This window comes from Mytilus trossulus, chromosome 4 (genome assembly GCF_036588685.1).
Source record: "Mytilus trossulus isolate FHL-02 chromosome 4, PNRI_Mtr1.1.1.hap1, whole genome shotgun sequence".
In the NCBI taxonomy this organism is placed as follows: domain Eukaryota; kingdom Metazoa; phylum Mollusca; class Bivalvia; order Mytilida; family Mytilidae; genus Mytilus; species Mytilus trossulus.
This window is the reverse complement of record NC_086376.1, coordinates 56,751,969-56,896,147: the sequence shown is the minus strand read 5'-3', so window position 1 is coordinate 56,896,147 and position 144,179 is coordinate 56,751,969. Positions and strand designations below refer to the sequence as shown.

The window sequence follows — 144,179 nt, the reverse complement described above, 5'->3', positions numbered from 1 at the left end:
TAAAAATAACTTTCAACTAAATAATTTATATGCCTCTTAAATAAATCAAACCTAACAAACACAACCTCAAAATTGAACAAACAACAAACAAAAATATATAATACCAAAAATTTTGACCAAATACAAGTAATATCAAGTGATAATTGCTATACAGTAATCGAACATATGGTGCGCTCGAAGTTCAAAATCAATAAGGTTTATAATATCAGATCACCCGTACCTGACACGACTTTCCGGAAATTAAGTAAGATTGTATTTTAATAGTGAATATTTTGAATTCTATTTTACATCTTTTTGTGAAATTTATTATGATAAAAAATTACGTCACTGAAAAGAGCATTTGCTGAATTTTCAGGTTGTATAAATTAGTTCATAATTTAAAGATGTGTGCTTTCTTGCAAAGTATTGAGATCCGGTGAAGCGACAAAATGTCCAAAGTTTTAGAACTTTGTATCTTCATATTTATTTAACAAAAAACTTATCATGTTACTTTTATTGCTTAATGAATAACATATTATATGTGCTATTCAAATCCTATACGGAATACATATATTTGGTAACGATTTAAAAACAAATTGCCGAAATTACATGCCTTGTAGAGTCCACATTTCATGTCATTTTTGCTAACAAAACAGCAAATTAAAAAAAAATGCACCGTACGACTTTTTGACGACCAGTCTAAAATTAAAGTAAAATCATTTCTCTAGATGTATATCAATTTTTAGCCGTATACTCTAAAGTGAAATTAAACTCTGTTAATAATCACCTTTTTACTATTCCGTCACCGTACTAAATGGAAGGCATCAATTATTATGTAAACTGGGTCAAATACCCATTAGTAAATTACACGATATTTTCAAAAAGTGTGACACCATCTTTTTCTTCAGCCCACTGTATGAATATTCTCGTATAATTACAGCTTTTTGCCACCATAGGCTGTTCCCGCGTATCGACAAACCTGGAGATCATAAACGTCATTTTCTGAAAATTAAATATATTAGCAGAGGTATTGATTTTATTAACTTATCTAGTATATTTAATGACTCTACCGTTCAAAACTTTATACCTCCTTTTTTTGATAACATAGAACCACCTTTTATTTCATACACATACAAAAAAAAACAGCAGAAATTTAATTTTTAATTATACATCGGTTACATCAGACGTGAATATAGATAGTAATACTCCCTGAACTTGAAACTGTGAATCGTCGAAGTTTAGATACGTTCCCTATGGCCATGTTATTACAGGGGACCACAATATGATGAATATCGTCCATGACAGAGAGGTTGAAAACATTTGAAAAAGGACCAAAATATCGTCCTCCATCTAAAATAGATTGGAAAGAGTGTCGTCAAGTCACCAAAGATGCTCTTTCCTCGTTTTGTAAACGGTTGTGTAAACGGGAAAAATCTGATAAAAAATCTCTTGATTCTTATTTAATAAATGTATGAATGTGGTAGATAAAAGAATATCACATTTTGAAAATAATTTAGAAGTAAATAATAGAGGACACAATACACCTATTTCCATAATAAGAAATTTACTTCAAGAACTTTCAAAGCGGTTTGTGTTTGTACCGGTCGACAAAGCAGCCAACAATGTGGTGGTGGTATGCCATAAATACTACACGGACGTTCTTAAGAATGAAATTTCAAATTCATCTACATTCAGGCCCATCCGCTCCACAAAGAGTCATGTATACTGAAGTAAACAAACATATTACAACCACATCAAAGCTTAAGGCTTCTTCTGAACATTTGAAGGTCCCTTCCATGTATTGGCTACCTAAACTACACAAAAAACATTTAAATATTGTTTCATCTCGGCCTCAGTGTCTAGTAAGTGTTCTGCAACTAATCTTTCAGTGCTTTTAAACAAGTTCATTAACTACTATTAAAGAGCTTATCATAAACTATTGTAATAAAATATATAAACATAGGGGTATAAACTATTTTTGGAGTGTAAAAAATTCTTTGGATGTTTTAGATAAATTACGTGCTCTTAAAGGTACTTTTGATTCTGTTAACAGTTTTGATTTTTCTACTATTTACACTACACTTTCACACTATCTTCTTAAACAAAAGTTTTCCTATTCAATTAAATGGTCGTTTGGTAAAGCTGAATGCAAATATATTTGCTGCAACTCATTTAAAGCCTTCTTCTCTAATGAGAAAGGTAAATATGCTAGATATACTTACTGGAGGTGTGATGAGATTATTGAAGCTGTTAATTTTCTCCTTGATAATATTTATGTACGTTTCGGCAACAAAGTTTATTGACAGGTTGTATGTATCCCCATGGGCACTAATTGTGCCCTTTTAATAGCAGAATTGTTTTTGTACTGTTACGAATCACAGTTTATGACTTAACTCAGTAAAGACCCGTCGAAATTGCATTTAATTGGTAAATTCAACAACACTTACCGTTATCTTGATGATAATTTTTGTTAAAAAATCAAGAATTTTCTCAATATACTGCTGAAATTTACCCCAAGGAACTTACTTCCAAATAAATCAAATTTATACGGTAATAACTGTCCTTTCCTGGATTTAGATATTTCGATTTTAAAAGGGAAACTCCACACTAAGGACAATTTGTCGTTCCCTATTGTTAATCTTGGCACCATCTTACGGTGTTTATATTTCACAGCTCGTTATCGTATCGATCTGAATTCCAAGATGTCTGTAATCGTTGATTACAGAACACAGTGAGGAAAACCTACAATTATCTTTCGTAAGAAAACCTTTTTTTGAACCAAAGCACAATTTATATACTAGTACCATATGAAGGCTGAATATAAATTGAATTTTCAGTTTAAAAAAACATTGTTTGTTAGTCCAGCTCGAAAGGGCAACACAAAATAAAGCTTATGGTTTTCTAATGTTATCATGTATATCATGCCAATGGAACTTAAAATGTACCATGGCGACTCTAACCTAATAGTACTAGTACATGCAAGCTGGGAACAGTATATCTAACATATATATATATTAATATATATGTTCCTGATGCAAGTCAACAATGTATATATATGTCATCCCTTATTGATATAAAAAAATACTATTTAACCATGACAGTGACAAAGCAACTAGGCGACACAAGATGCAAAGTTTTATTTTTGTTTTAAATACACAAAATATCACAGATTTTAATTATTTCACAGTTTCGTAACATAGATAACATGAAAAAGACACTAACAAATCACATTTTTGTTTACACAGAAATTGGGTGTAAAATGCGTCTATGTTTCAACTTAAGAACATGTGCTACCTTTTCCATGTGCGAGTCGAGTGATTTTCTTTCTTGATCTTATTGCCCTATAGTTCGCGCATTCAAATATAAAATAATAAGTAAGTGAATAAGAAGTATTTTACAGGCACTCTAGCTTCGAACTGCAATTAATGGCACAAATAAAGACAAGCTAAATAAATAAACTATTATTATATTATTAGTTACTTTCCTAGCTACGATACCCTAACTTTTGTTTCAATGGCCCCATACATGCGTAGATGTGACAAAAAGGTGACGATTCTGTTGAGAACTAATTAAGTTCTTTATATAAAAATAAAATTGGCCCAAAACCTCTCATCTATTTATATATTATACCTCTCTTCTTAATGACATACAACTTTCGTTTTTTTTTTGCCTAAACTTCCGAAACGAATCACGTGTTTTAAATTACTTTAAAACAAGGACCACAACTCGATTCAGGGAATGTAAACTCAATCACATACTTAGTATCCACCGATTATATCCCTTTGATACGAAAACAATCGAAATTGGCAAAAGAACATCAAATTTTCCTTGCAAGAACGAACCTTGCAAATACATGAGACAGATGTTTTGGCGTCTATCTATAGTTTCTTGGCAATAGTTTAAATAATGATATAAATACAAATGACAAAATGAGTATAAATATATATAATATGTCTTAATCTATCCTTTATTCTTCTTTCTGTTGGCTGCTGGAGGTGGATTGGAACCTGCAGATCTTTGTTTGTCTTTACTGTATTTTCTTGACATATTTTGATTCTGAAATTAACATTGATGAAGTTGTGAGAACTGTAAACCGAATTTTCGCATGCCGCTCCTACAGTAGGATTGGTGTGATATAAAACATCAGTTCAAAGTATCTGGACTATGCACATACACATATATAGTTTTTATTTATCTTGACACTTGCTTTGATCAAGGACGTACAGTGGAGATCACTTCTAACCTCTCATTAAATCTGTCAGAATCTGTCAGGAGAACTGTTCTAGGACAGTACGTAGAACTGTCAGCCTGACACCTTTTAGTCAGTTCTAGGTTAGAACTGTTCTAGCTAGAACTGATTTGGTCAGTTCTACCTAGAACTCATTTGGACAGTTCTACCTAGAACTGATCCTGACAGTTCTACCCTAGAACTGATTTGGACAGTTTTACCTAGAACTGATCCTGACAGTTCTACTCTAGAACAGTTTTAGTCAGTTCTACTTCTAGAACAGTTCTGATTACAAATTCTACGGCTAGAATTGATTTATAAATTCTACGGCTAGAATTGATTTTTAAATCCGACGGCTAAAATTGATTTATAAATTCTACGTCTAGAATTGATTTATAAGTTTTAAAAACTCTTTGTCTTAATATAAAGGCTTCGGCAAAATAGCGATTAATATTATAAAGAGTTTTGCTATTTTGCCGGTTTTATTTCAAATTTTTCGTCGACAAGAGAACATGTTTAACCCCGTCATATTCTGCATGTATGTGGCTGTTCCAAGTCTGGAGCCTGTTATTCAGTGATTTTCTTTTGTTGTTGATGTGTTACATAAATTATTTGTTTTTCTTTCATTTTTGAACATAGATTAAGCCGTTAATATTGGGAAAAAGGGGGGGGGGGGCATTTTTATTTCAATTGTTTTACATTTGTCATTTGGGGAGTCAAGATGGCTCATCATTACATAAAAAAATTATCTGACCTAATCTTTGTGTAATATGTTATTCTGGCCCAAACCACCAGGGACGGATCCAGCAGTTTTAAAAGGGGGGGTCCAACTAAATGGCCTCATTCAAATGCATTAATCGTAAAAAAAAAGGGGGTCCCCCCACCGCTCTGGATCTGCCATTGAGCCACTATTAACTTAAACCATGGAAGTATTATATTGACAATATAATACTTCCATGCTTAAACTGATCATATTTGATTTCATCATATAAATCTAAATACATTTAGCTGCAAACTGCAGGAATCCAGTTTATCTTTAGGCAAGGATACCAATTATATTGGAAAACATTAATGATTTCAAAATTTTATTTGCACTCAATTTATAGTACTAGCATGTCCTCTTTTTATTTAAAATATTGAATTGTAAACAAATGTGATATCTTTTTACAAGTAGTTTTCATACCTCGGACGGACCTGTTATACAAAAATCTTTTGACCGCATCAATCTAAACTGACCTTATTTGCTCTTTCTTCCTGCAAATCTATTATAGCTGCACAGTAATTCAGTTATAAATTTAGGTCAAGAGGGACTGTAATATACAAGTTACAGCAATATTGGAAAACAATGACCTCAAAATTTTGTTCACATGAATTTAAAGTGCTAGCATGACCTCTTTTTATTCAAAGTATTGAATCGTAAACAAATATTAGTAGTTTTCATACTTCAGACTGAGTCATGTAATAAAATATTTTGACCGCACCAATCTAAACTGACCTTATTTGCTCTTTCTTTCTACAAATCTGCTTAGTATATAATAGGGACTATAATATACAAGTTACAGCAATATTGGAAAACAATGACTTCAAAATTTTGTTTGCATGAATTTATAGTGCCAGCATATCCTCTTTTTATTCAAAGTATTGAATCGTAAACAAATATCAGTAGTTTTAATACTTCAGACTGAGTTGTGTAATAAATTCGTTTGACCGCATCAACCAAAAATGACCATATTTTCTTTTTGTTTATGCAAGTCTATATAGTTGGACAGTACATCAGTTATAATTTTAGGTCAAGAGGGACTGTAGTTTATAAATAACTGCAATATTGGAAATCTACAACCACAAAAAAAAAATTCGCATTGATTGAGAGTGCCATCATTTCCTACTTTCATTCAAAATATCGCATCAGAAACAAACATCAGCTAGTTTTCATACCTCAGACTGACTCATGGAACAAAAATATGTGTCTGGGCAACAACAACCCAACCATAGAGCAGACAACAACCGATCACGATGGATTGTATAATTCAAATGACAGCGTGTCCTCTTTTTATTCAAAATATTGAATTGTTAACAAATTTCAGAAGTTTCGATATATCAGACTGAGTCGTTTTAATAACAAAATTATTTAACCGCATCAACCAAAACTGAACATATGGGACCTTTTATAGCTTGTTGTTCGGTCTGAGTCAAGGCTCAGTGTTGAAGGTTGTACATTGACCTATAATGGTTTACTTATTTTTAAATTGTTATTTGGATGGAGAGTTGTCTCATTGGCACTAACACCACATCTTCATGATCTTCCTATATCTATATATTCTTTATCATGTAAATATATATGGCTTCATTGTAAACCAATAATATTTCTAAGTCAGGACAGATATTGTATGATAAAGAGGACACCAAATTTTATCCACATCAGAGCGCCATTATTTCCTCTCTGTATCGATAATATTACTATTTAAGGAATGACTGTAATATTTTTTCTGTCTATGAAGAAAAAACATAAAAAATTTGGTGCACACTGATAAATGCGCGTAGAGGGTTTTTTAACAGTGTGCACCACATTTTTTATGTTATATATATACATGTATAATAGACAGAAAAAATATTACAGTCATTTCTTATAATTTAATTCTAAATTTCATTTTAACAAAATGTTTAAACCTTGGCAAACCATAAAAAAACGTTGATGATGTTACGTTCACATGACTAACTTATGTCTATGGGTGTTGATAACAAAATAACATCAGAAGACCCGTTAAATCCAAACTTAAATTATTAAATATTGAAACGTCACAAAAGTGACTTTTAAGTCAGTAGTTCATGATGGTTTTTTTTAAACAAAACTATTTAAAGGCATATTCCAACACTCACATGACTGATTCATATACTTTATTTTAAAATGAAAAGTACATGTATGAGAAGTTCTCTTCTTGGACTTGGAATAGTATACTGACTATACTGTTAATATATAATTTGAAGAAGGACAATGATTGGTTTTGTTTGTAGCCTAACGTCCAGTGGCAAATATTTCATTTATGTTCAGATCGAGTATATTTTTCAGACTTTCAGGACTCATAGATATTATTCATAATCGTTATGGATAAGTTTGGCAACGAGCTAATGCAAATGTACATAGTTTTTTTTTACGTTTAACAACACTGATTTCATTAATCCCATAATCCATCCACTGTACAATTTTCGTTTGAACATTTGTCAAAACAGAATCCTAAGTAATGAATGTAAATCCAAGGCAAACAAGGTAAATTAAGATTAAATTTCCATGAATTAAATGCAGAGTTATATTTATGAAGAGACTGTTAAACACGGGGAACGAAAAAACGTAAACAATGATGTTTCATTTGCAATCTTATAAAAATATTTCTCCTATGAGTTGGATAACCTCCTATCCACTTCGATATTTGTACATGTAAATTTTGATCAGTAAAAATATAGAAAAATCCGCTATTATATATAGTAAAGTAATTGGAACTGATTTTTTCTTCTAAATTCTAAAGTGCCCTTTCTGCAGTGACGTCATTTAGAACTGTTCTTCAGTCCTGATTGATTTGGTCAGTTCTGCTGACAGTTCTACAGTTAGAACTGATTTGGTCAGTTCTACCTAGAACAGTTTTAGACAGTTCTACCCTAGAACTGATCCTGACAGTTCTACCTAGAACTGATTTAGTCAGTTCTACCTAGAACTGATCCTGACAGTTCTACCTAGAACAGTTCTAGGGTAGAACTGTTCTGGCTAGAACTGTTCTAGGACAGGTTAGAACAGTTCTATGACAGATTATTCTGACAGTTCTAATGAGAGGTTAGAACTGATCTCCACTGTATGTTAGTTATACGTCCTGGCAGTTCAAATAATCCCCCGATGGACCATTTAAACGATATTCTTTGATATTCATCGTTAACAGTTACCTGTTTGACGTAATCATGAACAAATTGCATATGAAAGTTGTGTAGTCTTTCTACAGATTCTATTGTTCTTATCTTTAAGTAGGCTCAAGCAATATCGATGATAAGCTAATATACATTTGTACAATTACCGGCGAAACAGTTGCAACAATTAACTTGCCCATACAATATTCAATACAATGGTGATTACTTTAATTTCTAGGTTCACATTACAATAGAGTTGGCTTGCAGCAGAATATATAAGAGTTGCCGAACCCTAACTAACGTTTTCCCTCACTGCAATAAAATTTCCTATGCTCACGCACAAAGCGACAAAGTATCTTCTGACCGTTTCGTTGATATCGAAAACTTTTAAAAACGCCTACCCATCGTGATAAAAAAAAATGCAACTAACGAATATTCCTGAAATTATCAAAAGAAAAGTAAATGTGAATAAGCTAACAATTACAATTCACACTTTTAAAACAAAGCTGCATCATCTTTATGACACAAGGAGTACAAACTTCTTATGCTTTCACCAGGTAGAATTTGTTTTCTTCATAAATAACACTTACCCATAAATAGAAGGTTGCAGCACCATTACTCACACTCCTGATATCATCGATAGTAAAATCTTTTTGTAATTGTTCTACTCGTTTGCATGTATGTTCATCTAAGTTGACAGTGTCTGCTTTTTCTACCTCTCTAAGAAGTTTTTCTCTTCCGTGACGTCCTAGAAGAATTTGTATATCAGCCCATTCCTGCAATAAAAAATGTTTTGTATATAGGTTAAAAAAAACTTACCAAAAAATGTAACCAAACAACCAATTCATAATTCGTATATTCTGAAAATAAATTAACTAAGAGTTCAGGAGCTTTGTTGTCCGAAAAGTCTATTTATCTGGACAAAACATTCAACACTTTATCCAATTGTATTTAAAAAAATCGCAACCCCTCCATTTAACAAAAGAAACTGTTTTACTTGTGACACTCGTCATGTTACGAACTACAATCAAAGATCGAGAGACAAGTCGTATTTGGTGCTAAGCACTGGAAACTCGGCTACAATAAACGAACCACATGTTTAGTCATTTGTTACACCATTTTCTCTTATGAAGAAATGTTTCAAAAACATATTTGAAAGACTTATTATTACCAAGTATATAATAACGAAAGAAACGAGAGAGCCTGTGTCGCTCACCTGGATCTATCAACAATAGCTAGCCAATCTCAAATATAGTAGACTAAAATACAATCCAAATATACTTAGATAAATTTCCCCTCCCTCAAACCCCCAAAGTCAATATGTTTTTATACTGTCCCCAAAAACATTAACACAGTATACTTGAATCCTGAATGTTGGACTGATTAATCAGCATCAATTATTTACCTTTAATTTAGACTCCTCATATCCAATAATCAAATATGTGCTCTTCATGACCTCTTTGACCCCTGCAGGTGGGTTTATGTAACTACGCAGTTCTGATATTGTTTCTTGTTGCATTTTCAAAATATCATGACTAAAACGGTTCAGTTCTGTTAAATGCAGCTTTAATGCCTTCGCATTTTCTAAATAATGCATTAGTTCTGAACGATACTGTGATGACTGCACATTTGCAATAGCTTTGTCTAAAATGCCCGGATGTCTTCTTAATATAGCGTCTCTTATTTCTGCAAAATGAAAAAAAAAATAATAAAAATTTCTCAAATATTTACTCACTGGTATAAAACTTTTTAAATTATGATTAAACTATGCGGTATGGGCTATGCTCATTGTTGAAGGCCGTACGGTGACCTATAGTTGTTAGTTTCTGTCATGTTGGTCTCTTGTGAAGAGTTGTCTCATTGACAATCATACCACATCTTTTTTTTAAATCTCAATATTGCAGAATCCAAATATGGGGGAGCATTTTTCGTTATTTTCTTATATAGTGCTTAGTAAAAAAGCTGATGTCATTTCGGGCCCTTTATATCTTGATATGCGGTATTGGTTTTGCTGATTGCTGAAGGCCGTACAATGACATATAGTAGTTGCCAACTTTTACGTAATTTCGGTCTCTCGTTGAGAGTTTTATTGGCAATCATACCACATTTTACTATTTTTACAAAGTAAGTTATTTCTAAAGAATAGAATCATATTACGCGTTCCATTTTGTATTTTATATATGTGATAATTTGATTTTTTACCGGTAAATGCAATCTATTCAATTTCACACATTGTAATTTTTCAGATTAAATAAGAACAAAGTAAATTATCAAAAGAAACTGTCGTTAGTCGCTTACATAATTTTTAAATCTGTTAAGCTAAATATGCAAATCTTCATTTATGTTTTAGAACTATGAAAAATTCCTTCCTCGTTTACGAATCTAAAATACTTCAAAGGCAACTAAATCAGAATAATGCTGTACAAAGGAGACATAAAGACATATAGAAGCGTGTTGTATGTTTGTGGATCTGGCCTTGACAGACATACCAATGCAGGTATGAAGACACAATAAAAACACACAAAAACATCTACCTTTTCTATCGTACTGTCTTGACCTTTTATATTTAAAAAAAATAAAAAATCGGATCACATCCGTCGATAATTTTGGAAAGACAATTTTTGCTTTAAAAAACAGAAACCATACCCTTTTACTGGTTATCTGTACGATCGATGCAATAGGGACCAAAGATCAGAGTTTAGAGTACATGATGGCAAAATTCATTGTCTTTCAATCCCAATCGCGAATGCAGACAACATAAATGTGTTGATACACGATAACCAAAATAAGTGTTTTATTAACAATAGGGATCACAAAACCCGTTGTATACCCGGTATTAGGTTGAAGATAAAGTAGACAATAAATGTGAATCGTTCTGACTGGAAGAGGTTAGCAAGGAATATTCATTTTGGCAAATCATGACGTATGTAGATATTATTTATTTAAGGCATATCCACTCAACCGGTAGTCGTGAAAAACACGAATTTGTGTAGAGAACAGACGGAAAAATATTAGAAAAATATACACCGCCTATCAACCCCCATAAATATATACATTCTTACAAATACGAAGCTTCTTGGCTATTTCCTTTTTACCTTTGAAGCAGTGTACACGAATGACTAAACGGCAACAAAAATATTTCACACATAATAAAGTACATTTCTAAGATGTCTATTTGATATTCAATGAAATCAGAAACACTTTAAATAGACAACTATATAATTTACCTTTCCGCAAGTATAAGAATTCTAATCGTTCTTGTGCATCCTCTAAATCACCATTATCTTCTAATTTATTTTTCTCAAACAATTCAATGGCGTGTTCGATTTCTTCAATGTCTGAGCCTGTTGCCGCTTGTCGGAGATTTTCACGTATTCTTTTCTGAAATAAAGAAAACCAATCGTGAAACTAATCAGGAATACCATATCTGGCAATGTTATTTTGAGACACTAGTATTCTAATCCAATTAAAGACCAATCCCGCATCGCTTCCGTTTTCTAGTATGTCGAACGAGAGCGATGCGAGATCACTTAGATACGATTGCTTGTATTCAACAACCTTTAAAGTATAGAACACTTCAAACATATCATACTTGCAAATAAGCACGACAGACGTTTGTGTCGACAACATTAAATTTAATCAAACAACAATGGGATGAGACTTATATTGGAATACTAAAGTAAGTAAATATGTCAAAGAGTTTTTATATTCTCTATTCACTTGTTTTTTCAATGCAAACAATTCACCAAAACTATCTTTTTAACATTACCAGCGAGAGAAAACAACAAAATTGTTGCATATTTAACGAGATGGTATATACCTTGTATCCCTTTTCGTTGACTGGTTCCTTTACAGCCTGGTTTCTTTTTCCTTTCTTAGCATTTCTGTTTCTAGCGTCTTTCTCAGATGTAGAGTTTTGGCTACCTTTGACAGACGCATTTTTCTCCGCTACAGCTCTTTTCTGTAAATGTATATATATAATTAAATATTGTATTATTTATTATAACAACATATCTTGTTGTCGTTTGACTGAAAATATCCAGTCATTTCAAAAATATATATTAACATTATACATGATTTCCTACCACAATATCTAATTGAAATCTTGACTATGCATATATGAATTATGAAAAATTACAAAATATAATATGGTATGTGAAAACTCTCCAATAACGTACACAAAGCTCATTGAATTGAAAGGAAAACAAATTCAACTTTACAATCACTCGATATGATTAAAATATACCGATAATATTACCAGATACCAGTATCCCCGTTTCGCTTACAAAATACATTACTGTCCCCTCTTTGCTTACAATATACAGATCTTGAGTCAATTCTAGTAATATACCCAAACCAATATTAGGCAACGATTTTATCCATTTACCATATTATACTCTTTTATGATATTGATGCTACAATCTATATTGGTTATAAACCTAGTCATACTGATATAACTTTGAAGTTTGTTATCAAATAAATGGTTATAACTGCTTAACTATATGAATGTGTGAGATTGCGACTTATTATTTTCTTTTTTCCTCTGTATGTTAAAAAGACTCCAGTAAGACAGTATAAAGTAAATGCCAATTTTAGTATTTAATATCAAGATGTATGTTAGTGAATATACCAAAAAACGTTCGCTATATTCAAGTAAAAGTGAGCCAATATACGAGGATGTTTGTAGAGTTTACAAAAAAGAGAATAATGGACTAAAGGTTCAGAATAAAGGGTTGTAAGAATAAAGAATAGATTATAATGGGATGCTTGAATATTAAGGATAGAGATTTACTCCTGACATCCTGGTCACGGCACCAAAATGCCGGGAATACGCAAATTAAGTAAGAAAACGTTGCATGTTATAATAATGCAATCGATCTATATAATGCCCAAGTATACACGGATAAAGAATAGAGGAAAATGATGTAAAAAAATAAAGAATGAATATTTTAGGGACCGAAAATCCAGACCCTTATATAATGGTGAATAGATAATTTATGTGCTACTTTGACCACTTTCCAAAGTCTGTGTTACCTTCATCATTGTTTACATCCCAAAATTATATTTTAGTACATAAGAAGGTAACATTTATTGTTTGTCATAAAATGTTAATGAAAATAACAGTTTATAAATTTAGTGTATGAATTTCTTATCTGAATTTACCTGCATCAAGGATTTGTATAGTTCTTGCCTGCATTAGAAAGTTTTAAATCTAAAAATTGGTTAGCCAAGGAAGTATGGACATTGGGCGATCTATAATATGTGACCAAATTGGACTAAAAGGCAAAGCCAAAACCAATCTTTGTCCGAGAATTATAATTTTACCAATTTATAATATCTTTTAAAGTATAAATTTACTAGTTACTGTTGAGTAATAACTGTAATACATGTAGCTTTTTTAAAACTTCTACGGCATTTGGTTTCTGATGGAGAATGTGTCATTGGCAACCATAATACCATATTTACTTATTTTTTTAACTTAGAAATGTATATGTTTGTCTTGTGTCTACAACGAACTGATCTAGATTCTATCTTTTTTTTTAAAGTAACTATGGTTTTTTTTCTTAGAAAACCCTACACGTATTATAAAAGAAAGAAAAACACGTTTTACATATCCGACACTTGCCACCATACATAGTAATATATATATATATATATATTTATAAGACACATATCTCATTAGTAAATAGAATTATGTTATGGTTGCTAAACATTTATAATGTATTTGTACGACCGAAACCACACACACACACAAAGAAGATTTTTTCTCAAACAAATGTTTACCCATTTAGCAGCAGCTCGTCCCCCGTAAAGGGCCTGTTGACATAAACAAATGTATAACATTGACTTACATATTACAGTTAATTATACAGTTAATAGAAACAATGTAGCATGTACTTATGCCAATGCAAATGATAAAATGTACACCAAAAGTTTTCTTGCAACATGCACGTGCAGATATTTTTACTTTGGAAAAGAGGCATTGAACTTACCATATTACACAAGTTTTACAGAGATAGTAAGAGGTAATGAAAATGTACACCAAAAGTTTACTTGTAACATGCACGTGCAGATATGTTTTTACTGAGGAAAAGAGGCACTGTGGACTATATGTAAGCTTACCATAAGATACAGCTTTTACAGAGATGATAGTAAGAGGTAATTTGCACAAGTTAAAGTGTTCTTACTTATCATATATGAATTTATTATTCAATTTACAACTATGAAATTTCTCATTTATAATGTCACTAATTAAATTAAATAAATAAAAAAGGTACATAAATTATATCTACATTTGTAGTCGTTTCAACCGCTACACCTTGGTTAAAAGCAGAGAACATAAATAAGCATGCATGGAGAGGTAATCAATTTGGGGAAAGGATTCATACACGCATACATATTGTCAATTGGTATATGTATACCCATATTACATTTTGTATATATGTGTACACATATTTTTATTTGGTCCATCGAGACTCTGGTCCTTTGGTATTTATTTAAATGGGACTATTCTAGTATTGGATTGTTCATATATCACGGAGTAAACTTTTTTTATAGCAAAAATTGTCGATAAATAAACAAAAAAGGTTTGAAAAGCTATTTCATTTGATTTTTTAATTAAAAAAATAGTATGCCTCAAATCTGTGCCATTTTTCTGTGTTCTAATAATTGCATATATGTGGAAATCCGTTTTGAACTTTTAAAATTGTAATGAATTATTGTGTTAAATAGATAAATAGATATTAACTAAAAAGTATGCAATAAACATGTTAAAAGCATTATTACTGAATGTCTTCAAAGAAAAAAGTCAAGGAATTATAGATTATCGTTGATTATCTCAACGAGATTGATTTTCTCGCTTGAGCTGGTACTATACAGCGAAAGTGAGAAAAGCAATCGAGTTGAGATGACCAATGATAATCTGTTTATCGCTATTTTACCTATGACGAAGTTGTCAATTTCAATGTCAATTTTGTTAGCAACGCCACGTGGCTTCCTTAGTTTCTAGCGATAATTTTTCCATATCAAGCGAGAAGCATGATATGAAAATTATCACAAAAAAAGATCATAGGAAAAATGCACAAAATAGCGATAACTATATATATATATATAGACTAGTTAACGTTGATACTCGATAAACCAAATATATCTATACAAGGAAAGCTAAGATTTGGGTTATGCATAATGATGATCAGGATCTTACCGTACTGTTCTGAGTTTTAGTTGACTGACTGTCTATTTCTGAAAGCTGATTTAATACGACAACTAGGTTAAAGCACTACAAATACACATGTTTACTAAATTCTATAATCATCTATTATGTTTTCACATTTGGTCTTTCACACATAATCACGAATCGCGTTAAATTTCATTCTCGTTTACATAAATGCAAATATGGATAAGAGGCTGAGTAAAATAATGACACAGCAACTAATATTAACAGCACTTGAGTGCATGTCTCCCCTGCTTTTCTGATCATGATTCAATTTATACTTAAAAAGTTGACGCATGTTCTATAAGAATCCCATGTAATGAAAACTATCTGCGATCTATGTAAATGAAGTCAGGTCAGATGGAAGTGTTGACCTATTAGAATCTCAAGACGGGCCTGACAATGAAAATTTGACATTGATAAAAAAACCAAAAACAATTAAAATGGAAACAATCGGACAAGCGAACCAAGAAAATGCTGTCAAAATCAGATGAACCATCTAAGACTGATAATCATTTCATACACCAAATATAGATGATAAATGCTTATACCCAAACGTGTTACTCTAGATATAGACTTGACCCTGAAAACTTAAAGTAATGTTAAGGTCAGGTGAACCATGCATGTCTGATGAAAACGAAGACCTTAAAAGATCAAATTTAGCAAATATAGTTATCATATTACTCTAGCAATCGCTGAGCCAGGAAAATGATTTCAAGGCTAGACGAAAACTCCACAACATCAGGACTATGTATAAAGAGTATGAAGCATCCAGGCCTTTAACCTTCTGAAACATAAGCTTCATGAGCTTGCATGCGTTACGCAAATAGTGTACCCCGCTGGAAACTGCACTACTCATTAAACAATTAAATCATATCAAGAATTATATCTAAATCAAATTGATAATCTAGTAAAATGAGCTAAGCCAAATAATGATAACAAAATAATAATGCACAAAACCACTTCACCAATATTTAAGGTCGGTCAGTAGTCTAACCAAGAATCTTATATGAGGAAATGCTACTAAAACCCTTGGTCTCTTCATCTACGGAGACCCGTTAACCTCACCTACGATAAACTAATTTATAACCTGAGTTATGTTCTTGTTCTCCGTTTGTCCTTCTGTTGTACTCATATTTTCTTCGTCGTTTTCCTTTTGATGTGAAGAGTTTGTATGCATAAATTTTATTTAAAATGAAAAATATCGTTTAATTTTACATTATATTATACAGTTTGTCTCCATACAGGAAATCTAGGGGGTGGGGTTGATCAATACTTTTCGCCGTAATCTCTGTAGTGTGGAGAAAATTCAATACCTTCGGTGTCATAATTTATTTTTTGTAAAACCATATTAATTTTTCAAAAGATCAAAAAGCTGACATAATTTCTTGATAATAAGCATATTAATTTTTAAAAGACTAAAAAGATTTTTAATGAGTCAATAATTGTTTTTATTTTAATGTCTTTCTTTCATTTTCATTGAAACAGAATACATCAAAGCAGAATGATAATTGTTTCAATTTTTCAACTCTATGGCCTATACGTCGTAGCTTAATCTTTTCATATAGAGTCTCTGAATAGCTTAATTGATTCGATATTGTGATTATATTGACTAGCTAAAGATTGATACGTAGCGTTTATACTGTTCCCCTCCCCATAAAGTGCAATACCACCAAATAAAAAGTTTATGTGTTAATATCCGTCGCTTGGTCTATCTCATTTTTAGCCATCAACGATAAACCGGATAAAGAAAACACAATATCTAACCCATAGACTCAATGTAAAAAGTGTTAATTAAATACCCCCCCCCCCTTCTTTTTTTTTAACCTACCGACCCAGTGATAGTAAACAATATAAACTTTTGGGACTATCCAAGCATTTACTTACAATACTGAACACTTTACATTTAACAAAATACTACTGTGGAGGAAAACTCACCCTATCAAACTTATTAGGTGCTCTTTGTTGTTGTTGCGGTTGTCCTCCTCTTGGAGTTTGACCAGATGAAGATTTAGAATCACCACATCCCATGGTTTTGTTGATTTACACACTACTACAAACAGTTCTTATGGGACCATAGTTCTGCAAAATAAAAGTATTAAAAATGTTCAACAATGCATCATCCATTCGGGAAAAAAAAAAGAAGATGTGGAAGTCAAAGTAAAGAAAAGAAATATTGTTCAAAATAACTTTTTGCATGTATTTTGGCGTTGCGTTGCATAAAATCCTCATTATCCGCCACTGAATTTTAAATCTAGAGCTGTCTACATAAAAGATAGGAAATGGATTTCTGATTGAAACTATGAAAGTGTATATAATAGAAGATCTGAGTAGTTAACCAATATGCATAAGTCCTGAATTCATTCTAAATAAAAACACCAAGAGACAGAGAAAAAAAACTATACAGGTATCACACAAACGCCGAACGGAGCTAGGTCCAACTTAAGAAGAGGACTACTGTTTGAGGTCAACAAACAGTAATTATCGTTATCTTTTATTTCAAATAAATACTTTTTTTGTCTCAAATAGCATCTAAATCTCGATGCTTTCTCAGAGATTTTTTAACATTGCGACTTGGATGTTAATAAATCATGTCAACAAAGAAGTGTTAACAACCATGGCACCGAAAGTCGTTTTGCCTTTGTGGTGGTGGATTATCATGGCACCGTTACAAAAAGCATATTTGTTTGCCTTCTAAAAAAAGTTAAATATTAATTTTCAATATTCCGTAAAACATTTAAGAATACTTTATATATGATACTTTACCCTATTATTACCTAATTGGTTTTCGCGTGAAAAATGTGTGATCTATACCATCCATGCTATTTTCTATCAATGTCACAATATTTTCCGCCTAATTAATTTCAGCAATATTATCTTTTTATTAAAAGAATATCGTTTTAGAAAACGATTATATGTAATATTGACGTTATTTTGCTATTGCCTACAAGCTCTATTTTATTTAATGTTGACTGTAGATCTCAAAGGTATTACGATGATTGATAAAGAAAAGAGATATTCAAACAAGTGATGAATATTGATGTTTGTTATTATCCCGATGAAAGGAATTTAAGTCTCGCGTGTGTACAATTAATTTCGTCTTTGTGTTTAATTAAATATCAGGGTGCAAATGCATAAAATGTTAATTTCGCCATGACGCATGGTTTCATATTTAAGATTAAAAAAAAAGACCAAAGAATCCACGATTAGTGAAAATCGTGCTTCATGCACCTGTACAGAAATATAAGTTTATTTCTATCTTTTTTAAGTTCATCAGCCGAATGTCGGAATGAAGATAATAGTTTGTTGTATACTATTAAAAGATATAAATTAAAGATTCGTTGTTTTCCGAACTTAAAAGAACTATCATAATTTTGTGAATACAGATAATGAGTTTAGTTTTCTTCTTCTTTACCCTTCGGAAGTTCCAAGGAAGAGGTGCATTTAAATTGAGGTGTTTTCTAATATAGCTATCCTGACTACATTCAAAATTGATAACAGCAACAGATTTAAAAGGGGAAACAATTTATTGTGTAACTAAGGAGATTATTTAAGATTTAACCTCCTTGGTGTAACTAAGACCAGTATTGGATGCCGTAAGGTGTCAACGGAAGTGAGATTGATTGATTGATTGATTGTTAGTTGCTAAACGTTCAGTGGCAAATATTTCATGCATATTCAAGACGATAGTGATTTTTAGAACACACTGCATACGTTTAAAAAGCCGACAATTGGATTGGGTTTAAACTAAATTCAAACTTAATGGATATGAGCAATAAAAGTCGACCTTCAACTCTGAGAATAACCTATAAAGAATCGACATATATAATATATGAGCATGGTTTTATACTCTTTTTATAATAAGTTTGTTTTATAATTTTATATCAGAATAAGGTTTTTCGTTAATGTTTATAATTGATATTCAAGTAAAACATTACTTACATAAAAGAGAAATGGTTTAATGTTGGGAGGCGGCTTCAAACTTCGTTAAACATAAAGGAAACGTATGTGAGCATCCAGTGTATATAGTTTATAGTTCAAGGTTTCTTCACAAAAGTTTGTTTTATATCCCTTTTAATACATGCCAGCAAAATTCATTATCAAAAAACGATCAACGTTACACGTTAATTAATCTACTTTTTTTCTTGATGCATCATAAAACAAGTGTTAAGAAGAGCATTTGTTTATTGGGTACCATGGTAATAATACCATTGATTTTATTATCCCTAACATATAATTCTGTGTGATGCAGTTTATATCGGGTTTTCGTATCAATTGTAGTCGTTCATTAGGACCATGACAACTTAACACAGAATATCTGTGATTATTGCAGGTCTTTAACTTAATAAGATTCCTAGAAATACTAAAAACTTAATGCTATTTGTTTGTATGTGTTTGACATAGAATTTTGAAAAACTGTATTCAAGTATGAATGCTTACAGAGAGAACCATTTTTTTTTTTTTACAGTTATGAGATATTTTTATTTGCAAAACACAAAAACCAATTTTGGCTGTGGCAAATACATTGACAAACAAACATAATGAAACATAATGAAAACTCGACAATATTATAATTTGAGTGATGAGTTTTTTTGAGTTTGTATTCCTGTTCTTTTCTATATATCTCACTTGACCTGTCGAGCTATTTCGTCACTTGATGTCATTCGTCCGTCGTTGTCGTCTGTTCACTTTGACAAAAATATTCTCATCTTAAACTACTGAACCAGAATTTATCACAGTCATTATTGAGGTATATTGTCCTGATTAAAATAAGTCTGATGAACCTGGGTGCCAACCAACATTGTTGACATGGCTATCAATAAAGCACAGGAATAAAATACGAGGTTTTCTCTTGTATTGACAACCGATAAAAAGAGTATTTATGAGCAGTGCTAAAATTTAAAGAATGTTGATATTTATATCAAAACTATCCTATACCTTCTTGTAGATGTTGGTCTTAAATGACGAATTTTACATTTTTTTTTTGTCTTGTAGCATGAAAATATAAAGTTCTAGCGAACTGTTCATAACAGTCTTCCAACAATGAGCCTTGGCTCACACCGAATAGCATACTATAAATGGCCCCATAATAACTGATGTAAAACCATTCAAACGGGGAAACCAACGGTTAAATCTATATAAAAACAAGAAACGAGAAACTCTTATGAACCACATCAACAAACGACAACTACTGTGATTGTGTTCGTATTATTCACAATATACTAGTATCACATTAACGATTTAATCAAGTGTCAATGGAAAAAAAGTTGTGAATTATAGAAATTGTGTAACTTGAGCCTGACTGAATGGTATTTTTTTACTGAAACTGTGTGGTGGGCCTGTTCACACAACACATGCATACCATGAATGGCAATGACAGGCTGGGTGACTGACATGAGTCGGTTGCCAGAAACTCTTCATATGAAACTCTGGTGCAAACTACTCGAGACTCTGGAACTCGCGATGAATAGCTTAATAATTCAGCATGGATTATTTTTTTCGGACGGACTGTGTTCAGTGTAAAAACCCGAGTCCAATCTAATACTCGAACATTATAAACGTTGTCTCTTAGACACATTCCCCATTTTCATTTTCAATTTTATTTATACAAATTTGAATCTGCTGAATGATAAACATAATAACAAATAACAATTAATCTAAGTGATATTGTTCACTGTCAAAGATTATAATACTATTTTTACAATTTTGAAGAATAAATGTAAAATGATAATCTGATTATGACAATTAAGAACACACGTGTATGAATAAGTTAACTGGGAATTAATAGATAACAAATTTAAACATGTCACTGAATGTCCAAACTGAGAATTTCAAATTAAAACATAAAACATCTTGATTAAAGTTATGGATAAGAAATGTAAATAGAAACCAAAATATAAAACAAACAATTAAACACAATGAATTTAAGTCCCAAATGTCAGAATATGAAATGTTAGTCAAAGGCCAAAATAATATGTGAAGCTACTTTAAGCTTGGTCCAAAGTAAAAGACAAAACCCAAATCGGTAGCCTAAAGATGTTCTTATAATCTAACGCTGTCAAATCATGTTCTGTCCATTGACTTAATGCGTTTAAATGGGTCCTTAACATAAGGAAAGATATTTAGATATATATATAGGAAAATGTGGTATGGGTGCCAATGAGACAACCCTCTATCAAGTCACAATTTATAAAGTAAACCATTACAGTTCAAGATACGGTTTTCGAGACAGAGCCTTGGGTAACACCGAACAGCAAGTTATAAAGTGTACCAAAAAATACAAGTGTAAAACCATTCAAACGGGAAAATCAACGGTCTAATCTATATATAAAAAAACGAGAAACACTTATGAATCACACAAAAAACGACAAGTACTGAACATCCGATTTCTTTTGCATTTACTAGTATGGGATAGCACTTCAATATTAAACTTTTTTAATTGTTGATCATCATTGATACCTTTCATAAACAAGCATGGAAGGAAACAATTTCCACAACATTTAAACAAATTAGAATGAACAAGACTACTGTTTTCACACCCAAATACATTTTTAAAAAGGTTCTATAATAAACTGAGATGCTCGCTTCCTTAACTTTCAATTCTACAAAAAATTTAAAAATAACATACTAAGTATATCAAATATGAAATATGAAAACTTACATATCTTCATATAAATAAAATAATATAAAGGGTTTTTATAGCCTAAATTGGAAATAAGCACAGCATTTAGCACCCAAACTGAATACTTACTTTTAATAGACTAAACACCCAACCTTATCGAAAATGTTCTCCTTCCAGTTTCATTGTTGTCAGTAGTTACTTCAGTGCATGACGTAATCAATTGATACTGAACGTCGTGCAATAGAACAATGAAGGTAATTAAAATTAAATTGAAAACAACGTTATTTTGTTTTTGAATTTTTTTTGTTTTTGTACAATATTCAATTTTGGTTCGTACTTGTGAGGGAAATATTTTTCTTTATATTTTTTTTTATCCCAATATTGAATTTGTAACATTTGTAATTTATCGGAACTACACAGAAACTGTTAATGTATTGCATTGGATGTCCTGTAAGCTATATATATTAAAGCTATGTAAGCTATGTAAGCATATATCATTATTCACAAATATATCAAACAAAAGCAGGAGAGTAACCAAGGTAGGCCTAGCTTTTATTAGTAGAATCCGCGGGTAGGTCTTAGTACGGGAGATAGGAAGCTCTTGAAAGCAATTAGTTCAGGACCTAAGGCAGTAATCAGTACAGAGTGGCAACCTGTACAGGAAGCAAGGTACGAATTTAAGAAGTCGGTACGTAGGTCACCGCTCATAAAAGAGGATATCGGCTTTATGAGCATTTTAAAGCTGTTAGTTTAAGTTCAGGACGCAGTATAGCTCCTAGTACAGGAAGCTGGGTAATTCACAATGATACTCGGAAAACTGCTGTAGGTCGAGTAATTTGTAATTACAGCAAATACAAGTGCAACAAAGATATTTATGAAACAAAAAATCCAGTACTTCAGTGAAGCCAGGTATTTTTTCGGTACAGCGAAACCAGCTACATCTTAGCAAAGTAAGTCGGGCGTTTCTGAGGATATGATGCAGGTTAGTTTAAACTATACATGAAACAGGACAGTTACTCGGTATAGTAAGCTTGGTAGCTTTCACTACATAAAACCAAGATGGATTTAGTGTCGAGTATAGAAGGTGGGTAGCTCTTTGTATAGAAAGCTGGGTAGCTATTTGTATAGAAAGCTTGGTAGCTCTTTGTATAGAAAGCTGGGAAGCTCTTTGTATAGAAAGCCCGAAAGTTTTTAGTACATTGATCTTGATCAAATAAGAATTTGGTTTATACGTCAACAACCGAAACAGTTATTAAACGAAACAAAAAAACTAAGACAATAGCTCTAAACACAGTAGAACGGTTATTGATTACCGCTGTCCTCATCAGAAAAAAGGGACGAAAGATACCAAGGGACAGTCAAACTCAGAAGCTGTACGTTAAGTTGTCAAAGTAAATGTTATAAACATATTCTGCTAGTTTCAAGTGTTATCTGCATTGTCTATTTAAAGTTCTCAAGTTTAAGATTTTCCAGATGGATTGGTCCTTGTGTTTAGGTCATTTTTTATCCTCATTTTTGATGATTTACCAATTTTCTTGTATCATAATCTGCTCTTTAAACACATATTTCTTTAAAGTAATGCCTTTCACCCTCCCTGATTTATGTTTAAGACAAATGGGGATTTTTGTAATGTTTATTTTGCATTTTGGAAGAACTGTTACTCTTTAAAGCATAAGCATACTAAATTCAAATTCGGATTTTACCTAACAACAGTGTCATATCCCTGGAAATAATTTGAATATCTACATTGTGTGCATATACCTAAACAAAAACTTGCATAGAGACCCAACCCCTTGAAAGTATACATCTGTCATTCCCTGTACTTGGTACTCCTAGGATGACCATGTTTCCAAAATCTCAAGCTAAGGACAACAAAAGTAACCACAGCTATTACAGAGTATGACAATGAAAAAGTATACAACTACATATATACACGTTTTATAAATGTTGACAAAGACAACGTTGCAATATTCAGTATATTTTTTTAAGCCTTATACATGTAGCATATTATTTAGTAAACCTTCGTTGAAATAATAGGACATAAATACACAAAATCTACAATACCTCTAAGTAAACAGAAAAATATCGCCATAGAAAGTATTCCTCTTTCAATATGTCAAAAACTGTGATAGATGTTGTATTAATCCAAGACAAATTGTACATACAAACTTTACATAATACATTCAGATCTTAAGTTAAATGTTAAAACTTGATAACACTTCAGTTCTTTTCAATTTAACGTGAAAGTTCAATAGTGTTAAGATTTAAATGCAGATATCACTTTAATTTATACTTTAATAAATAGAAACGAAGAAACATTCATTTTTTATCTGTCACTACTATTATGGGATATTTAAAATATTTTTAATAATTGTCGTGTTCAGTTGTATGGGATCACAGTTGAGAACATGACATGAATGGAAAGGACGCATACAAATAACCAATCGATACCCAATTTATGTTTGTGATATTTCAATGAATATTTTAACTCGTTGATTAAATGGTTTCTCTAAAAGCAAATATGACCTTAACTTTATTGCAATATGAGAATTGATTCTGTTTTATTAAACTTTTGTTATTTTTTCAAGACAAAGTACTTTTTAGAGCTTTTAGGATAATTTAAGTCACTAACACAATACTCTCACTTTAAGTGATCTAATATAATTCCAAATATTATAATCTGTTCCGTTTAATAATTTACAAAGGCATATTTTAAAATTTGTTTTAGTTGCAATGTATCTAAAGCTGTTGAAATACCGTTGTAAATTGATTAATGGAATAGCTGGAAATCGATAGATGTTTTCATTGGGATTTCTAGTGGAATTTCATTACTTGTGTAAATATCATGTAAAACTTTTATTAGAATATCAGAAATCATAGGCCACTTTACATAAATCTTTTGTTCAAAAGAGCTCTGTTTGTTAAGGGGCTTGGGTGATAAGATATAGCAACCGTGTTATTGAAAACATAAATGTAGGTCAGTTTCGAATGTACAGTTATCCTATTTATAAACATATTTTATTAATACTTTTTTTTTTCATGCAATACTTATATTTAAAACAAGAACGAAGTATATAATTATAATTATTCTCATGTTCGATATTGGCCGGGATACTAGTGAAAATCACAAACAAAAAAAGCAATGTACTAAACATAATTTGTCCTTAACATGCATGAAATATTTGCCACTGTACGTTTAGCAAAAATAATTAATCAAACTAAACATAACAAGTTTTGGCTCTGCTTACTATGTATATTGACAATAAAATTGTTAAAAAGCTAAATTTATGGTTTAAATGTTGAAAAAATACTGCATGATTTGTTTTAATCTGCTTTTGAAATGTAAACCAATGAATTATAATAACTTTTAATAAATGTTTAATGCGCGTACTGATGATCATAATCTGATTGCCTTTTTTTATTTTGCCTTTCTTGTTTACAATTTGTATTTTGTATTTAAGTACTAGTTTAAAAATTCTTTGGTATAAATCATTTGCTCATCTATAATATGTAAATGAATTTGAATTTTGAAGGAGTATTGATATGACGTAAATCTACATCAAAAAGAGTTGAATTGAAATAAATGAAGGTGAAATCGGTTTTGAAAATTAAAAAGAAATGATTTTTTCCCAATGGAGCCAAATTCAACAAACACAACGGTAGTTAATACAAACATTTATTATATTTTACAAATTGCACACCACGCCTTAATAAATCATATTTGAAGTACAATTTAGATTATATTAACGATTCAAGTACTGTTCAAATACCAACCTTTACCAAAAAGCTGTACATTATTTCGGTATCAGATAAAACTGAATTGTCAACGATAATTTGAGCTCTCATAAGTATAAACAACGTGAGCTTCCGAAAGTATTAACACAGTGAGCTTCCGAATGTATAAACAAAGTGAGCTTCCGAAAGTATAAACTTCCTAAAGTATAAACAAAGTGTGCTTTCGAAAGTATAAACAAAGTGAGCTTCCGAAAGTATAACCAAAGTGCTATTTCGAAAGTCATAATAAAAAAAGTGATCTTCCGAAAGTATAAACAAGATTAATATGAATAGTTATATCAATAAGAGTTTGTAGAACTTTCGACAGGATTGTTATGCTTAATAGATACGAATCATGGTTCTTTGGAAGGCAACCCTGTTCCACTGTCAACCATTTCGAAAAGATAGTCATGTCCTATTTCTATTTCAAAAATAAATGCATTTTATTATTATCTGTAACTTACCGAGAGCGGAAAAGTTCGTAAAAACAGTGAGTCCTGATGATATTGAGACAAGGTCATGACAAGGGAGAAGGATTAATATAAGGGAAACCTTGTTTCCGAATCCTTTTGTAATATATTGTCACTGTATTTATATGTGTATGTCATGTACAAGATTTTTTGAAATAAAATATGTTTAAAGCAAGGTCTTGACAACCCAAGACTGATACAAAATTGTAGATCTTTGATAATGATATTCTGTTTGATTGTCAAGCAAGGTTCCCACGAAAGATAGGCATACTGTATCTAGACTTAAGACTAAAATACGGCTTTTGATACAAATACAAATGCCAAAAACATAGCTAAAGTGTATAAATAAACACGCAAAGCCTGCAATAATAAGAAAATTAACGGTGGTATTTTTTCTACTTTACAAGTCTTGTTTAAACTGAAGCCTCTCTTTATGGTTTAATATATAAATCAAAATTCGATTTTAATTTTCTTTGTAGAGAGACACAGTGAGATCTGTCAAAGAAAACATTTATATCTAATTTTGTATTTAAATTTTGGTACTTTATCAGTTATTTAATCTGGCCTGACTTGGGTAGTTAAGCTACCCCATGATGGTAATAATCGTAGTTCAGATAAAATGTAAACAATTATGTCTATTATCCAACTTATTTTGATCCAATTATTGGCAAATAAAGTAACAAAGGACAAAGTTTTCATTTATAATCTACTTAAATATTACGACAAGCATGAAGCGACACATTTTTTGAATGTGGAAAATTGTTGTCATAATATATGTTTTACAAGCGTTGATCCGGGATTTGATTTTTAAGAGAGGGTGCTCCTGCCGGAGAATTGGAGTATCGAAAACTGGCAGTAGTTTTACCTTTATTACATGATTTTCGTTATGTGAGGGACATCCTAGTCTTGATCTGCACCTGTATATATTACTGTCGTCCCTTATATATAATAGGACTAATTATGGTTCGGATTGGTTATATTTGAAGAAATTTATATGATTTGGTAATATGTTCGAAAACACAAATATTTCTGGAACCTTCACAAACCAATCTTGATACTGTGAAATTTAGAATGAAGATGAGAAGAAGAATAAGAAAGTGGCACTACAAAAGATATTGAAGGGAAACTTGTCCTTTTTTTGTCACCGGAACTACAGGTGTCACACCATCAATTCATCAACTCACATTTAGAAACCATAAAACATAAACCCTTCAAATGAATTCCCTTGAATGAAACTTTTATTGAGTCAAAATATATTTTGACCATTTGAGCCCTTATCTGCTTGTGCATGAACATGCACCACTCCTTTGGGGGTTAATGTATTTAGTAAATTTAGTACGTAGTTTCGGTCTAGTTGTTTTATTTTTGAAAACTAGAGTTTTTATTAAAAATTTGTATGAGTAGGGGACTTCGGGACCAGAAACTTTAAATACTGGTTAAAAATTGTCATGTTGAAGGTTGCTATGTGTATAATTCAGGATATAGATATAAGATGTGGTATGAGTGCTCATGACACAAGTCTCTATCCAAGTAACAATTTGTAAAAATTAACCATCATTCTAGAAGTAGACACGATATATAATCAGTAAGAAAAACAACAGAAACTTATGACAAAATGTATAAGTAAAAGTTATACCAAGTTATACTGGTATTCAAAATTCTCTTTAACGCATGACGAAAATCCCTCATATAGCGCAAAAAAGCAGCAAACATTATTCTTAAAATGGAATGACACAATCTCGTATTTTTAGCTTTATATTAAGTTGATTGAATAAATGCACATTTATACCCCAATGGGGTTGAAGGCATACATAACTCAACAAAATAGCAGTACGAAGTCGTGTGGATGCATTGTGCACTTGTCTCAGAAATTATTTGATTAAATTTTGTCAGGTAGAGATCAAAGTTTGCAGGTGGTAATTACGTGCTGACTAGAGTTAGGTTGATGGTTATTTGATACATGTAGTCCTACTTTAATGAAAAAGTCAGCGATATGATAGCTGTAAAATTTAAATAAAACGTGTTTGGTATGGATATTATTGGCAATAACTCTTTGAAGGACTAATTGTTTGTGGATTAACACACACATGTTATAGAATGATAATGTAGAGGTGAATTTAACAACTCTGACATTACATGTATTACTGTATTTTAAAAGAAAAAAAGACATAAATTCAAAATGAAAATGATTTACAGTTCAATTCCAACATTTAATAGAATACTGCTCTCGGTGTTTTTTTAATTAAAATATATCTTTTACATCATTACATTAATGTTTGTTAGATGCATGTATGTATTATATACGATCGAGGGTTAGATGCATGTATTTATCATATATTTAGTACAAAATACAGCTATTTTGTATATCTAATAAAGGTTCTTTTTTCCAGTCTGTATCACCTACCCTGTATCGCATACCCCGTATCGCATGGCTAAACCCGTATCGCATACCCCGTATCGCATGGTAAAACCCGTATCGCATACCTTTTTTTTTTTTTTTTTTTAAACTTAAGTCAGTTTTTTGGGGGTTTTTTTTGCTTAAGAATTTTTTTTCTATTAATAAAAAAAAAAATAAAAATTTAAAAATATTAAAAAAAAAAATAAAAAAATAGGTCAATTTTTTAATGACGTCATTGTTTGGTATGTAACGTCACGAACATCAAGTTTTTACAACAATTTTTTTGGCACACTAAATGCAACTATAAAAAATACAAAACACTAAATAATACAATTATAAACAAAATATTTTCAAAACAACAGATTGTAAGGTAACCTAGGTGCTTCGTATAAATAATTGAGCAGTTATTTTAAAGCTTTAAAACAAGACAAAAGCAGAACTGAAGGTAACCCAGTGCTATGGATCAAAAAACAGTTCATATAATATAAAACTCTTCTGTTGAAATATATGATAAAGCGTATAATACATGGCAAAATCCGTATCACCCTCGACCAATATCATCCCTCGGGCCTAAGGGCCCTCGGGCTGATATTGATGTCTCGGGATGATACGACATATGATACGGATTTTGCCATGTATAATTCTCTATGTATTATATACGATCGAGGGTTAGATGCATGTATGTATTATATACGATCGAGGGTTAGATGCATGTATGTATTATATACGATCGAGGGTATTGGATGGAGTTTATAGATTACGGATTAAGTGTTAAAAAGTAGATAAAAGATAGCCAAAATAAAAAATGGAAAAACAAATTTGGAAAAATGGATAAAATGAAAAGAATAGAGAATAATTGGATGTCATATATAAAATGTACTAATAATTTAGTTTATAGTTTATAGAAACGGTTTTAAAGATGTATCCTGAATTTCATCGTCCGATTATTTGTCTAAACGAGATATAATTTTGCAAGAAGGTCACAAGTTGAATTAGAAACATGCAAACCTTAGCCTCGAATTAAGAAAAGAAACAAACACACACAGAGATACTGAGATATTTACAAATTTATTAAATCGACGAGATTTAACCTTATGACACATTCTGATAAAGTATGCTATAGAAAAACGATAACCAAAGACCACAAAGCACATAAACAACTGTCGTATTCATACTTTGAAGCCAATAAGACCCTTAAGTAGTAAGAAATGAACAAATAATCTGAAGATATTGAAGATTTGCCGACATTTAAGTGCATTGTCAGGGATCAATTTGTTTCTAGAAAATGTATCAGGACCTCACTTGTTTGTTTCACAAAGTTACACAAAGATATAAAGAATTGTCACATACTAAAATTTGTTTGTCCTGCAAATATGAGAAATCAAACCACTGCCAAAAGTTTTGTTTTTAATTGAAACTTTTTCCCCTCATGTAATAATTTGCATAATTAGAACAGTAGTTGAAGAAATTTACACAAAAGGAATATTATATATAGTTCCCTTTCTGATGACACAAAGAGATTGTGTTATTATTATGACACCCTGACAAAAACAAATCACTTCTCATGTTTCCGGAACATTAATTTTTTGTTTGAAATTCATGTTTATTTTAAAAGAAAACTAATATTAGAATTTACCTGTATATCTATCATATTCTGACTTTTTAAATTGATTCTTTTTTTAATTATCCATAGGCATGTGTGTGTAAACATATTTTCATACATTTACAGAATTTAGCAAACATCTATTTCAAACACAATCTTGAGGAAACAGTTATGGTCTAATGATAACAAAATTCAGATTTTGAAATGTAACGGGTGTGATTTGAATATTTCATAAAAAATAATGTTTTAATATAAGTTCAAACTTGACTTACCTTTATTTTTTATGCATAAATCCCTTGATCTTTAAATACCTATGTTAAGGTGTAGATTATTCCGTCTCTAATCTTTAATTCTTTTAATTTTTGTGTATGAATTTCACATCAATTATAACTTGTGATAATTGGATATAGAAAGCTGTTCGGACAGAAATCGGTGCGCCAGTTGAAGTGTGATATATGAAAATGTTGTATATCGCTTTCCTTCGCAACGGAGATATCAATACATTGACAGTACTATCGTATGTTGTTTATTCATAGTGATTCAGTCGTGTGAAGCGAGCAGTCAAAATACTCTCACTTACGGAAACTATTTAACGTGTTCTATAGATTTTGTTACTACAATGGAATAAATGCAAACGTTTTGAAATCTTTTAAACGGGTATGTCACGGGGTGCGCTATTTTTTACCTGTCTGAAATACGATTTGATTAAATTTATTTGTTTACTTTCACAATTGATTGATCGATCCGAAATTAACAACAGATAAACAAAGAGGTATTTGCATTGTTTAGTTGATACTTGGTAATATGAAGTTATTAAAATGTTCAAATAGGCTTAACTAAAACAGTAAATATAAACAAGAAAATAGAAGTGACTTTTCCAGACTGAGGCTTTTAGAATGTTATGTATGCCGATGAGTTAAAACGATCGCCAATATACTCGGACAAAAGATAAATAGCAACAGTAAACTTTATAAGACCAATGTTAACAAAAACAAATTGACAAACTATGTTATAGGCTATCTATTGGAATAAAACATAATTATGTTAATTATACACTTTCAATGTCTAATGGTGCAAGCCTGACGGAAATTTATTGACAGAGTGTAAAACGTGCAACAGGAAATATTTCAACATATTTTGAAGAATGGCATGTTATATGGCAGGTCTTTTCCAAATAAAAACGATAGAAAGAAATACAAAACTATTTGTATAGAGTTTAAAAAAAATATCATGCTAATTAAAACAATGTTATTTCTTAAAAGTAGTTTTTTTCTCTCAAATTCATAGCGTATTTAATAATATGGATTTACAAACCAGAGACCATATTCTGTTGAATAGGGCTCTTCGCGGTTAGTTCGGCCATATTGGACAGGGGGCAGATTTTCATAATGGAGGTAAAAATATTGTGAAAAATACGAGAACACATCATTTAAACAGAGCAGTTGCTTAGAAACATGCATAGGATTCCCTATACTTTCATACTATTTCCACCTCTTTCAAAAAAATCTGCCTCCTATCCAATATGGATGAACAAACTGTGAAGGTCCCTATTAAACCATATCCTAGTATATTAATTACACGTACAATCACCAAAAAGACATTAGCATTTGTCTGTGTGTGAATAGTAGTATAAGAAGGATCAAGAGTAACTAAATGAGTACAATGAAAGAAAACCATATTGTAGATAACAGGGATAGTCAATTAATGATTTATATATACAACAGCAAATACCATGCATATACATGTATGCAGGATCAGTTGCGGATTTAGGGGGGCAAGGTGCCCGGGACCCCCTTTTCTGGAGAAAAAAATAGTTGATTATATATAATCAATGAAGCATGACCGTAGCGGGTCCCTTTTAAGGCAGTCAGTGGGCCCCCACTTAGGAAAATTTCGGGATCCGCCACTAAGGACAATAACTTGGTAATATATGAATTGTACCTGCTCCGTTCTAATAATTATTTAGAATCACTACAATGGTTATGTTACACTACAAATGTTGACAGTAAATTTCGGTATTGCTAAAATTTGATAATATCATATTTTACAGGACAGTTTTCACATCAGATATGTTATCTTGCCAAATTTAGAAAGCACAATGACTTAATTTACATCTGATATGAAAAATGTCATGAAATTGATTTAAAGAAATCAACCTCAACTGGCTATGGAATTTATACTGCAAGTATAAAAGTTTCTTAATATATTTTTTTTTCGTTCTTAGGTGTTATTATTATGAGCATTTAATTATCATATTACATGTGTACTTAGCGTAAATAGATTTTGTGTATTAGTACGATGATAGCATTAAATTAACTGAAATTTCGTATTTTACCTAATGGTGGCAGCGGCTTGATATAGGATACGCATATTTGAATTATGACAGAAAGGTCCTGAAAATATTTGCGACAATAGCGCAAATAAGAAGTCTTACGCGTACGACAGGTTTGATAAAAAAAAATGACAATAGCTTTGCTCGTTGTTGAAGTGATGCCCTATACAATGACCTATATTTGTTAATTTCTGTTTCATTAGGTTTCATGTGGAGAGTGGTCTCATTGGCAATCATACCACATCTTCTCTTTTTATTCATTTACAGAAATAATGACTAGATCTCAGCATTCTTGACATTACAAACCGTTAGGTTTATTTTCTCTATTTATGTATAGGGGTACTCAAGCTAATACCAAATTTCACTGTATACGTATGTTCTGTTTTAATCCATGTCGACCATGTTTGTTGGCAGACACACAACGAGATACTCCAATGACTAATGCCAAGTTTGGTTATATTTATTTTAGTTTCAGAAAAAAAATTTGATCTAAATTAAAAATGACGAACGCAAAGTAATTAGACTAAGGTGCATAACTCTTGAATCGATAATGTTAAAACCGTTGAAATGGACCTTGACCTGTATGAAATTGTGAACAAATTCCTAAAGATTGGGTCAAGTTGCACTATAACTATTTTCCGCATATGTGCATCTGGATTCAAACTATTTTATTAGCTTAAGGCATCTTTACAGCTATTCTATTGAACGGTAAATGTAACAATATCTATCTTTACCTGTATTTTTTTCCCATGACATTGTTTTCATATTAAAAGATTTTGTTCAAGCAGTATTCTCATTAAATATTTGGAAACTGAAAAAAATATATAAGAATAAAAAAATTTAAAAACTTTTAAGGCAACGAAGGGCATATTTCTCTTTTAAAATGGTAAGTGTCAAAACCTTATATCAAAAGTAAACTAGACTGCAGTGGTGTTAATTTCAAATGATTTGGTCAAGTAAAACCATGATGTAGATGAAACCCAGACTTTAAGGTAAACTAAGATATTTCTTGTTCAAAAGCAAAATTAAAAACCTTCAGAATGTCACTGAATTGAGCTTCAAAATGCATGATTATATTGAAACACGTGTACTACTACCAGTTATTGGTAAAAGATCAAACTTACTCTCAAATAGAGTAATACTTTTGTCAGTATATACAGAAGAAATATATGATAATTCAAAGTAAAAAAAAACATTGTATTGATACATGTTGACTACTACCAATCATTGCTAAAAGATCAAACTTACTCTCAGATGGTTTGCTACTTTGGTTATTATAAATAAGAAGATGTGGTATGAGTGCCAATGAGACAACTTTCCATCCAAGTCACAATCTGTAAGAATGATTCATTATTGGTCAAAGTACGCTCTTAATATGGAGTCGTGGCTCACACCGAACAGCAAACCTCAAAGGACCCCCAAAATGACTAGTGTATTTAAAAGAAAAGCTTATGATTCACACCAACAAACGACAACCACTGCATGAACAACAGGTTCCTGACTTAGGACAGGTAAAAACAAATGCAGTGGGTTTAAACGTTTTAATAGGCGCCAACCTTCACCCTTACCTGAAACAATCGTGTAACATCACAACATAGAAAGACACACTATTTTGCTTTTGGTTAATTTGTTAATCTAGTTGCTATTTTTTTTTAATATGGTGTTCACATTTTGTCATTTAGAACCTTTCAGTATAGCTGACTAATATACGGTAAGGGTTTTGCTCATTATTTAGGGTCGTACAGTGATATATAACTGCGAAAATGCAAATCGTTTGGACTTTGTTGGATGGATGTCTCATTGCAACCATACCATATCTTCTTATTGTATATTAATTAAGCCGTGTATATATGAAGAAACCGATCATAACATCATTATTATAAAGGGTGTGGAATAACACGGGTCTATCTTACTGGTTATTAAGTTTTCTGTTTGTTTTACAGTCATAAAGTTAGGGTCATCTCGTGCTGTGCAGATTAAATGGCATATACCGACTTGCTTGGTAAATAACTATAACTTGGTACATCTCATTCCAAACTGATGAACTGTACGCTGTAAAATGTGCTTCAAAACTACATGTCTTAGACTGAGTATTACAAATTCAAATCTTGTAAAAGATACAAGTTACCTTCCGATGTCATAATCTCACCAAAAAAATATTTGATACGTACTTTTTTGCATGGCCAATAATAGCCAGAAGTAAATTTTGGTTATTTGCCCTCGGGGCCAATATCGATAGAAGCCATTCGAAATACCATATCGTGCTCCCGAATTTGACCTCCGGTAACCTGTCAATCAGAAACTATTTGTAAACATGATTTGTAAGCATGTAACTGGAATCCGATTGTATTACCTTCACCCAAACCGTCTATGAACGTCAATGAACAAAGTGCAGTTGTCTGCCAAGAACCAGCTTAATTAAGATTGCATCTGAACCATACCCGATAATCTGTTCAGCTTGATCTTTTGACGTCATACAACAATCACTTTTTTATTGTGGCGTCTGGTGATAGTTCTATGATGAAGTCAACATTTATGAATTCAACTTCACATTTTGTCAAATCCGAGCCTGTTTTAGGTGACTTGCAAGGTATTAGTTCTGCTTATTAATAAAAGGTCAAACGGTGACCTATAGATTGCTTAAATTGGTGACATCCCATTAGTCCGACAACCATTATTCCGACAGCCCATTACTCCGACAGCCCACTATTCCGACAGCCCATTACTCCGACAGCCCATTATTCCGACAACCCATTACTCCGACAGCCCATTATTCCGACAATGTGTTTTTCGTATGTGTATTGGTAAATGCGGGATATTTGTCTCAGTATATTGAAGTTAATACACATGCTTATGGCAACTGCTCAGTCTTTACCCACGTCCCATATTCGTTTTAAGTGTAAAGGTACTTTATCTATCTTAATATGTCGTTGTTTGTGTGTCCACTATCAGTCTGTGCTGTTCTAGTTCGCTATTTTTTCGCATGTGTGACTCGATCTACCTTCTTTATAAAAAAAGAAAATGTGGTATGATTGCAAATAACACAACCATCCACAAGAGACCAACATGACACAGACATTAAAAACTATAGGTCACCGTACGGCCTTCAACAATGAGCAAAGCCCATACCGCATAGTCAACTATAAAAGGCCCCGATATGACAATGTAAAACAATACCGACCGTGCAAGGGCTGTATAGCCAGTCAAGGTCGTTAAAAAATTCCATTTGTTTGTAAAACAATGTAAACGAGAAAACTAACGGCCTTATTTGTATAAAAAATGAACGAAATTCAAATATGTAACACATAAACAAACGACAACCACTGAATAACAGGCTCCTGACTTGGGACAGGCATATACATAAATAATGAGGCGGGGTTAAACATGATAGCGGGATCCCAACCCTCCCCCTAACCTGGGACAGTGGTATAACAGTTCAACATAAGAACGAACTATAAAAATCAGTTGAAAAAGGCTTAACTCATCAGATAGACAAAAATACAAGTGAATGTGGCCGGGAACTTGTACATCCCGACAACAAAAAGACACTAGGAACATATCTGAGAGTATTCGGAGTTATCTCAAAGCACTGTAGTTCATAGCCACTAACAACTAATAAAAAAATCATGCATCTAAGACTTAACTAGATCTTCGGCTCCCCCTTTTCGCGTATCAGGGGAGTGATGTTTTCCCCACTGTTAACTACATTTTAAATAAATATATCGGAGTTTGATGACACTACCCGTCCTCTTTAGTCGCTTTCTCTCCTTGGTATCAATCTTCTGAGTTTCATTTAAATTAATTTTGTTGCAGAAATATACAATCAACGCATTTTCAATGCTCAAATAGGATGAGTGCAGTATGAAAGCCAATACATGTAACAAACTAGTAAAAAATCTAAGACAATGTGTGACATTCATGTCCTGCTTGTGTCTTTATCATATTGTCTAATTTTAAAAACTTAGTACATTATGTGTTTTGGTGGACACTTGACATTTATTTTTCATTTAAAGCATTTTTCAAGAAGAAGAAAAATATTGAGATATTATTGATTTTAAGAAAGGTAGGTCATATGTTAATTCACAATCGGTGCTATCCATGTTAATTCACAATCGGTGCTCTTCCATTACATTAAGAATTGGAAATGCTCGATACTAAAAAAATCGTTTTGTACAGCTGATAAAGTTGAGGATGGGAGTTATTTTTCAATCGAATGCTCACTTCATAATAATTTGAGGGTGGAACTCTCTCACCATATTTCTACCCCATGTAAGAACTTTAAAAAGTAAGATAAATAAGATAATTTTTTTAACACAAGAAAACTTTACTATTATGGGGGAAAAGGATGATTACATTCAATTTGTTAGTTCTTTTGAATTATGGAGTACATGTCTTGATACTGACTGTTATTTGATATCAATGTGTTAGTAGTTTTTTTTTCTATTTTGTCTTGGCTCCGATTGTGACCGAGGCTTATAGGGCTATAAAGATAATCATATCATATTAGTATTGTAATGTCTTAATGTCATCAATGTTGACCCAATCATTAGACCGTCGCTTCGAAAAAGTGGGGTTAGACTGTTTTACCTCTGTTTGTCGTACCGTCTAACAGTCGATCCGTCAGTTCGTCCGTCCGTCCCATAAATATTTTCGTTCCATCTTTTTCGTGAACTACATTACAAGGATTTCTGAAAGGTTTATTGAAGTCGGCTATGGCGTGTGATACTTTTTCAAATTCATTACTCATTACATGTGACAGCCAAGTTGAAAATTGTCGTCACATTTTTCTTAGGAACTACAAGAAATTAATTCTGAGATTTTATTTCAATATTTATATTAGTCAGTTATACTGTGTGATGCTTTTTCAGATTCACAACTCAAACATTTCCTGTCTACCGAAATGTTTGGGCGGGAGTGTCATCAGTAGCTCGTACCATCAATGGTTGTTCTTGATTTATATGCTCTTTAAGATCCTTTAATTTGGAAAATGACATATTTTCTTTTCTGTTTTATTCTATATACAGATTTCGAATTGAGTATATATAGAAAGTATTCGAACTACCTTAGCCTCATGTTATATATACGGGATTATTTCTTAAAATATGTTATTACATATCTAAACGTAATAATACAGACAGACACATTTTATTTTTCCCTGATACCATTAGTGTCGGACTTATGGGTTGTCGGAGTTTGGGGCTGTCGGAGCAATGGGTTGTCGGACTATTGGGTTGTCGGACTAATGGGTTGTCGGACCAATGGGCTGTCGGACTAATGGGCTGTCGGAATAATGGCGTGTAACCCTTAAATTCACGTAGTTTAGTTATGATTTTGTTTGATGGTTGTCTCATCGCAATCATACCACATCTTCTTATTCTATATTAATTAAACTGTGTGTATAGAACTGATACGTTTTATATTTTCAAATATTTATTTTATTAATGACAATGCTAACCTGATGATAGATGTTTCACTTTCGGTTTCTATTTCAGGGAGGGGAAAATGGCGGCAACCAATGTAATGTTCTGTAACATTTGTAACGGACAACACATTACCAAACCTGCAGAACATTGGTGCCCGGAATGTGAAGAAGCAATGTGCTCCGAATGTCTAACACATCACAGCATATCTAAGTACACCCGGAATCACGAGGTCAATAGTGTAGACAATTATAAAATGTTACCAACAATTATAGTATCTAAGATTTCCAACCGATGCAATGAACACAACAAATAATGCTAAGTATATTGTCCTTATCATGAAATCCTTTGTTGTAGCAATTGTATAGTACAAGCCATCAAAAATGCATAGGGTTGACCGCAATTGATGAACTTCTAAAAATGTCAAAAAATTATGTTTCTATTCTGTGTAATTGAAGATGATTTGAATCGAATTAAAGAGAATATTAAATTGGCAGTCGACGACAGAAACCAAAATTTGAAGAAAGTCACAAAAAAAAAGACTACGATTTTCTGAGAAAGTGAAAAGTATGCGAACACAATTGAATGTACATTCAAACCAGATCGAAGAAAATATTTTGAACTAAACTCAACTGGAATATTCTGAGACCAAAATCAAGTCACAAATAGACAAACTGCTCTCAGTTTTGTCCCAAAAAAATGCAAGATGTCGGAATCCTTGAAGGAAACGTGTCAGCAATTACAGATTACGCGACGGACCTGCAAAGTTTTTTTATAGGAATTCGAACATTGAATACAGAGATTGAAAAGCACAAATAGTCTATTAGTGCTTACCTGGTGATGGAAGTATGTAACAGATGCATTTAAGATATAAGGCTGATGCTAAAGTTTTTTTTCAGTTCTTTCCAGTAAAACATTTGGGACTGTGTCTGTGGAGAAAACCAGCTCGAGAGTCATACTACTATCTGAAAAAGAGAAACAGGCACAAATACTGTCTTTGGTACAAAGGCAACCGAAGAAAATTGCCGACTTTAAGTTACATCTGCTTTTAAAAACTAAACTTGCAGAAAAAAATGATTGTAAGATCTGCAGTTGCTAGATTTCACCAAATAGGAACATGATAATCGCAAATCATACGAAGAACGAGCTTATTATTGTGAAAGAAAACGGAAAATTAGTCAACATCATCAATTGTATTAACACCTTATATGGTGTCGCTTGTATTTCTAACGAATCATTAGTAGTTGTTAAGGAAAATCCGAAGAAGTAATTAATAAAGATACAGAAAAGGTAGATAAGTGCTTCAAACTTTCTTCTTATCCTGATGGGGTAGTATACTTTGAAACGGTATTAATGTGGTCATTATATGCATGGAGTTGGAATTCAGCGTGTTGATTTGGAAAATGATGATGTTATAACTGTGGTTTAGGAAAAACACATGCCGGTATGGACGTATCTAACAACAGATGGTAAACATTTCTATCACGCAAGAAAATAAAAAGTGTTGTAACGTGCTACAAAATGAATGGAGAGAAAATTTGGGAATTTAATGACGACTCAAAAATAAAAAGTTCATACGGAATTACAATTGACAATGATTCCAATATTTACATTGCATCATATGACACCAACAGCATTTTAGTACCCTCACCAGACGGGAAACATGATAGACAGCTTCTAATCTCTGCTCTAATGATGGAATAAAAAAAAACCAGAGGTATATTTTACGACTGTCACAAAAGTAGAAACTATTCATTGGTAGCGAACGAAGAGGGAACTGTTTTCCTTTATGCTGTTTCATAATTTGAAAACTGTACAAATTAGTTTATTTATAGAATAATTAAAGTCGACAAGGCTCTGTTTGCAGATCATATATATTTTAGTACAGATTTAAAAGTTTCCCAATTATCCTCATTCCATGATGTTTTTAACATTTACAAGTTTTCCTCGCATTTTTTGTTCACAACTTGCAAACTTCAAGTGTTAATTTATCTACTTATAAGTTTTCCGTAATTGTCATTAATTTTCCAAAACGATTTTAATTAGATATAGCACTTAAACATTTCAGTTATCATATTTTTTTTATTTTTTTTCCATTTTTCCATTTTATTTGATAATTACGTGTGTGATTTTAGAAAATCTTTGAATGGTTTATTTGTGGTGATGCTCGACCTCAGACATTGCATTTTATTTATCAAACACATCTTCTAACATTGAGGATATTTTTTGAAAAAAGTAGGCAGGACAGGAGTTTTGAGTAAAAAAAAAGGCAGGATGAGACACTTTCAAAAAAAAAAGGAAAGATGACAATTTATGTAAAAAAGTCAGGATAAACTAAAAAAAAAGCAGGACCGGATAGAGTGAAAAATAAAAAGGCAGGACAGAGATTACAACTTACAAAAAATGCAGGACAATATTTTTCATCCTAGCCCCCCCCCCCCCCCCCCCCATAAAAATCAAATGGTAGCTCCCTTAGATACTATAATCAATAGTTAAACATCTTTTCACGAAAGATCGTGTCTTTCAGTTAAAATACATTTGGCATTGATATCAGTCTATATAAAACAAAATGTGGTATGATTGCCAATGAGACAACTGTCCACAAGAGACCAAAAATGACACAAACATTTATAACTATAGGTCACCGTACGGCCTTCAACAATGAGCAAATCCCATACCGCATAGTCAACTATTAAAGGCCCCGATATGACAAAGTAAAACAATTCAAACAAGAAAACTCACGGCTTTATTTTTATAAAAAAATTAACGAAAAACAAATATGTAACACATAAACAAACGACAACCATGCACTGAATGTGTTCTGTTGATCAGCTTCAATTATTGCAAGTATATATGTTGCTGCTATAGGTAAGGTATATAAGGTGTGCAGGTATCCTTCAGCTTGAACGTTTAGTCTAATTATCAACTACTGTCAACTCCTTCTTGTAAGATGTATTGGGGTGATTTTCTCTCTGTCTGTCTGGCATGGTTTGTGTGATCATGACATTATACTTATTGTCAACTATGTTAACGTTTTGTTTGGCGTAGAAAATATGTGGTACAATTTCTAGCAGTAAAATGTCAGCTATTTTTAGGAAAAAGAAAAATAATTGTAATTAAATTAACGATATCACATTTACTGGGTATAATGCGCATTTCGACAACTAAGATTTCTACATAGAATTTTATTGCCGAAATATTTTGAATTTAAAAACTTAATACAAAAACAGAAAAGCGGATTGAACCAGAAATGACTACAAAAAAACATTTGTGCAATTTGAATCTTTAAATAGCACAAATGTTGCCGATTTTTTTTTTGTCAAATGAGATTTAAAGAGTTAGAAATCAAAAAGATAAACATGTTCTCTGATGCTGCATTTTCAAATGATTGAATATAGTTTTGTGTTATCAAAATTGACAACTACATGTACGCTAAAATTTGAATATCTTACTTCATGGTGTACACATGGGTCGATAGTAATCTAGTGGCCCCAAACTCGTTACCGCCGTAGGGGCATCGGTGATCAAGTGTTTAAGTATTCAAACCTTTACTAGCCTGTCAGAACAGATGTTGTGAGCTCGAAAACCGCACGTGGTAGACGCATTTGACTCCAATCATAATTGATTTGGATTGCCAGTTTTCCTGCATAAGGATGATGGTTCTCCCCAGACACTCAGGCTTACTCCACCAATAAACACTGACGGCAACGAAATAGCCTATAGTGATGAAAAAGGGGCGAAATTAACTCATCATTTATCGTTACCGATAGAACTATCCTGTTAGAAAATTAGTAATTGAACAATTTGCGAGGACAAACGATTTGCTGCTGAACATATTCAAAACAATGAGAAAACAATATGCCCACGAGAGCCAATGGCGGTAATGTACCACTGTTTATAAACCAACAACGTTTATATATTTACAAGATAACAAACTGATAAAGATTTATACAAGTATTCGTGTCATTTCGGGGCATAAAATAGCTGCTTATGTAGTATTGGTTTTGGTCATTGATGAAGGCCGTACGGTGATCTATAGACTTGCTACAATTCCCTTTCTAATATTTCTCTCTTACTAATTCATATGTTTACTGATAAGTGCCAGCCTACTGATTGCCCTTGGAGAAACCTCCTGCAGATGTCAGTATAATTGTAATCTTCTAGTTATAGCAGTGAAATTATTAAAGGGGCAAAATTGAGATAGAAAAAAATTAGGAAGGGACATGTAGCAAGTCTAGGTGATCTATAGTTATTTACTTCTATTCTATGTCATTTAGTCATTGGTAACCAGACCACATCTTCTTAATTGTATAGTATGTTATGTTACTTTGTTTACAACTGTATGAATGTTCTTGTTTGCCCTTATCCTGAAACATTGTATAAAAGTACGGTAATCAAACGGTTGATTTTTTTGTTATTATGCGTCTTGCAAAAGTAACAAAAAATCATTCTTAAGTTATGTCGACAATTTGCAATGTAACAGCTGACATTCATCCGAGGAGAAATAATCTTGCTTGTAAATAATGCGCTTGTTTGATTATACTTATTCATTTTGCAAGAATAAATGAAATTAATTAATGAAAAGAACTCTCACTGGAGTAAGAACTTGTAAGCTGATTTTTCCTGCTTCTGCGTTTTCCACGTGAAAGCTATTCATTTGGTATAATATTTGTTTTATATATTATCTACAATCGGTTTGATAAATTAAGTTCAAAAATTATCTCATAAATACACGACAGAAAAATCGTCATTTCAAGTCATCTAGGGATCAAAATGGTTGAATTTTATTTATGGCATTAAAAGCAGAATAAATACATGTATAACTAAAATTCACATGATAAATATTCGCTTTTGCATTTGTTTGTCGTTTTAATATTATTTAAGAGAACAAATAATTTTCAAAAGAATTATTTTTATTTACGTTTTTTGATGGTATAAATAAGAAGAAAAAACATACAGTTTTGCGCACAATGCATAATGGGTAGATAACCGTTTTCTGTTTATATTCTTTGAATATACTTGTTTGTTATGCATATGGTGAGCAAATAATTTTGCTTTACGAAATATTGTTTAGAAATGTATTTATTTTCTGTATAGACCGTTAGTATTTATAGATTTCGAAGAGGTATAAACCAAAAAAAAAAAAAAAAAAAAGTACGGAAAGTATTATCATTTCGAAAAATTGTTTAGTCATAATATTATGAACTTCCCTCTATTGAATATGCCTAGGAGTTCCGTATTTTTGGTACACTTTTTTCTAATTTATGAACAGAATTCGAGAGTGGATGACATTTTTTGATGTCATGTCACCTACTAGTCTTATCATAGTTATCATCGGAGGTAACAGTCAAGCAGCAATATCCACCCAGTAGATGTCTACCAAATGTTCTTTTTAACAGACCATATTACCATTTTAATGAATAGTTGAGATTATAAGTCAACTCTTATATTCTACTGGTAGATATTTTATTATATATATTCACTATATATTCACAGCTGTCAATTGGAGAGCAAATTGAATAGCGAAACAGTAATGCCAGCATCATCAGTAACGACTGTTCGAATAATGACTTGTTTAAGTTCGTGTTTAAGTACCATGATTTTAGTGTCTGCTTCTAAATGTGAACTTGATGCTTTAAAGTTAACTTGAAATACATCACGTGGTGGATAAGATAGAATATCCTGACTATATATTTGTTGCTATAACTACCATACGCATCCAAGACTTCATCCACTCGTATTACAGTTCCAAGGTATTCTATTTCGCTATTCCGTGACATATGGGCTGACGAACTATAGATTGTGTTTGGGAAGGCAAAAATCTTTGGATTAATATCTATCAATGGCCTTTTTAAATGCACTAGGCAATGAGTGATCACACACACTTATTTCTGACCCATACCTTTACCGGTTGTGATACGGTTCTCTCTTTGATTGAAAAGGGGAAAAAAGGACTGCGTGGGAGAAATTGATGGTATTTGAAGATGCGACTTTAACATAAAGAATGATGATTGAACAGCCTAAATCACCGAGGTTTTAATGTAAGATCGCAAAAACTTAGCAGATGGAGTCAACATGATTAACGAAGCAAGAAAATCATTTTTTGCACAAAACGGAGGGCTAATTATAAGTGAGGCTATTTTCACAACTTGGTCTAGTCTTTTCAAGCATGTAAAACGTGCATTATACCAATGCAGGTGTTTAATAAGACGAGCTTGGGATTGGATCTTATGCTACCCAGTCCAGGCACTAATGGATTGCCAAGGGACAAAGAGGGTCCCTTTAAAAAAACTCTTTCTGAGGCCTCATAATTTTTTCAGGAGCTTGTACATTGTGGATGTAAGAAAAATCTGGTTTCCGTGCACTGCGTTGTGTGCATGTGGTGGTGACTGAGAGAAAAAAAACATGTATTCTTGGCAAATAGAAGTAATTAAAAAATGTTTAAGTACTATAGTGATTTAATTTTGTTTTAATCAATTTATCCAAAACTCTACATCGAAGACATGGACTGAGGACTTATCTTTGAAATTAACGTCACATTTTTACCGGAAGTTTCAATTTTATATTTAAACATTTACAACATAAGAATTAGTGGTTTTGGGGATAACTTAAAGCCAAAAGTTTAATGACCAGCCCCCACAAAAAAACCAACATTTTCTTTACATTTAAAAAAAAAATGAAAATTTGAATAATTAACTGATATTTCTATGTCCGCCATTTTGGATATTTCCGGAAGTAAGGGTTTTTAAGACATATGTCTTATACCTTGTATCCATCAGAAGCACCAAAGAAAGGTTCCTGCACAATGTAATGATAGTAGCAATACGTTAAAACACATTTCAATTACCCTCCCAAAAACATAAGCTTATTTAAGTACAATGTCCGCCATGTTGGATTTTAACCGGAAGTAGGGTTTCTGAAGACATTTTATCTATTTAATTTTTCCAAAAATAGTAAAAAAACAAAGGTTTGTACCAAATATTTTGATAGTAGCATGATAATAGCACAATTTTACACACTAGCCTTCGATATTGGGCTGATTCAAGTATGACGTCCGCCATTTCAGATTTTACCGGAAGTGAGACATTTTTTTCAAATGCCTCTCTATCTGAAATGAAAGAGAAATAGTTGAGGAAGGTCTATGCCAAATTCAATGCTTGTAGTACAATTTTTCACAAAGCCGCCGTACTATATATAAAAAAGTAGAAACAAGAAACACTTTTGAACCACATTTTTAAACGACAACTTCTGAACATCAGATTCCTGACTTAAGGACAGGAGCAAACAAATGCAGCATGGTTAAACGTTTTAATAGATACCAACATTCACCCTTATCTGAAACAATAGAGTAACATCACAACATAGGAAGACACACTATAAAATATTAATTGAAATGGTTTAACTCAATCAAAAGACATATTAACACTAAACATACTTTACCAAGTGGTTTTTTTACGCATTACATATTACATAGAAAAAGGCTTATTCGGCAATACATCCTACTTGTAAAGGTAAGAAAGTGGTTGGTTTTTAGATTTACGAAAACAAACGAGAAGCAAAAATGTTTACGCAATATCATTTCAATGACATATACATGATATGTATTTCTAAAAGGAAACATAGAGACAAGAATAGTGTCGAAGTGTATGTGTGCCAGGGAAGAAAACATCTGTCTGAAATTCATACTTAAAGTCTAAATACTCACAGACACACATGATATGTATACAAAAGATAAACACCAGCTACACCAAATACCAACGTTACAGAATTATTTGAATAGACATTAAAATGTGAATAAACATATATTATCCTATCGTTTTTAAAGCTTTAGAAAAAAATCTCAACGCTCTTCATAATGGCGTCTTTAGGAATTAACACAAGTAGTTACAAAGCTAAAGGGTACATCAAGTACACGAAAAACATCAAAGGTATGAACACATTCAAACCAGTATTTAGTAATCATCAATTTAAATTTCAAAGAAATACACTTATGTTAGCTTGAATGAGAGCGCAACTTATTGGATATATGTTTGGGAGATTGCATTGTATTTCACAAGATATTTGAAACTTTATATAAGCAAAATTACCCTAAATACAAAGACACAAACTTTATATTTGCTATGTGGTACATGAAAAGATCTTTCTACGTGACACTAATTTGCAAGAAGTCAAACATAACAAAGGAATATAAAATCATTCATTTTTAGAACTTTATCATCGTGACAACATCAATTTACTTTTGTAACGATATATATGAAATGTCGAGACAATAGAACGGTGATGTATATCATTATTTGTCACACTTCATTAAAAGATAATAACTTGGTGTCTTAAACATGCATCACTAAACTCCGAAACTAAGAGAGCCGTGGTGAAGTGGTTAGTGCATTGGACTACTAACACAAAGGTTCCTGGTTCGATCCCCGTTCGGAATGGAAATTTCAGGAACTCAATTTTCGGCTCTCCCTTGACACCATTTGCGAGTATGGTCTTAAGGAAACGATGATAGTCCGTCGGAAGGGGACGATTAATGGCTGACCCGTGTTAAGAGAGAGCCATATCTCTTGCACGTTAAAGACACCCTTGTAGATTTCGAAAAAGAGAAGGTTAATGCCGCTCTACAAGGCAGCACTCGCACCCGCAAAGTGGAAAGGGATTAATATAAGTTGCAAAACTTGTTTTCCAATCCACTATAAATAAATATGTTTAAACTAGACTAAACTCCGAAACATATAAATGAACTAAAATTTACAAAAAACACATACAAGACTAACAAAGGCAAGATGTTTCCGAATTAGGTCAGGCGCATACATGCAAGAAATATCAACCCTACCCTTCACAACTAGCTAATGTGGAATAAACAAACACACAGCAATACCCACAGTAAAACCGAGTTCGATGTTAGGATAGTTATCGAAAAAACTAAGCGAATGAAAATGATCACCTAAATTTTATATTTATATTTGATCATACTGTAAAACCAGTTGTACTGTATGCTTCTGAAATTTTAGGCATGTTTGACACCAGAAAATGTAATAAATATAACAGTGAAAATATGTTTGACCAGATTTTTAATACTGTTCCAATTGAAAAGATTAATCATAATATGTGCAGATATCTACTGGAAGTAAACAGAAAAACACGTAAATGGCATTGTATGGTGAGCTAGGCCGTTTTCCATTATATATTGATATTATTATGTCAATGGTTAAGTACTGGATTAGATTATATAATGATAAACGTAAAGATGCTTTATTGTCAGAAGCATTAGCTGAACATATTACTATGATTGATAATAACCAACGATGTTGGCTTAGTTGTATTAAATGTATTTTGAATGAATGTGGATATACTTTTATAAGAATCCAAAATCTATTAAAATAATTTTTTGTAAGTATTAAGAAAGTGTCTTAAGTGTAAATTTGAAAAACAGTGGTCTCAGCAATTACAAAAAAGTGATAAGTTGAGAACATATAGATTATTTAAGAATATTTTTAAATTTGAAAAATATTTATCTGTTGTTAATAATGATAATGATAGAGTAAGTATGACAAGGTTCAGAAACAGCAGTCATAAACTTCATATTGAAATTGGTAGATACACTATACCAAAAACTCCTATAGATAACAGGATTTGTAAAAACTGTAATATCAATTTGGTTGAAGATGAGTTACATTTTTTATTAAGTTGTCAAAAATTTTCTCATTTAAGGAAGGAGTTAATCTACAACTGTTTAAATAAAAACATTACTAATTCCACAAATATTAATTCTCAGTTTATGTGGTTATTAAGTAAAGAAGACACTGATGTATGTAAAAGTATAGCTAAGTACATAAACATGTGTTTTTGCTTAGAATATGAGTGTGAAATTTTTGTTTGCTGCTTATAATGTAAAAGCTTATGTAAAATGATTACTTATATTTTTTACACTAGAGTTACTCCCCTTGGAACACATTTTTACTGAAACGAAGGTTGATCAAACTTCCACTGAATGGAAAGATAATGTTATTTTTACTGAAAGAAATTGTGATCTAACTTCTACTGAATATAAGGACGATTTTTCTTCTAATCAATGTAATAACAAAATGAGACAAATTACCAAAGCATGTTACAAGTTAATACACAGAGTGCTGTTCCAAGTCAGGAACCAGTTTGAACAGGGACTTTACGTTATGAATTTTCTTTGGAGTTAAGTATATTTGTTGTTTTACTTTTTAATAGCGTTACATATATTATGCACAAATTTATAGAACTTCTGGTTTACAATGCTATTCCTTTTTTGTTTGATTTGGCCTTCAAAACCGTCATTCGAGTACCACTGTTAAATCTTGTGGAGGCAAAACACGCGTATTGCGTGTACCACATCATAACTATAGTATCTTTGATAAGTTTTTACACTCAAATATAACTTAAACACTTATGAATATTACTTTTACTGTTTAGTCTGTTTTTGGTAATATCCATTTGACGTGGATCTGTACTAATACATCCCGTCATTGTGTTAATGTGTTATGGTAAATTTCTGTATATTTTTTTTTCGTTTTTGCTAATGTGTTTCGTAAATATGCGTTTTGTGTTACTTTGTAACATATGGCATGACTCTGTACTAATACATCCCGTCATTGTGTTATTGTGCTATGGTAAATTCTTGTATTATTGTTATTCATTTTACTAATGTGCTTCTCTATATACCTTTTTGTGTATTTTGTTATCATTTATTTTTATAGTGATAAAGGTTATAACACAATGTTGACTGCTATACCCCAATTTATACTGATATCAGTAGAAGAGGACATGTTGGATATGGTCGGTAAATTTTAATTACAAAAAGCCACAATCGGACCCATCAATACATTGCAAAAAGAGTTCCGTGATGTACAGAGAACATAGCAATATTGGAAAGTATGTTTAAAGAAAATTATATGGTACTGTTTATATTGAACGGTTTGCACATTTAATTCATTTGTTTGATAATGCTTCTTTATCATATGAAATTATTCAATCTTCCAGAACAAATTTGAATTGCATAAATTGATGCAAAGTAGTTTTAGCTGCTTCATCTCTGTAAATTGCATTACCCTAAATATTAAACAAAAGTTTTTAAACAACGGTGTTGAATATGGTTTATTAACGATTTTTACATACACAATGTATTTATATATCAATATCTTTGATAAACTTCACAAGATTATGGTACATCACCTCCCAAAATGTGTAATTTCAAATCGACCAAGCTTCAACATTAAAACTGACTTTTTTTTAATTAAAAACCGAAAGAATGTTACAAAATTTTCTCTCATGAACGGTTTTACAGGATTTTTTTTTTCGCTGTTGCAGTTATATTTCGTTTTAATAAAAAAAAATGTTATTTGAGAAAAAAATCTTGACCGTAAGTAATCCTGGATTTACATTTTTTGCGTTGATAAGGGGTATAAATATGAACTAAGTTAAGTTTCTGTACAAACATTGAATAGTTCATAATGGAGGGAATTAAGTTTTACGTAGCAATACTCTGCTTAATTGCATGTGATGCTTATGGTAAGTAAATAAGTTTGCTTTTATGAAGTTTTTCTTTATAAATAAACAGAAAACTGGCAGTAATTAGAACAAGACATAAGATTCTTGTTTAATTTTTTTTATTCAAATTTTGTCTGATAGTGACATTAAAGATTCAGTCGAAATTTAACTTTAGACTTAACAACACGAACCCCATCAAAGACCGACTTTTGATATGGTGGGTAAATTTTGATGAAAAATTTTATCACTTTACTCAGAGTTGATCAACCGAATACTACAAAATGTCAGGACGAGTGCCTCGGGCAAGCAGACTTTGTTCCATATGTGGCATCGTTGAAAGTGAAAGTCTTGAATCAGTCTTACTCGCTTGGTGTTTTTACATTCGAGAAAATGAATATTTAATATTTTTAGAAATATGTGTGAAATTAAAGTTCCTTATGTACATGTACCGTTTTTGTTACAGATAAAGATGTGTACACAGACGGATACAAAGTTGATAAAAAATATCCGGATTCATATGGTAAGATATTGATAACTACAATTTAGCGCACATAATCCTCTTCGTATAAACGAATAATATTTGGATACTTAATTAGGATATCCTAATGTTAAGACCTACTTACAGTTTATAAATGAGTATCAACTACCAAGAAGCACATTTATCCGATTGAAAGGATTTATGATTCAAACTAACGAAACGATGAATTATGAAACAGGCAGAAACATCTAAATAAGTTTTCTGGTGGATGAAAAGTTCCATTAATGTTGTGCTATTATTAATAACTTCAAAATTACTATAAAAACCATTTCAGTTCTAACGAGTGTCAACATTTGCAGTTTTACTATTGCATGTATGTCAATACTTTTTTACAATATATGTTTGAAAGATAAAGGAGAAGATGACGTAGTGTGATTAAAGACCACACGACATGCAACACTATGGTCAAAAGAATAAGACAAACTTCCATGTCTTTTTTGTTTTTATAAGCAATACGATAAGTTTTTGTGTGTGATAATAATTTTCTACCATATAATTGTTTTTCGCAATTTTTTGATAATGCATTTATCCTTAGCCATATTTGGCACAACTTTTTGGAATTTTTGGTCCTCAATGCTCGTCAACATTGTACTTGTTTGACTTTATAACTATTTTGATAAGAGCGTCACTGATGAGTCTTATGTAGACGAAACACGCGTCTGGCGTATACAATTATCATCCTGGTACCTTTGATAACTTTTTAACATTTTACAAGCTTATGTAAAATTTCTGTATTTGATTTAGATAAACCAGCAGTATATACATCGGAAGAAAAGTATGATGGTGAGCTTGATTTTCATTATTAATCTAATTATCGCTCGGTGTTACCAAACAATTTGTTTTGACTATTCTGTCTTTTGAATCAAGATTCACCGTCATTACAATATCAAATTCCTTGATGCTGTGTTGATTGTTTCGTGCATGAAATCGTGAAGATAGATATGTTTACACGTGTTTATCGGAACACTACCCATAAAGCTGTATCCATTTGTTGATACTTTCAATGAAACCAAACGCTGAAAATTCTTCACTTAACAAAAAAGATTCTAGTACGTAACTAGACCTAATGATTTGAGGCATACTGCAGGCGAGCGTACGCTGCATATTTTTTTAAAACTCTTTGGTTGCTAGAATGAATGCTATCTCACATTCAGCTTAGTTTGTCGGTAAAATCAGTTTGAATCAAATTTGCCATTAGCCTTCACAAGTTATCTTTCGACACAATAGTTTAAGTAATTATTTTATTCATTACTGACAGCATTTCAGTTTTTAATTCCTGAATAAATATATTTCTATTTCTATGTATATTATAACTAGTCTGCATGAGATCATTCAAAAATGTATACATTAATTGAATTTAATAAAAGCGTGCACGAGTTGCACACGAGTTGCACACGAAACACACGCTACAGCTTTATCAAATAATGAGATGCTCAATGTCAAAATAGGTTTGTTGCATGATTCGATTAGAATTTAAACATGGTCTCCCTCTACAATTGCAGACAACCAAATTTCATAATGGTCTTTAGAAATGGAGTCATATTGCATGTTACAAAACGACTAATGACACCTTCCTCTAGATAACTCGTATCTTTTTCATTTTCATTGAAAACCGAGCCTAAGAATAACTGTAAAACTACTAATATAATCATACGCAAAATCAACAATGAAAAGATTGAGATATAAGATATGCTTGACTCACCTAGTCTCGCTTGTGTTGGAGTTCATGCGATTTCCACTTGCTTTTGTTTTTTACCCTGATTTGCATCTTCGTCATGGATTATTGCGATTTGAACATCGATAAAAGACTGTTGTATCGAATGTTATAATTGTTTGAATAGAATGTTTGCAATTTTCAACATTTCATATCCAATTGAAAAGGTAATGTACACACACTGTTTTGTCTTATAGATAAAACTGAATACCCAGAGGGATATAAAGCTTCAAAAATAATTAAAGATGCGTCTGGTAAGTTGAAGTAGTACGCTATTGAAAATTCATATATTATCGTATAATGTATCATTTTTTGTGGAATGACGAAAACTTGTTATTTAGGTGATATTTGATGTCGCGGTTTTGCCATTTCAATTGTTATTTTATAATGTAATATGTTGCACTACTGGCTAAGGTCAGTATGAAGGTTGGCGCATGTTGAAATGTCCAAACCCGCTGCATTTTATGCACCTTTCCTAAGTCAGAACTTTGTAAGTTGTCGTTTGTTTGGATCATAGATGTTCTCGTTTCGCGTTTTTTTTAATGAAGGCTGTTGGTTTTGCTTTTTGAATTGTTTTATCCTAGTCTTTTTATGCCATTTCAAGCTTGCTGTGCGGTGTTAAACAAGGCTTTGCGTTGAAGGCCTTTGAAATATAATTGTTAACACAAAAATATTTTTACTTGGATGGAGAGTTTCTCATTGGCACTCATACCATTTTTTTTCTATTAATATTACACTATTTTCGTTACAAAAGAGTACTTTTTTGTTTATTTCTGACTTCGACGAATAAATTCGTATCTGCGTAAGACTCTTTTATGATTTTTGAGTCCATTTTACGACAGATATATGTGACGTATAAAATTTTCTGACGTCAGACACGCGAATCAATGAATGTGTGTTCTAGATAGATGTTTTTGTGTTCTGTTGAATTGTTCCTTTTAAAATTGTTACCCGATGATGACTGCTGTACCCATATGTTGACTGTTTTATTTATTATGTCTGTTTAGTTCACGCATCGTTGAAAATATAACTGAATTTGATGAAACTGTCATCAAAGTGAGAGGTTTAGCGCTATAAAACCAGGTTTAATCCACCATTTTCTACATTTGAAAATGCCTGTACCAAGTCAGGAATATGACAGTTCTTGTCCAATCGTTTTTTATGTGTTTTGTCATTTGATTTTGCCATGTGATTATGGACTTTCCGATTAGATTTTCCTCTGAGTTCATTATTTTGTGATTTTACTTTTTACATTTTACTTTTTGCAGCGAAAAAAGTTTATTCACCAGTTAATAAATCTGGAACAAAGTATACAACTTCTAAAGGTAAGAAAAAATTTGCTTGTGTAAAACAATGGAAGAGTGTAAAGAGTTTAACTGCTTAATGTTATAGATGTCACAGTCGTAAAATAAAAATATAAAATACAGACTAGACGAAAGCAAAACATAGCTGTCTCGAAGGTATAATATCATGCGTATAAAAAGTCAAATTCAAGAGACATGTGCACATGAAAACAACAAAGAACACTGAAAAGATCAATCACTAGCCCCAATAGGAACGAGATTTATTCAGCACTTTCGATAATAGTCTGATAAATAGACATGTTGAGACAGTGCTTTTGATAGGTTTATGAACATTCATTTGATAATAAAAAAAACAGCATGAAGCCTATTATTGAAATACTAGATAATTGCCTATCTCGGGTATACCGTTTTGGATACTTTTGGTTTCGATGAGATTTTCAACTTTAAATTTTGGATTTTAATATTTATCCCTCGAGAATACCTGTAAGAACATTAATTGTTGAAATGCAGATATGGTGCATACACCTTGGTATGCTGTCCTTTTATAAACTGTTGTATTGAGAAAACAGTTTTAGTTGTTCGTGGTGTGTAAATGTGTTTAATTCAATGTCGGTTGTATTTTTAAATGCTTTACTTCCTCGCTGAGTATGTCTCAAATCATGAGCATATGTTGTTAGTCTGTTATTTATTATTTTTTAGATTTTGGTTCATTTGATGTTTTGGAGTTTAGTGTGATGTCCATTTTCACATTTTGTTTTGGGGCCAACTGAAGCCCTCCTCCGGTTGTGGGATTTTATCGCTGTGCTGAAGACCAATATGCGCAATTGAGCGGTTTTCTGCCCTTTGGTTAGGTTGTTGTCTAATTGATACATCCCCCCCATTTCCATTTTCAATTTTAGAATAGTTAATCCTAATATGTATGTACATAAATGGATGAAAATTCATAACAATTAAATTTTGAGGATATTTGTTTCGGTAAGCAGCGACGCATCGATATTGAGTCCCATTCGTTATATTTCTAACATTTTTTAAAAACGAAGCACAAAGTAATGGAAGGATTCCAACTTTATTATCCTGATCCTTTTTGAAAATTAACTTTTGATAAAATGATTGATTTTGACTCCAAGTTGATATCTTGGTAAAAAAAAACATGTCAATCCGGAATGTGTTCTTCACAGGTAACACAAAGTAAAGATCTACCATATATCTATGCACGTGTTGTTGCAATACGATAGCTGTAAAAGTTATATTATATCATGTTATAGCAAAATTTTCCAATTTAATGAGAAGCAGTATCTTTGCTATCCTTTTTTTATAAAATCTCTTCAGAATTTTTTTTAGAACGTCTAGAGTTTTTCAACAGGTGCATCAAAGTTCTCACAAGTTGACTAAGAAATTCACATCTGCACACTTGTATTGGATTGGGCATAATTTGATGTGTTATTTCAAAATAAGTTCCAGTCAAATTATTGTTGCGATACTTTTGAATTTCACACACAACATTTGCCATTTTAAACCTTACATTAAGAAAAATAAACCTTACATTAAGAAAAATAAACCTTACATTAAGAAAAATAATCAATATAAGTTGAATCATACCTGCCTCAAAGCCACATAAAGTATATATATAATTATGGAAACAGATTAGCTTTTTTTTTTTTTTTAACAATGTATTAGACATACGAAAAAGTTAACCAAAACTAAAACAGTTTATTACTTAAAAAATGTAACATTGTATTTCATTCTATACCTTTGTAAATAAATTATCCGATTACGAAACATCTCAAGCTCGATTTTGAACAATTGATAGACATGAATTTTAAAAAAAATGCGTTCTTTTTCAGGTTGTGGACCTTTTAATTGCTACTATGCCTTTGACTGTGGATTTGCACCGCAGTTATGCACTGCAAATTGCCTGAAACATAAGGGATGTAAGAAAGGAAATTGCGTAGACAATAGTTGGTGTTGCTGCGACGAATGTCTTGATTACTAGTTAAATATTTAAGGATCCGATCCTTTAATGATCTTTCATCGCAAATAAAAATGTGTGTTAATCTTCTTTCACGAATGCCTTTTTCTTTCTGATATATATGTCCTAATAACTTGTTATCTTTAATTCACATATTAAAAAAGAAAAAAAATCTTACAATTTGACAAGTAGGTGACCAAATTTATTAATACTCTTGAAAGCAAATATTTACATTTAAAGTATTAAAGATCATTCTGAATGGATTTTGTATGAAAAAGTCAACGATTAGCTAGATTAGTACTCTTCGCTTGACGATGAAATATGATTATTGTGGTCGACCTGTTCATATTTTTAAGATAACCATTTAGCTGAACTCTATGACTGACACTGGTGTTTTTTTTTGTCTATTTGAAATTCCTAACGAAAAATCTCTAAAAATGTACATTGTGATTTTTTCTAATGGCATAAAAACGTACAACACACTAGACATCTGTTTATAAATTTTGTTATACAAAACGGAGGTTTCTACTATAATTTAAATATTTACATTATTCCTTTCTTCTGTGCAAAAACATCCCAAAGCATATTTATATGAGGGCACTGATGGGTCTTATGTAGACGAAACGCGCGTCTGGCGTACTAAATTATAATCCTGGTACCTTTGATAACTATTGTATCTTTTTAAAAAACCACGCATAGGTCGAATAGCTTCAAACTTGATAGAAAGTATTGTTTTAAAAATATAATAATGTAGAAATGTATGTGACGTTTAACAAACAAAACACGTTTAAAATATTAGATAAAATCAATAATATGGTCATTTGAGTAAAAAATGCATAACATATGAAATATAATTGAAAAAACAAGCGTCTGCAAAATCAAAAAACTTAGTAGGAAAACATTTCTCAAAACTTGTATACGAACAGTTTACACAAAGATAAGGGTTTATCTGTATAAAAATATCTTATAAATAGCTGCTAGAATCGGAAAGGTATATATTGAGATATAATGGGTTGCCTGACGAACATTAAAAAATACAACCTTGTAAAAAACTTCATGGGTTTCAAGATATAATGCACCTTAATGCTATGTGTTCACCATAACTTGACATGACAAAGGTTCCAGTAAAGTTTTCACGTCACTATAAAAAATGTTTGACGCTACAAAGAAAAAAACGATTGTTGTATGACGTCAAAGATTCAATATAGTAGATATCAAAAAAGCAATAATGTTTATAAAAAATTTTGAAATTTGAAGAGCCAATATTCATCCTTAGCTGGTTATAAATAGAATTCAAATATATTTACACTTTCATATTTTAGTTTATCGTATACTTAACAACTTTATGTTAATAAACTTTTGAAATTCAATTAAATTCCTGTAATGACAGTCTGCGGTGACAATCTTCCAAAGACTCGACAGCTGTTTCTCTGTTCCGTCGACGTACTGCCTTTGCTGTGACTGCTTTAAAAATTGCCATGATAAACTCGAACATCTCTCCTATTGTAACTGCTGACAATCCTAACCACAGTCCAAGCTGTCCACCGACGTCTGAGATCAAATTTTGTGACTAAAGTAAAACATTAAACATGAACTTTTTAAGAAAAGCAAAATAGTACGATTGTATTATAGCTTACTTTATGATAAAGGTTTACTCATTGTTGAATATCGTAAGGGGATTTATAGTTGCTTACAGCCACGTCATTTGGAATCTGGTTGATCGTTATCTCAGTGTCACTTATGTTTATATTGCCGAAATATCGATATAAATGATCTATTCGGAGAATGGTGTCAACTGAGATAGAAATACAATTTGCAAGAGTTGCTGCTACATAATCATTGATTCTACGTCACTCTTCATAACATCCGTCCGTTCGACATACACAATTCACATTTTCCCTCAGGTTCCAGTGAATATAATGACTTCATATTTGGTCGGGAGCTTTCCAGTGGTGAGTTGAACCATATGATCATCAGATAAACATTAGTTCAATAAACACCCGTGATAATTATATTCTTCAAACAAAAAAACTTTTAGAATACTTTCTTTAAACGTAAAGGAAAAGATGGAAACAATTAAGATAGATGTACAAGCAAAAAAAAAGACGAATAGACAAACAAAACAGTACACAAAACATTCTACGAATAAATTTTAGTAACTCAGATGATATTTGTAGGAAACATTCTAATATCTTTTTAATTCCTATAATGATTGTATCAATTGAATGGCAAATGATATACATTTGACTGCAATACCACTTTTTTTTTTAACATTTTTAATTATCAATAATGTCTATTTGTTTTGTTCACACATCGTTGTCGATAAAATGGATTTGTATGTAACTGTCATACAAGTAAGAGGTTAACCTAGCTATAAAATCAGGCTTAATCCACCATTTTCTACATAAGAAAATGCCTGTACCAAGTCAGAAATATGACAGTTGTTATCCATTCGTTTGGTGTGAAAGCGCTTTTGATTTTGTCATTTAATTAAGGATTTTCTGGTTTGATATTTTCTCGGATTTCGGAATTTTTGTCATTTTACTTTTGATTGCAATCAGACAATCGGAGTCATCTTTTGTCTTCTAGATTTTTTCCCGCGCGTATCAAGCGATTACTATGTATTTATAAGTCATTAAACTGACGTACTTGTTACTGTGCTAACTCTGTATTTCCTTTTGAATTAAATACCTAGATTTAAATTCTATGATTCAGATATATCTGATTTGAAGCAATATAAAATTTTATCAAACAAATGTTACACAGATGTTTTGCCAATTCTTACAATTCAAGAAGAATTATTTTAAATAATATCCAACGAACCTCATAAGCTTTCTGTTGTTCAATGGTCTCATACATCATTTCACGGAAATAAACTTCCACTTTTGCTAAGTTGTCATCGCTTAAAATATAAAAAGCAATGATAAGACATGATTGTTTTATAGTTTATTGCAGTGTGCGTTTCTGGGTTGAAATTTAAATTTATTTAAAAAAAAATACGTTAAGCAACTGTTATGATTATACAGTACATTTTCGAATTATATTTATGAATGTCACTTTGATATCTTTCGTTACTCCTATAAAAGGACAATAACACTCTAAAACAAGGAGTAAACAAAGACTCAAAAAACCAAAGGACATTTACATCAACAGTTATAAATAATAAATAAGAAACAACACGAACTCCACTAAAAACCGGAAGTGAAATCAGGTGCTCCGAAAGTAAGCATTCCCTGCACCGTATACGGCACCCGTCGTGTTATTTCTTTGTTCAGTTCGGTAATGATGGAAGGTTATTATGACTGAGGAAGAATATCAGATATCATTTCTGACACACTTTTGTCATAATGGCCAATCAGCTTATGATGGCGACCGTAAAATTTCTTTAGTGATGACCTTAACTTGCTTGATAATGAAAATAAAGAAGTGAACATTATAAAATATAATAAGGCCAATGAAACTATCGAAAATGTCGAAGATATTCAAAAGTTAGTCTCTCCCAGGTTGGAAAATGGTTTAAAATATAGCACAATCATTTAAATTGTATTATTGTGAATGTTATATTACCTGGTATCCTCAAAAATCTGTCAATTTATAACATCAATTTTTATTTGAAATTTACTTGTCGTTGTGTTTATATGGAAACGCCTTAAATAGATAGGGTTTTTGTGTTTGTTATGTATCAATTTTTAGAAAGTTCATACTCCATGTACTTTTGTTTTATATCTAGCAATATTTAACAATTCAGAGATGAAAAAAAATTACCTGTCGATTTTATCATCTCCCATGAAATCCAAACTTGAATGTTGAATTTTGTAGTCTAAATAATCCTGTTTTATAAATAAAGAAAAAAGAATATGTACATCCTTTGTCATTACATTCAAATTTTTCCTTTATTATCTATTTTCAAAATTAATTTAATCCTTTTTCACCGAGACAAAATTGTCAGAAGTTATTGGCCTGTTTCTCCTGCATGTGCATGATCGCAGGTGTTTACCTTAGATAAATAAAACATATACTTTTATTCAGTTAGTTTAAACATATTTATTTATAGTGGATTGTGAAACAAGTTTTGCAACTTATATTAATCCCTTTCCACTTTGCAGGTGCGAGTGCTGCCTTGAAGCGGCATTAGCCTACTCTCTTTCGAAATCTACAAGGGTGTCTTTAACGTGCATGAGATATGGCTCTCTCTTAACACGGGTCAGCCATTTATCGTCCCCTTCCGACGGACTATCATCGTTTCCTTAAGACCATACTCGCCAATGGTGTCAAAGGAGAGCCGAAAATTTAGTTCCTGAAATTTTCATCCCGAACGGGAATCGAACCAGGAACCTTTGTGTTAGTAGTCCGATGCACTAACCACTACACCACGGCTCTCTCAGTTGTATTGAACGAAGATAAAAATGTCAAAATACTGGCATTTTTTGTCGACTTTTTTTTTTAGTTTAGGAAATTGATATTTCAGCAGATAGTTGGTCATCCGATGGGTAATTACTGTTCACTCATAGTTACCGACATAATGTTGTACTTATATGAAGCAGAGTTAATGCAAAACTATCTTTCAGACAGAACGAAACAAAACCTTTGGGATTAAAAAAAAATAGTAAACCTTGAGCAATTAAGAGTTGGCATATTGTTAAGACCGTCTGCTTATTGTTGAAGAACGTATGCTTATTATATCTTTTATTTTTTAAGACTTTTAAATTTCTGTAAAATCGGCATATAGATAGTGTGCAATTGACTAAAAACGAGTTGAAGTCCCCTGGATTCTATTTTTGATGACAATGTGGTACAAACAATTTTGTTTAGAGATTTTTACTAACGTGTTTACCCCACGTGTCCTTTTATTAAATATTGGTAAAAAAAATCTATAATTGAAAAGTTTGAACATAAATAACTGTTTCTTAAAGTATATCACCCACTATTGTGTATTGTGTATTTTTCTTTTTCTCTTTATGTATTGAACAATGGTGATTTACGTTTGTATTCGTGTATTCGGTATCTGATATACAACCATTTTACCAATTGACGAAACCACACCTTCTGTAATGTAATTTCGTATTATTTCTGTTCCTATCTATATGTTTCCTCTTTGTCTTTTGTTTAACTGTATAAAGGCAACAGTAGTTTACCGATATTAAAAAAAAATGCGATACACGAATTATGATATTATACACTCCATTCCAATTAAAAAAAAAAAAGTAAAAAATCACTAAAATGAAACGAAGAGACATGTTGTTGTAAGTTGCTTCTCAGTTTTCTCGGTTTAATCAATCAATATATCTTCACCCTTAATAATATTTAATATAAAGGTAGATTGCAAACTGTCGGTTTCGGATTTTTAGCTTACTTCTGATGGTATTACGGTTGTCTCCCTTCGCATCTACTAAGTTATAGGCGGGTGTAAAAATTAATTCCCATTATGTTATCTATCAAAGTTCTTTTATAAGCACACATTGTTCATGAAATAGTTTATATACTGGCTTATTATATAAACTGAAAACAACGACTTCCTGTTTTCACAAATATCTATTGAAAGTGTCCTCGATGATTTTTTTTTCTAATGAAGAAGAATGTCTACTGTATTAACATACAATTCAAGTAGAACGGCTGTTAAAATTTACCTCGTAATGTTTACTGGGCCAGGTTCCCATGGATATCAGTGGCTCGAACTTCTTTTCGCTAAAATGTGTTAAGATATACTTGAATAAGGCTATCAAAAAATCTTTAACTGGTTAGGATAGTAATTAAATAAGGTTGCTCTTAATTGACCGAAGCATCAATCGAAATATCAAGATTCAAAAAATCAAATTAGAGACGAACACTATATATCATTTATCTTAACTAGGTATGAAGCACTTAATTTATTTTCAATTAAAAATCACTGTGTTTGTAAGCATTACAATCAAGATTTTCAAACGTATACATGTACTCTAGATAAGAAACCATGCTTTGGGAAAGAAAATGTTTAGTTGATCAACCTCAGTTTTTGGTGGGATTCGTGTTAATCAGTCTTTGGTTTTTTGTGTGTTGTGTTGTTTGTCTGTTCGCCATTTTCTTTGATAATCATTACATTGTCAGTCTATTTAAACTATGAGTTTGAATGTCCCGATGGTATCCATCGTCTCTCTGATGATGACATGACAATGACTTGAGGCTCCTGGTTCGCTAATGGAATCGTTTATATAGCATACACATTAGTTGATAATAACATAAAAATCAGGGGGAAAAATACAGTTTAAGTGCCACCCCACCTTCACGTTAATGAACATTTTAACGACAAATGAAATGATCTGTAGGTTTAAATTTTTTGCTTCTTAATTGCTTGCTTACAGTTTTCTAAAATTGTCAGTTTATGAATTAACAACTAAAAAAGAAACTCAGATTCTAATTCCCTCACGCGCAGATGACTTTAGATGAATTTGTCTTTGTTTTAGGTTCTTTAAGCCATTTTACAGCTCAAAATACATCATTGGCATTCAACTACTAGGATTAAAATTTTGGAGTTCCTGATGAAGATAAATCCAGAAAAGCACGTCATGAAATCAAAAATGCTAAACTATTCAAGTTTCAAAATGAAAGTCACTATTAAATGTATATAGGAAATCAAGTGTAGGGAACACATTTCTAAAAAGACGTATGTAAGCACTTTCTTTTCTTCTATAGAAGTTAAAAAAGCAATTAATTCCATCGATTGATTCAAGATATGTATTCATATGTCAGTATTTGCCCACTATTTCTAATAGCTTTTATTGGAAGGATTTGTTAAAAAAAAAAGCGAAAGTTAGTAAGCGGATTTTCAAACTCATAAGTTGAAAACAAACTGACAACGCCAGACAAAAATAACAAAAAACAAACAAGAACCAACAATAGTACACAAAATGCAATATAAAAGGTTATCTAATATGCTCTGGAAAGGTAGGCACATCCTGCTTCAATTTACATTTACCAAAATAAATATATAAGAGAGGCAAAAGACATCAGAGGGGCATGCAAACTAATAAGTCAAAAATGAACTAATGAAACTTATAAACTAATAAAAAGTAAAATCACAAAAATACTGAACTCAGAGGAAAATCAATTTGGAAAGTCCATAATCACATGGCAAAATCAAAAAACAAAACGCATCAAAAACGAATGGACAAGAACTGTCATATTCCTGACTTGGTACAGGCATTTTCAAATGTAGAAAATGGTGGAAAATGGCATGGCTGAAAAAAGTAGAAAACAGACCAACAGACAAAAAAAAAGTAATTAAAACACAACCTAGAAAACCAAATACGGAGCAAACACGAACCCAAACAACTGGATGTAATTAGTGCTCTGCAAGGGTAAGTAAGTAGATCCTGCTCCCCATATGGCATCCGTAAATATTATACCGTGTTTTGTGACAAATACAACATAACCTACACAATAAACAAAAAATATATGAGAGAAAATCTCATTGAAATAACGAACGAAATATTGTTTTAGATGGCTTCGAAATAAAAAATAAAAACGTTCTAATCAAACTTTCTAAAAAGATCAGTGATATTCATAAAAAGACTATCAGTATTCGTCTGATAAATATCCCTGTTATACAGATACATACATGCACGAATTTGGACACATGAGTTCACATTCTTGCATCTGATCCATCTTTTCCCAAAGACAAACCTCTGTAAAAAAAATATGATACAGCAAATGAATATATGTAATTAAATACAAAATGAGGTTAGAGAAGGGAATAATTTGAACAGTGATTAGGAATTTTTCGATCTAAAACATTATAGGCGGAAGTAATATTCTATGAAGAAATTCCTGATTTTCTTTTTCATGTTTAAAAAAGATGCCATCCGTCTTCTGTTGTTCAATGTGTTTAACTGAGGTATTAGATTTATCATTATTTTTAATGTAAAAGTATTCAACTTTTCAACGTATTTTACCTACCGAGATTCTTATTTTGAAAAAGGAATACCAAAATTAACCTGAAATTTTTTAGCCTGCATATAATTCTTTGTACTTTAAATCTTATGGATGAATTCTTTATTTTTTTTTTCTGTTGTTGATATTCTTGATAACACAGCTAGCTTCACTACGATAACAAATACATTATTGTCGAGTAAATGCAGGCAATGAGCAATAAATGAGATATTCCGCTAACACTATGCGTCAAATACTATTACTGGTTTTGTTAGTTTAAAATTTGAAGAAATAAACATAGCATACAACCAAGTTGTCCTTGTGATTTTTACAGAGCGTGTTTATAACAACAGATTGAAACAGTTTGAATCGGTTTCAATTTTAAGTCCCCGTTTACGATAAATTTAAGCCAACTCGTATATGAGTGCTGGTCTTTGAATAAAGGGATGTTCCTATATCTATAAATCATATGTAACGTTTGGTTGATAAGCATTATGACAACTATTGGAAATGTTTTGCTAAATTGTTTATCTTTAAAATCTGTGCAAACTGAGCTATTTTTTTCACATTCTATTGGCTGGACATTTGTTCTTTTAGAAATTTGTTTGTAGACATGAGTGGAAATCTCTACTTAAAATCTAAAAAAACACGTCATGAGAAAAAATTCCCGTCATGAATAAAACGAATTCAACCTGTTAAAAATGTAGAGTCACGGTAGTAGTATTTTTTCTTCAAGAATTTAAAATTTGTTTTCGCGTAACTATCAGTGCAAAGATGCTAGTAATGATTGTACTTACGGTCCTCGTGATTCTCACAGTCGCAGACCGATGAATTCTCCGGTTTTTCATATAAAGGAACAACACACCCACATTTTTCTTTCCAAATATTTTGTTGACAAGTTTTTGTACATGTTGATTTTTCGTAGATTACTCCATATCGTGTTTGATACAGATTTTCAATTGTACCTTCCGTTGCACAAGATGCATGTGGTGGCGTTAATCGGGTAATTTCTGTCTGTAAATTTGGAAACGAAAGTGGTAATGCAACCTTCATCAAAAACACTTACTAGCAGTGAAAACTACAATCAACTTAGAATTGCGATCATTACTATTGAAAATCTTCAAAGTTTATTTTTATTTTTTTTCAGAGCGGACCTGGAGTTGGCTAGTTCATCCGCAGAAATTCGTTTTTTTCTTCTTCAAAATTTGCAATTTGCACAGTGTTTTTGATTTTTTCTGTTGAATAGCTTTATAATGTTGTAATTCAAATACGGATTAAAATAACTACATCACATTTTCTGGTTATAATCAGCCGAATCCCAATTATTATAGAACAACACACAAATATATTCTGATTTAATCTATATCTTAAAAAAGTACTCCTTTTTACAAAATGTTAGTTTAGAACGTATACAGGTGAATTACAGCTAAATAATAAACTGACAATCTTTACGAAGACCCCCCTAATCCCTTATATTGTTTTAGTCTAATTATCAAATGTTGGATAAGCATTATCAACCCGTTTTTATCTACGACAGGAGTCCTTCGGCGCTAATTACATTTTTCGTGGTTATTATTTCGCACAAAAATGAAAAGGATGTCGCAAGCAGGAAAAATGTTTAAATTAACCACAAACAACGTTGAAGTAAATATGAAGTATATAACAGACAGAACAGATGTCAGCCAGAACCAACGAAAAAAAAAACCACATTTACAGGGGCAATTTTGAGCTAACTTTAAGTGACCTGAAATAGGTTCTTGGTATGACATTATATAATTAAACATTGTTTCATAAAGTTTATTTTTCAGTATTTCTGGAACGACAAATTAAAAAAACTATCAAGTAGCACTTAGTAGCACAGTTCCTAATAAAAGTAATGTTATTGTTATAACAAAGTCAACAACCATTATTGAAAATATAATAACAAAAAGAAATATGTATCTCACTGATTTTTTTTCATTTTATGGTTGGAATAACAATTAAAAAGCTCTTTCAAAACGCAGGAAAGAACTCATTATAATTAAAAGCTTCTATTCTAATTCTGTTGTTGTACTCGATAAACTAGAGATCGTGTCTAAATAGGCCATCCTACATTACTTCTAATGAGTAGACTCGAATGACAATGAACATGATTGAACCTTTTTTTAGTATTATTCATTTGTTAGCTATAGAACGGTTAAGTTGAGATATCAAATACAAATAATATAGTTTGATTAGATAATGTCGGTTCTTAATTAAACACAAACATATCAATTTACTTTTTTCTCTCTGATCAGTACTTCGATTGATATGTCAGTTTGGTGTCTAATTAGTCCTGTAGTGATATTTTCCTTGCTAATGATAAATAATTGTTCAAAATTTTAGCAATTTTTTTTGTAATTAATTATTTCATTGCGAAATATTTTTGAACAAACTTGTCAAGCATTATTGTTATTACCAAGGAGCATTGCTAGAAGTTCTATCAGTTGTTATTGTTTTCCAAATTATAAAAGACACAATTACAGCCGAAATATATTATTTGGGGGATTTTCATGATTTTTGTATACTTTATTAAATCGTTGACCAATATTTGCATAATCTACAGAATTACCATTAAGAAAAATAAATGATTACATCAAACTTTAATTGGCTTTTTAATTCTTATTTCACGAATTTATTTTGTAGACAAAAACTTCTAAGTATGTGCAAAATTATAAGCCAGGTATCTTTGATGAGTTTAGTAAAGTAATAGTTTATGCGTAAAATACATCTTTTTTATTTATTTTTTCATGACTTGAAAATCTTCTACGTCATTTTGATTACAAATTATATGTTATTTGGAATAAAACTTGTCTACGTTAAGAATATGAAAATTAAAATAACTAGAATACGGAACTCTGAGAAAAATTCAAAACGGAAAGTCCATATTTAAATGGTAATATCAAAAGTTCAAAAGCATGAAACGAAAAGATAACTGTGAAATTTTCATAATTTTATATTCAATAGATGTACCTAAAAAATAGCACTATGCGTGCAAGAATGTAAATTGGTGATTTGAAAACACAAATTTTTATAATTAAATGCAAATTATGTCTATAATTTCTCAAGAGACACAGCAAGAACAGTTGATATTAACTGTCATAGACCAAATATTAAAACAAATCAAGGGCTTCTTACCACTTTAAGTCCAACTGATGTCATAAATCCAACTGGAATTGAAAAACCATCGTCTTCCAGAGCGGGAAAGGTTCCCCGAGTGTGAACTAGAACACGAACCGCTGCATCTGGAGCAAGAGCCGGCATGTACTCATACTGTTGTACGTTCAGTTCTAGCGAAAGTCCTAAAAGTAAAGGATGGCCGTGTTGAAGGAAAAACTAAGATTTGTAATGTTTTGTCACCTCAGATTATAATCAAATATGTTCTACCAAAACTTACATAAAAAACAGATCTAAATATCTTAAAACAAAAGCTGTAAATTTTGAAATATTCGAAAACCAAAAACAAACAAAATGCAAAAGGTTTAAGATAACATGTACAAAAAGGGAACGCCCAATGTTTTTTTCTAGATTTTAAAGGAACATCAGTTTCGTTTTATCAATCTTAATGCTGCAGGGTTTATATTGTGTAACTTTCGTTTTCTCAGTTCAATATATAGAACATTGTAAACCATTATAAACATTTAACGTATCTAATTCTAGAATTATCTATTTGTTGCATCTTAGTATTTCATACATAATCACTTGAGGTAATGAGTTTAGCTTTTTGTTTTTAAAACGTTTGAGATATTTTATCATCATTCATATCGTAATTATTTAAATTACTCTGATAGAGCCTATACTTGAGTAGCACCAGAGCCTAATAAAAATAATTTGACAATCTTGATCTTGAGCTATATTAAAGATAGATCTATATTTTTTTTAAATGTAACTCTCGTGTTTTGTACATACAAACGTAATTGATTGATTTTAAAATCTTTATGTTAACATATTTGGAATCGGATACTTTAAAGAAGTGATAGTTTTCGAATGCTGAAAATAATGTTTTTGTCACTTTTTAAAAATACTATCAGTGGCCTTTTGACTGCGGTTGGTATATACATTAGTTTAAAACAAACTGTAACTCTATCAATGGCATATCTGAGTTTTAAATTTATCATAAGCATTACCCATTAATGGCCCCGAGTATGTACTGTACAGTGGATCTTGACTGTTGTTAAATGCATTAAACGTGAAACAATTCCCATACTTTACGTTCGGGACGAACGTAAAATTCCTGAAAAAAATGAAAATGCATAAATCTGTAACAATAAATGCACGAACTGAACAGAGCAATTCAGAATTTATTTAGTGTTTGGATTTTGTTCATTTACATTGGTGTTTTCTAAATCTGTCTTCTCTTCCTTATTTTGTGGGTTTTTTTTGTCTTTGCTTTTTTATGCTTCATTCCTTTTTATTTTATTCGTTTAGTTTTTGTGTGCATATATTATGCTGACGCATGATATTTCATATAGTAATTGTAAGAGCTTCATATGTTACCATTACAACGAGATTCTGCATACATATATACCATTTTTAGATAGTACAAACTTACTTTCAATCAATCGGTTATCATTAAAGGGGCACTGGCTACGAGATATATTAGAAATATGATTTGTTTGTTTGTTCAATCATTGATAAAATGGAAATAATGAAATAATAATTCGCTTTAAGCAGCCAGTATCGTTTAATTTTGTCAAAATAAGCTAAGAAACATTGATGAAATCGACCACGTTGAAAACGTATTCATGTGAATTTCAATGTAACCGTTTACCTAAGGATGGATATCGCATGAATTGTGCGTGTTTGTGAATTGTGCGTGTTCAATTATTTATAGGAAAAGAATGTAAATATTGAAAGTGAAATAAAGGTAAATCAAAAATTAAAATTTCCTTATTCATATACTATCAACTTTTATCAATCTTATAAAATGGTGTTACTTTGAAATAGTTGGGTGTATACTTTAATTAAAACTATTTTTAATATGTCTTTATTAAAGTTTTTTCAATAAATTAGATATCCATAAATGGAATGAAAATTTACTTATTCACAGTTATATTTTCAGCTTGGGAAAGGTTTTATTCTACATGTCCATGCACATTTAGCACGAGGAATGACTTGCTTGATAATATCAGATAACTCGTATTATCATATCATATCAATATTATTCTATTTTAAATAAACAAGTTAAAACGTACTGTGGAGAACATGGCATTCCTCGAAACCTGCATGATACAAGAAAATCTTCTATTTGATGACCGTATGATTTAAGTTCAGATTGGTCCATTTTTGCGGCAATTGTGGCATAACCAAATGTGGCAACCATTTCCTGATCTTCCGTTTTATAGAAAGCCGCTGCGGTGACTGGGTCAGAAAGAGCAGACCATACATTAATGCTATTATTCTTCATCTGTGACATTACATAAGTATCTGAAAAATAAAATCATGGGCAGTTTTAATCTATGAATTTTCAATGATAATGTACTTGTAATGTAATGAACAGAAAAGAAAGCATGACTCATTTATGGCCTCTTATATCAGGTTATTTATATTTGGAAACAAAATGAGTAGCACACAGATAAAATCAAACAATTCTTCATGATATGCACAACGTTTTGATAGAAACTTTTTGTTATGCAATCAATTCTTAGTAAATAGTCATCAAAGGTACCAGGATTATAATTTGATACGCCAGACGCGCGTTTCGTCTACATAAGACTCATCAGTGACGCTCAGATCGAAATAGTACAAAGTTAAAGAGTATTGAGGACCCACATTTACACAAACTTTTGGTGCTTATGTTCATGAAATTTGGAGAAATTATCAACCCTGAAAATGAAGAAAAACTTGAATTAAAATGAAAACAAGTCCCTCGTATAAAAAACCAACACGAGACACTAAAAGGAAATATAACATGAATGTTTCCATTCACACGCGAACAATTATCCTGCCAATGTAACAACCAAAGATACAGTCAACGAAAAAGCCATTATTCGACTAACGTTATACAATGTTATAGTAGCTGAGTCGACAGATTGGTTTAAGATCTTTTAATAAGTGGACTTGGTAGAATGTAAAAGTTACATCGGTACACTCGTAGAAAAGGATTAATTATTTACAAAGTACAGATATAATAGTATTGCCCTCATTTTAATCGAAGTTTATAATATACACATAATTATGATCATCTGTTTGTGTGTGTTGAACAGTGTTGAAGCGTTAATTGTAATTAAATACGTAATGTTATAACAAACAACTGCACATTGGAAAAAACATACATTAATTCTAAAACCAGTTGTCGGCATGACACGGGAGAAGTTCATTTTTATGAGAGTATGATATTAAACTTCTGATGGAACGGATTGTGCTTGATTTTCATATGAAGAAGACACTTTTAGTTTAGTTAAGGTATGATGCTGGCATGTCAGTAACTGATATAGGTCCTTTTGTTTATATATGTCGATCTTTGTCACTTTGCATAGTTTCTTCTGTTATCTATTCCATCATTGGGCTAGAGGTATAGGGGTTGGTTGCAAATTCGCATAACATTTTAAGCGAACGCCGTATTTTTTGCACCTGTCTAAACCTCTGAACTTTGTCTTGTGGGTGTTTGTTTTTAAATTGTGGTTCATGTATATGTTTCAGAGTTAGGAGTGACGTCCATTTTCGCTCAACAAGTATATATTATTAAAAAAAGGGGCGAAAGATACCAGAGTCTCATTCAAACTCATGATCGAGAATAAACTGACAGCGACATGGCTAAAAAAAGAATACAAACAGACACTTTTAGTTTAGTTAAGGTATGATGCTGGCATGTCAGTAACTGATATAGGTCCTTTTGTTTATATATGTCGATCTTTGTCACTTTGCATAGTTTCTTCTGTTATCTATTCCATCATTGGGCTAGAGGTATAGGGGTTGGTTGCAAATTCGCATAACATTTTAAGCGAACGCCGTATTTTTTGCACCTGTCTAAACCTCTGAACTTTGTCTTGTGGGTGTTTGTTTTTAAATTGTGGTTCATGTATATGTTTCAGAGTTAGGAGTGACGTCCATTTTCGCTCAACAAGTATATATTATTAAAAAAAGGGGCGAAAGATACCAGAGTCTCATTCAAACTCATGATCGAGAATAAACTGACAGCGACATGGCTAAAAAAAGAATACAAACAGACAAATAATAGAACACATGACACAACATAGAAAACTAAAAAACTAAGCAAGTTTATTCAGAGCTGTAATATCATTTAGTTGTTTCCTTTTCTGTAAAGTTACTGTTAATAACATGTTGAAAAATTCAAAACGCATAGCGTTTCTTTACAAAGGAATTAATTGCTTAAGCGCAAGTTTTGGCGTTTTGTGGTTATAAAAGCTTTGTTATATCGGATTTTCCTTGCAACTATTGTGATTTAAACGCCTCTGATATGTTTCATGACGACGAAAGGCTCGTTTCGCATACCAAATTATAAGCCCCGTATTTTTGTTCAATTTAAGTAAAAGGTACAAATAACAAAAATACCGAACTCCAAGGATAATTCAAAACAGCAGGCTTTGGTCAAATATTAAAATCAAAAGCTCAACACATTAAAAGGAGGGAAAACAACTGTCATATTCCTGACTTGGTACTTGCGTTTCGATATGTAGAAAACTGTGGATTAAACCTGCTTTTATAACTAGCGTTACTTCTTTCAATTGTATGAAGGTAGCATCATCATGTATTATTTATGAATTTGATACGGAATATTAATCAACAAGTTCTTAGTATCTTCCGATGCAGGTGTTTGTATAGAAAAAAGGACCGGCGTTCTTTTATATAACTCCGGTTAAAAAGAAGAGGGGCATAAGATACCAGAGGGACAGTCGACTCGAATATCAACAATAAACTGACAACGCCATGGCTAAAAAAGAAAAAGAAAAGACAAACAGACTAATAATAGTTCATCATCTTACTACTGGGACAAAGTGTCGTTTTAAGTTTTATAATCTTGTACGATATATCATTATCACCCGACTTGGTTAAAAAAAAAATTGTACTTGTCTATCACTTTCTAAAGATATGTATGTGACTTCTTTCCTATTTATTTTATTATACATATCATATGAAAAGGTATTTAGCCTCAACCAGTCTTTTAGTGCGAAGCCTTCGTTAAGAACAATTAGATATACCTCGTTTGAAGCTTTTCCAATGATCTTCATATATATGATGATAATTCGAGTTGTGTTATCTATGCTTTCAATTTAGATTTAATTATAGAAATTACCTATTCATTATATAATCGAGTCAAAGCAGCATCGTTAATGCAGGAAATATAGCTTGTCGACAAAACGAGATTAACTACAAAATACGTCATGAGAAGGATTTCCTGCAGAATGAAGAAAAAACTAAAAGTATCGTATTATATCAGAATATTGTTAAAAAAATTACCGAAATTAAAAGATCAATTTACCTTGTTCTAATCTAATAAAAGAGTAAAGGAGCTTATCAAAACAAACGAAATCATAAAACAAATGTGACAATACAAAAAAAATGAATGATAAATTGCGAAAAATATGAAAGGGACATTAAAACTCATCAGTCAAAACCAAACTGACAATGCAACTTTTCAATCCAGACGACACATTAAAAAAAGAAATACGGGGGAATACCGTTTGAGTATGTTAGATTTGAAAGTCCACTTATCAGAACCTCAAAAACACAAAGAATTACACAGAATCGTGAATTAAACATTCTAACATAAACCCAATTTGAATATCAGCTATTTTGTGTATATTTCTATTATGTTTGTCTGATTTTTATTATGACTCATAAGAAGTTAAACCTAATTTTTTTGGCAAGATATGCTTTTATTCAAATAACTATGAACTATAAGTCAACGAAAGAATTGATCTTATGTTTTCAAATATCTTTTTTTAATTCATAACAACGCTTAAGTCCATACTTAAAATTTGAATGCAGGATTCATACTTTTTAGACACATTCGTTTTAGTCGTATAATTGGGATCACTTTTGCCCCGTTAACTCTTTGAGTTTGTTGATAACATTTTCCCGATATATTTCAAAATTACCTTAGTGAAATAATTATTCTTAAAATCTATTTGAATGACGTCAATTTTACGTACAGTAAATAGTTATCAAGGGTATTATAATTTAATTAATACACCAGACGCGAGTTTCGTCTACATAAGACTCATCAGTGACGCTCAGATCAAAATAGTTATAAAGCCAAACAAGTACAAAGTTGACGAGCATTGAGGACCAAAAATTCCAAAAAGTTGTGCCAAATACGTCAAAGGTTATCTATTCCTGGGATAAGAACATCCTTAGTTTTTCCAAAACTTCAAAGTTTTGTAACAGGACATTTATTAAAATGACCATATGATTGATATTCATGTCAACACCGAGGTGCTGACTACTGGGCTAGTGATACCCTCGAGAACGAAACGACCACCAGCAGTGACATCGACCCAGAGGTGTAAATAAAATGTCAATCTATAGCAAAATTTTTAGTCATATTTCTATAATTGATCAGTTTATTAATGCAGATGCACATTGCAGGTCAAGAAAAATTATTATATAAAATAAAGCTATTTAAATTTCAGTAAAAAAATCTGTTGTTCTTTAAATTATTGTGTGGAATGAAAAAATAGTTATCTTATTTTGTTTCCATTTTAATCATTTGTTAAACCATTCAAGCATTTATCAATTTGAAACATTAGTTTCCTAATTTATATATAGCATTAATGTCAAATGTATGAAGTTGAAAAGTCAATAATAATAATTTATTATTAACACATAAAGTACGCCCAAGGGGTTTTGAGAGTATAGTTTGTTTCATGACTTTTCAATGTACACACTAAATTGTAATTTGTCTGATACATGCGTTAGCCTCAAAGGCAGAATAAAGATCAAAAGGAACAACCACTCAATCTCCATATGTACTTAGAAAATCGAGTAAAACCTATTTCTTTGCAAACCGAAAAGCTCTAGGTAAATGTAAAAATCTTGTTTTTTTTCATATAACTTTTGATTATGAGAAGTCATTTAAACGCAATGCTTAATAAATACATATAGAAATGGGATTTTAGAAAAAACAATGACAATTATTAAGATTGTATACAATGATATGTTTCGGCTGGTTTTTTTTTTAAAGTAATGTAAAACATTCTCCGTTAACAAATCAAATGCAATGACGATGTTCAAAATACTTCATATACTTTTAATGTAGTACATTGCTTCATCTCTGCTTTTTCTTACATGTTAAATTGAAGATGTAGATCCTAGTGTTTGGCAGCAAAGGAGAATTTACAATTACTGGTCAAATATATTAACACAAATACGGTATGAATTATGTAATTATCCGGCTAAATACAAAATAGCCAACTTGATGTTGCCGTTGTGTTTCAATATTGTTTACATAGATAGTTTAGTAATGAACGTATGTTTTTATTATTATTCTTTATTTGCCTGTCTGAAATCAGTGACAATCCCAGTTATTATTCGTTTTTAGTTAACAATTTTATGTTGTTGTTGTTGTTGTTGTTGTTTTGTTACAGTAAATTTGCAAGCAATTGTACAGTCGATAAAAATTAAATATTTTGGGATTTCTACAGGGACAACGGCTTTAAGACTTTAAGACAGGTAAGACTATATATTAGTAAAGGTACATGTGAAAATTCTGGTAGAAACGATGGGTTTTTCGATGTTTATTAAAAAAAAATTATTGCTGCTCTGTGACAATTTTGATCGATTTACCCGGAATCCCACCCTTCTAAGAAAATCTTTTGGGTGCATATGTCGTTTTTATTATTTTATTGACTCTTATGTTTAAATTACACAAACTTGAAGCAGAAAAGTTATAAAGAGTTCATCAAAATTTTCATCAAGCAACTTGTTATTTTTTCGAATGTCGGAGCCCTGTTTGACAGTCTCCAAAATGACCAAAACATTATAAAACTGTACAGTTCCGTTCCCACACTGTGTTTTACATTGGATCGTAAAAAGTATGCTACCCTCACAAGCAGGAATCATTTCAGATACATGTGTTGCGTTTTATTGTATAAAATTTTTATGTTCGTTTAAGTCTGGCTAATCAGAACATAACAACTCATAAGTGCAGGAACATAGAACATTACGAATCATAGACAGGTTGGAAGAGAGTCCGGAACCGACGTACTAACTGTTTATATTGGGAAATATTTAGTTATGGATTTCAAAGTAAGAGATGGGAGATGACCAACAATTTTAACTTAAATTCTCTCTCATTAACCTTCTCAATTAATGTACTAAGCTTACACCGAGAAACGCATTGTCAATCGTATTTACTATACAATAAACATTTCATTGTTTTAATTAATTTGATATTGTTTTGTATGAAATAATAGTTGGTAATGATCTACCTTGGTATTACCTCTACTCTATGACTAAATATAACTAAAACACAAATATAAATTTGCCGACAGCCCGTCGAACGTGATAGACGCCGTATTTAATTTGTATCTCAAATAATTTCCAGCAGTACACATTTAAAAAATTATTAAAACATATATATTTGTACAATATTTCAAATATCAATGTACCCACAGTGTATTCGCTTAAATTGTTAATGTTTACCCTTCATAGATAGTCAAGGCCGTCCAGGAAAAACCAACAATCGTTCACATGATATATGAATATGAATGGAAACCTGTATCCGTGCCAATGCTCGAGCCTATCTCCGGATATAAGTGGCGGACCACACTTTTAATTAGCAAATACATATACGAATAGAAAATCAAAAAAACAACTTTAATTGCAATCAGCAATTAAATATAAAGGAGCTTACTATGTTCTGACTTCTGATTGGTCAATTTTGTCATGCCTTATGAATATTTATGAAAAAGTAACGACACTACAATATTTTCCCGCTTTACTATACGAACTGAATAATTCAAATCTAAATTTTCCAATGAAATTACTAAACAAATCAACAAATAACGATATCTTCAATATTTATTTAACTGGTCATCGGGAAGAGACGGGTTAATATCAACATATTATTTGAAACCAGTAAATAAAGTGAATTAAGTGAATTAAGTGAATTTCAGCAAAAAAAAAATATTTGTTTTCTCATTACAAATTTTATTTATTACACAATAAGTTATTATTTTAGGATATGGTACAAAAATCAACCCAAAAAATCGATTCAGTTTGGGGCCCAGATGACCTTTAAAATGTTTATATCATTGAAAAAGTTCCAAATTATCTCCCTTTGGTGCAAAAAAGACCATTTTTTGGCATTTAAATTGAAATATCTTTTTTTAACTCATCGGTGACCTATATTTTTTTATTATTGTTTTCAAATGAGCTGTACACAAACTAAATAATTGTAAAATTTAAACGATTTCTGTAATCAATGCTCTTCAAGTTTGTACTTGTTTGGTTTTATAAATATTTTGATTTGAGCGTCACTGATGAGTCTTATGTAGACGAAACGCGCGTCTAGCGTACTTTATTATAATCCTGGTACCTTTGATAACTATTAAGTTATTTTTTTATTTCGATATTACCTCTATTTCTCCTATTAGTTCAACAGAAAAAAAGGACTTTTACAAAAAGTATCCTTTCGGAGGCAGATTGTGAGCTTAAATAAACGGTGACCTCATTTTTTTATTTCATTTTTCTTTTAAGAATATGATAACGATAGCAAAATCCTATATCACTAAAAAAATGATTTATACCCGCGAGCCCCCTTAAGTATACCACTGAAGATATCAATGAAGTTTCGTGTTGAAACATTTTCCAGTCATTTAAAATCCTTTTTCTTTACCAAACTTTTGTATGGTATTTAAGTGGAATCATTGTTCCTTATTTCCGATGATTTCATGAGCTCTTGTAAACGTTCCAATGATTGATTCATTTTCATTGTTTTTCTCAATCCGAACCTTATTTCTTTTATCAAATTTGCCTTCAAACATTGAACTGATGTAACAATTCTGGGGTGGTGTTCTCGAAAGTATCCTAAGATTCGTCCTAAGACACATCTTAGACCAATTTGAAGATGGACTTAGGATTAACTTATGACACTCTAAGGTTGTGTCTCGAAGCTATCTCAGACGAATCTCATGTTAGGACGTCCTAAGCATATCCTAAGTCGAAATTTTAAATTGTTGAAGAAATTTTTTGATAAAACATTTATTAATGACGAAATTATTTAATAAAATTGTTTACGAATTTTATAATAACATGTACAGAATTAAATGCATAATTACCAATGTAATTTTATCAAAAAGGATTGTTACTTAACCTGGAAAACAATTTGTTTTGAAATGAGAATTTAATTTGTAGTGTAATCGTATCGTGAAACACGAAGTTCAAAGTTTAAAATCATGCACAATTTCTTTATTGACGAGTTAATAACCGATGGTGCGTTTCATTTCGTGTTCATTTTCACGTAAAATAATGATCAAAAAGCGAAATTCAAACGTTGGTATGCTAGGATGAAGATAGGATGCTCTTAAGACACCTTATTGGGTGTCCTAAAGTTAGTACGAAAAATAAGATATATCCTAAGTTAAGAGAGCTTCGAGAACACGACTCAGGACAAAGACTTGTCATAAGATAGACTTAGGACACGTCCTAATCCTAAGATAGCTTCGAGAACACCACCCCTGGATTTTATAGATCGATCTTTCGTCATGTCAGACTAGCAACAGTTGATTGAGGTACATTTTTCTTGTGAAAATGGAACGGCTAACTCTTCCAGACGCACGAGTGCATGGCCTGTTTTTGATATCATTCATGTTGCTAAATCTACGATTTACTTTTTAGTATATAGTGGATGCTGGAAACTTGGTAAAAAGTAAAGTAACAAAAATACCGAACTCGGATAGGAAATTCAAAGACGAAAAATCCATAAAAGCTCAACCACATCAAACGAATAGATAACTGTCATGATTCTGACAATATGGTGACAACAATATGTGACAAAAATAACCCGATATATTTTTAGGTAAAAAGTTAAAAATAGGTTAATCCTTTTTCCCTGTTTTTGTCAGGATATTGTTTTTCTTGAACTATGTTTCTGATAGCTCCTTTGCAATTTTCCCAGAACTTCTTTAACAATTATTTCAATTAGTTTAAAGTATGTCCTTTAAATTGAACAAAGATTAATAAGTTTTATATAGTTGGCTAAATTTTACTAAAAAGGTTGAAACAAATATCGTTGATTTCTTCTAAATCTTCAAATCTGTCCTGCTATGAATCTAAATTCTTTCTGAACTAATTCACCGCCAGTAAACAACTTTCGTTAGAAATTCAACAATTGCACAGCGCATTTTTTCTTCTAAATATTTTAATTTTAGCGTTCGTAATGAAGCGCTTTTTGCTCATCAATTCCTAAATTATTATTTTCATTTCAAATCCGGTCAAACATTTTTTCACCAAAACTTGATGGATATAAACTCATGACCACACCAAAGCGAATGTGTTTGTTCCCGGTTTCTATTCTTTTTTGTTCCATTTTATCTTTCTTCTTGGGACTTTTAGGTCTTCCACTATTCCGTGGAAAGACCTATTGGTTTTGTTTTGATAATTGTTTTTTTAATATTTTTTTTTTCTTCAACTTAATTTTTTTTTGTGCTGTATTTTTTGTTTCAAAAGATGTTGCTTTTTTTGTAAATGATATCATACAGTCTATACGCTTCTAAAGGGACCATGTGTAACCGAACATTTTTCTTTGTAAGAGTTATCTCCCCAAACACTGTTTTTCTTGTAATGAGATATCCTGTGCAACCGTAAAAGAAGGCGACAATTTTTTTTTAAAATCATGTAAATTGCTAGTTATATTCTCAGGAAGTTACGTTTTATTTCGACCAAAGCGTTACGAAGACTCAATATGAGAGTTATTCCCCCTTATGTTTTTGAAATAAGTGATTTGTATTTGTAATCTGTAAACCTTAAGTGGTAGAGACCTATTGTTTTGATATGGGGTACTTGGTTCACTAAAAGAAAAATTAGGTCAATGTCAAAGGTCAAGGTCATGTTCTTAATTTTGATTTTGGCTTGATATTTCTTTTTATCAGAAGCCTTATAAGAGATCGACAAAATATTCGACATGTCGTTACACATCAGTTTTCGTAAACGGGTACCTTGACAGAAAAATGAGAGAATTCTCCCATAACTAGCTGCTTGGTGATATACCTCATTAACCATGTATAGTAGATACCTATGGTCTTTTGATTTAAGGACCTTAGTTTATGACCTTGGAATTTAAGTTAAAGTCATATGTAAATTTGATGTTCTAGACCTTTGTTTTAATGTTATTTTTATAAAGGATAGAGCCATGTGACTTCTTGCATTAGGTTGCAAGCCATATGACCTTGAAAAGGCCAACCAGAAGTGACCTTGTGTGAAGCGGAAGTAACTTTTTTTTGTGCTTATTTAAAGTTGAAGTATATACATATATTTTTGAAATCAGTGTCCAGTAAACTAACATAATATACAGGAAGTAATTTTTTTCAAACATGAAGTAACAAATTATCACCCTTATTTTAACCTTAAATGTATAGAAACCATATATTGTTGGAACCAGCTCACAGTTAGCTATCATCTGACACTGGAAATGACATTCTAAAATCGATTTTTATATTTTCATTTCAAAATACATGTTCTTAAATATGGAAAGACCTTCAATTGTTTTATGAAGAATTGGTTTTTAATTATATGTGTTTCCGTTTCACTTCTTTTATCTTTTTTTACTTATAACTTTTGAAAGAAATTGTTTTATCGACTTAGTTTTAAAAGTTCTGAATCGTTTGTCAAAAGTGATTGGTGGATTAAAAGAACAGAAACAACAGCAATAGCAAACGTTTGTGTTTTATTTTCTGATGGGTTTTTTTCAAACCATCTTCGATGCTTCATAATGATAACACATCATAACACAAGTTTCGATTTAAAGTAGTAGATTACTATCTTGACACTAATATCTCATCAAATCATACTTAATGGCGTAGCATGGTCAATATCACTTATTCTAATTTACTTCTAAATAATCATCTAATTCCTACATGACTAAATTTGTTTACTAATTAAACATTTGAAAATCATAATATGGATTTCCCTAGAAAAGCAAATAAAGGAACAGCGAATTTGTATTTATTGTAATCTACAGAAATTGTTCTATGTAAATATATTCAGAGAAAAAAACTTTCAATACTTTTTTTTTTTATCAATTTTAGGTTTATGGTTAACTCAAAACTTTTCTATTAACCGATTAAACTGTCATCAAGTACAAAAACTATGCTAATTGTTTGGTACAATTACAGTAATATATAGCCTATTTATAACTGATAAGTCAAATCCAGGGCATGGTTCATTTATAAGTGAATATGTACAATTCCTAAATGTTTAATTAAACTTTATTCTTCTTACTCTAATTTTTTATCCAGAGGCAGATACGTTTATATTGACAAGTATTTCGTGTTTTAATTACACCAAATGTTTCGGAAATTTATAAGTGAATTTGTGAGATCCGTAAATGTTAAGTGTACTGTATTCTTTTCACTTGACAACTGTATCTTGTCATATACTTTTATATAGACAAGTACTAAAAAAATGTTTTAAAAAAATGTTTCCGTATAAAAGTTTGCAAGGCGTTTATTTTTTGTTTTTATATTGATTAACATAAATTCACCATAGATACACATATTAAAATTAGTAGTACCAGTTTCTTCCTTACACATGACTTATCAGTCACTCTAAAATAAAGAAAGTGAAAAAATACAAATAAAACGCAACCTACTCATAATGTAGCGAATACATAATATTTTGAAAAAAAATCAAAGTTTTGTTTACATTTAATTTGTTATCAAATTACTCAGTATTATTTGTAGTAATTTATATATTAAGTACAAAACTGGCAATATATTTTAATGCAAATATCAAAATATGATCATACGATGTTTATACTAGTTGGGTATTTTTGATATTATACATATAGCCCATAGATAGATATAATGCTTTGTTATTATATTTACTGTGTGAAACTCTAGTGTTTTGACATTTTAACAATATTGAATATAAATAAGAATTTATCGTATATCAATGTTTAAATATATTGGATACATGAATACTAGGGCCTTAAGTAGTGTACAAAAAACTAAAATCACAAAAATACTAAACTCCGAGGAAAATTCCCTAATCAAATGTCAAAATCAAAAGATTAAACACATCAAACGAATGGACAACTGTCATATACCTGACTTGGTACAGGCGTTTCTTAAAACTTTATGCCATATTTTTTTTTTATATAAGTCTCTAGACGGAAATCAAAATAAAAAATGTACAGATGGATATTATTTAAACACTTTCGACAAAATTATAAAAAAAATTAAAAAATGTAACAATGATGTTGGAAAATTTAAATATTTTTTTCTAATGATTTTATTTTTAAAAATTGAACGCACATGTATATATTTATATTTATCATATATTTAGTACAAAATACAGCTATTTTGTTTATCTAATAAAGGTTCTTTTTTCCAGTCTGTATCACCTACCCTGTATGGCATACCCCGTATCGCATGGCTAAACCCGTATCGCATACCCCGTATCGCATGGTTAAATCCGTATCGCATACCTTTTTTTTTTTTTTTTTTTAAACTAAAGTCAGTTTATTTTGGTTTTTTTTGCTCAAGAATTTTTTTTCTAACAATTGGTCAATTTTTTGAATGACGTCATATTTGGTATGAAACGTCACGAACATCAAGTTTTCATATTGTATGTGACGTCACGAACATCAAGTTTTTACAAAAAAAAATTGTCACACTAAATGCAACTATAAAAAATACAAAACACTCAAATATATACAAAAATAAACAAAATATTTTCAAAACAACAGATTGTAAGGTAACCTAGGTGTTTCGTATAAATAATTGAGCAGTTATTTTAAAGCTTTGAAACAAGACAAAAGCAGAACTGAAGGTAACCCATTGCTATGGATCAGAAAACAGTTCATATAATATAAAACTCTTCTGTTGAAATATATGATAAAGCGTATAATACATGGCAAAATCCGTATCACATGCCGTATCACCCTCGACCAATATCATCCCTCGGGCCTAAAGGCCCTCGGGCTGATATTGATGTCTCTGGATGATACGACATATGATACGGATTTTGCCATGTATTATTCTCTATGTATACATACATTTTTACATGTAAGTTCATTATATTTGAGTCTTTCATTTTCATGATTTTATTCTTAATAAATAACTCTTACATGCGTTTGGATAAAGTAATGGAAATGTAATTGTAATGTAATTAATTACATTTGAATATCAATGTAATTGTGATGTAATTAATTACATTTAAATACCAATGTATTTGGAATGTAATTAATAACTTTGGCATGTAATTGACCCCAGGTCGGGTCCTCAAGCATCACTAAAAACAAAGCGAAGTAAAATGCCAGTAGGAATATGCAATTAGTATTCATATAGGTATCGACTGTCTGTTGAGATATTAATCCATCAAACTTTCGATAATTGAAAATTCCTGCATATTTTTTAACATAATATTTTGTCACTTTGTGGTTTAGCTCATTGTATTTCTTGACACTTCGAGAATGATTGTGACCTCATAAACTGTCAGAAATAGCACAAGTATATAAACATTTAATCGAAGAACAAAACTGACAACGCTTAATAAAACAAAGTTGACGAAAATACAAACAAGTTCACAAAACACTTATGGAACTTGAAACGGAACAACAAGAACCCTTCTAAATTTCTTTGATTATTTCCGGTGCTCTGGAAGAGTAAGAAGATCATTCATCACTAGTGACATCTGTCATTAAGTCATGGAAGATGCAAATTTGGTAATTAATTTCAGGAAAACAAATATATATGAATATGTTTCACCCCGCCACATTCTGTATGTATGTGCCTGTCCTAAGTCAGGAGCCTGTAATTCAGTGATGGCGTTTGTTTATGTGTTACATATTTGTTTTTCGTTCCATTTTGTACATTAATAAGTCCATTAGTTTCCTCGTTTGAATTGTTTTACATTGTCATATAGGGGGGGGCCTTAAATAGCTGACAATGTGGTATGGGCTTGGCTCATTGTTGAAGGCCGTACGGTGACCTATAGTTGTTAAATTTTGTGTCATTTTTTTTGTTTCTTGTGGAGAGTTGTCTCATTGGCAATCATACCACATCTTTTTTTTATATAGAAAGTTGTGTTTACGAATCCCTTTTTTGTAAAATAAACAACCTATCTTTTACGAGATGATGTAATTGATCATTTTTTAATTTTTAGAGTTGGGAAAACTTGAAAAATCCTTCTTGACGTAGATTGATAATGTGAAATCTCTTTTGAAACTGAATGACATGACAAAACAATGTATCAAAAGTAAGGATATATAGAAGAAAATAAAAATAATTAAAGTACAAAAGTCAATGAAATAGAATTTAACTGTATGATGAGTTTATTTACAACCACTGAGTCGATGCCGCTGCTGGTTGAGATTTAATTCCCCGAGGGTATCACCAGCCCAGTAGTCAGCACTTCTGTGTTGACTATTGTCATCAATGATATGTTCATAATTGTAAATTAAAAAGTAAAATCACAAAAATACTGAACTCGGAGGAAAATCAATTTGGAAAGTCCATAATCACATGGCAAAATCAAAAAACAAAACGCATCAAAAACGAAAGGACAAGAACTGTCATATTCCTGACTTGGTACAGGCATTTTCAAATGTAGAAAATGGTGGATTAAACCTGGTTCTATAGCGCTAACCCTCTCACTTTAATAACAGTCTCATCAAATTCCGTTACATTTACATGATGCGTTAAATAAACAGTCACAATCAATAAAATAGTCAAAATATGGGAACATCAGTCATCATCGTATAACAATTTAACAGGACACAACAACATCTACTATCTACGAACACATGGATTGATTTGAGTGTCTGACGTCAGAAAAATTATATACGTCACATAAATTTGTCGTTCAATGTGAATACAATAGTTATCAAAAGTACCTGGATTATAAACAATTTTAAATTTTACATAGGCAATGAGCGCAGACAGGGTTAAAAAATCAAAAGTATGTAAGAATAAATTACAGAAATCAAACTAGTCCAAAAGTTATACATAGAATTTATGAGAATCCAAAACTTTTAAAAGGAACAATTTAACAGGACACAAAAACCTATCCACGAACACATGGATCTACTTGAGTGTTCGACGTCAGAAAAATTATATACGTCACATAAATTTGTCGTTCAATGTGCATACAAACAATTTTAAAATTTATATAGGCAATGTACGCATACAGGGTTAAAAAATCAAAAGTATGTAAGAATAAATTACAGAAATAGACCGAGATTCAAACTAGTCCAAAAATTATACATAGAATATATGAGAATCCAAAACTTTTTAAAGGGAACAATTTAACAGGACACAATAACATCTACTGTCTAAGAACACATGGATTGAAGTTATAGAAAAATCCATGTGTTCTTTTTGTTAAATGGTAACAAAACTTCAAATATTTAAAATACAAAGGATTTTCTACCTCAGGAATAGATAACAATAGCTCTTATGAATTTTTGGTCTTCGATGCTCTTCAACTTCGTATCTTATTTGGCTTATTAACATTTTTATGTTCGAGCGTCACAGATGAGTCTTGTGAAGACGAAACGCGCGTTTGGCGAAAATATAAAATATCAATCCTGATTTTTGATGAGTTAATTTACAAATAGAAAAAACATGCACTTTTAAAAGGTATATATTTGTCTACACCGCATAACAAACTATTAATAAAAAAACAATTTATATCATTGGTGATATCAAAAGAGTACACAAATAACTTTTTTGGATAAAGATATGAAGGAATAGCGAAAACAGATGATGAGTTATCTGATATCGGTCAAACAGATTACTGAGAGCAAACTCATTCTGATGACACTATATTCGTGCCTTCTTACACTACATATCATACGCAAACATGTAAAAAAAAAGTGAACCGAAAAACATCAACAGTAAATATAAGATTTTTTTTTAATGAATTAAGATAATCTCCCTAATCACTCGAGTTTCTTTAGTAACGTAAAAACTCGTTTTCTATTTACAGTTGTATACAATTTTTCGATAAGACACACAAATATATTTTCTTTCAAAATCATATCACTGACATCGTTTTCTATAACTTCTGGGATAGAAAATTGGATTTAAACTGATATACTTTAAAAAGGAATATGAATTTGGTTAGAAAAGTTGGTATTCCAACCAGATACAAAGTCAGGCAGTATTATTTCTTCATATTACATTTGATATTATGTTTTTTAGAATAGGACTCGTGTTAAATAAAAAAAAAATTCTACGAACAATGAGAAAATGGAAGAGGGACGAAAGATACCAAAGGGACAGTCAAACTCATAAATCTAAAGCAAACTGACAACGCCAAGGCTAAAAATGAAAAAGAAAAACAGAAAAACAATAGTACACAGGACACAACATAGACAACTAAAGAATAAACAACACGACCCCACCAAAAACTAGGGGTGATGCTTACCTTCTTCACTTGATCCTCCGTCGCCATCATACCTTTCTTTTGTTTGGTTTTTCATAGATTTCACAGCTTTATCATACAATTGAGAATTCTGCCATACTTCAAACAGTCCTTTATATTCTGGAGCGTTAAAGGGAGAACTTTCGAATTTACTTCTTCTGATCGGATTTCTGTTACAAACTGTAACACTTGGAAACTCCATCTTCTGAATAGATTTGAGTTCTATTTTCACCTCATAAGGATAACTTAGGTACTTCTCAAACAACCAAAAACACTGGATACATAACCAGGATAACATTGCTAATACCAATATCAGCCAGACTATTTGTTTGAAAATATTACCAGCTTTGCAAATTTTTGTCAAAGCCGTAAAACTCGTTTCTGATATAAAAATATCAAATCTTTCCTTCACTGTTAAACTTCTGTCCTTTTCAATTTGCTCCTCCAGCATTGCTCTGAATTTGTTTTTCGATTTTGCAGCAAAAGCTATTGCTGGTATTGGATTCACCCTATCCACAACCGGTGAAGGAGGCTTGTTGCTACTGTTTGTTCTTATTCTCATTTTGCTGACGTTAATTTTCTTTACTTTCGATTTCTTAGAAGACATCAATAGTAAAGGTAGAATTGGTCCACCTTTTTCAGTGAAAAATAATCAAACATTTGTACTGTGTTCAATCCAATCTACGGAAAATTGGTGAGGAGACAGTTGTTGAATGTCATCAGGTAAATGAAGTTATTTCAAAAGAACTCAAAGTTTTAATACCTGAATTAATTACATCGTTTGTTTACTTAAGTATAAATCAATCTATCATTGGAAAAGTCATTAGGCAAATGTAAAATCTGGTATCATTACCTTCGATTTTAAAATATCGTCATGGGTTCATGTGATATTTAATTGTCGTCAATATTGTCTACAATTAAAACTTATTATTAATAGATTGAAATCATGAATTACCTGTTTGATATATTTCAAAAAGAAAATGAGTCAATCTCACCATTTACAGAAACTTGGAGCATTATTACCTAGACCAAACCTTTTCTTCGCAAGAAATCGTCGAACACATAGTAAAATATGCGAAATGAAATTAAATGTTGAGGATTTGCATATAACCCCATCATTCTATTTCATTATTATCTTTGAATTGACCTAGTTTAGATTTTTCGTTTTACTTGTAGTGAAATGCTACCATTAGTAAAATTCGTTCAAAAAGAAAGCAATAATTCGATAATGATACGAAAAAACAACAACATATGAAGTTCCTGACTTAGATGTTTATTGGCTTTAAACATGGATGGACTGCATAAATTAAGGTGCTTGTTTTTCGATATTTAGTTATTTGTGGTTTATGGAATACATGTAGGTTGTTTTTGCTGTCATTATTAAGCTGAATATCATTCTTCGACCTCTGAGTACAGTTCCTTTGTAACTGATATGAAACTGGTACAAGAATTTGGTATGTTTTAAGTTACGGAAGTGCATTTAACTGTTTAAAGTCACGGAAGTGCATTTAACTTTACGCGGGATTGCTTTTGTCTCAATAAATATTTGTATGTGCAGTGCTAGATGACTCGTTTTTTCTTTTTACTATTGGAAAGGTTGATGTATTTTTGCTGTCCTTATGTTTTCAATTTCAGCATCGTCTAACATTTGTAAACGAAGTTTACTTTTGAGTTAGCATATCCTTTTTCATATCTTAAAACCATTGTCAGTAATAAAGGGTTTTGTTACATAAATGCGTTTTCGTATAGCATACATATACAAGAAAGGCGAAAGATATCAAAGAGGCATATAAACTCATAGGTCGAACATAAACTAACATTATCGCAACACAGAAACTTAAGATCTAGCAACACGAACCCCGCAAGATACTAACACAAATGCTTAAAGTTAAAATATTACTCACATACTAGTAGTTCTCTCCTTAAGAGCTTCTGTAAACTACGCACACTACCTTGAAAAGCATTATCATTGGCAACACTTCTGTCAATATTCATTGAAGCCTTACCCACTTTGGTGCCACCATGAGTTGGTTGATAATATGGGTGTTTCGAAAAAATGGTAGATAATTTTCTTTAAATACCCGACGTCCTTTTGTCTATTTAAACTTTAAACGGCTATGAACAATAAACTAATAATAGATACCAGGGTTACATGTAAAATTGTGTATACAAGACTCGCATTTTATCTTCAAAACACTCATCAGTGTCGCTTGAATCAAAACATGTTAAAGGGCAAATCATTAACCTTGACCTTTCACCTTTGTTGCAATAAGCCAGCATGATATGCTTCTCTTTCAGGAATAAAATTCAAATATCGGTTCCTATTACTTATGAGTGCTTAGCTACGCTTTGTTCGTTTGATTTTTCTTGGTTTTTCCGAAACAAGCCAATAAATGATATGCTAGCCACTTCCAATTATAATTGGGGACACTTTTGAGAGTCAAGAAACAACCCAAATAAACATCACAATGACCATTTGCTCATGCAATGTAGAACACTTTCAAAGATACAGTTCTTTATATATTGTAAAAGCATTTTTATGTTGGAAAGGTATTGTACTGTGTTCAAACGTCGAACGTCATTTCGTGCGTGTTTAAAACGACGTTTTTAGGTTTATGTTTTTAGATTTTCAATGTAGTGTGCTAGGGAAAGTGTAAACTATTTAATTTTTGTTGTTTATCACATTCAAATTATATTGACTGTCGTTACGAATAATCTGCAGCATTGAATAACGTATATCGTGCTATAAAGCAAACCCTTATTGTTTAAAAGTTTTATGTATCAAGTGGTTGTCCTCACCCAACCACTTATCTTGCCTTTACAAAGCCAGCTGCAGGTTATCCGGACTTTTTTCGTTGTTGCATGTATTGCATATGCTTCTATTTTCTTTTAAGGTGGTAAGTGTATTTGTTGTTCTGTCTTAAAGTATTTGGTAGAATCAACTATCTTTTTTTATGTTTTTTGTAGAGAAAAAAAAACCCATAGTAGTCAGTTTACTTTTATATTGACGCTAATTTGATATATGCACAGCGTCTCTGTGTTAACTTAAAAAAACATGTAGTATGATTACCAATGTGAGAACTTTCCACCAGAGACTATAGACAATAGATCACAGTAAGGCTTAATAACATTTTGTTTTTTTTTAACTCTGCTTTTGGCAACAAAACATTCCTATCAAGAATTCATCCTAAATCTTGATATCGAAATCTGGTCTATAGTGCTACTACTTTGGATTCATTTATTTTCGTGGAAATTAATTTTCGTAGATATTTTATTTCGTAGTTTTGCCAATCTCTGTATATAAAGCGTATTGAAATCATGTTGTTCGTTGATCATTTGAATTCGTGGATCACCTGTACCCACGAAACCCACGAAAATTTGTATTTAACGAATAATAATGAATCCTCAGTATCATTTTTGATGATCATGTGCAAACAAAACATTTATTGTTCAAAATTTTGTTTTGTTCAGCCAATATTTATTTATTCAGTCATCTTATTTATTTCAAAGAAATCAACATGATATTCCATTAGCGGTTTTTATGACAAGCCACTAATAGGTAATCAAAAGTTAAATAGTTGATAATGATAGGATACCTAAGTAAACACTGAATTAAATTTCCTCATGTATAGTTAATATTGATAACAATTGTTATATTGAAACAAACTTACATATTGGTATCTTATTTTCAAATAGTGTTTATATTCATCCGACAATGGCTATATAATAATATCATAAAAGCATTAGTATGTCATTCAGTACAACATTATAGTTGTTTTCGATTATCTAAAAATGCACGCGTCATTTGGTTTATTGGGTAGGTGAATTTGTAAGTATGTTTGTGCGTTTGTTGTGTTTTTTCTGGTATGACATTCTGATTGAAAGATCGTTTTTGTAAAAAAACAAAAGTAAATTTAAGTAAGGAAACACGAAACACAATCTCGAATACATATATAAATGTATTTAAAGGAAGCTTATACTTATTTAAGAATTATTTAAGCTATTTCCTAGGTTCTTTTATAATACTCTTTGTACATGTTGAAATAATAATGAAGACGGAGAACATTTGTTCTCTAGTTTCAAATACATTTAAATATTATAAACAAAACCAAGCTATTTAAGCTATAACTTCAATACAGTATCAATATAAAAAAGTATTAGTGAGGAATAATGTCCATCTTCCAAGCCAGGAACCAGTAGTTCAGTGGATGTTGTCTGTCGTCTTTGTTTTTCTTGCATTGTCGTAGGATAAATCAACCGTTTATTTTCTCTTCGTTTACTTAACCGAGGGCAACACATCAACTATAAGAGGAAAACAACAAAACAACAGAAACACTGAAGTGAACAAAAACAAACGACAATGCAACAAGCACAGAAACGAACCATAAGATAACAACTTAAAACAGGACATTCTAAGAAAAAAAGTGGGTTCTGGTTTTGTGGCTAGCCAAACCTCGCGCTTTTATAGCAATGTTAAATATAACACTAAAATGACAACATTACATGACAGGAATACAGTTCAAATGAATGACAGAGAAATACACAAATAACCAATACGATAGTAATTTTCGACATGCTAACAACAGAACAAAAAAGAACATAAAAAACAAATTAGGACAGCACACAAAAAACAGCAGTATAGATCCACGAACTATCTTTCACACAACTGGATCAAAGACACAAAAGTGACGATATATGTGAATTTCAAAAAAATTGATACAGTTCAAGATTAGGTTTATATTTAAGGTCACTGCTTACGAACAATGCGGCGATTTGGGGTACGGAAAGACAATAATTTAACAGCATAACACTTAAAGACATTGAAAGAAAGATTTTGTTTGCAAGCAATTCTAAACTTGTTTTATAGTAAAACTTAGCAATGCAATCCTGACTTAGGACAGGTGCATAATATTGCAGCTGGTTTAAACGTTTCAAGAACCAACCATTACGGCTTATCTGTAACAATAGTCTAACATAACAACATAGAAAACACACCATAAAATATCAACTGAAATGGCTGAACTCAATCAAAAGACTTATAAAAACAAGTAAACATACACTCAACTTTTTATGTTTTCAATACGTGGGTTTTTGTTTCTTTGTTTGTGTGTTTGTTTGTTAGGGTTTTGTCATATATATTGTAGTTGAACTGTACATTTTTTTTGTAAATTCTATGATTTTTTTTATTTATGCTGTAGAAATAACTGGTAACTACTAATAGTAATCAGCGAACTAGATTATTAGCACTTATTCGTTAATACACCTCGCATCTGTGATAATATAAGAATAAGATGTAGTGCGATGTCAATATAACAACTATCTATACCAGACAGCCAGACACTAAATTAGTATAATGAGCAGCAATAGGTCACCGTACGGCTAAAGCATCTATGGGATATCGAATCATGACACAAAATCAGTACGTGCACAAAAAAATCCCCAAAAGCTAACGAACAGCGTTTTTATTATTTTTCTTAATCCCAAAGTCACAGTAATACATTGAACCCGGAGAAAACACACTCTCAACTGGGTGCAAGTTAAGGACGGCCCCTAGCAGCTGTTTATAATTCATTTCACACAAACGATCATCTCTGCACCAACAACAAAATCCTTTGAAGAGATCGTCCTAAATCTTGATATCAGAATCCGGTTTATTGTGCTTCTGTCATCATGTGATGATCACGTGAAACCAAAACAGCTATTGTTCATCTATGATTCATGTACTCTGACATCTTTTGCGTCTTACCATGGTATTGAATTTCTTGTATTGTTATAACAACCCATTAATAGGTAATCATGAGTTTAATAGTTTTATAACAAACGAGAGACTAATTTAAGTAAACATTGAATTTAATGCCACCGTATTTAGTTTTTAGGGATAACAATAGTCTTTTATCATGAAACAATCTAACATACCGATATTTTTATTCAAATAAATTTAATGTTCATTCGACAATGGTTAAGAATACTACGATAAAACAGGAGTACGCCATTCGAGACAACATTATGGGTACTTTTTGTGTAATATAAAATTGCACGAGGCTATCAGTCTATCGGGTACGTGATTTTATGAGTTTGTTGTGTTATGACTTATGAAATATCTATTTCAAGATCAAATGCATTTATATAATAAAAGTATAATTTTCACACACGCAGATATATAAATATTTTTACAAGAAGTTGCAGATACTTTTTTTAAGTATGTCTCTAGGTTCTTCATTTGATTCTGTTTACGTGATACAATTAGAATAAAGTCGGAGAACATTTTCTCCAGTTTCAAATACACTTAAATACAATAAACAAAACTGAAATAATTTAGTTTTAATTTCACTCAAATATTAAGATAAGAATTATATTAAAACATTAATGTGAAATAATATGCAAAAGGCAGGATTCTATAGTTTAGTAGATGTTGTCTGGTATGGGTGCTTGCAGCTCATTGTCGTTGTGTAAATCAATTCGTCTTTTTGTCTTTAAAATTTAGTTATACAAGGCATTTTTAAGATAACTACAACGTATGATCTGGCTAATTGTAAACAAAATTAAACTGTTCACTTTTCGTCCGTTTGCCTATTATTAAATGTCATCATAGCCAAACCTATCGCATATACTTATTTGTAGCATCCAGGTGATGTCTATGCTGATAGTGAGCCCAAGATATTTCCCTCTTACTACTGTCTACAGTTTACAATATGAGTTCATGGCGTGAGCAGGACGTCTAGTATTGTTAAGGTCGTCCTGAAACACGGCTGAATGTACATTTTCGGGGAGGAAACACATTTGCCACTCCCTTTCCCATTCGTCCAACGTACCAAGGTCTTTCTGCAGCAAGTATGTATCTTCTGTTTTCCGGAAGAGGAGACAGTCATCAGCAAACAGTCGAGTGCTTGGTGTTGTTGCGTTTGTGAGGTCGTTGATGAAGACCAGAAAGAGTAAGGGACCGCTAACAGTGCCCTGGGGTACTCCATATACCATGTCAAGGGTCAGACTTGTAATTTTCTAGAATCCCAAACTGTGTTATACTGGACAGGACCTGTCTTATCAATTCGAGTTGTGTAATAGATCATTAGCACTGATTCATTAATACACCTCGCATCTGTGATAATATAAAAATTAGATGTAGTACGATGCGTTAAGACAACTATCTATACCAGACAGCCAGACACTAAATGAGTATAATGAGCAGCAAAATGTCACCGTACGGCTAAAGCATTTTTTGAATATTTTTATTCAATAGAAAAGAAATGATATGAGATATCGAATCATGACACAAAATCAGTACATGCACAATAAAAATCACAAAAAGCTACCAAACAGCACTTTTATTATTTTTCTTAATCTCAAAGTCACAGAGATACATTCAACACAGCGTAAACACACTCTCACCTCGATGCAAGTTTAGGACGGTCCCTAGCACTTGTTTTGATTTTTTTTGGACTCTAACAATCCTCTCTGCTATTAGCATCAACAACAAAATCATTTGAAGAGCTCATCCTAAATCTAGATTTCAGAATCCGGTTTATTGTGCGTCTGTCATCTTTTTTAAGTTCATTTTGTAAAGCAGTCCGGCATTTGGTATATTATCAATGGCTTTGTCTGTCTGGTCGCCGTCCTCCGTGTTCTTGTCTATTTCGTTTATTGTTATATATGCAGCTGGGACACGCATGGTCGTTTGGTTCTGAACCCATGTTGTTCGTCGCATAGTATGGTATTTCGCTCAAAGTGGTTCTTGATAGTTCAATCGATTGATGTAAAAGATACTGGACGGTGGTTTGCTGCTGAGAGTGTTTTACCTTTCTTGAAGACAGGGTCTATTTTGGCTGTCCTCCAATTTTCTAGTACTGACGCTCAATACATTGACAGTTGGTAAACGGTGGATTTATATTTGTCATGTACTAATTGTTTACACCTTCGACATTTTGGTCTTCTGGGGATAGTTGTGACGTTTTAAATCAACAACATATCCATAATTTGAACTCTCATTGATGTTCTTATATATCCAGGTAGATTTCACATAGCATGCGCAGCTGCACGAATGAATTATGTGTAATATCCAAAGAAGTTATGTTGTGTGACACCATCACCTTATAGTTCTAGTTATGGGTTTTAATTTTGTTAAAGTATGTGTATGTTTTTGTTTTATTTGATAGCTTTAAAGGTTATATGTTTGTTTGAGGTCTTGTTTTGTTAGGATGAGGAGGTGGTGTGTATCTGGAATCGTGTTGTTTCGTTATTGTTTCCTGTGCACAATACGGTAAACTGAAGTGTCATATAAATAAATTGTAATCTCTTGAGAGTTCGGAAGCCTGTGGATAGTCCCACAGCGAGTTGAAATTATGAATAACGTAGATATAAATGTACAACTACATTTGAGGTAAGTTATTGTTACTGTAAAAACAATCTGTTATACATTTTTTTTAATTGTTTTAGAACAGTTCTTTTCAATGTTTGAAAATTAACTAATATAATCTGTTCTAGGACAGGTATATTCAATCATTCCAGAAAATGGCCAGTTCTAGAGGTGTCAGGAATACTGATTCAAATTCTGTTCTTGAACAGCTCTCTTGGCAATGCCTGATTGATTTTGCGAAAAGGAAGAACAGATTCCAAATCAACCCGAATAATCAGTCCCTCTCAGTGTTCTTCTCTCCAACTTTCGAGGACCTTAACTTTCTATAAGATAAAAACGCGTCAATAAGACAGAATTTTGATTCGTTATCAATGTTAGATATCCAATCCGCCAATAGCTAGATATTATCAAGATGCGTAAATACTGTGCTAATTCTGAATGACAATTGACGACTTTTTATTGACTAGGCTTTCATGCGTTGATGTAGCCATCGTTGGGCAGCAAATAAAATCTTCTAGATTATTTGGATAAATCCCAAATATATAAATAACGCAGTCAACGTTAAAAACAACAAATGTCAATGTCGAACAAGCACCAAACTTCGGTAAAGTCATGTTTTGATGAATTTAATTGGAGTATGTTGACAAATCGTCCTGCATCATGACATATCGGATTGCATAATTCACCCATCATTTGATAGTTATGTAAACCGTCATTTTTAATGTCCATTTAACAATTTTGTTCATCTTCAAATATCAAATTGATACTCAATTTACGGTTTGTAATGATAAGCCATTATTGCGTCATTAGGTATCTATTAACTTTTAATTGCTTTAACGCAAAAGTAAATGGAACCATATTTACTTCTGAGCGAGTACAATAGTGCTTTTGTCAAACAACAAATAAACTGTTCATGGTGGTTTTAACGATCAATTGACGATAGATAATGAAAAATATGAATATTGATAAATATGTATGAGAATACAGATCTGTTGTTTATTTGAAATTGAACTTTGAATCATTTTTCAATAATTGCGACAACTCCTAGATTGGAACGTTTAACATCTTAGTCATGTTTTCAGTTGTTTTTGTTCTTAGTAGCAATCTATTAAATGAGATGCGAGGGATACCAAAGTGATAGTCTAACTCATGAGTCGAAAATAAAATGACGCATAGTTAAAAAAAGATCAAGATAAACTAACAAACAGCAGACACAAAATACCATACAAAAACCAAAGATTGAACAACATGAATCCCACCAAAAACTAGAGGTGATCTCAGGTAGGCAGACCCTGCTCCAAATATTGCGCCGATGGTCTTTTTTTTTAAATGTTATTCTGTTGTATCATTGTCTTGGGTTTGTTTGGTGATTGATTACTAGATTGGCTGATAGAATATTGGTGCGTAATGCCACTTTCGGCATTATTGGGTATGTCGTGGCGGCCAGTTTTTATTGGTGGATGATGCTTATTGCCCGGAGAGAACCATCGACCTTCAACAAGGAAACTATCAATCCTAGTTGATAAAGATTGAATGTCACGTGCGGGGTTCAAACTCACAATCTTCGTGTTATCAGGATAGCATGATAACTATATCCACTTGTTTAGAATAAGTACAACGTTTTGCCTGACAACTCAGACCATTTGGGCACCAAGGCTCTGATAGACATTTGAAGACCCACACTTCTTAATGGTTTAGGAATTTCTAAAGGTTTAATATTTATGCCCGCGTCACACTGTCCCGATTTTTACGCCGATGACAACACGATTAAGGATATTTTCAAAATCGGGACTGATCGTATCCAGATCGGGCTATTCGTAGTGCCATCTTTAACCATCGTAGAACCATCGGCCACTTTTTCTAGCCTTCGGGGACAACTTCTGGAAGGGTTCTAAATTTTTTAACATGTGCGTCCGATGTTAAGAGTTCGTATTGAGTTCGTTTGACCATCCTCACCATCGTAATGTCACCATGAATGCATCTTTGAACATCGTATTGCATTCGTGTTTCCATCGTTTCCATCGGGCAGTTTTGACAATACGTTGCCTACACGAATGAATCACGCAGCTACCTGAAGGTCTTACAATGGCAACACGACTTCGTGAAAGCCTCGGAATCCCGTCGTGTTGCCATCGAATAAAAGTACGAAGGCGACAAGATGGAACTACGACGGCAATAAATCCAGCTAAATGTAAGTTAATTTTCGCGCTAAAATACATTTAAAGTGCTATGCGCGATATGCACTGGTCAGTCTAATACGACAGTTAAGAAAGACGTTCACAAAACATGGAGCTCATATCATATGATTCTATGAGAACAAGAAAGGTGACAGCGTTGTTTCTATCAATAGACAACTTTCGAGTTCGATGCATTTCAGTCAAAAACTCTGGTTTTAGTGAACGTCATTAGTGCGTTTAGGGGCGTCGTCACTTCCTTTTCAATGTTGATCGAGTGGTTGGAAAACTATAATTCTATATTGTACGAATTATTCGGCAAATTAAATTTTCAAAATTGACAATCAACACTGCTGTCATTAGGGAATTGTCAGTAAGTACAACAGAGCAACCATTATTTCTAGTTTATCCTGCACAAATTCAATGACGATCACTAAGACGCTTGATGAACGTAAATAGTGCAGGGATACAGGCGACCCCCTCTATCTGGTAAATGACGTCATAAAGGCGTGCATAATTGACGAGTTTTTGCCGGTGACGGATGAACTCGAAAGTGGTCTATTCAAATGGAACAAGAAGAGCAGCTATTACAGGCTCAGGATTTACTTTTACAAGTAAAATATTATTTCTTGTCAATTTTTAATATCAAGTAACATAATCAAAATCATAAACGCGCCTCGAACACGTATATAATCATTTTTCTGATTTTTGTGTATCGTCTGAGTTGTTGTCACACGAATGTTTACTCCTTAACCATTTTGTTTTCTATATGTCATTTTTTGCCGCATTTGTTGCTTTCCCCACATCCTTCCTTTTGTCTAAATTATTATGATATTCTCCTGGAAAGAGCTCTTTTTGAATAAAAGGGATCAACGAACCCATTACCTTACCTTTTTAACAGATAGATCAGCAAACATGGGCATAACTATGGGTGATTATTCAGACTAGAGCACACATTTTACAGTTCAAACAAGGCAATGCCGAGCGTGGCATCCCCTCGTATGTAACATATAATTTAAATGCATCGTAAGCTGTACACAACGTTATTTATACATCGTATGGCTATCGCAACATCATCGTAATCCATCGTGTAGCCTTCGTAATCCATCGTGTAGCCTTCGTGATCCATCATGTAGGCTTCGGCTGAGATATGAAGCTTATATACCCGTCTTCGGTTAACCTTCGTATATCAATCTTTTGCTATCGTATATAATTTCAGCACCATCGTATAGACTTCGTTATTCATCGTACTTGCTTCGGTCACTTTTTGGGTATTTTAACGAGATCGGGACCAACTTCGTACGAATTTACAATTTTCGCATTCGAGTGTCCATCGTATATAAAAATCGGGACAGTGTGACGCGGGCATTAAGATTGGAAACTGAAAACCAATTTGACTTTTGGTATCAATCTGCTTAATATATATCAAAACTCACTCTGACAAGCATTATTCTGATCTAATTCACTTTTTATATATTATGTATATTAAAATTCATGAATGAGCAATCTTCAGATATCTTGTTGATATTCTATGAACTTCTATGAAATGAAATCTGACAAACAGAAAATAAGGGTCTAAGCCAAAATTTGAGACATATGTTTAAATGAATATGTCTTTATGTGTATTAAACATCATTTTTGTTATGTTCTTTTAAAACTGGTGTAGGATTTTTTTGTCATTCCATCAGGAAATATAAGCCACGTCTTGCATTAGAAACGTGAATTCTGATGTTATCCTCATGTTTTTTGTTTATGCACAGCAAAGACAACTTTGTACCAGAACTTTGCAAAATGTATTTGCTTAGGTTGCTCATCTTGTTTCGGAATTAAACACAGATTCTAAATGAGAACAAGAAGACTTGAAAGAAGCAATTTATAATTTGAGGCCATTTCACATAGTTTTTTTTCAATTTTATCAAACTACTGAAAACAGATCTTATTGATTGTATGGTTGTTAAGGTTTATAAAAACTCATTATAGATACCCGGATAGAAATTTTGTATTTGCGCCAGACGCGCGTTTAGTCTACAAATGACTAATCAGAGAAGCTAAAAAAAAAAAGGCTAATAAAAAAGGCCGTATTAAGTACGAAGTTTTAAAGAGCATATGACCAAAAATTCCTAAAAGTTTTGCAAAATACAGCGAATGTTATCTAGTATACATAATTTGAAAAGCCTTAGTATTTCAAAAATTCAAAGTTTATAAACAGTTAATTTATAATTATGACCATATCAATGATAATTCATTCCACTTATGTTATAGGGATTTATCTATAAAATATGCCTAAAATTTTCAGATATCATTAATTTACAAGTCTATCAGTAATAGTTAATGAACATTCAACTGGTTTAACCACACCGCATTTTGTTTCTGCGCCAAGTCAGGTTCTGGGCCATGTCTTGTTCGTTGTTTGCTTTGTTGGTACTTCCATTTTTTGGAGTAGATTGTTGGGACTTAGTGAGACCTGTGGTCTACTTTTCTAAAGATATCATGATATGTTTAGTTTAGTGAATACTTAAAATGCAAATCTGTACATAAACAAAAATCGAATACCAAGACAACCTTTATTTATATTTAATTCCATCAAATCAATCTCCGGAAACTGCTTAAGGCTTTGGTAAAGATGGGTCCAGTGGGAATTGTTTACCAGTTCCATGAATAACAACTTCATTAGCTGAAAAAAGAAATATAACCAATCTGTGGCTCAATGGTATACATTATTATTCTCATTTAAACAGACAACTGTACTTAACTACATCCCCACAAGAGATTACTGAGGAATATACAGTGTACTACCACTTACCTATATTTTCGCGAACTACAACGCACCTAAACTTATTCCATTCTTAACGTTTACCGATTCTTCAGTAGCATGGTCTTGTTCACATTATGCAAATTATATATTATGTAAACCTCGGGTTTACTGAACGTAATATAAAGGAACCATTGTATCGATTTAGCCATTGGTTCGTTCCTCTGTTTGTTCCATCGTCCAACCCCATTCGGCAATCCTCGGTAGAATTCGGTACACTCGGCCTTAGATTAGGGTACGGCATCCGCCGAGTTGTGACGAATGCGTCCAACTCCTTATTAACGTACTGGTCAAACTAGTTTATGGTATGTTTACAATGGCAAAATGTGGTCAACACCATTGTCACTTTTGAAATTTCGTTTTAAGCTGTGAATGGATTTTAAAATCCTCAAATCATTTTCATTTTCTCGTTGTTTTGTTTTTAAATTTGATTTCTTTGAAACTGCTTGTTTGAATAGCCAGATTTTCAAAATGATTTTTTGGAGGAAAGAAAATATATTTCGACTCCTTGAAGATATATTCAGTTTTGATTTATATTGTTTCATTATAATATAAATCATTGTGAACATGTTTGAAATATTTGCCACTGGACGTATAGCCACCACACTCATACACTCCGATTTCAAATCATGTATTGATATTTAATTCTTGTACTTCATTTTACAAACAAATAACTTTCGATAAACAATTATATTGTAAATGTTGAATTGTATTGATTTATCAGTATCTGTTATCAAACTATATATACAATGGGGAAAATGTTCTAATATTCGTCAATTACATTAAGTATGCATAACATTTATTGACACAAACAGTTTCGCTGCATGTTTCAGTAAACTATTTTCTACTATAAGCGATTGTCACATAGATCATTTTAAATTATCTTGACAATCAGTTTTCCTATTTCGCTTTTTTTTCTGTGTATGAACCATGAATTTTGCATTTATGACAGGACTGACGTACTTTAAATTCGTTAGATAATAGGAAGTTTTTAATAATCTTTTTTTTCCGACTTAATTGGTCTTCACGGAACGACATAGAAAAAAGCGTATATCACTTTCACAGATTTAGCATAATTATTGTTTATGATTTCATGCAATTAAGTAATTTATCAAATGGCAAACTTAAAAGTACTCATAATTGTTCCAATTTTAGAATAATCAAAAGTGCCGATTATTCGATTTTCGATCCCAATTAAATGGTGCGTGATGTATGTTGATAGTTCTTTTGCCTTATGCACTTGCTATAGCCATGTTTTTAAAAGTACTATGTTCAACAGCCTTTCGTTGAAAATATCATCAAGAAAAATGTCAATAACAATTATTATTACATTCAATTACCAGTTTCATGCTTATTGATTTGATATCAGAAACTTCATGTAGTTAGTGCATCAATATTGCTGATGTAATCCCGAGTGTAATATTATATTTGGCACAACTTTTTTGAATTTTGGGTCCTCAATGCTCTTCAGCTTTGTACTGTTGTGGTTTTATCACTATTTTGACCATATGTACTAATGGGTGCAGACGAAACGCGCGTCTGGCGTATAAAATTTTAATCCTGTTACCTTTGATAACTATTATATTGTACATGCCCTCGAGTAAAATAACTATTCGACTAGCATTAATATTCACGTTCAATAATGAGAAGAATAAGATGTTAAGACTAAGACGAATAACGCCCCACAGATATTTCTTTGCCTTTGATTTTTGTGTTATTTCAAATTTACTGCATGTAAACTACACGTTCGATTTTTTTTTTTTATATATTTGATCCTTTTTGAAAAGTGCATTTTGTGCATCCATTAATTCAATATTTCAAATTCCGCTTCAGGTATGTATTTATGCATACACGTGATATACCAACTTTGGGGACCGTTACCATGGAAACAAGTCTGGTGACATATTATTTTTAACTCAAATTTTCATAGAGGCCATTGCATAGTATATGTATGCAAAGTTTAAGAAAAATTCAATGGTGAAAATTCTTTTGCTATATCTGTAGGGATCCACCTTAAATGTCATTTAAAAGTAGAAAATTTTGCATTATACATTTTTGAATTTAAACATGATTAATATCTAATAAGAACTATTTACAATACAATCTTTTCATTATTATATGTTCAGTATTATGTCTGTAGGCAAAAAATGTTTCTTTACCTATTTGCAAATGGACTATGCTATTTTTGTAATCTGTCATGTTGGTGTTTACAAAACATCTATTAAGAAATCAGCGTTACGTCAACAACTATTGCGCAAACATTACGATATGAAATTTAGAAAAAGGGAGGATTTTTTCCTACCAAACTTTGAATAAACTATATGCGCCTGTACTTTTTTGCAACTTACCCATTTGAGTAATTTGATCTTCTATCACAACACCATTTGCAGCTGTTAATTTCATTTTCAGTGGAGTATGAGCAGATGGATGAACTGGTTTCTCGAAAACACCTGGGCCCATTAACCAAAATCCGTCTGAGGAGTGATGCATGGCAGCCCATCTTTGACTTTTCGGTTGCCATACTGACAGTCCAGTGACTGGAATTCTGTGAGAAGAAAAATAAACAGATTTAGAAAAACAAGTCATAGTGACTGTCTTATTCTTGCATCTTGCACTGTTGCATATGATCTTTGTTTTGAGATGTGCCTTTGTTGAGAATTTTAGTTGAATATGAAATTTGTCTAAGGCTTACTGAGATTTTGATGAATCATGAAACAATATGCCATAATACCCGTCTTTTCTAATATCACATCTTAAACTGGTATATTTGAATATTAGCTGGCTGACTATTACTTGAGCCATTTATGCAGATTTCCTGGTTCTAATATTTTTCTTCTACCAGACAGATGACAAAATATGAAATATGCCATACATAGATGTTAAATTAATCTATGGTCATACCGTAAAGTGGAACAATTCGTGAGCATTTTGTATCGCTAAATTCGCGATTAAGATAAATCGCAATATAAAATATCATCGAATCGACTACGAAATACATGCTCAATAAACTAGCATAGATGGATATTTTTTCTAAATGAAATTAGAAAGTTCAAAATTCATAGCTCCATTTGTGAACCAGGAAAATTCATCATTTTTTGTTATATTAAAGAACAGCAAATATTATATATTTGAACATTTTATCGTAAAGATACACTTACCTTGCATTCCTAACTTGGAGTTTAAGGTACCATGGATTACTTCCCTGGAATTTGTATTCCAATTTTGTGTTTCCTACTGGACATTGAACTGCTTGTATTTCTACTTCCCATCTGCCATCTCCGTTTTCAGCTAGGTCTACAGACCCTAGTGAATAATAAAATAAAAAGGGTATTTTAAACCATTCAAAACGTGCCGAAAGAAGGCAACACTGGCGCACAGTACTTTATCAAGTTTCAATTTTTAATTTCACAATTTTGTGCAAACTCCTTTAACTCATTTTATTGACATTTTTTGTTAATGTACAGTCAAAGTTTAGACATTTTTGTTTAATCATCTTTGAAATTCAAAATAATAGTCTTAAAATCTAGACGGGAGGCAGGAAACAAGACCATTTTTGAATGCTTAATTCGGAAAGAGAGGCAAAGGATAACAGAGAGAAATTCAAACTTGCAAGTCAAAAACAATCTGGTAATACTATGGCAAAATCAAACGACGAAGAGACCAAATAACGTACACAAAACACAACATAGAAAATAGAAGACTGAGCAACACAAACCCTACAAAAACCCAAGGTGATTGCAAGTGCTCCAGAAGGGTAAGCAGATTGGTCATTATCCACAAGTGAAAAATCAATATGGATGTATATATACAATATACTTACCAGCAAGGCATTCTGGGCATAAATCTTTGACAAATACGGTAGAATCTCCTACAATAGGATCACTTCCTAAACCTTTTCCACTACCATGTACCTACAAGTTGTATAATATCTTTATGAAACTAAGAAAGGGTCTATAATATGTGTAACATTTTCTAGTATTTTACTTCATAAAAATAAATATTTCAATACATGGAATGTAACTTGTACATGTTCATATGATTATTGCTTTAAAAACGTGGCTGCTGAATAAAATTTTAAAACGTTTGAATTACATGATGATGAAATACTACAATTGTAGTGGTGTGAATTGAAACCACAGAGTACTTTTTATCTGCTTTGGTACATGTTTGATACAAACAAATGATCTGAGCGTACATCACGTACTGTACTCGCCTGAAAGCACATTTCAATGAGTTGAGCGTACATCATGTTCTGTACTCAATATGTTGAAGAACTGTGGTATATTCAATGTACTGAGCGTACATCATATACTGTACTCAATGAGTTGAAGAACTGTGGTCTATTCAATGTCATAAGCGTATATAGCATGTATGGTACTCACCTTAAAGCACATTCCACAAGACAGTGAGTTGAAGAACTGTGGTCTATTCAATGTCATAAGCGTATATAGCATGTATGGTACTCACCTTAAAGCACATTCCACAAGACAGTGAGTTGAAGAACTGTGGTATATTCAATGTCATAAGCGTATATAGCATGTATGGTACTCACCTTAAAGCACATTCCACAAGACAGTGAGTTGAAGAACTGTGGTCTATTCAAAGCAATATAACGTTTGATGTTTCCTGCTGCAACAAGTGGTGGTAGGCTTGGAGGCGAGTAACTGCATGTTCCTTGTTCTCCAGCTCCATAATAAGTACCCTGAAAAGAAAGAAAAAATGGCATCAGAAATAATTCTGTATATTTCCGGAATATGGTAATCTGTTAAAGACGGCAGTAAAAACGACTGACACAAACGCTTACTGAAGCTGCACCAAATTCTCCTTCCATAAATAAGGAGAACCAAATAATATGAGCCTGCAGTTTTTGGTAGGTTTTTACAGGTCGATTTTTGTGCTGGAAGTTTCTTCTCAAATGGTATCACCAGTCCAGTAGTCAGCAGTAGTAGCTATAACATTGCATAGCTATGGTATATTTTAACAAAAAATAAAATACGATTCGTAGGTTTGCATTAAACTGTCATTTAAAATTTCTCCAACCAAATGTACATGTAGGATATACGTTTTTAGCTAATCTTATTCACTCTCCAATCTCTGCATGCAGAACATAAATTTTCATCAGAAGAACTGTTTGATACATTTTGTGTACTCAACAAATTTGAGAAATCGCGACGTCCAATGTTTAATGTCATTGTATGGTATAAAAAAGTTTTAATAATGAATAATTTGTTTATTAAAGTGTCACATCATCAGCCCTTTGCTGATCATTACATATGTTTTTCTACGGTTCCAAAAAAAAACCTGCTGTTTGAGTAATATATTTTCTTTAGGTATTAATCAATTACTTGATTAGATTATTACCAGTTTACATTATTAGTAAATGAGCTATTAATTATGGTAGACAATTCCTTGGACAATTATCTAGTCCTAGGTAAAAATGTTGCCCTGTTGAGGGTGTTACGATCATCAGACAACGATCCACAATACATGTTCATTCAAAGGTATAATTTTGTGTTTCCATTTTGTAAATGTTTTACCGAGCGAGTACTCGAGTATCGCTCGATAAATCCAACGAATAATCGATTAGTAAATTTCACCAAGTTGACATCACAACTTCCTACCAATAAAAACAGAAGACCGACATAGAAAAGGAGTGACCAAGAGAGCTTTTTAAAAAAGCAAAATTTCAATGCACTTGTTTAAAGCAATGTAAAGGCGATTGTGGCAAATCAATCAATACTAAGACCATTTCAATTTTATTTTAATAGTTTGCTCTTGTTTTTCTCTTACTGTCATCGAGTCGATGTTAGTAAGAATTGATAAATACTATTGCATAACCGTTATCAATTATTTCAACTTCAATTAAAAAAAAAGTAATCAAATTACGATTCTCTAGAGGATTGAAATGGGTAAATATTATAAAATACTTTTCATTTATTATTTAAATCCTTGATTATTTTATTTGAATTCGATATTTTTTTCAGGGGATAGATCTTAAAAGTCATATTGTATATATGCGCTTGATTTATAATACTGGTATGATATAAACGTTATATTATGATTGTGAATATTCAGTCAATGAAAAGAACAATGTGTTTCATAATCTGCCCAAGTTAAGCAACTCCTTCGGGTAAATTGGGCACACCGTAGACAATTTGACTGTTTTGATTTGCTATATTTTGTTTTGCAGCTTTCGTAAAATTGAAAATGGAAATGGAGAATGTGTCAAAGAAACAACAACCCGACCACAGAGCAGACAACAGTCCACCAATGGGTCTTCAATGCAGCGAGAAACTCCCACACCCGGAGGAGGCCTTCAGCTGGCCCCTAAACAAATATGTTAGTAGTTCAGTGATGATCATACCATGGAAGTAATATTTAAACATAACTTCCATGATCATACTAAACTCCGAATTATACACAAGAAACTAAAATCAAAAAATCAAACAAGACTTATAAAGACCAGAGGCTCCTGACTTGGGACGGGCACAAAAATGCGGCGGGGTTAAACATTTTATGTACTAATATTTCATTGACCTATACTGAACTTCTTATCTCAAGTGTACCTGGTAACGGAATAATTTATTATCACGTGACGTGCACAAAGAAACTGGTACCAAACGTTAGCGTTACTGATATCTCTGATACAGAACTGAACAAATTATGCAATGCCATTAAGCAAATCTATAAAATTTCAATTGATCATTGTTTGTTTTATAGACAAAAAAAGTTGTACTATTGTCTACAAACAATTTTCCGCGAAAAATTACTCTGTTTTTTTGTAATTTTGAAATGGAAAATTATTTGAATGTAAAATCAATGATAAATGTGACAAATAGACAGACAGATCTGTATCGTTAAAAGTTGGCTAATATTGTGACATCATGATCAAATCAATATTATCGAATCTTATCGTCTGCCAAAAAAAAGATTTATGGAGGTGAATGGTTCTATTCCCGGGATTCTATTACAATACCTATCTGAAATGTTGCGATTATTTGGAATTTTGCCAAAAAGAAATTTAAAATGTTTGACTTTTACTTGGATTTCTGAAATCGAAGTCTGTTTTGGGGTTAAGAAAAGACACGAACGTCGAATGTTTTGATTTTTTTTACTTACTTGTTGAATTTTCAGTTCAACAAAGCACGATGAATACCACGTGACCTTACTATCTGGTTTAATCTTAACAGTAGCACAGTTTTGTCATTCCTCTTTTCTCCTGTTATTCTAAATTTTATAGGTTTTGCAAGATTAGCGACTCTCACTTTTGACAACTAATGAAGACTGCAAATCTAAGTAACGACTGATATATTAAGTTTGAATGAGTTGACAATGAGACAATATTCCACCAGAATCCAAATGACGTTAACTAGTATTAATCTTATTTCATCCAGGAGTCAAAATCTTGAATACATAAATAATATAAAAATGACAAGTTGAACAATTATATCATTACATGTACATGTAGGTATAAGTGATGTAAATGTGCATGTTTGCGTCATCTAGATTAATAAATTATACAAAGTCATGTCTCTAACACTGTGACAAAACAACTTTGTTTGAACAATTAAACAAATTATATTAAAACGTATATGTTATATGGAAAAAAAAAGTGAAAAATGAAGAAAACATGTCATATGCATGAGACAAAATTAAATCTAGTAATAATGTATACTTACATCTCCTTTAAATTTGTTATGGTACAAGTTCAAAATTCCTTGGTGCGTGGCTCCTGAAGTCAGAGAAATAACATACATAAATGTAATAATCTTTAGATCCATGATGATGCTTATGGTTAACTGGCGGAGTACAAGATAAGAAAACTTGTTGATGTTAAATAATTTATACCTTTATCTTTAAGTACAGGTAACAGGATATCTTGACCACCGTGACATGAACTCCCATATTAATTTATTTGGTATCCGTTTAGTGCGACATTGTCAAATTACTCATTAATTTTCTACAGTTAATGTGTACTTTCCCTTTTCTGTACTTTATATGTCTCCTATATCGAAAACCCACGGGAAAAATCTGAAAAACTGTTAACAAAAGTATGCTGCGAAAGCTGTCTTATCACAAACTCAGGTATTATATTTAGGTTATACATTGTGTTATGCACATAATTTCAATTGCCTATATTTTGCATATTGCACTTGCGCCAAAAAGTAAAGTTTCATTTGCGCCATAACGAATTACTAGTTTTGCGCCTTTTTCAAGTCGCATAAATGACGATAAAAGTTTTAATGTAATTTGTATCTAAAATACGAGGCTTGTAGAACCCATCATCTAGAGTACCCCTCTAGGTATGTAAATGAATTCATATCCTTTTCACAACATTCATGAAAGTCGGTATGGAATAAAATTCAAAATGCTCACATTTTTAACCCTTTTTTAAGACAACACATACAGATTATCCAGTAGGTTGCAGAATTCGCCGTTACAGAAACTAATGCATTCTGGGTAATATTTTCAAAAGTGTACACCAAAACGTCCAAAACAATGGGATTTCAACCAATGTCGTGACGTTATTTTCATTTTGGTGTACGGACAATGAGAATACCCATAGTCCTTTAGATTCTGAAACGGCCATATCTTATAAGCGTAATGAAGAATCGATGTAACAACAGATTGGGACACACATTTGTGTGATTTTATGATGCAAAAAAAAGCTGTTATCTATATTGACGTGTGCTTATACCTTATAGATTATTTACATTATTAGGATATTATCCTGCTTGACATCCTCGATATCCTACTTCCACCTCGCAGGGCTGGGTGACGAGTGGGAACATGAAAATAGCGAGTAATAGTGCTTGGTACACGTAAATTGTAATATCGATTAATTGTACGTAAATAATAGTACTGTAGTCATGCTTTTTTACCGAAATCATTTGATCAATTGAAAGATTTCGTTTTTGTGCAAATGATTTAAACGAGGTTTGAGGCACAAATGCAAAGCGCCGCCTGCGATTTATCATTTATTTATGCTTGAATTTACCTGGTTGAATTGTTGGTGATGCGGTTTGTGACTGTGTTGTTGGTTGCGTCGTTTGACTTTTCGTTGATGACGGTGTTGTCTGACTTTTCGTTGTTGACTGTGATGTCTGTCTTTTTGTTGTTACTGGTGTTGTTTGCGTTTTTGTTGTTGTAATCTGCTTTGTTGTAACTGATGTTGTTTGTTTCGGCGTTGTCGTCGGTTGTATTGTCTGACTGGTTGTAGGTGACACTGATGGTTCTAGTGTTATAGGTGGTTTTGGATCACTTCCCATCAAAATATCGCAATTTCCGGTCGGGGGTTTGTCAGCATCGTAATAAATGTGGAAAATAAAAGGTAACTCTGGTGGGTTCGCTGTCCATTTGTTCTTCAAAAAGTACCAACGGCCACTTGGGTCTCTTGAAAACTCGGTTGTGCTCCAGCTCTGAATTAAAGAAAAAGGCGACATATTTTTCTTTTATTATTACATAAAACATACACTTCATTGTATCTAATAAGAATTTGAATCACCAAATAATCATCTAAAAAAATAACAATTTCATGCGTTCAAAGCGTTTTTCTGGATTCAATAACCTTCATCATGGACGCTCACAGCCGAATATTTGAATGTATAAAAACCAGGCCTATTGGAGAGCGATGTGACCTTCCAAAAAGGACCAACAAGTATACGTAGCCATATCCATCAAGGTCAACTTTGCCAGAGGAAGTTAAAACCTCTTTTTTTTGACAATTTTAAAATTTATAAACGAACTATTTAAGAAAGGTTTGTCATAAATCATTTCAGTACCAAAGTACTGAATACTTAGCTGGCGATACTCTCGGGGTATCGAGAGTCCACCGGCAGAGGTACATTTACATATCGAGCCAGTGCAGCAAAAATGGAAACAATGCATCAGCAGCGCTGATCTGCGTTTACCTTCATCAGGAACGTCTAAAGCAATTCGATTAATGATGAGTTATAATAGAAGATAAGGCTAGCAATACCTTTAACTCTGATGTTTCTTCGTTCAAAGTAACAGATATATAAAAATCTTCAAGTGTCTTTTCAATAGGTAAGATACATTTCCCTTGTATGACCATCATACCATTCTCCTCCCAGTCATTCTCATGAATAATGTTTCCGACATCTTTTAAAATAGCTGCTGTTCCCTCGACACTGCTTGAACATGAACCAGAAATTGGGATATATGCCTCGTTATACGTTAGTCTAAAATGTACGTCTATAGTCTTTGGCCCATATTCATACTTGCTTTTCATTTTGTAAGTTTTACCGTCATCTAGGCGGTCTGTGACTGTCATTACCCATATCTATAATAAATATTACATATATTTCGTCTTTATCATCCTGTTCAATCGCTCCGTAATTTTCTTATCACAGCTTTTCGATATGAACAGGAATTATCAGTGATATCACAATGTAAGATGAAAACGATAAACAGATTATCAGGTTTCTATATACGTATAGATATCGTAAAATATCAGCCGCTGGACACAATGTAAAACAATTCTGCTCGTTCGCTGCGCTCACTTTCCAAAAAGGTTCACATTTTAATTCGCTGCTGATAATTTACGATATTACTAGTACTGTGTAGAAACTCTGATAAGCTTAGCTTTAATATCTCGCGATATATAAGTACAGTTAAATATAGAAGTATAGCGTATTTATTTTGGTTAATGAATTTTATTTGCCACCTTACACATGTCACAGCGTAGCAGTTTTTTGTACAGGACATGACGATGTGTACCATCTTATTTTATTTTGATCTGAGTGGTTTTTATGGTTTTCAATCATTCCAAAACATGGAGTGAATAAATGATTTGAGATGACGTACAGACGCACAAGTCATTCTTTTATTAACAAATGGCTTCCGTTCAAATAAGAATATCATCTCTTCAAAACAGAACTTGTTTTCACTAACAAGCTAACAGGGCATCTTGCAGAATTTGTTAGCAATTTGAGGAATGTTTGTTTCAATTTACCATGACATAACATTTAGTGGAGCAGGAGCGGAGAACCTGGAGTCGGTTACACAAAAAGACTTACCGACTAAGATTGATCATAAGTTTGTAAGTATACTGAATTGTTCATGACTTACGATCAATCTTAGACTTAAGTTTCATTGTGAAATCGACTCCTGAGACACCACTCCACCCCCCCCCCCCCCCCCCCACTCCCACCCCCCGGGTATTTTGTGGGTTTTGTGTTGCTGACTTTAGTTTTCTATGTTGTGTACTGTTGTTTGTCTTATTGTCGGGTTTTTTTCTTTTCTGTCTTGGCATTGTCAGTTTGTTTTCGAATTATGAGTTTGAGTATAATTTTGGTATATTTCGCCTCGCGCTTTTTATATTAGATTATACCTTTATATCTTTTGTTGGAATATTGGTATTTATTGTCATTTCCCATGCACCCTTTCTTTGCTTTTCTGTAATATCAAACGTGCAGAACGCAGACGTCTTTAATTCGCCATACCTTCCCCATGTACTGGATAATTTCATTGGAACTGATGCGTGGGCGCAGGAAATTATATATCCCATGCAAAGTATGATTATTTGAATATGCATTCTCCTAAAAAAAGATAAAGATGAAGAGGAAGTAAATTATGTATGGGTATTTGACAGCGAATTTTGCATCTTCAAATTAAAGATGAATGTTTCCGAGGGACAAAGATGAACTTACTTGTAAATAACAAGAGTCAATTTACTGTGCATGCACTTATTCAAACCTATCTACGTTTCATTTTCTATAACTTTATGACATATGATTCTATACGTTTTCATTAGAGATTGCTATGGTATTATGGTGCTCTCACTTTTCAATGACAGACAGTAGACTCAGGAAGTAGCAACTCGAGAACGGTTAAAGCGACGTAACCCAAATTCAAACTTGATCTGTTTTATAGTAATAAGTGTGAATAAGTTTCATAAAATTTGGTTAAGGCAAACTAAAGTAGAGAACGGAAACCAATTTCGGGACGTACGCGGTTAGCCTAATGCGGGAAAATACTGAAAAAATGTAAAAGGTACAACCTTTTTCACTTTACTATTTCTAAAATACCTGTCCTTTTCCATTGAAATCAGCAAGATGCATTTGCCTTTCATTTTCAGAGGCAACAATAAAAATAATGAACTGCATGCAACGAACAACATTGTCTTCAAAAGTGTTGTTTTTACAATAAAGTGCTGTAACGTGATATATTGAACATTGAATTTGCAATCCAAACTTAACTTAGTAATAAGTAATTAAGTTACTTCTATGACAAGAGGGAAATTATGGTAAGGCATATCATAAATGAAACTACTCATTATACAGTAAAACAGAGAATGCCAAAACAAATTACACCATTATGTACCTACTACCAGATGCTTGATTCTTATAATGCCAGTACTTCAACTAAATGATATAGTTTGAATGCTTTACTTGCTCGGAGAATGTTACTATCATACTTTGCCGTATCATGACCAGTTTTACCGTAATACTATATATATGCGACGTGGGGATACTGTGTATGAAGAATGAATGTTCAGATTGTTTTAAATTGAGTTCAAAATTCTATACCATATCCTTTTCGAGCCTATTGCAACACTTCTACACGTTTCGTTCACGATCTTCTGGTCTCAAAATACCGAGTGACAACAGTAAAAAGGAGTTTCTTCTTTAACCATAACTATTTCAAATTGGACATCAGCATCAAATACCCCATCGCCGATAAATGCGCTGATGTGGCGTAAATCAAACAACAACAAACCAATCAATCAACCAACCAATCAAATACGCAAACTTAAAACTTATAACAAACTTATAACAAACTTATAACAAAATCGGAGAAATACTCATCCCTTTCAATATTAGTCGTGTTTAATTAAAGTACAAAAAACTTAGAAAAAGTCAGTCATCTTTCTTGGAAATCAACGTAAATTGCTTTATGTACTTGTTTGTGGATATGTACACCATGCAATGTACTTTTATAACACGCACGTGGTTATGATAGTATAATAAGAGCAACACATCCTGTTGGCTATAAACCAAATACAAATATGTATATATATATATCATCATTATGTAAGGTTTTAAAACAAGTTTAAAAAATTATATTGTCATTGAATAAAAAATAAAGTTATTATTTTTTAAATCCATAAAGAAATTAGCGTGCAAATGAGGAGTTGTTTTGTTAACTTTTTGGTATTCCTTCTTTCTTTGTTCGTGTTGTAGTATAAGACCTTCATATACTTCATACATTAATATTTAAAAAAAAAAAAAAAAAGATGATTGCGGATGTGACAACTCTCCACCAGAGACCAAATGATCGAGGTAGAAAATTTGCAACCATAGTATACCGTACGGCATTCAACAATGAACAAAATCCTTAACACATTGCAAGATATGAAAGACCCATATTGCTACCATTTATTGTAACAGAAAAATGCAAAGTATAACACACAAGTACAAATGATGTGAGATTCCAATCAAATGTAATTCTATAATTTAAATAGGATATCAGATTTTACTGTCATTAATTTTGTGGGTTTTTTTGTGGAATATTTCTGCATTATATATTCTGCATGAATATGATTTCATTCAAGCGGTGGTACAAGAGACACTACAATGGCATATAGTTATGATACTGAAGTTTTTTCTTTCTTTTTGATTGTCTTATATATATATATCTTATATAGAGAGCCCTGGTGGTCGTGTGGTATAGCGGGACGGCTGCAGTGCAGGCGATTTGGTGTCACGATATCACAGTAGCATGGGTTCGAATCCCGGCGAGGGAAGAACCAAAAATTTGCGAAAGCAAATTTACAGATCTAACATTGTTGGGTTGATGTTTAGACGAGTTGTATATATATATATATATATATAGATGTGTGCATTCTTTGTAATATATGCATCATTTCGTTTTGTTGAAAGCAGGACATTTTTCAGTAAGTGGAGGAAGGAACCCGAGAATGCAGTCTAGCATATGGATATTACGCTTGTTGCGACGTCAAATAATGCTAAAGGAAAAACTTGCAAGACATTTTCATTAATTCGTATTTTTTATAGACAACCTGTAATCTTAAAACAATTTGGTGTACCAATTACAGCTTTTAAAGTACTTTTTTATTGATATAGTTTTCAAAGACGAAAGAGTCTTCAAGAAAATTACTCTCTGTTTTTTGGCTGTAAATTTTTTGTGAAGGCATGAAAGTTAAACTCGGACATTTCCGCAAGACATTGCAAACTTATTGTTTTGAATTGAATATGTAGCTAAATTTGTTTGATAATTTGTGTTTTTGAAGCTTACACTTAGTACAAAATGATCGTGCTTACAAATTTACTAAATTATCTGTCAAAATTTCATTTTTTTAACTGAAATATTTCAAGTTTCCAGTCTAAATTTACTCTGGGACATGCATTTCATCATATTCTTTTCAAAATATCTATGTAATTTTTAAATGGAGACAGCCACGTGAACCGTTACTGAAATTTATCACGTCGTAGAACTTTCATGCAAAATATCGAAGAGTTGCGTGAACATTTCGCGCATTGTTCGAGTTTTATGTTTTGAGTTTGTTACATGGGACAACGCTAAGTAAACGTTTTTTCTGATAATCTGTGTCTTCCGATGCCTATGAATATTATATTTCTATTCTTTCTCTATCATAATGTGAAAATTCAAGAAGCATTTTCGTATATTATTTGTCATATTTTTTTTAGCATATTTAAGAAAATTGTTCCTGTCAAATAATAACTTAGCGCTATTTTTCATGGTAGTAGCAATATCTAACGTTGCGTCCAATCAATCAATCATAACGTATGGAAATATCACTCCACGTGCAGTTTATCGATAGGAGATCATCGTTTCTACTTGATATGATCGTCGTAATTTACTTCACCGGGTCGATATAACAGTTGTAGGACTATGAATCCGTGATTTTATCATTAGCTCAGTAGTCGATAATTCGGTACTAACATAATTTCTAACATGTGTATTTTCCCGTCGATAGATTTGTTAATTATTAACGTACTAAGTTTCGGAATATTTCAAACTGCCTCTAGCAAAGTTGACTTAAGATGTAATTACGTATTCTTTTCAACTCGTTTTACGTATTTATTCCACATTCATGACTTTCAAATGTGAAGGGCTGTGTGTTCCCGGTGAAGGTAAATCCAGAAAAGAGCTTATAACGAGTTTTAAAATTGTATCCACTAGCACTGGTCGATACCACTGCTGGAGGACATGAGGCTCGGTTAGTCAAAACTTCGGTACTGACATGATTAAAGACATATATCGAACAACCTCCCGTCTAAGAAAAAAAGGTTCCAGCTCCCTCAGAAAAAGAAGTCCCATGTTGGCATATATTGCCTAACGTTTCTGCTTATAATCTATATAATCCTGGCTTTTACATGTTTATGCTTGAGCGTTCCCGATGAAGGTAAGTCCAGAAAAAAGCGTCCAACGAACGAATTTATCAAATATTTACTTTTACTCATAACTCTTCGCGCTAACTGAGTTTATTTTGAAATTCACTTTTCTTAAAAAAAAAAAAAAAAAAAAGGATTCAGAAGTTTAAATTTTCAACCATATCTTAGTAGTCTTAAATTATTTTCTCGATTTTATCCTTTAGACTTCATTTGTAATCGCGATTCAATACATTTTGTTCATTAATACTTCACCGTATACGATTGTTGTATTTTTGTTTGTTTTTCTTTTATCTTTAAGAACTTTGTTATATTGATGCAAAATAATAAGATATTATAGTCTATTAAAGCGACTGTACAGTAGCTAGCGTTTCTCTCTCTTTCTTTTAAGTAATGGTAGATATAACCTCGAGCTCGACATCAGCATTGTTGTTGAAGAAAATAATAATCGGTAAATGTTCAACCTATGCATATCGCGACCGTCTCGTAAAATTAGTAAAAGAAGATTAGGGAAAGAAATATGATATATAACATATATGACATGTGTATGATTTACATGTAGAATAGCAATTGTTTTGATACGAATATCTCTCTTACCTTTCTTAAAGACTTGTAACCTGAATATGGTACCTTGCTTCAAATATATATATAGGCAAATATTCGGCTGAAATAGAAAACTGTGAACAATAAACAATAAACAAGATTCAAATCTTAACGTATATATATCTACATGTAGCTTATGGACCTAAAATGACCTCGATCCCTATATGGACTTTTTGTCCATTAGAATTTACACAACAATAAGTAATTCATAGCGTGGTCAGTCCGATGTTATTTTAAGTGACCAATCGACTTTCTAAACAACAACAAAGTCACAGCAGGATTTGTTTTTACAATCAAATAAAACACGTAATTAATCCTCGAACCGATTATAAAAAAATGACGTCGCTAAACGTAAAAGTACGCATGGTATTTGACGACAATACTACAAGTATTGAAAACAAATTAAAAATCATTTCATAAATAAGTATTAGAGAAAAACAATATTTAACCTTTAACATATATAATTCATTGTTCCTCAAGCGCTCGGGTATAGTCACCGATTTTTATATTTTCTGTATGGTTTCATTTCTTAAATTAAGATTTCTTTAACAGTTTAACTTTCTTTCACTTTATCTAAATGATCTTATAATAACAGTGATGTCCTTTCTCTAATCCACACGATCTTATGAAAACATTACTTACAGAAGTGTGTTATTCAAAAGCTCTGCTATTGTAAAAGCAATATGACACTTCTACGCTCAGGCTCGCACCAAAGAATTTCTCTGGTAAACATTTCGTAAAATGTACCACCAATAACTAATCTTTGATTCATAATTTAAATGTTTAAGTATAGTGTTGAATGTCAAAAACTATATCAATTTATCAGAAAAATAATGAACCAGATGCTCCGCAGGGTGCAGCTTTATACGACCGCAGAGGTTGAACCTTGAACGGTTGGGGCAAGTATGGACACAACATTCAAGCAGGATTCAGCTCTAAATTTGGATTGTGTGATTAAATAGTTGACACAGCATAGGTTTCTGACACAGAATGAATGTGATTAAATGAACTTAAAATTTTTGTTTTGCCTTTGAGCAATTCACTATGCATTTGAATATTAATCCTCTCAAAAAAATGTTTGAAGAAATTTTCTATCTTTTTATTTATGAAATTTCAAATGAGAAAAATTGACCCCCCCCCCCCCCCCCGACCCCTCAATTTCTTTTCACATCCCACTTCCCTTTATTCCAAAACCGATCTCAATTCAAATTTCCGATGGAGTTTGCAACACTAATTACTCATTTAAATACATCATAAAATATTAAAATGTAAAAAAAGTGCTTGTTATCAATGAATGGTAAAGATTGTTTTAATTTATCAGTTGGCAATAAAAGTGAATATACATTGTATATTGTATAAAACAATGATTTAAGTTGAGATTCAACTACTGTTCTGGACAATGAAAGATAACTCCAATTGATTTCTTGCTATTGCACAATATTGTGCAATTAGATATTTCTTGCTATTGCGCAATACTGTGCAATGAAAATACTTGCTATTGCACAATACTGTGCAATTGAAGATTTCTTGCTATTACGCAATACTGTGCAATTGAAAATTTCTTGCTATTGCACAATACTGTGCAATTGAAGACGTTTTTTATAATCTTGAAGTTTATACAAATGTTGTAAGAATAAGTGAAAAATTGAAGATATTACAAATAATCAAAGCTGGTATACAGACAAGATCCATATAAATAAAAAAATGACAAAAAAGCATTATAAACAGTATCAACAGGTCGAATTAACAAGAAAATACGATTTGAGAGTACTCGCAGTTACTGACAGCTAGTTAAAAGCCAAAACCAATTAATAGTAAAAAATCATGCATCAGAGACTAAAATCGACTAAAACACATCACAGGGATTAAGTATTTTAACGTCATTAATAGTCAAAGAAGACATGACTTGTGCAATGCCAAAAATGCCCTCTTTTAGAAGTTATTATCATTGAAAGGCGACCCCCCCCCCCCATTTTATGTTTTTAAACAAAGAGTAGGAGAGAGAGAACCTGTATATAGCAAAAAATTGTTAAGCCCAATAGGATCTACTATTAAGTCAATATGTCCTAAACCATCCACTGATCCTTTATATGAGTAATTGTCCTTGTAAGAATTTTTGCTGAAACATCATGAATTCACAATTTAAATCCATGTCATTCTTAATGGCTGCTTGTAATCTGTTACACGATAATAAATAGATTTGGTGTATTAACTGTCTTCTGATTGGTTAAAATTATTAGTTTTATTTTCAATGTTGTCAATTTTTATGGCGACACGCCCACTCTGACGTTGTATTTTCATACGCCAACTTGTGTGTACGTTGTTATTGTTAATATAAATAATGTAAACAGTTCTTTGAGCCTTATTTTTTTATAGAAATTTATTTATAATGAATGGCAATAATTTATTTTGATTTTATTGAACCATAAAACTAATTTTTGACTCCTCACATTTTACATAATCCGCTTCGCGGATTTTTCAATGTGAAGAGTCAAAAATTAGTTTTATGGTTCAATAAATTCAAAATAAATAATAGCCATTCATTAAATGGATATATAGAAATCTAGTCGACATTCAACACACATTCTGATCATATGATGTCATTGTTAAACAATAGCTGATACGACTTTGGAAAAACCTGGACTCAAAATAGATGCATCACTTATAATAAGGTCACAGCTATATATGACCCATACCATGTAAAAGAGGGGCGAAAGATACCAGAGGGACGGTCAAACTCCTAGATCGAAAATAAACTGACAACGCCATGGCTAAAAATGAAAAAGACAAACAGGCAATTTATAGTACACAAGACACAACATGGAAAAGTAAAGACTAAGCAACACGAACCCCAACAAAAGATGGGGGTGATCCAAGGGGCTCCGAAAGGGTAAGCAGACCCTACTCCACATGTGGCACCCGTCATGTTGCTCTGTAACGTTACAGCACACATGGCCTTAAACACCGAATCGCTTATGCTACAGTAAAGGGAGCAAATAAAGTTTTGATTTTAATCAGATGTTTTTTCTTGTATTTGCATGTTGTTTTTTTTCCTTTTGCCTCAATATCATAGTCTTGCAATGGTCTTATATACTGCTGTGGTTCAATACATTGTTGTACTGTCCTTATTGGTGCCGTCGTTTTTCTGTTTTAGTACAAAGATAACCTATCAATATGCATTAGATAAACATAAAAACCTGCTAACCAATGGACTGAATTGTGGGAAATGCACGCACCACGCGTAGAGCACTACATATATCATTACTAAATACATGTATGCCATAAAACAGTAAAAATCTGATCAAGTTAAATCTTAATTCAATCAGATTATTTATTTGCTGTTATGTCTGTTATAGTGGCGTCATATTTACGATTTTGATACTTTTCCCTATCTTTTGAAAACAACCACAAAATCCCTATAATTTATCGTTTTCATGGACTTTTTAAGTTTTTGAACTATATCCGAATAAGAAAAACAATTTGACTTGAAAACGTCATTCTAAATTGTACACAAAATTACATCTGACCATTTGTTTTGTCCAGTTTTCATAATGTGCATTTCTGTGATCCAGTCGTCATTTTGACGATTTTTTGTTGTTCTTGGCTGTGACGAAGACGAAAGTGATTTAGTTGATTGGTGTTTGCTTAACGCCAACTAGTTTTTAAAGTCAATAGTTTCTAGGAAAACTAAAAATTGAAAGGATGCTTCTTCATTGCAACAAAGCAGAATCGAGAGCAAAACCTTGATTTTTTTTCTTTATTTTTTACGACCGCAAAATTAAAAAAAAAAATCGTCGTATATTGCTATCACGTTGGTGTCGGCGTCGGCGTCGGCGTCGTCGTCCGAATATTTATAGTTTTCGCACTCTAACTTTAGTAAAAGTGAATAGAAATCTATGAAATTTCAACACAAGGTTTATGACCACTAAAGGAAGGTCGGGATCGATTTTGGGAGTTTTGATCCCAATATTTTAGGAATTAAGGGCAAAAAAAAAAGCATTTTTTTTGGTTTGGTTTTTGCACAATAACTTTAGTTTAAGTAAATAGAAATCAATGAAATTTAAACACAAGGTTTATGATCACAAAAGGAAGGTTGGTATTGATTTTGGGAGTTGAGGTCCCAACAGTTTGGGAATGAGGGGCCAAAAAGGGGTCCAAATAAGCATTCTTCTTGGTTTTCGCACCATAACTTTAGTATTAGTAAATAGAAATCTATGATATTTAAACACAAGGTTTATGACCATAAAAGGAAGGTTGGTATTGATTTTGGGAGTTTTGGTCCCAACAGTTCAGGAAAAAGGGGCCCAAAGGGTCCAAAATAAAACTTTATTTGATTTCATCGAAAATTGAACAATTGGGGTTCTTTGATATGCCGAATCTAACTGTGTATGTAGATTCTTAATTTTTGGTCCCATTTTCAAATTGGTCTACATTAAGGTCCAAAGGGTCCAAAATTAAACTTAGTTTGATTTTGACAAAAATTGAATCCTTGGGGTTCTTTGATATGTTGAATCTAAAAATGTACTTAGATTTTTGATTATTGGCCCAGTTTTCAAGTTGGTCCAAATCGGGGTCCAAAATTAAACTTTGTTTTATTTCATCAAAAATTGAAAAATAGGGTTCTTTGATATGCCAAATCTAACTGTGTATGTAGATTCTCAATTTTTGGTCCTGTTTTCAAATTGGTCTACAGTAAAGTTCAAAGGGTCCAAAATTAAATTAGTTTGATTTTTACAAAAATTGAATTCTTGGGGTTCTTTGATATGCTGAATCCAAATTTGCACTTAGATTTTTGATTATATGCCCAGTTTTCAAGTTGGTCTAAATCAGGATCCAAAATTATTATATTAAGTATTGTGCAATAGCAAGAAATTTTCAATTGCACAGTACTCAGCAATAACAAGAAATCCGGTTTTTTTCTAAAGTGAACATTGATTGGTTAAATATTTCTCAGTGTGTTTGAATTTGTTTGTTAGCCTTTTGGTCATGAATGTTTGTCTCTAATATTTAATTAACTGTGCATTTGTATTCAGATATCGCAGATCAAATTTATTCGTTCATTGTGTAATCATACGTTTTTTGATTGAGTTAAGGCCGTGTTCACATTGACCTAAATTCGGTGTTGTGTTAGTGTAACTCACACGTAAACTAAACACAATTGCGTTCCCATTGATAAAACTCAATGTTTACATGTAGTTTAAATCATGTTTTACCTACACACAGTCGATAGTCAATGTAGGCCTTGTGTAGGTTAAGTGTACACAAAACTAGGTATTTAGGACATAAGTTTTATCGTGTATATATTTAAGGGGGAACTATTTTTGAGTAAAATTGATATTTTTGATAATTATTAGTTGTCTAAATTTTACAGATTTTTTTTTGTTAAAAAGAATTTACGTTCTTTATTAACCCATAATCAAGACTCAAAGCAGCATCATTGCCGAACCCATAAGGCAGCAACCAATTGATTTTCGGGGGAGGGGGGGCTATTATAGTTGAGTATAAAACATAAAGGCAATGGGGTGGGGGGGGTGAGCTATGGATTCTGTTATGGAAACAAAGAATGTTTCCAGTTTTTGGCCCTGAAATTTTTTTGTTTGTTTCACCCTCAGCTGCCACTATATTTAATGCTAAAATTGATTTCGACATGTCCCCAAAATTTGTCCTGAAATAATCATTAGCTCACGCCCCCTCCCCCTCCACAAAAAATGAAGTAAATAGTTGCTGCCTAATTCATTTGAAAAGGTCTTCCCGAATTGACTTGAAGTACACGGAAATATTCGCCACTGGTCTTTACTCAAAAAACAATTCACGCATAAAGGCATGACTAAAAAAAGTGTGAGGTATTAGAATGATATTTTAGTCTAGTATCTCAGATCCGTTAAATAACACGTAAAATAAATTAAAAAAAACGTTACCCTATTCCTTTACCAAATACTCCTTGGAGAAGAAATACCATTTGAAACGAACAGAAAAGATCAAAAATGTAGTGATCCCTAATATCTCAATCCTGTTTTTTCCCGGCTGTAAGCACGCTGTTGCAGCTAACGTTTTCTAATGCGTTATCGAGACATTTCTAGTATATACAAACTACTGCAAATTATAAAAATGGCTTTCATAAAGTTGCAACCACTTAACTTTAAAAAAAAGGGGAGGGTTTTTTTTCGCGCGTACGTTGTAATTCCTTTTTTTCGATGCTGGTGATCAAATACTTTTTTTTCAATATTTAACACTATAATGTATGGGGAAACTCTTGATTCAGAATATTGTTTTTTATCATCTGTATGACCAATTTTTTTTTTTATCAAATTGGGGATCGGAATATTTCCATTCCTATCCCCCAACCCCCTTTTGAAGTCAAATGGTTGTTCCCTTTTAAATACCGCTAGAAAATTTTTCCAAAAATTTTGAATTCAGTTCTACGTAATGAACATTTAAACGACATATAGTTTACAAGTGGGAACAAATATTATGTACAGGTAGCTAAACAAGGTGTATAGATGTGAACAAATGTAATGTGAAACCAGTGTACACTACACTAAACTGATTGTAAACATGTTTACTCTACACGGCGTTTGGTGTGAACACGGCCGTAGTCTGCCAATTGATATTTTATCGTATGTTTTTCTATGTTGTGATGTTATGCTATTGTTTCAGAAAAAGGGAGAAGGTTTGGGCCCATTAAAACGTTTAATCCCGCTGCAAATGTTTGCACCTGTCCTAAGTCAGGAATCTGATGTACAGTAGTTGTCGTTTGTTTATGTAATATATACGTGTTTCTCGTTTCTCGTTTTGTTTATATAGATTAGACCGTTGGTTTTCCCGTTTGAATGGTTTTACACTAGTAATTTTGGGGCCCTTTATAGCTTGTTGTTCGGTGTGAGCCAAGGCTCCGTGTTGAAGGCCGTGCTTTAACCTATAATGGTTTAATTTTTAAATTGTTATTTGGATGGAGAGTTGTCTCATTGGCACTCACACCACATCTTCCTATATCTATTTGACTTATTTCACCAATTATCCATTTTGTAGATCTTATTTTGCTCATCTTTTAACTTTTAAACAGCAATTAATTTTTCTCTATCTGCTATAGTTTACACAAATATGGGAAAAAACATAGTGATCCAGGGCAATAACTCGTATCATTAATGATTATGACCATGTTGACTTGTTCATAGATCTTTTGGGGCTGAAGTTTCTCTCGATTTCTTAGTTTCAGAAATGAAAAAAAACTGTCTTCCAAGTTCTATAACTCATACAAGAGATCAATTGATAATTATTGCCATGCTGACTGATCGGTAGATCATTTATTTTTGTTGAAGAAATAATTGATGCAAGCTATACTTTATTGTAGTTTTAACATGGGTAGGCATTATATTCATAATTATTTTTGCCCAATAGTGAGAGCTAAAATAACACGATATATAATGCCTACCAATGTTAAAACTACCATAAGGTATAGCTTGCATCAATTATTTTGATTCTGATTAGGACAATTAAGGTTATTTCTATGTCCAATGTGTATAAGTGTAGAGCTTTTGTGTTGGCTCTTCCATGAACCTACATTTTTTGTTTGTGAAGAAGCAAACGACTGGCACTGAGATTTTTCAAAAAAGCATGTCATATTAGAATAATTACGTTTTTTTCAAAGATTCTCAATCGACTATATATAAAAAAGGTAAATAGCAAGCCCAATATTTCATTTTTCATGTTGATTGAATAGTAGCGTTATTTGGGCTGACTATTTTTGCTTTACAGTTTCTCTTGATAATAGTTTCTGCAAAATAACTTTTAAATGTGTAAAAAAATATAGACGACTTTTATTTTGCAATGTTGAATAATTTGTAGATCTCATTGTGTTGAACTGTTTTGCTAATAACTGTTACAACTTCTCTCTCGCTATTACATTTTCTGCAAAAAAAACTTGCAATTTTTTTTTTAGCATGCTAATGGATTTGTAGATATCATCATGCTAATAATTTTTACCTTTTAAAGTTGGCAATACATATTCCCCTAACAGATTATAAATTAATTGTACTGAAACAAAATGCTAACTTGATCTATGACTTGTCATTGTGTAAACTATATAACAAATATCAAGTCAATATCTTAGTCAAGCATGACGAAAAAAGTGTTAAAAACTGATTATTTAAGTGAAAGTCCAAGGAGGCAAGGACCAAAACTCTGCACAATATCATCAGACGGAAATACAATATAGCTTGGTCTTAAACTTGTCATGATATAACAATATACCAAATATCAAATCAATATCTTCAAGAACAAATAGAAAAAGTGTGGTAAACTGATTTGCCTGACTGACGGATGGACAGACAGATGGACAGAGTGCAAACATAAAGTCCCATTTGACTTCATTGGTAGGGGACTAATAACAATCACTTGGTTAGCACAATGAAAGATGCATTTCTAATTTCATCTGGGGTTATCGTATTAAGCACAAAATAAAGTAACAATGGCTAGCTGACAGTGCTGTAAAAAAAATTCCCCATCAACTAGATGAACAGGGGGACAAGAAATTTGCCAACTACAATCATGACTATATTGCCACAAAAAAGCAAACCTCCAGATAAAATGAAAATGTTGACAGCGTTTCTAGAAGGTGCCTTCAAGCATATAATGTTGACAGCATTTCTAGAAGGTGCCTTCAAGCATATCATGATAAAGAGTTGCAAAAATAATGCCCAAAAATAATTTTATTATTTTCATGACAATGTTTGATATAGTACATGTATGAGACATTCAACAACTAAATGTACGTCAACAAAGAAATATGCAGTAAATTTTACATAAGACAGGGAACTGCAAGTCAGCACCTTAAGAATAAATGACATAAATAAAGGACGGCTAGAAGGTATAAAACATCATAAATTATCAACATTAGTTAGAGAAAATTTTACAATTAAATTCATTTTAACATTAAAAATCTTACTTTTTCATTTACTTGATAATTTGTATACCAATAAAATATTATGAATTCATCTTTATAAAAAAAAAATGTCAACAAATTTCAGTGATAAATCAACTTTTCCTCATGATCAACTTGTGCATTGTATTTAAAACTATCGAAGAATCTTTTTTTCTCAATCTGTACATGTACATGTATATCAAGTTTAACAAAACATGATACTAGACCATGGTCTTTACAAATGATAGGTCTTTAACAAATGTTTTCACTTAAGCAAATGATCTGTCTTTTAAGGTTGGTTCTTGTTGACATATTTCATTTGCTCATTTCCCTCACAGCTTCGTCAATGTCATCAAACTGGTTCTTCAACTTTTCCCATTGGTCCAGAGGTAAAGAAATACCTGTAAAAAAAAGATGACATTAAATTTCTTTGAAATACAAGTTAAAATTAGAAACATGACACCTTTTAGCATTGGGACAACATGGGTGCCCCTCCTTTCCTACAATTTTCTAACATGCGTGTAATATATATGTATAATTATTAGAATTCAGACAGGTACAATTTTTATGAACTGTTAAGTCCAAGGGCAGTAATTCCTTGAAAAATGTCATCTAAATTTCAAACCTATACTCGATCTGTCTCACAATACCTTTATATACATATAAATCTATAAAATAAACGCATATTAATCAATAAAATATACACATATTGATCAATAATTAGTTCATTATTTACAGTAAGATGATGTAAAAAAAATCATAATGAATAAGAACACCCTACCATCATGTACACTTGATTTTACCCTATGCTTCATGTAAAAAAAAAGTACATGTATCAATACGCACATCAACATAGTAAGATTTAATACATTCATATTATATTTTGACAATACTGAGCTACCTCTTATTTGTTATATTTACAAGAAATCTACCCGGAAATTTGTGTTTAATTATAGTCAATTGTGTAAAGATGTTAATATCAGTGAAAATACACCTACTTCATGTAATTGCAGTAATTCCGAATATATTTATGGACCCATTTCCCATGTTATAACAGGAGATCTTAACATCGTTCAAGACCGAGAGTTAAAATCATTTCTCAGTAAAGGACCTAAATATCGTCCCCTGTCAATTATTAATTGGAATGAGTGTCGTAATATCATCCACGACTCACTCCATACTTACTGTATGAAATGGATAAAACGGGAAAAAGCTGACAAAAAATCTTTGGACTTTTTTAATTCAGTAATGAAGATAGTTGATATACGTATTCAACATTTTAAAGAACATTTTACTATTAACTATAACCACAATAAACCTATTTCTCGTATCAAACATAAACTAAAAGAACTAGCCAAGGAATTTGTTTTTGTCCCGGCCGTTAAAGCTGCTAATAATATTATTATTGTTTGACGTAAATTTTACATCGAGGTTCTGAAAAAGGAAATCACCAATTCACCAACATTCCAACTGACTCCATTTTCAGAAAACGAAATCTGTAACAAACATAAACTTTTAGCCTCCGCTTTACAAGCAGAGCCAAATACAATGAAAGTTCCAACTATGTATTGGCTTCCGAAGCTACACAAAACCCCTTACAAATATAGATTTATTTCGTCTTCAAGTCATTGTTCAACTACTAAATTGTCTATTATTCTTACCAGCACACTTGGTACAATTAAAAACCTTATAATAAATTGTTCAAATAAGGCCTTCGAAAATAGTGGAATAAATTACTTTTGGAGTGTCAAGAACTCGTTGGAAGTACTTGATAAATTGCATGCTTATATTGGTGATTTTGAATCTGTTCAAAGTTTTGATTTTTCTACCCTGTATACCACATTGCCTCACATTCTCATTAAGAAAAAATTCACACACCTAATTAAATGGGCATTCAAAAAATCAGAATGTGAATATATATGTTCAAACTCTTTTAGGTCATTTTTTAGTAGCAATAAACAAAAAAACTATGTTAATTGGACATGCTTTGATACTATATATGCCCTTGAATTTTTACTAGATAACATTTTTGTTCGCTTTGGGGATTCCGTATATCGTCAGATTATCGGAATTCCAATGGGGACTAACTGTGCACCACTTATTGCGGACCTCTTTTTGTATTGTTACGAGTTACAATTTATGACAAAAATAAGCAAAGACCCATCAAAACAACATCTGATAAACAAATTTAATAATACTTTTAGATATTTGGATGATATTTTGGCTCTCAATAATGACGACTTCAGTATGTATATTAATGAAATTTATCCTGGTGAACTCACTTTAAATAAAGCTAATACTAACAATGACCACTGCCCTTTCCTCGATCTTGATATCTATATCACTAACGGAAAGCTGAATAACAAAATTTATGATAAAAGGGATGATTTTTCATTTCCTATCGTTAATTATCCGTTTTTAGATGGTGACGTTCCCTTGTCACCATCTTACGGTGTTTATATATCTCAACTTGTACGATTCGCTCGTGTATGTAACAATGTTTTAGATTTTAACGAGAGAAATTTATGTATTACTGAAAAATTATTACACCAGGGTTTTCGATATCACAAACTAGTCAAAACATTTACTAAATTTTATCATCGGTATAAAGACACCATTCGTAAATATAGCTCAACATGCAGACTTTTTATACGTTCAGGTATTTCACATCCAATTTTTATGGAAATATTCTTCATAAAGCACAAAGGTGTCAGTATTCACCTCATAAACTTACAAAACCTTTGAATAGACTTATTAAGAAGGGATATAATTACGATACTGTTGTCAAGTCATTAAAGATTGCATATTTTGGCGTTAATATTGAGTCACTGATAAGGTCTTTGCGTCGGAACTAAACACATTTATTCTAAAAACAGTTGTTGGCATGACACGGGTTATGTTCTTCTCATATATGTTATGATGGTATGATACTAAACCCCTTACGGGAAGGATTGTGCCTGATGTTCATATGATGAAATCATAATCTTTCAGTCAGTTTAATTGAAGTCTGGAGCTGGCATGTCAGTTAACTGCTAGTAGTCTGTTGTTATTTATGTATTATTGTCATTTTGTTTATTTTCTTTGGTTACATCTTCTGACATCAGACTCAGACTTCTCTTGAACTGAATTTTAATGTCCGTATTGTTATGCTTTTACTTTTCTACACTGGTTAGAGGTATAGGGGGAGGGTTGAGATCTCACAAACATGTTTAACCCCGCCGCATTTTTGCGCCTGTCCCAAGTCAGGAGCCTCTGGCCTTTGTTAGTCTTGTATTATTTAAATTTTAGTTTCTTGTGTACAATTTGGAAATTAGTATGGCGTTCATTATCACTGAACTAGTATATATTTGTTTAGGGGCCAGCTGAAGGACGCCTCCGGGTGCGGGAATTTCTCGCTACATTGAAGACCTGTTGGTGACCTTCTGCTGTTGTGTTTTTTTATTTTGGTCGGGTTGTTGTCTCTTTGACACATTCCCCATTTCCATTCTCAATTTTATATGTATGTAACTTATTTCATAAAGATACAATTATCTATGAAGGAAGTGTTTAGATGCAAAGACAGACTTTAAACAGCATCCAAATTTCATTTTGAGCTTAAGGTTTCCCATCACCAAATATCTTTTACACACCATTAAATCGTTAAATTTCAATCGTTTGCACTGCTGTTCAGTAGTTGTCATCCGTTTATGTGGTTCATAAGTGTTTCTCGTTTTTTTTATATAGATTAGATTGTTGGTTTTCCCATTTGAATGGTTTTACATTAGTAATTTTTGGGGCCCCTATATTGCTTGCTGTTTGGTGTGAGCCTAGGCTCCATGTTGAAGACCGTACCTTGACCTATAATGGTTTTAATACTTTTATGAATTGCGACTTTGATGGAGAGTTCTCTCATTGACACTCATACCACATTAATCCTATATCCACTGACCATATTTTTTACTTTTGGTAGTAAACTATTGAGAAAAAAATCCAGAATTTTTCGATTAAAAAAAATGATTTTAAAAAAGGCCATAACTTTCATATTCTGTTGAACATTTTTCAGAACATTTCTAATTTTCTATTCAAGAACATGGATGTTCCAATTCCATACAATTTCTTAGAGTTGACAACTTTGATACCTTTATTGATCTTATTTGATATCCCTATATTAAATGTGGTTAAATTTCACCTTTTTTTCCAGGCCTTAATTCACCCTCAGCTTCATAGAACTCCCTAATTCCTACCATCACTTTGCCTCTGAACTCGCTAACTGATACCCATCTGTTCCTAGAAATCTGAAGGAGAAAAAAAATAATAAAAATAGAAAGTGTTCATTGGACACTGACGCCCACCCTACATGATATACATGAAAGCAGGAGTAGTATAAGCTATTTCTGTAGGATAAGGGTTGTGAATTTTGTCTATATTTGTAGAGTGCACACACTGAAATGTCTCGCCTTTTTTACTAATCATTAATATTACAAAAATGTATATTGATAGTCCTAAATATAAAGGCACATACCAAATATAGTACTATTACTTATAATAAGAGAGAATTTAACCTTACAAAAAATCTTAACTCAAGGACATTGGACATGTGACTGACGAAAACCTCGTAACATGAGGCATCTATATATAAAGTATGAAGCATCCAGGTCTTCTGCCTTCTAAAATTTAAAGCTTTTAAGTAGTTAGCTAACACTGCTGTAGCCGGATCACTATCCCAATGTCAAACTTTCTGCACTTTTGTCATTGGCTGGACAAAAATCAATAATAAATGCATGCAATAATTTTTCAAATGAAAGTACTGGTAAGTTTGTTTTCAAAATGAAAAATTACCTGAAAAGTTCTTTCTCCAGCTTTTCCTGGGGCAGAGCTTGCTGCTGATTTTGGAGGTTCCTTCTTTTCTACTTTTTTCTCTACTTTTGTTTTCTTTTTCTTAGGTGCCTACAACAATTGAGTTTTTACTCATAAAATTATCAGAAGTACATGTACATTAAAACTAATAAAGATGTAATTTAAAAAAAAATAGTTCTATTTTATCCTAACAAATGTAGATCTAGAAAATTGTAAGACATGTCCAACAGATAGGGAACTATTTTGTAGGATTCAGGGATTATTACTGACTTGGTACAGAACCTTGCCTCTGACAAAAGTTATTTTAACATCAGTCAAACTCAAACATTCAAGATTTTATCAATGAACAAGCAGAAATTAATTAAAACTAAAACATGTTAATTAGAACAGCTTGTTGGACCTATTTAAAAATGATTTACAATTCAAAACCTTGAATATGTGTTTTATTTTATTCTGTAGCAGAACTGTGAAGAGTTAAATATGAATAAAAATGCCCAATCTCTGCTGATAATTAAATGAAAACTAATCAGGGTTTGAAAATGGCAAGGGCCCACTCGCCAATGGCCCCTAAAATTTGGTGTTGGTTACTTAATTTTTTGCTTATACAACTATAGGGTCAAGTAGGATATACGGTACTGTAGTTCCATCGGAAGAAAATAGGAGTAAATTGGTTTAAATTAGAAGTAGATCGGTTTACATGTATATATATATATTTTGACATATTAACAGGTCGACAGGTCGACAGGTTGACAATGAAAAGGTCGACAGGTTGACAATGAAAAGGTCGACAAGTGTTAAAATCGACAGGTCTACAGCTTGACAATGAAAAGGTTGACAAACGACAAGTTTATAAGTGTTAAGATCGACCGGATAACAGGTCGACAAGTTGACAGATCGACTTGTCTACTTGTCAACCTGTCGACTTGTCAACCTGTTATTTCAACCATAACATTTTTAAAATTGTCAACCTGTCGACTTGTCAACCTGTCAACCACTTATTTCAACGATAACATTTTCAAAGTTGTCAACCTGTCTTTCACTCATTAATTTTACTAGAATGAAAAATTCAAACAGTTTTACCTTTATTACCCATGAATACATACGCGTAGGAATTTACGGCAAAAAAGCCGGAACTATAGTACCGTATATCCTACTTGAGCCCAACTATATAGGTGGGCTTAAAAATTTAAGCTGTCGGCTACCATTGCCAAAATCGTTCAATCACTGCTAATCTACACTGGTCTTGAATTATTTTAATTTTAGTAGCTCAAATATGGTTATTTTATCATCTGTGAATGCCCTATACACCTGATATTGGTTTGACTGTTCAATTTAATACCCCATAGATTAATATCAAAAATATAAAAATTATTTAAATTTTTAAAATAACATTTTTCATTTATTTTTTCATTCTGAATTTCAAAGGCATACAAGTAACCTTAAAAAGCCAAGTGTTTACATTTTACGCTGGAAGCATACATGACGTCACCTAGTTTAGTTGACAAAAGTGTAGGATTTGGTTTTCATTGATAAAAATATACATATTATAGGTTCAGGTTAGAGTTTAGAATGTCACATAGATGGATGCACTAGTTTCATACAGTTTACCTATTCAGGATGAGGAAAAAACAGGAAATAAAACCATAAACCACATGCATGCTAAATGTACAACTAAAAGTCAAGTTTTGGATTTACTAGAAAAATATGTAATGAAACATGATAAACATGATGATAAATGTATTCTTACTTCATTATCAGAGTCTGATTCCGAGTCTGAGATGAATTCTTTGGATTTTGGCATAGCCTGAAATACAAAAATTATTTTGCTTGAAATTTAAGTGGATGAGAAAAGTTAAGTTGTCAATTGTACACATCTAAATATTAAAATTCTTTTAAGTAACTAGACCATTCCACTTGTTATCATAGCTGTATCTTCTGTTTGCCATATATGCATTGTACAGTAATTGGGAAGGTCTAGCTAGCACTATGCGCAATTTGCAGATTTTGACCAGAAATACAATGTATCACAATGAGTGAAAAATATTAGAGCCATTGTGGCACACAATATTTTTTGCTTCATTCTTTATATAAAATTTATCAATAAACATATTGTAGAATGTATTTTCGAACCTTTTTGGTGTTGCCATATTTGTGTAACTCTGCAGTCTAATAAATATAAGAAATGCATGAAACAACATCAAATATCGACAAAATGATGGAAAAAGGAGTGAAAGTATGGCACTCAATAAACACCCAAATTTCAGTCTTGACCGCCAAAATTAACTTTATCTTAAATAAACCAAAGCAGATATCTACACATGTCCTATTAAAGTTGTTCATGAAGCCATCCCTAGCAAACAATCTGCTGTGGAACGTTCTGATGATGCCAACAATTACTGCTACAACTGAGAAAATAATTCAGATGATGAAATGGACAGTGAAGATGACTTTGAAATAAACAATCAGCTGACCAGAACCAATCCTTCATTGTTTATTTGGATGTGAAGAATAAAATAATATAGATAAAGTTATTTTTGAGATAAAATATATTTATGAATTTATTTCACGATGAAATTAAAAGATTTTGACGGACTGGCAAAAATTTTGTAGGATTAACAAATAATCTTGCTTTGTCAATACTATGACCAATGGGTATCAAAAGGTTTTGCAAACTCTGAATTCCAATGAAGGAAGATGTCACAGATTGAAAAAACACACAGCCTTTTAAGATGTTACAATTATTTGGTCTTTTTAGTGCAGTCCAAATAATTATGACATCTTGCAAGGCTTTGTTTTATCTGGGACATCTTCCATGGACGACGTCGGTCATAATTATACACCGTATCGCTATTCCTGGCTGACCTGGGAATCTATCCTGCTTAAACTATTGATTTCATACATAACAATCACTTTTCCATTGTTGCTTCAATTATTATGACGTCAAAATTTTACGGGAACCTGAGTACATGTGATGTCCAGTAATGGCAGACAAAAATGATTAGTTGTAGAATTTATTTAGACTAGTGCAGCATATGTTTACTATTTTGAGCCATCACTCACACATGATGTTTATACAATCATGTGTGGATATTAAAGCCACAGGAGTTCGAAATCCTATCAATAAGGAGAAGCTCTACTGTGATAGTCGACTTTGGTATATGTTTATCCCCTTATTGATATGATTTCAAACTCCTGTGGTAAAGCCAACCCCAAAAATTATTTAAAGGAAGTGCCTGTGGTTTTCACATGAAAAATTGTGTTAATCTCAATTTTTAAAATGCATTTCAGACTACAGCTTCGACCAGATGCATGTGTATAACATCTCAGTTTTGAATGAGTCTAAGTTTAAATTCATTAGTTTACCTATTTAGGTACCAGCCAAATAGAATGTTCTTTACAAAAATTCAGAAAATTGCGGGGTTTTGTATTTCGGTAACCGGATCCGGAAGTATCAACAAGAAAACTGAGCGGATTAGAATCCGGCGATAGGTAGACAATTCGTCACTAACATTTCATAGTTTTGTATCGTCCCATTGAGCAAAATATCAGCTTACGGAATATAACGGTCAGTAAGTTAACCCGAATAATTCAGTCGTTATTTTCCGCTGATCTACGTAGGCTACATTAACGTGTGTGGAGAAAATCGGACACGGAAAGGGCTTGAATTATTCGAGTTATCAGTAAGTAAGGAAATATTAACAAACATTTTAAAAAAAAAGCCCTACTGAGCTTTTTAAACAATTCAAAACATATATTAAAAGAAACAAGTATAACGTGACGGTACCAACATTGCACCTTTTTTAACAGGGTTTTTTTTCGCCTAAGTTTTTTTATGATAAAGGCAAAAATGTACATTCTGTGTTTATTTTGTAGTCGTATCCTTCTTTATTATAACGGTATACCAATTTTATTTTTATTCCATATGGAATCATAGAAAAATTGGTCTAAACAATTAACCGACCTCCAAACCATCAATGATTCTGAAATGAGGAGTACCCAAATTGCATCCATGCAAAATCGCATCTAACAGAGCTGTTGTTTATTTCTTCAAATATTTTGAACAATTATTTAAAAATGGATACTTGTAACATATTATATTTGCTCATTCTTAAAAGAAGACGTTTTGATGACGTCGCATAGCGACGTTTCAGTATATTTTGATTTTTCAGTAAACACTTCATCTGTTGATCAATACTGTGAACAGGTGCAATTTGGGTCCTCGGTGCAATTTAGGTACCGTTACCATGGTTACGTTTTACATTACACAAGAGTACACTAAAAGCAGAAAAACCATCGACGATTAATTTGACGATCTTCGACACCGTGTATCATCGTACAGCGCCCGGATATAGGTACTAAGCAAGCGGGCATGATCGATTTTAAACTGACAAGGTAATGAACATATAAAAAAGAAGATGTGGTATGATTGCCAATGAGACAACTATCCTCACACAAAAGACCAAAATGACACAGACATTAACAACTATAGGTCACCGTACATTTTTTTTTTTATCAACTGATTCAGTATACATTTCTCAACATCTCAGTGAAATTCCTGCTCCAAAATTATTCTCGCATCGACTTTTTCTATTTTAATATGAAACAACTTTGATATTTTAATAAGATTTTTTTTTTTAATGCGCAAATAGTTGTGAATATCAACACCAACTTTCAATTTCGATACAGTTGTCGAGACCGTGAGTTTACATGCATGTTTTATTTAAAGGAAATCTTAAACAAGGCAAATGTAATATTTACCAATCATAAACCCGGCCTACTCGTTATTACTCATTCCTTCAAACTTTTGAATAATTAACGAGTATGAAAATTTACTTTTTGTGTACTATGTGCAGCAACTTATCTATGCACCGTACAGAAAGATTTATGTGGTCAGCTAAACACCGTACACATCGCTTCTCTTCGGTGTAAAATATCGAAAAAAGACCGTGTGAATTGTATGAAAGATTTTAATGCCACTTAATGAAACAGCTATACTTATTACACACACACAGTGGCCTTCTATCAGAAAAAAGAGTTGCAATAGAATTATATCTGATGAGACGAGTGACAACTTCTTTGACAAGACGTTTTTGCACATGTTTTTAGTCATGAATCGTTCTTGTTTCAATTTAATTTTTAACATTTATTGATAGAACAATTCATAATTTGATAAGCCTCGTCAAAGATTCTTTGTTGGATAGTATTTGTGATATTTTAAATTACTGAATAGTATCAAAAGTGAGATAACTCCTATTTCTTTAATAATCTAATATGTAAATGTTCAAATGGATCTGAATCTTTGAACACTTGGTTACACCCCAAACTTCACTTCCATAAAGAGTTGTCAGAACAACTAAAGTATCAAACTATCAAACTGGTAATTTTTCAAGCATAATTTTTCCTAGCATATTAAAGATTTACATTATCAAAAATGATTTATTTATCACTATTTTACCCCAGTAGCTAAATGTATTTTAAACCATTCATAGATTGATACTCATTATTATCAATAATCTAAATATATTTAGATATGTATTCAGTTGCCAATACACATTTCGCTATTTGTCCGCCATTGCTAGGGGCGCATTGCATTTGCGCCAATTTAAAAAAAATCCAATCTTTCATTTGCGCCACAAGGTTATACATGTACATTTGTTGTACTTCATTTGCGCCACAAGGTTATACTTCATTCGCGCCATGTGCAAGGTTATACTTCATTTGCGCCAAAAACTAAAAACTTCATTTGCGCCAATTTAAAGGTAATTATTGCTCTATCGCGAATAATTCTAATACAAAATTAAGGGTCACTAAAGGTTGGGAGTAAATGTAGTTTGAGATGAAAAGATAGACGTTGTCAATTCAGAGAAAAATAGAGGAAATAAATCTGTAATTTAGGATGACCACACATATGGGTTATCATGTCTCCTGAAAAATGGAAATAAGTCGTTTAGGTGTTCTTAAAAGTAAATTAGTCTTCTCATTCGAATTGTTTCAGTACATTTGGCATTTCAGGGCCTTTTATATATGACTATACGGTATGAACTTTGCGCATTATTGAAGGCCATACGATGACCTATAGTTGTTAAATTCTATGTCATGTTGTCTCTTGTGGAGAGTTTGTTTCATTTTTGGCTATAATATCACATTTTTTTTTATTGATTTCAATAAATTTAGTTGAGAGTTTTGCCTACCTATAATTTCTTGTATTTACCTGTAAAATGGCGCAAATAGATATTTCATTTTTGGCGCAAATGAAATATGGTTTGTGGCGCAAAAGAAAGATTTTTTTTGGCGCAAATGAAATGCCAATTGGCGCAAAAGCAAAGCACCGATTGCTGGATATCACACTGGTTCTCGTAAAATTTTGACGTTCGATGATAAAACAAAATATCTGACGACACAATCGAAAATTGATTGCTGTACAGTAGGACGTTCCTTTTGCGACAATTACTGTTTTTCATGGGTATCATTTGCGCCAAATTTTGTTTTCCAAATGTATCAATTGCACCAATATTAGGAACTCATTTGCGCCAATTTACCTGTACACATATCTAACTTAAATATTAATGATTAATATTCATTTTTATTTTTGGCTTAAAACTTCAAAGTATCGTATGTTCGGACATATTTCACCATGAAAATGAGCATCTGGAGAGAAATGACTTGATATAACGTCACGCACGCTGTTCCTACAACCCCTATGGTTAAAACAGAATCTTCGAAATTTCCTACACATACAAAATAAAATGTTAACAAACACTAACCACTATAAAAACTAATTCAGGATATATTTTTCTTTATGTTCTTATAACTCTTGGTCATGTGATTAGTAATATCTAGTAATATGCATTCATGCAGACAGTCAATGTATAGAGAGAGAGAGGAGAAAACTCATTGCTTTGCTGAATATTTCAAACAAGATATGCCAAAAAAGAAGAAAATAGAATGTTTAGCTGATTATGTTTTAGCCACATATGAGGGGGAGGACAGGGGTAAGGGAGACAGGGAGAAAGGGGGTAGGAGAAAGGAGACGAAGGCTGGGAGAAAGGAGAAAAATTTGGAGAAAAAAAAATAAAATTTTTTTAAAATATCTCTTTTTTTCCCGGTAAATTAAAAATAATAAAATAAGGAGAAGAGGGGTAGGAGAAAGGAGAAGAGGGGTGGGAGAAGGGAGAAGGGTAGCCCCTGTCCTCCCCCTCACATATGTTGTTGCCACACCATCCGTTTGGGCAGAAACTCTATCTACCGCAAGACAAGTCATGGAGCAGAAGCATTCCACTGGAGTAATTATGAACTGTTTTATGCATTTCATCCTTCAGTGTGTCGTCTTTTTTTTAACAATAAAGTGGAGATACAAGCTACATACATTAAGTTGGGAAGTACCCATGCAGCTGAGCAGTTAGAAGAAAGTATTTTTCAAAAAAGAAACATTTGCAGTGTAAACTGCCGGTTCCAAGTCCTAATAAAGGAGGAAGGAAGTAATGTTTCTTCTTATTGGCGCAATCATATGTTTTATTTTTGGCGCAAATATGATACCATGTAATTTTAAAACAGGTGGCGCGGCAAACGATGCATTGGAGAGAAAAAAATGTGGCGCAAAAGGACGCATTTTTTGGCGCAAACGGATCTCTCCCGTACAGTACCTGGCCAAAAGTATTCGTCACCTGCATTTTTTTTGCTATTATTTCATATAAAAACACATTTTTCCAAAAAATATTTTGAGGGCATTTATGGTTGGATTTTCATCAACAAGGCCTTAAAAGACGTAGAATTGTCTAAAGTATGCTTGTTTATTTGATAATAGTTTTGTCTTTAGTTGGGGTTTTTTCTATTTATTTCAACACATACAATATTTTTTTATAATTTAATTTGGTTGAATATTCTAGCGAATTTCTGAACAGAAAATAATATTTGTGTTTATCTTGTGAACAAATGAAAATGATCCACCAAAAAAGTGTAACCAAATAAACAAGGATTTGTATAGTTAGTCTAACTATACAAATCCTTGAAATAAACAAATAAACATATGACTGACAATTCTGCTTAGACTATTGGTTCTACCAAGTTGCTTAAAAAACAAAAATGACCCCACAATATTTTTTTGAAAAAATGTTGTTACTATACAATATATAATCGGTTTAGTGAAAAAAATCATGTGACGAATACTTATGGCCACACTCTGTATGCCTCAAAAGTTCAAGCCGCCGTTAGCGACAAGGTGTATTAATTGTCTCTTCACGTTACTTTGTAAAAAAAAGCAATATTATACGATCCTCATCCATGACCGAAACAACTTTACAAAGTGTGGCCGAAAGAACCTCTGTTTGATCTTAGTCAAATATCAGTAGTACCCTAAAAAAAGAATAAATGGAAGATGATTTTTATTATTGATAAAGAGATAAAAGTTTTATTGCTAAACTATTTGATTCGATTGGAGTTGAACACATGTTATCTCATTAGATTGATAATAAATATTCTTTACTCGTTTAACTTCGGACATGAACTTGTATTGAACAAATGAAAAAAGAAATTTTTAACAAACGTATTTTTTATCTTTCCTTTATTCAAATACTGTAAATAAAACTGGCCTAAAGTGGAATCTTTAGGGAAAGGGTGCAATTTTGCGTTTGCAGTCTTTTGACTGATAAAAGTATATCATTTTAGCTATAATAGTGAAGTTTTAAACATGACCAGTAAGTAGATACTATTTTTGTTGTTCCAATAGATTTGTCGGTTGATCTAGCTGTCAGTGTCAACTTCATCATAACAAATGGAAGTTATGATATAGAATCTTAAGAATGGCTGGGTTATTATATTGCATAGAAGTCAAAATAATTATTGATAAGGATGTTTTGCAAGTCCATTTGTATATTTAAAGGTAGAAAGGCGCCTGTCAAAAAAAATACATTCTAACATGACGTCCTTCAAACGCTTTGAGTACACACCCGTGGTAAAATATGAATATATTGCATTGGCTGTCCCGATCGTTCTCCCACGTCATATGTTTTTTCATGAATGAAGTACACGACGTCACAGAATGATGACGTTATAATTTAAGCATTTTACGGGAAAATACACGCTTTTGATACCGAAAATCATCACAACAAGGAAACGTAAACAAACGATGCTAAAATGTGGTATAAGCCCATTTTTTATATACATAGAAGACATATAAGTAAGTTATCATTAAAATTCATCCAAATCTATCTAAATAAGTTTTGTGAATAGTTTGAGCATGTCACTTATTCTGTTTGCTCCGTTCTTTTACGCCAATCTAAAAGTGCGTTAATTTATGAGAACGGCAAATAATGGCCTCCACCTAGAGCGCTTCGATCTACAAAAAATGCCGTATTTGTCTTATTAGAATCGAAATAATTCATGGGGGCTTGAATATATCTAGATTTTACCACGGGTTGTCCCTTCATGCCGATATTTTACCCCTCGCTATCGCTCAGGGTAAAATATTTGTCATAAAGGGCCAACTCGTGGTAAAATAACGATATATTCAAGCCCCCATGAATTATTTCTTAATTACAAGACTCGTATGTACATGTTATCGCTATTAGACTACGGGTCCGTTTGCCCTGATTCACATTCACCATACTACGTGTCCGCCCTGATACCTGTTCGCCCAGGTTTCAATCGCCCAGATTTTTATTTTTTCTATTTGTTGTCCAGTCGCATAATATTAAGTATTTGAACACACATACCTACTAGGCCGGCCGCTTGACTTTTTGACGCATACAACAATAACTTTTCTATTGTGGCGTCAGATGTTTTGTTTTATGACGTCAAAATTTTACGGGAACCTGTGTGATATCCAATAATGGCGGACAAATAGCGATAAGGTGTATTATGTTGACTAGCATGTACGTATACCTAGTACAAATAATCATGACGATGTGGAAGGCTATTTTAAATTTTTTCTTTGGAACCTTCCTGTAAGGCGTCAAAGAAAAATAATATGAGGCAGTCAGGCATAACCTGTGAATGGGGACGATGTATGTATGAATTATGAATTATTAAATATATAGGCTCCGTGTTGAAGGCCGTACATTGACCTATAATGGTTTCCTTTTTTTTTAAATTGTCATTTGGATGGAGAGTTGTCTCATTGGCACTCACACCACATCTTCCTATGTCTATATATATTTGTTAAAAAAAAAGAAACAGAAATACTGTTAAAGTTTCCGAGTTAGGAATTTTAGTTCTGACATTATTTAAGTTATGATGTCAAATGCAATGTAAACATGTGAGAGCCGTGGTGTAGTGGTTAGTGCATCAGACTACTAACACAAAGGTTTTTGGTTCGATTCCCGTTTGGGATGAAAATTTCAGGAACTTAATTTTCGGCTCTCCCTCAACACCATTTGCGAGTATGGTCTTGAGGAAACGATGATAGTCCGTCGGACGGGGACGATAAATGGCTGACCTGTGTTAAGAGAGAGCCATATCTCTTGCATTTAAAGACACCCTTGTAGATTTCGAAAAAGAGTAGACTAATGCCGCTACAAGGCAGAACTCGCACCCGCAAAGTGGAAAGGGATTAATATAAGTTGCAAAACTTGTTTCCCAATCCACTATAAATAAATATGTTTAAACTAATGTAAACAAAGAAACGCTATCATTAGGTAATGTTTTTTCATATCAAGAAATTGTTAAAAATTCCTATTTTATACTAGACTGATAAATATATTTTTCTCAAAGTTTCATACAGACGAGACCGGAAAAAGGAAGTACATTGTAGATTTCCGAGCAGGTTCGGAAGTTTGAACGATTTTGAGTTCATTAGTACAATGAAAAATCTTTCCCCATATAATAATTATCAAGTCAAGTAGCTACATTTGTACTATTAAAACAAATTACAAGGCGTCCGTGTCTGTTCACCATAAATTCATGTTCTCTCCCATTTGCGTTAGTACCCTTTAGCCTCAACGGACGCAATTATGAATGATATTTGAACTGTGATTAATATTTATTTCATCATGTTTATGGTACAAGGTCTGATTGCGTCCATACAGTTTTGCATCCTATACATTCGCACCTCACATGTTCGCCCCTGAAGTCCGTTTGCACCCTACACATTCATGCCCAATTTTTATTCAAATTTCAGTTGAATTATTACACATATATATGTATATACCAAATAAAGCAACTGATATAAGATGTATTCAACACACTCAAACAAACTTCAGATTCTCAATTTATTTTATAGAAACAATGAAAAAAAAATGTATAAAGCAATACACTAACCAAAACATGACCTATAAGAACAATATTAATTCACCACAAAAACAAAATGCTTGTTGTCAGAATCTCACTTTATTTTAAAACAATGAAAAAAAATATATTTATAGTAATACACCATGTTCATCTACCAAAAAGTGAAAAGTGAAAGGGGTGAACGTGAATGGGTGGGAAAGTGATTGGGCGCAAACGGATCTGGATTGCATGTTCATGTAGACTACTTTTCTTGAAGTTTATACCATAGCATTTTAAAAGAAGTAGGAAGGCTTTTCATTTTGCATCATATTCTACATAAATTTGTATTGCCAGATATTTAAGTAAGATTTGTGCAACCTGGTTTTATGGGTCAATGAGACACTAAGGGAGGCAATTCCAAACAGCCCTTAATTAATATATCTTGAAGAGCCAGAAGAAATCAATGACAACAGTCTAGATTGATACAACATACATTGACATACAATAATCTAATCTCAATCACGTTTCTGAGGAAAATATATAAGATGTACAAGTTTGTATTTTACTTCCATTACTTCAGCAGTGGTCAGGTGGTTGCAGACAGTGGTTGCAGAAGAAATGTCTGTCATCATGGTCATGTGAAAAGGAAAGATTTTAATTTTTTTTTGTTTTTATGTAAGTTCCTCCTTTTAAGGAACACAAAATTCAAAGTTCTTCATTTCGTTGGTGAACCTTTTTCATATAGGTCTATAAAGTTAACATATTTTTTTTTACCATAAATACAAATGTACATGATGTAGGTGCACAAGAGTCTAAAAAATGTCAATTGTGGGTTGGACAAGATAATTATATTTATAAAAGGGCATCATCAATCTGAATAGAATCAGTAGATATTTTTCTTTCTATATACATGTATTAACAAAAGAAGGCAATACATGTACAATGTATGCAGTAATTACCTTTATTTATTTTTTATCTAATTTCCTAGTGAGATTGTCGTTCTTTTAATATACATGTATTCAGAATGACATTCACCAAGTGCACATGAATTGTATAAAATTGAGAATGGAAATGGGGAATGTGTCAAAGACAACAACCCGACCAAAGAAAAAAACAACAGCAGAAGGTCACCAACAGGTCTTCTATGTAGCGAGAAATTTCCGCACCCGGAAGCGTCCTTATACATATACATATAATCATGAAAACAAGGGTATTTTAATAGGGTTTTTATTTATAGAAACAGTTATTGATAATCATAAATAAATATGATTTCAGAGGGCAAATATTTCAAATCATTCATAATTTTTTCCAGTGGTATTTGCATCTGGTGCGGCTATAAATGTTTTGTGTTAAAATAGTTTTTATCATGTTTCAGTGACTATAGTGTACATGTAATGCTGATAAATTATAGGGAAAAAAGTTGTTTGTTGTTTTAATGTAAAGTGATCATGACATTCTGAAACGATTAAGGTTTCTTTATTGTTTTAAGAACTATTTTGAAGAAATGAATATTGTCATGATGAATAAAAAGTCTATGTTACTTCATTTATGAACTGTTGAAGATAGTCTGAAAATAACAAGTGGCTATTAAACCCATAACAATAATGTCATTGCTGCGGCACAGTAACAATTTTGTTGTCAAAGTAAAAAATGTATTCCTGCCAACTTTTCAAAATCTCCATGTGTTCAGTGCAAGAAAACCAAATGCATACAATTCTCTTGTATTGTCATGATTTTTTTTAAATCTACCACTATATTGTTAAAGTTTGAGTGAATGTATCATCAATAATGTGTGTGAAAGAAAACCTGCTTCCTCCTCATTTTAATTCCTGCTTTGAGGTGTTTCTTTTGTATAATAACGTGAATAAAGAATTTCCTATTCATGTTGAAAAACCTCTCATTGACAAAGAAAACTAAAACCGGCTACAGTACAACCTGTGACTCCCTCTTAGTTATGTCCACCCTCTTGTATGGTCTCCTTTTAATGGTGTCCATTTATTCGGGTATTCAATCTTGAGATGTATTAATCTTATATCAAACATGGATATGTATATTTATAATCTAGCTAACATCATGAACATATTGTATTAATGATTTTTTAGGAGGAAATCAGAGAGATCTTGCACGTGCAAAAGCTGCTAAGAAACAGCAAGATCTGCAAAAACAAAAGAAGAGTTCAGAGAAGGGTGCCAACAAAGGATTAACTTTAGAGGAACGCCGCCATAGGTAGGGTAATCAAAGAATTTACATGTAAAATATACATGTATCGTACACATTACACTCAATTTAAAACTAACATTTCATCTTACAAATATGAAAGAAAATCACTTTAAAGTAATTTTGTAATGAAAATTACATTTAATCAATGTAATTGCAGGTCCTGACGTCTGCTTCAACTGTTAGAAGGTGCAACAAGTTGTACGAGAATTTTAATAGATATGCAACAACTCGTGTGTTTAAAATTGCTTTCTGTAATATCAAAACTAATTTCCACTCTTGAACACTTGAGTTTAACCTTGTAATGTATCAATATGACATTTTAGTCCCTTTGTTGAAATGTGTTTTTTATCTTTTACCAATGCATATATACATATGATACCAGACTTAATAAAAAAGTGTTTTTTATGGGCAAATAGAATATGTAACAGTAAAATTAAAAACTGGAATTTTAGAGTTCATAGTAAATTTAGAGAACTTAATATTGAAAATTTTTGTAATATAAACTGTACTTTTAGTAAAAATGATATTAAGAATATTGAAAGTAATGTTTTTGATATGTACAAGAGAAAATGGTGTAATGATTTAAACACAAATGATCGCAGTAAACTGCGTACATATAGATTATTTAAACAAGAATATTATAAAGAACATTATTTAAGTGTTCATATGCCAGGAAAATATAAAAGCGCCTTTGCTAAATTTCGATGTGGTGTGGCGCCGATTAGAATAGAAACAGGCAGATATGAAGGGGTTTTAAGTGAAAATAGATTTTGTTTTAATGATTCATGTATACAACAGAAACTCATTGAAGATGAGAAACATGTTTTACTTCAATGCCCTTTATATTCACAGACAAGACAAGAGGTTTTTACTAGAGCAGTTTCTTTTAATATTGATTTTTTAGACTTAAATGATGATGAAAAATTTATATTTTTATTTACAAATAAAAATTTATGCTTTTATTCGGCCAAAATCTGCCATGATATTTTAATTCAAAGGAAGAATGTTTTATATAGATAAAAAATGTTTTATATTTTTATCGAGCTGTCCTTTTTTTATGTAAAAGTCTCTCATAACTCTTTTGAGAGTGGCTCTCGAATGTTTTTAAGATTGTTTTGTACTTTTAATTAAAACATGTTGTATATATTGTGTTCATGTTTGTATTGTACATGTAGAGAGGTGAGACTATAATAAAATATTTGATTTGATTTGATTTGATTTTACATACATCATAATCATGTTTGTGTATATGTACTGCTTACACCATGTTTCCAAGTTAATTAATTCAATTAATTTAATTAATTGATTTAATAAGTGCAGTACAAAATGTTCTAAATAAATTGTAAATCCAAAATGAATTAATTTCTTGAAGTTAAATAAACAATTTAAATCTATTACAATTGATAAGAGGTTTCCATGCATGATACACATGGTATATGTTTGAAAAAAATGATTTTACTAAAATGAACAATTAAAAACAAAGTAAAATAAATTCAATTCAAACTTTCAATGTCTAATTTAATGTAAACATTACAAAAAATAGCAATTTAATAGTACTGTGGTCACAAGCTTTGATTAATAAACTTTACTGTTTTTTATAGGGATGCAGAGATAATGAGGCTAAAACAGGAAAAGAAAGGTGGTGGTGCTGAAGGCGGTGGTGAACAAGGTGCTACAGGAGGAAAGTAAAACAATAGACATTGTAAACAACCGATGATATTTTTTTTTTTATTAATCATTTGCATTTTATCATTTTGTCATATTACTACGATCGTGTCATTTTCCATGTTTCTTCATATCTTCTCTCTAAATTATAAGTTCATACAACATGATTTAATAAAGATATATCAGCAGACATGAATCAAGAACGGTTTGACTTGAATCAGCATCAGCTCTGTGTCATCTTGACAATTGTGTGTACTGTTTAATTATCAAACCGAACATACACTTAAAAAAAGTCATCTACATCATATTTTTGAGATTAAGGTGGTACCTAACAGTACAGGGAGATAACTCTGTAAAGTCAGCTTTACGTTTTAATTATGTTGTGTTGTCAAAGGAATATTAAGCATCTCAATGGTCAAAATTGAAGTTTGTCAAACATTTATATAACCAGTGTAATTTTTCTGACAAAACGGTTGGTTCAAAATTTTTATATTTTTGTTAAAGGATCATAGTAAGTACTTTGACAAAATTTTATGAAAATTAAACAAGCCAATTTAATTTTAGTGCAAGTGTTGGGTACCACCTTAAGGGTTTGAAATTGAATGGAATAAGGTTTTATTAATAATTCATACATTCATTATATTGCTTAATCTTTTTAAGGGGGGCATTTCTGTCTTTTGGACTATATAATTTTAAAGCTACCCCTCTCATTATATGGCATAGTTTTGAACTGATAGCTTAGAAATGATATTTTTTAAAGTTATGTCTAAATAATAAGATCTGATCACTATGAATATGTAATTTTGTTAAGAATTTTTAATTGGTGCATTTAGTAAATTCATGTATTTCAATACTTTCGTTATCACCAAAAACATAGCTATATATATTTATAGACTGTAGGTAAAAGTATTACATAAACTGTGTTTCTAATAAGTTGATACTTTGCAATGGTTAAATTGGACTGCCTTATGTTATATGTTAAGGGTTTTTGTAATACATTTTAAATTTACTTATAATCATTGATAATTCAGATTTAATGTGTTTTTATATGTATGAATAAACATTGTCATTATTACCCTGTTTTTTGTATTGATTTGTCACATGTGGCCATAATATGGATAATATTGTAAAGAAAACCAGTAAGGAAACCTTGAGGTTCTTTAAAGATGACATGGATTTTGTATAAGTAATTGTTTATTGATATTGTTAATATACTATTTAGTGTTTGATTTTAAGTATTTTTATTTCTAGGGAGAAACCTGTTTCTAGTGTTTGATTTTCTTGCTTCTGGTTATATGATCTTATCACCTTAAAAGATATTTTTTAAAGGGCTTGGATATTTTCACCTTATATTTAATTGTATGAAATTAATTCCTTGCACAAGATTCTTTATTTGCTATGTATTTCTACATCCTGGACAGAATTTACCAAAATAAAAGAACCAGTTGTGTCCCTTTATCTACAATATTGAAATTACACAAAAAATATAAAATGACTTGATGGTTAGATATATTTATTGAAAAGTTAAAATGTACATGCATTCATGTGTATG

At 31.9% G+C, this 144,179-nt stretch overlaps 6 protein-coding genes and 1 long non-coding RNA gene across 12 annotated transcripts; 2 read left to right on the top strand and 5 right to left on the bottom strand.

The window, feature by feature from the left end:
• Window positions 1-3,101: 3,101 nt before the first annotated feature.
• LOC134715595 (uncharacterized) lies at window positions 3,102-24,162 on the bottom strand. Of its 6 annotated transcripts, none has more exons than XM_063577870.1 (9): window positions 23,998-24,162; window positions 17,250-17,393; window positions 15,303-15,347; window positions 13,883-13,915; window positions 11,919-12,059; window positions 11,326-11,479; window positions 9,504-9,784; window positions 8,689-8,874; window positions 3,102-4,035 (listed from the first exon to the last, which is right to left on the bottom strand). In XM_063577870.1, exons 2-9 carry the CDS (start codon window positions 17,340-17,342, stop codon window positions 3,940-3,942), a joined length of 1,029 nt encoding a protein of 342 aa, XP_063433940.1. In that variant the 5' UTR covers window positions 17,343-17,393; window positions 23,998-24,162; the 3' UTR covers window positions 3,102-3,939. The 6 variants fall into 6 exon arrangements, with proteins under 6 accessions (XP_063433940.1, XP_063433939.1, XP_063433941.1 ...); XM_063577869.1 differs by lacking the exon at window positions 23,998-24,162 and adding an exon at window positions 22,063-22,154; XM_063577871.1 differs by lacking the exons at window positions 13,883-13,915; window positions 23,998-24,162 and adding an exon at window positions 22,063-22,154.
• Window positions 24,163-49,390: 25,228 nt separating this feature from the next.
• On the top strand, window positions 49,391-54,996 carry LOC134716687 (uncharacterized). Its single transcript, XM_063579693.1, has 5 exons — window positions 49,391-49,468; window positions 49,911-49,967; window positions 51,897-51,953; window positions 52,968-53,024; window positions 54,848-54,996. Exons 1-5 carry the CDS (start codon window positions 49,411-49,413, stop codon window positions 54,994-54,996), a joined length of 378 nt encoding a protein of 125 aa, XP_063435763.1. The 5' UTR covers window positions 49,391-49,410.
• LOC134715594 (amiloride-sensitive sodium channel subunit alpha-like) lies at window positions 54,950-85,248 on the bottom strand. The gene is made up of 10 exons (XM_063577868.1): window positions 84,451-85,248; window positions 68,091-68,322; window positions 67,023-67,129; window positions 66,034-66,197; window positions 63,675-63,891; window positions 62,567-62,633; window positions 60,600-60,657; window positions 58,738-58,802; window positions 57,796-57,874; window positions 54,950-56,542 (listed from the first exon to the last, which is right to left on the bottom strand). The coding sequence occupies exons 1-10, from the start codon at window positions 85,052-85,054 to the stop codon at window positions 56,339-56,341; spliced, it is 1,797 nt and encodes a 598-aa protein (XP_063433938.1). The 5' UTR covers window positions 85,055-85,248; the 3' UTR covers window positions 54,950-56,338.
• A 12,273-nt stretch (window positions 85,249-97,521) lies between these two features.
• Window positions 97,522-105,646, bottom strand: LOC134715593 (uncharacterized). The gene is made up of 6 exons (XM_063577867.1): window positions 105,463-105,646; window positions 102,336-102,485; window positions 101,604-101,694; window positions 100,942-101,086; window positions 100,132-100,328; window positions 97,522-97,645 (listed from the first exon to the last, which is right to left on the bottom strand). The coding sequence occupies exons 1-6, from the start codon at window positions 105,562-105,564 to the stop codon at window positions 97,578-97,580; spliced, it is 753 nt and encodes a 250-aa protein (XP_063433937.1). The 5' UTR covers window positions 105,565-105,646; the 3' UTR covers window positions 97,522-97,577.
• Window positions 105,647-106,761: 1,115 nt separating this feature from the next.
• LOC134716686 (uncharacterized) lies at window positions 106,762-113,938 on the bottom strand. The gene is made up of 4 exons (XM_063579691.1): window positions 113,779-113,938; window positions 109,137-109,344; window positions 107,763-108,086; window positions 106,762-107,202 (listed from the first exon to the last, which is right to left on the bottom strand). Exons 2-4 carry the CDS (start codon window positions 109,338-109,340, stop codon window positions 106,762-106,764), a joined length of 969 nt encoding a protein of 322 aa, XP_063435761.1. The 5' UTR covers window positions 109,341-109,344; window positions 113,779-113,938.
• An 8,536-nt stretch (window positions 113,939-122,474) lies between these two features.
• Window positions 122,475-131,032, bottom strand: LOC134715592 (activated RNA polymerase II transcriptional coactivator p15-like). Its single transcript, XM_063577866.1, has 5 exons — window positions 130,904-131,032; window positions 129,288-129,344; window positions 127,523-127,630; window positions 126,873-126,978; window positions 122,475-123,105 (listed from the first exon to the last, which is right to left on the bottom strand). The coding sequence occupies exons 2-5, from the start codon at window positions 129,339-129,341 to the stop codon at window positions 123,020-123,022; spliced, it is 354 nt and encodes a 117-aa protein (XP_063433936.1). The 5' UTR covers window positions 129,342-129,344; window positions 130,904-131,032; the 3' UTR covers window positions 122,475-123,019.
• A 5,021-nt stretch (window positions 131,033-136,053) lies between these two features.
• LOC134715591 (uncharacterized) lies at window positions 136,054-143,702 on the top strand. The gene is made up of 4 exons (XR_010106767.1): window positions 136,054-136,233; window positions 140,845-140,968; window positions 142,564-142,948; window positions 143,217-143,702. It is a non-coding gene; the product is annotated as an uncharacterized LOC134715591 (long non-coding RNA).
• Window positions 143,703-144,179: the final 477 nt, after the last annotated feature.

Coding starts and splice junctions, on each gene's coding strand:
- LOC134715595 (XM_063577870.1), bottom strand. CDS start 17,342: ATGGGATGTGGTGATTCTAAATCTTCATCTGGTCAAACTCCAAGAGGA. Junction 9,785..11,325: donor ATTCTTATACTTGCGGAAAG/GTAAATTATATA, acceptor TTCATTTTGCAG/AAATAAGAGACGCTATATTA. Junction 4,036..8,688: donor CTGCAACCTTCTATTTATGG/GTAAGTGTTATT, acceptor TGTTAATTTCAG/AATCAAAATATGTCAAGAAA.
- LOC134716687 (XM_063579693.1), top strand. CDS start 49,411: ATGGAGGGAATTAAGTTTTACGTAGCAATACTCTGCTTAATTGCATGT. Junction 49,469..49,910: donor AATTGCATGTGATGCTTATG/GTAAGTAAATAA, acceptor TTTTTGTTACAG/ATAAAGATGTGTACACAGAC. Junction 51,954..52,967: donor AATAATTAAAGATGCGTCTG/GTAAGTTGAAGT, acceptor TACTTTTTGCAG/CGAAAAAAGTTTATTCACCA.
- LOC134715594 (XM_063577868.1), bottom strand. CDS start 85,054: ATGTCTTCTAAGAAATCGAAAGTAAAGAAAATTAACGTCAGCAAAATG. Junction 68,323..84,450: donor CGGAGGATCAAGTGAAGAAG/GTAAGCATCACC, acceptor TTTATTTTTCAG/ATACTTATGTAATGTCACAG. Junction 67,130..68,090: donor GGAATGCCATGTTCTCCACA/GTACGTTTTAAC, acceptor CATTTTTTTCAG/GAATTTTACGTTCGTCCCGA.
- LOC134715593 (XM_063577867.1), bottom strand. CDS start 105,564: ATGGATCTAAAGATTATTACATTTATGTATGTTATTTCTCTGACTTCA. Junction 100,329..100,941: donor CTCCAAGTTAGGAATGCAAG/GTAAGTGTATCT, acceptor TTCTTCTCACAG/AATTCCAGTCACTGGACTGT. Junction 97,646..100,131: donor AGATCAAATTACTCAAATGG/GTAAGTTGCAAA, acceptor TTCTTTTTTCAG/CTAATGAAGTTGTTATTCAT.
- LOC134716686 (XM_063579691.1), bottom strand. CDS start 109,340: ATGCATATTCAAATAATCATACTTTGCATGGGATATATAATTTCCTGC. Junction 108,087..109,136: donor TTCCAACAAAAGATATAAAG/GTATAATCTAAT, acceptor TATTTATTATAG/ATATGGGTAATGACAGTCAC. Junction 107,203..107,762: donor AAGAAACATCAGAGTTAAAG/GTATTGCTAGCC, acceptor TCTTTAATTCAG/AGCTGGAGCACAACCGAGTT.
- LOC134715592 (XM_063577866.1), bottom strand. CDS start 129,341: ATGCCAAAATCCAAAGAATTCATCTCAGACTCGGAATCAGACTCTGAT. Junction 127,631..129,287: donor AATCAGACTCTGATAATGAA/GTAAGAATACAT, acceptor CAATTGTTGTAG/GCACCTAAGAAAAAGAAAAC. Junction 123,106..126,872: donor ATTAAGGCCTGGAAAAAAAG/GTGAAATTTAAC, acceptor TTTTTTTTACAG/GTATTTCTTTACCTCTGGAC.